Source organism: Bufo bufo, chromosome 5, assembly GCF_905171765.1.
Source record: "Bufo bufo chromosome 5, aBufBuf1.1, whole genome shotgun sequence".
Classification (NCBI taxonomy): domain Eukaryota; kingdom Metazoa; phylum Chordata; class Amphibia; order Anura; family Bufonidae; genus Bufo; species Bufo bufo.
The window spans coordinates 89,713,454-89,857,632 of record NC_053393.1 but is presented as its reverse complement, the minus strand read 5'-3'; the positions used below and the strand labels follow the sequence as shown (position 1 = coordinate 89,857,632).

General features: G+C 43.0%; 1 protein-coding gene, 1 long non-coding RNA gene and 1 pseudogene across 3 annotated transcripts; 2 read left to right on the top strand and 1 right to left on the bottom strand.

Annotated features, from left to right (window-relative positions):
- Positions 1–33,615: 33,615 nt before the first annotated feature.
- LOC121000796 lies at positions 33,616–51,990 on the bottom strand. Of its 2 annotated transcripts, none has more exons than XR_005778904.1 (5): positions 51,791–51,990; positions 44,820–44,923; positions 43,299–43,364; positions 36,216–36,318; positions 33,616–34,418 (listed from the first exon to the last, which is right to left on the bottom strand). It is a non-coding gene; the product is annotated as an uncharacterized LOC121000796 (long non-coding RNA). The 2 variants fall into 2 exon arrangements; XR_005778903.1 differs by lacking the exon at positions 33,616–34,418 and adding an exon at positions 34,966–35,063.
- CA2 (carbonic anhydrase 2) lies at positions 45,610–90,264 on the top strand. Its single transcript, XM_040431435.1, has 8 exons — positions 45,610–45,697; positions 51,123–51,315; positions 52,263–52,460; positions 78,753–78,871; positions 80,959–81,051; positions 83,037–83,099; positions 83,575–83,730; positions 89,276–90,264. The coding sequence occupies exons 2-8, from the start codon at positions 51,282–51,284 to the stop codon at positions 89,393–89,395; spliced, it is 783 nt and encodes a 260-aa protein (XP_040287369.1). The 5' UTR covers positions 45,610–45,697; positions 51,123–51,281; the 3' UTR covers positions 89,396–90,264.
- Positions 90,265–140,705: 50,441 nt separating this feature from the next.
- Positions 140,706–140,824, top strand: LOC121003020 (annotated as a pseudogene).
- Positions 140,825–144,179: the final 3,355 nt, after the last annotated feature.

Genomic DNA, 144,179 nt, shown 5'->3' with positions numbered 1-144,179 from the left:
AAATCTTTCAGGAATGTCCGGCCTCTTTTTTTGGGCTTCTCTCATCAGGGAATCCTTTAGATGGTAGAAATGGATTCTAGCTAGTACATCTCTGGGAATAGAGGCTGGTAAAGCTTTGGGTTTAGGGACCCGGTGTACCCGGTCTATGATTAGCTCTGACCCTGGGGTGTCTGGTAAATATGACACTATAAGATCCGCAATAAAATCTTGTAACTGAGAGTCCAGAACACTTTCAGGGATGCTTCTGAATCTTATGTTGTTTCTTCTGGAGCGATCCTCCAGATCAGCAATTTTAAGTTTCATGGTGGCTATGTCATCTTCAACCGCATTATGATTATCTACTAGCGAGTTATGTGCTGTGACAAATTCCTCCATTTTCTCTTCCAAATGTGCTGTTCTTTCCCCTATAGCGACTATGTCTGCATGAATAACAGAGATTGTCTCTTTAAAGTCACCATGTATGGATCTTTTTAGATCTGCCAGCATGTCCTGCATTGTGGTAACTGTTAGCTCAGGATCTATGCCTGGTGAAGCAGGGTAAGTATTAAGGGGAGGGCTATATGGCTGTTGCTCACTCACCCTTTTTTGTTTTTTAGGTTCCTGTGGTGGTGGAGAAACGGATCCTGCTGAGGAGGGAGATCCAGAAGATCGCTGGATGGGTGCCGCTGCTGAGGATGGACAGGGCTCTCCCTCTGTGTGGCGGGAACCGGCGCCATCTTGTGAAGACCCAGGAGCTGGGTGAAAAAACGCCGTCATCTTCTGAGGCTGCGATCCCTTCTTCCGTCCCCTGGTCATCATCGGCAGGACTACTGTATCGAGGGCTATCCTGGGGTAGGTAAGTATGAAATATATTTGCTGTAAATATGCCGCTTTGAGCCGTTATCAAGGCTCCACAGCCGGAGCTCCCACACTATGCGTCCTCTCCTCTCGGCATCCGGCCACGCCCCCCCGCATTCAGTTTTTATTTATTTATTTATTTATTTATTTGTATAGTGTCCCAACTTTTTTGGAATCCATTGGCAAGGAATCTCTTTTTAAATTTTCTCAATTATTTCTCCTTTATTTCATCCTCTTTCATTTGTATTCTTCTCCTTATATTATTTACTAGGGGTTTTATATTAATATCATCTTTCCAGGGCCTTCATTTTTCAAATAACTCACGGATGTCTTTATTAACATTCATGAGTCTGGATTTTCTTTTATTTATGATAAACATAATTGCCCTCCTAGAAAATTCATGGAACATTTGGTTCCATTCCTTGACTACTTCACCACTTCCCATATTACTGGATAGTATCTTCTCAACCCTTAATACTTTCGGTATTGTGTCCCATTCCAAGTATCTCTCTAATTATGTTATTTCTAATAGATCTTTTAATTCTAGGGTTAACAGATATTCCAATTGTTGTAAGGTATTTATAATATAGGTGAATTGTCTTGTGTTTACTTCATCTGTTATCCCCCTTTGTGATTTATTTTTGGTGGGTGCGTTCTTTCCTATCGTGCCACAATTCTGACATGGTCTGTTACTGGGGATTATCTGTGCAAGACTACAGGTGAGCTTTGTAAAGCAGCTGCCCACTGGGAGTGTGGTAGAGGCAGGACACTAGATAGCAGACAATACCCCTGGCGCTCGCTTAAGCTCCTGCTTACCTACTTGGCTGCTGCTGTCGCAGCGGTACTGCACAAACCACTGCCAAACTGTACACTGTAATAATCGATAAATATGACACCGCGCTCTTTCCAGCCTCTGCCAGCCCACTATCATACACTGAAGGTGTCACCGACACCCTTGCCAATAAAATACTCAGGCTAATGTTAACCACCTCCCGTCCGCCCATAGACTATAAACGTCCGGGAGGTGGTTCTCTATCTCTGAATGGACGTTTTAAAACGTCCATTCAGAGATCGCAGCTGCACGCTAATCGTGCAGCTGCAGATCGGGTTGCCCGCTGTCAGTGACAGCAGGGCAACCCATAGAGAAGGCAGGGACAGTGCCCAGGTGTCCCTGCCTACTAGATCGCTATATACATGTGGTCATGTGATCGCCAGGGCCGGGAGAGTGCAGGATCTGTGAGGTCTTTCACAGACCTCGATCAGCCCTGCACTGAGGGTGTACAGCGCAGTATACCGCTGTACAGCCTCTCTGGGGAGTGTATTTCTCAAATCAAATCAACAGTGAAAAAAAATTTGAAAAATGTCCCCCAGAGGTCTTGTTTGACCTTATGGGGGACGAAAAGTGTAAAATAAAAAATAAAAAAAATAAAGTGTTAAAAAAATAAAATAGAAAAAATGGTTTCACATGTAAAAAAAATTATTCCGGGGGCGTGGCCTGAGAGCGCATGGAGTAGGTCGCACCGCACTGAGCTCCTGCAGACATCCTGACTTTAGAGTGGTAGCAACCCCCTATATCGCCGATCCTTTCCTACCTGGTGGTTGAGAGGCGACAGGAGGGTGCTGTGCTAAATTTCTGAGAGCCGACATGCCGAGGAAGTCCGGTAAAGGGCCACGATATGACAGACCAGAGGTGAGCCGGCATGGTGCCGAGGAAGAAGAGGGGCCGGCCTTACAGCCCAAGCTGAGACAGACTGCGGCCGCAAAGCTGAGCAGGTTTGCTCGCACGGATAGCGCTGGGGGAGACTGGGCTGAGGAGAAGGAGATGGACGCTCATATCTCCTCTGGACAGGAGGATGAATCCACTGATGGGGAGGCCCTAGATGCGGTGAATTGGCCGCCATTAACCCCTGCACGGCCGGCAAAAGACGCGGTAGGCCCTAAAGTTGTGGTTGATGCAGAGCCTACTCTAAAAGATATTATGGCCGCTGTGGCCAGTTGTAACAGCACACTGAAGGTGCTTACAGTACAGGTTGGCAGCCTGAGGTCGGATGTGTCTTTAATTAGGCATGACCTACACAAAATCACAGAACGCACCTCTGAATTGGAGAAGAGGGTGTCCACTATTGAGGACGTTATTCAGCCTTTGCAAATGGCGGCAAAAACAACTGCTAAAGATATAGCTGCCGTATACGCCAAAACAGATGATCTGGAGAACAGGTCCAGAAGGAATAACCTGCGGATTGTGGGTATGCCAGAGAAGACGGAGGGGGATAATGCCACCGAATTTGTGGAAAAATGGTTGCACCAACTATTTCATGAAAAAGGTCTATCCTCATTATATGCGGTGGAGCGGGCGCACAGAGTCCCCATGCGGCCGCTTCCGCCTGGCAGACCTCCCCGTCCCATACTGGCGAAGATACTCCATTTTAAAGACCGGGACACTATCCTGCGGCAATCAAGGGACAATGAGGAGATGGTCCTGAATGGGGTTAAAGTGTCCATATTTCCGGATTATTCCAACGAAGTGCAGCGGAGGAGAAGTAGATTTATGGATATAAAGAAAAGGCTGAGAGCTCTACAAGTCCAGTACGCTATGCTGTTTCCTGCTAAACTGCGTGTGGTGGCATTGGGATCCACCAGATTTTTTGAAGATCCGGAGGAGGCGGCGCAGTGGCTGGACGTCCACGAGCGACAATTGAGAAGTGGAGCCCTGGACACTTGAAGGAGGCAGATATACGTTTCTTATGGTCACTTTATATATGCATTTGCACTCTAGGATTGCTTTAAATGTTGCACCAGTTAGGGAGTGTATTATGTAATGCTACCACATGGTAGTTCCTGAGGAGGGAGCAGGCGGTAATTATAGTAAAATGTATTTCTCAGATGTGGGGAGGATTCTCTACCTGAGGAAATGTGTTATAAACTGTTATGTTTATTGTAGGTTGGGGGGCAGGTTGCTCTTAGATTGCCCTGTTTTAATGTGTGAAGTGGATACTGAGGGGACAGTGATCCCCAGTTACAGTAACCTGACTACGAGAGGGAGGGAGGGGGGTGGGGGGGCAGGGAAAAGGTTGGGGGGAAGGGTTAAGGTCTTGAACTATGAGCGAATGTTATCTGAGTGGGCTGTGAGATTCAAATATGGTTTGAAGTTTTACCATGTCACAGGTGATTAGAGTCTTAAGCTGGAATGTGAGAGGGATGGCTGATGCACGGAAAAGACAGTGTATTTTTCAGTATTTGGGGCGGTTTCAGCAGGCTATATGTTGCCTTCAGGAAACGCATTTGACTGGAGAAAATTTACACTGGATGAGTAAAAATTGGGTGATCCATGCGTTACATTCAACTCATTCCTCTCATTCTAGAGGTGTAAGCATGATTGTGCATAGTAGTATCAGGTATGAACATATGCAGGATTGTGTGGATGCTGAGGGTAGATATGTGTGTGTTGTGTGTAAGGTGGATGGAATACAGGTGGTGTTGGTGTCTGTGTATGTGCCTTCGCCGTTTGCTTCTCCGTTAATAAGAGAGATCATGGGCTTTGTGGCGGACTTCCCTGGGTTGCCGTGGCTGTTGGTTGGGGACTTTAATTGCACGCTGAATGACTCCCTAGATAGATGCCGGGTGGAGGGAGCAGGTGGTTCACCGGGGAGTGCGGCTCTCAGGAATATTTTGGGTGAGGTAGGAGTACAGGATGTATGGAGATTGCGTAACCCAGATAAGCGTGAATTCTCGTGTAGATCCGCCACGCACCATTCGCTATCGCGTATAGATCTGGCCCTTGTTAACGACATAATGCTACCACTAGTTAAGGATGTCGTTTATCATCCTCGGTCGTTGTCGGACCATTCCCTGGTGCAGATTGACTTGTGCCTGGGGGTGCTCAGACAGGGACCGAGGCTGTGGAAGTGTAATCCTCATTGGCTGAATGTGTTGGGTGACCTGTCTGGGATTTCTCTGGAAATTAAGGAATTTTTTGATATCAATACAGGGTCGGCTTCGATACCAGGTGTATGGGACGCCATGAAAGCATTCCTGAGGGGAGTTCTGATGAAAGAAATTAACAAGCATAAATCCAGATCCAGGGAGGCGGATGTCAAGGCGCATGTACTAGTGGCTGAGGCTGAGAGAGAGTTTAGTAGATCCCCACCACGGTTAGTAGTGAGGCGTTGGAGGTAGCCCAGGAGCAGTTGAGATGTCATTTGGTCCAGGCCGCAGATAGAAAGAGAAGCTTTTATCGTCAGAGATCTTTTGAGGAAGGAGAGAAGGTGGGTCATTTGTTGTCGGTGGTCTCACAGGCCCAGAGGGGCTCCTCTTGCATTCAGGAATTGAGAGATGACACGGGGAACAGTAGCCAGGACACGAAAGGAATATTAGATATTTTAAAAAGCTTTTATGTATCTCTATATACTTCCACTGGATCTAGTTCTGATGAGGCCCTGAATGATTTCCTAGGGGAGGCGCAGTTATCGGTGCTGTCAGAAGAGGATAGAGAGAGGCTGGAGGAGCCGATTACACTTGAGGAACTGGAAGCTGCACTTGGGGACATGGCAAGTGGTAAGGCGCCTGGAGCTGATGGCCTCCCAGTAGAGGTATACAAAAAGCTGCAGGGGATATTACTCCCTGAATTACTTAAGGTGTTTGAGCACTCATTGGAGGCAGGTTCGTTACCACATTCGATGCAGGAAGCTATAATTGTGGTTATACCTAAACCTGGAAAGGATCCTAAAATACCAGATTCCTACAGGCCAATTTCACTTCTCACGGCTGATGTTAAGCTCCTGGCGAAGGTGTTGGCGAACAGGCTGTCCAAAGTAATTCTGACCTTAGTACACCCGGATCAGACGGGGTTTATGCCAGGGAAATCGACGGCTATTAATCTTCGTAGGCTATACACTAGTTTAAATATTCCGGCGGATAACAGTGGAGACAGGGCCTTGCTTGCGCTTGACGCCGCTAAGGCGTTTGACAGTGTGGAATGGAGGTATTTGTGGGGGGTCCTGAGAACTATGGGCTTTGGTGAGTGGTTCATTCAGTGGGTACAGGTTCTGTATTCTAGTCCTAAGGCGAGAATTAGAGCTAATAGGGTTGTCAGACTGTTTTCCCCTTGCCAGGGGCTCCAGGCAGGGATGCCCACTGTCGCCCTTATTGTTTGCTCTTGCAATAGAGCCGCTTGCGGCACATATTCGTTTATCAACAAGTATAGAGGGGTTTAGATACGGCGAGCTGCACAATAAAGTGGCTATGTACGCTGATGATACTCTACTTTTCATGGGCGATACTGGTGCGTCCCTGGATGCGGCCATGGCATTGATTGACAGATTTGGTAGCTTTTCTGGACTGCGGATAAACTGGCAAAAATCCTCTTTGATGCCAATTGATGGGCAGGCCCTGGCAGGCAGACAAGTAGATAGTTTGGTGCCCTGGGTGGATAAATTTAAATATCTGGGATTACATATAACACCGAGGCTATCGGATTTTAAAGAACTTAATCTGTCCCCATTGCTGGCTACTTTTAGGCTTAAAGTGAGGTCATGGTGTAGACTTTTTCTTTCGGTGGTAGGTAGAGTTAACCTTTTAAAAATGGTTATGATGCCCCAGTTGCTATATATACTGAATAATGCTCCAGTTTGGATCCCTCTGGATAGATTCAAGAAAATTCACTCTATATTTAGAGATCTTACTTGGAAGTATGGACAGGATAGGATCAAACTGGAGACATTACAGTATTCTAAGTCGGAAGGGGGCCTAGCTGTCCCTAACGCATGGATTTATTTTTTGGCTTCCCAATGTCAGCATTTTAAGGGATGGATTGATCTACAAGCACCGGACATGACTGGGCAGATATTGCAGCATTGGCTGGGCAGTCGTGACCTCATGGGCATTCTGGAAGGCTCAGGAATGCATGCAGGGAGGGATAAACTCCCTCTTATTGAACTTATGAAAAAAGTTTGGGCAAAAGTGAAGCTGCTAAGAGGAGTGGGAGGTATTAGTGAACTTTCTCCTATTGGAAAGAACCACTTGTTGCCAGAACTATTTGCCATACCAGGACTTAGGAATTGGGAAACTTATGGAGTGACGAGAATTGGACAATTAATTAAGGACAAAATATGTAAGTCATTTCAAAACCTGCAGCAGGAATTTAATATCCCTAGGGAGTGGTTATATAAATATCTTCAAATAAGACATGCCCTTGAGGTCACGTTGCGGAAAGGATGTGAGATAGCTCAAATGGAGGTGGTTCATAAGCTTGTTCTTCCGACAGGTGGGGGAAAAAGAGGGTTAATATCACAGGTGTACGCTCTTTTACTGGAAAAATTCTTAGAGGGATATCCGCTTTCAAGAATGAAAAAATGGGAGGCTGACGTGGGAGATATGTCTAAGGATAAGTGGGAAGATATATTAGAAGCAGTCCCCAAGGTGTCCTTAAGTGAACAGGGCAAACTGTCCCAACTATTTATCATACATAGAGTGTACAAAACACTGGTGTTCCTGAAAAAGATAGGAGTGAGAAGTGATGACAAGTGTCCAAAGTGTATGGAAGATGGTGCGGACTTGTTGCATATGCTGTGGTCTTGTCCAGTAGTTGGTAATTATGGGGAGGAAGTTAGAAATATGATTAATAGTAAACTGACATTGAAAATTCAAAAAGATCATAAGGTGTGTATTCTGGGGTATGTGTCTGAAATTGGAGGGACTGAACCGGTTAAGGTCGTTGTGGGGAGATTGCTATATGTGGCCAGGAAACTGATTGCTATGAGGTGGATCCAGGGGAGTCCGCCCACACTGAGTGAGTTTGAACGGAAGGTGCATGACATGCTGATACTTGAAAAAGGGGTGTATGTGAAGAGAGGGTGTCCTCAGAAGTTTGATAAAATGTGGAGTGAATGGTTATCTCATACCCATGTGGTTATATAGGCTTGTGATGGTCAAGACCAGCTGTTAGGGTTGGGGGGGGGGTTAGGGCAGGGTAAGGGGGGGAGGGAGGTTGGGAAGGTTAAGTTATTGGTAATTCTATGTCTAAAATATTTGTTTTAGCAAGTGTACACGTATTGTACGGATTCGTGTTAAAACTGAGTGGGGATATATTTATGATTACTGTTGTTCACTGATTCCACGGTGGATAATGTAAAGAAAAGGAAACACAACGTAATGTTTTATGTTTTATTATGTATTTATTGTTTAATAAAAACGATTTGATTTAAAAAAAAAAAAAAAAAAATTCCCCAAGTAAGGAATTAAAAAAATAAAAGTTAAAAATAGAAAAAATAAAAACAAAATAGACATATTTGGTATTGCCGCGTCCGTACCAATAAAACCGTCACCTCATTTGGCAAAAAAAGCTCTCAGAACATGGAGACACTAAAACATCATTTCTTTTGTTTCAAAAATGCTATTATTGTGTTAAAGTGAAATAAATTTAAAAAAGTATACATATTAGGTATCGCAGTGTCCGTAACAAGCAGCTCTATAAAAATATCACATGACCTAACCCCTCGGGTGAACACCGTAAAAAAATAAAAATAAAAACTGTGTAAAAAAAAGCCATTTTTGTCACCTTACATCACAAAAAGTGCAACACCAAGTGATCGAAAAGGCGTATGTCCCACAAAATAGTACCAATAAAACCGTCACCTCATACCGGAAAAAATGACCCCCTACATAAGAAAATCGCTCAAAAAATAAAAAAAAATATAGCTCTCAGAACATGGACACATGTAATTGCATATATTGCCCCCTAGCTATTACAGGTAATAAAACCTCTTATATCTTCTTTATATGTGTCGTTGTTATTTACTATGCTAGCTTGTATTTTGTTATTGGAGATCTTGCACCCTGCGCATCTTCTACAGGGGAAAAAGCCATTTTGTTGGCCTATACCCCCATAGTGTATTTGCATTGTTTTGTGGTTTATATTTTTATTTTTATTTTTGTTCACTACTTGTTTTGTGACACAGCTGTTTGTGGAGGCTACAATGCTACCTATGTTTTTAGCTTTCCTGTAGATAAATCAGGGCTCTTTTGAAAAGAGGTTTTATTACCTGCAATAGCTGGGGGGCAATATATGCAATTACATGCCCCTGTAACAAGACATACATTGGCCGGACTAAGAGACAAATAAAGAAAAGAGTGGGGGAACACATATACAACATCAAGAAAAAATTTGAGGGGCACCCACTGTCGAGGCATTATATGGAGAAACATGAGAGGAAATTTGACGGCTCATCCTTTTGTGGGATTGAATTGATTAGATTGGGATCTAGAGGGGGGGGATTTAATCAAGAGCATGTCAAGAGTAGAAACTAAATGGATCTTTAATATGGACACACTGACACCTGGACGGTTAAACTCTGAGATTGAGCTGTTTGCATTTGAATAAGGTAGGGATCTGTGGGGAGTGTGCACTTATGAGTCCTAAACCAAAAGACGAGGAGTAGAGGAGTGAAAGGGTTAGGATTATAGAGAGGAGTGTATAAATATTAGGTACCAAGCAGCAGCGCTGGATTCCCCTTCCTGACGAAGGACAGCGTACTGTCCGAAACACGTAGATAGGAATTTTGGTACCCACTACTCACCGTAGTCTATATAGTGACGTCACTATCTGCACGAGCTACGAAGTATACACTCGGCATCGCGCCACCGGCCGGGGCGTGAGCCGCAATCTAGTTATCCTAGCCTGACATCCAGCACCACATCTGCTCATACATAAGAAGAAGGAATAGACACAGAGGAAGCGCCAAGGAACAGGTAATATTAACATTAGCCTTAGTATTCTATTAGCAAGGGTGTCGGTGACACCTTCAGTGTATGATAGTGGGCTGGCAGAGGCTGGGAAGAGCGTGGTGTCATATTCATCGATTATTATATTGTATTATACAGACATCAGACCCACTGGATCTTCAAGAACCAAGTGGGTCTGGATGCAAAAAATGTAAAAAACAAAAAAAAACAAAAAACACATTTATCACTGAAAAAAAAAATAATTCCCTACACATGTTTGATATCACCGTGTCCGTAATGACCTGATCTATAAAACGTTCATGTTACTTTCCCTGCACGGTGAACGCCATAAAGAATTAAAACTAAAAACTATGATGAATAAAAACTTACTTTCCCAAAAAGGTAATAAAAGTGATCAAAAAAGTCGCATGTACGCCAAAATAGTGCCAATCAAACCATCACCTCATCCCACAAAAAATGAGCTCCTACATGAGACAATGGCCCAAAAAATTAAAAAAACTATGGCTCTCAGACTAAAACATGATTTTTTTGGTTTCAAAAATGATGTTAAACGTAAAAAAAAGTAGACATATTAGGAACCTGCTCTATAAAAATACCACATGACCTAAACCCTGAGGTGAACACCGTAAAAAAAAACATAAAAAAATGGTGTCAAAAAAGCAATTTTTTGTTACCTTACATCACAAAAAGTGTAATACCAAGCGATCAAAAAGTTGTATGCCCCTCAAAATAGTGCCAATCTAACCGTCATCTCATCCCACAAAAATGATACCCAACCTGAGACAATCGCCTAAAAACTGAAAAAAACTATGACTATGGAGACACTAAAACATGATTTTTTTTTGTTTCAAAAATGATATTATTGTGTAAAACCTAAATAAATTAAATTAAGGTATACATATTAGGTATCGCCGCATCCGTAAGAACCTAATCTATAAAATAGCACATGATCTAACCTGTCAGATGAATGTTGTAAATAATAAAAAATTTAAACGGTGCCAAAACTGCTATTTTTGGCAAATTTTTTCCCGTAACAAAGCAAGGGTTAACAGCCAAACAAAACTCAATATTTATTGCCCTGATTCTGTAGTTTACATAAATGCCCCATATGTGGTCGTAAACTGCTGTATGGCCACACGGCAGGGCGCAGAAGGAAAGGAACTCCATATGGTTTTTGGAAGGCAGTTTTTGCTGGACAAGTTTTTTGACATCATGTCCCATTTGAAGCCCCCCCCCCCCCCCGATGCACACCTAGAGTAGAAACTCCAAAAAGTGACCCCATTTAAGAAACTACACCCCTCAAGGTATTCAAAACTGATTTTACAAACTTTGTTAACCCTTTAAGTGTTCCACAAGAGTTAATGGCAAATGGAGATGAAATTTCAGAATTTCTATTTTTTGTTACTTTGCCTCACAAAAAGTGTAATATAGAGCAACCAAAAATCATATGTACCCTAAAATAGTACCAAGAAAAAAAGGCCACCTTATCCTGTAGTTTCCAAAATGGAGTCACTTTTTTGGAGTTTCTCTTTATTTCTGTTCTTGTGGAACACCTAAAGGGTTAACAAATTTGTAAACTCAGTTTTGAATACCTTGAGGGGTGTCGTTTCCAAAATGGGGTCACTTTTGTGGAGTTTCTACTCTAGGGGTGCATCAGGGGGGCATCAAATGGGACATGGTGTAAATAAACCAGTCCAGCAAAATCTGCCTTCCAGAAACCATATGGTGTTCCTTTCCTTCTGCGCCCTGCCGTGCGCCCGTACAGTAGTTCATGACCACATATGGGGTGTTTCTATAAACTACAGAATTAGGGAAATAAATATTTCGTTTAGTTTGGCTGTTAACCCTTGCTTTGTTACTGGAAAAAATTTATTAAAATAGAAAATTTGCCCAAAAATTTAAATTTGGAAATGTCATCTCCATTTGCCAATAACTCTTGTGGAACACCTAAAGGGTTAACAAAGTTTTTAAAATCATTTTTGAATACCTTGAGGGGTGTAGTTTCCAAAATGGGGTCACTTTTGTGGAGTTTTCTACTTTAGGGGTGCATCAGGGGGGCTTCAAATCGGACATGGTGTAAATAAACCAGTCCAGCAAAATCTGCCTTCCAGAAACCATATGGTGTTTCTTTCCTTCTGCGCCCTGCCGTGTGCCCGTACAGTAGTTTACGACCACATATGGGGTGTTTCTATAAACTACAGAATCAGGGCAATAAATATTGAGTTTAGTTTGACTGTTAGCCCTTGCTTTGGTACTGGAAAAAATTGATAAAAAATTGAAAATTTGCCAAAAATTTGAAATCCTGAAATTTTATCTCCATTTGCCAATAACTCTTGTAGAACACTTAAAGGGTTAACAAAGTTTGTAAAATCAGTTTTGAATACTTTGAAGGGTGTAGTTTCCAAAATGGGGTCATTTTTGGGTGGTTTCTATTATGTAAGCCTCACAAAGTGACTTCAGACCTGAACTGGTACTTAGAAAGTGGGTTTTGGAAAATTTCTGAAATATTTCAAGATTTGCTTCTAACACCTTCACCTCTAGGTCAGGGTATAGTGCGGATATCACCACCCCTTCCGATAGAATAGGACACGGATTTTCAAAATCACCACCTCCAGGAAAACTACGTGACAAGGCACCTGCCTTCACATTCTTAACCCCAGGACGATAAGTGACATTGAAATTGAATCTGGTGAAAAACAAAGACCATCTGGCCTGCCTCCGGTTCAGTCGTTTAGACGACTCCAGGTAAGCCAGGTATGAGAAATATGGATTATTATTTACTGTCAGCCATGTTCCCACACCCACCATTTGCTGAAAGGTAGCAGAGGTAGTGAGATCCACAGGGGGCACTGCTTCAAAGCCAGAAGATGGCAGAGGACCTCTAGCAGTCCATCAGTGTTTACAACTTTTCACACTTCCATTCAGCCAGCCAGGAACCCAGCTAATGGAACAGGAAAGACCTCTTTGCAGGAGGTCTAGTCTATTCCCCAGTTCAATGGAAATTATCAGACTTTCTGGGGCCGGCAATTCATAAGGAATTATGAATCGCCCAGTCATCACAGGCACAAACCGGATACATATTTGTGTCCCTGTGGCCACGATGAAAAGGCCCGTGGTCATGGTTTGGTGGTGGGATGCCAGGGAAGGGAGATATAAATATCTCCCCACAGAAACTAAATAACGATACAATGCTTGGACTCTACTTGTAGCCGGAACCCAGGCGGGTCTGTTGGTCCCAGAACCATCTCCCTGTGACCTTCTGGTCTGGAGCTATGAACCCTAAAGGGTTTTGTGGGACATTGAGCTGCCAGGATCAGCAGGGAGGGGGGCCCTTCCCAGAGGCAGGAAGAGGAGGGGCCGGCTACAGTTTAAAAGGCTTGTGCCAGCAAGCGGGCGTGTCTTTTCTCTGAAGGAGGGTCACATTGTGTTCATGTGTTTAGAGGGACCTGCAACCTGCTGACATCACCCTCCAGGTGAATACAGCTAAGAAATCATCACAACCCAAAATGATTCATCCACTTGGTAAACTGACTTTTGTTCTGCTTAACCCTGTTTGTACCATACCACCTGTATTTGTAACCTCAGGCCACTGTATATATTCTTAGTGTTTATAGTGTCATTTCTAGTGAGCCCTATAGGCGATTAAATAAATAATTTAATCTTGTGCTGTCTTGTATCTCGATCACGAATCCCCACGTCCGTGCTTCGGGCTAGTTATACACTACCGCGGGTTGGTTTATTACCCTATATAATCCTGTCAGCGGACAGGGCTTATATCAAACAAGAAACTGGTGGCAGTCTTTCCGGGCTGAGAACGTGCTGTTTCACTGGAGCAGTGAAAAGGCTCTCTCAGCTTGTTGCCTCTCTGTGCCCGTGTGGACAGGAGGAGTCTGTGTAAACTGTACCAAGACTGACCTTACCCGCTCCTCCAGAAGGGTGTAACGTCATGCCTTGATAACCAGTGACCATACTGTATCTCGTGAGCTCGACGTAGTTGACGTCCGGCGTCAGTCGGGGCACGAGGGGTACGGTATTCGCCACACCAGGTTTTTGTAATCTGTGAACACCGTGATCAGATGAATCGCCCCTTCCAACCAATGACGCCATTCCTTGAAAGCCAACTTAATAGCCAGTAAATCTCTGTTACCCACATCGTAATTTTTCTCTGCGGAAGAGAGTCTTTTTTAGATAAAAAGGCACATGGACGCCATTTACCAGGTGACGGGACCTGCGATAAAACTGCTCCTACTCCCACCTCGGACGCATCCACTTCCACAATGAAAGGTTGTGATACATCCAGCTGCACCAATATAGGGGCAGAAGAGAAGCACTCCTTAACCGCACAAAAAGCTTGTCATGTCAGTTAAGGGTTTCACCACTGTCGAATAGTTCTGAATACATTTTTGGTAATAATTGGTGAACCCTAAAAACCGCATAAGAGCCTTCAGATTTTTGGGTTGATCCCAGTCCAATACAGCACAGACTTTCTCCGGATCCATTTGAAAGCCCAAAGACGACAACAGGTATCCCAAAAATTGCACCTTGTGTACAGCAAAAACACACTTGCACTTTTGAGTACAGTTTATTATCCCTTAGGATCTGCAACACCTGTCTAATGTGATCCTGATGTATCTCCACGTCTGGAAAATAAATTAGAATGTCATCCAAATACACAACTGCAAACCTCCCCACCAGGTGATGAAAAATGTTATTCACAAAATGCTGGAAAACCCCAGGAGCTTTGGTCAACCCAAAAGGCATGACCAGGTTCTCAAAGTGACCCTCAGGAGTATTGAAAGCCATCTTACATTCATCCCCTTCCTTGATCCTGACCAGATTATATGCCCCCCTTAAGTCCAACTTATAGAACACCTTGGCACCAAGAATCTGGTTAACCGCCTCCCGACCGCCTAACGCAGGGATGCGTCCTGCGGGCGGCCGGGTTATTCCTCGTAGACGCATCGGCGCGTCATCTCGCGAGACGCGAGATTACTCGCATAGCCGGCCCGAGCATGCGCAGTGCGGGCCGGCAAAAGTTACAGGAGGAGTTCGTCACCAGCCTGCCAGCCAATGATCATCGCTGGCAGGTTGGTGATTTTCAAAAAATCGAATCACAAGCCATTTAACACATTATATTTATAAATATAATGTGTTAAATGGCTTCTGTGCTCTCTGCTGGGTCCTTTTCATCGGTTGGTCCCAGCAGAGAGCACACATCACTGTGAGTACACCAAACACTAGACATTTAGCCCCAGATCACCCCCCATCACCCCAATTAACCCCTTGATCACCTGTGTCAATCACTAGTGAAAGGGAAAAAAGTGATCAGTCACTTTTTTTTCCCACCAGTATTGACTGTTAGGTTTAGATTAGTTTAGGCCCCTTTTGTAGTTAGCTTCAGTTAGCGCCCAGCCCACCGCACCGCAGTCACTTATTAGCGTATCGCTAATCAGCATTGGTACTTTTATAGTATCTGTAAGTGATCAGAACTGATCACAGTCAGATCTATAATAGTATTAGTGTCACCTTAGCTCGCCCTCCACCCAAAACGCATTGTTTGCCCGATCAGGCCTGATCAGTCGCCCACACGTGCGTTCACCCACGCCCGCCCCGCCGCAGTGACAAAAATATATATATATTTTTTATCACTGCACATTCACTACACAAGCGCTGCAGCGATAAAAAAATCAGTTTTGATATTTTTTATCAATCGCAGCGGCTTCCTGTACTTTGCTAGCCTCCCATTTGTAAGACAGGCTTGCTTTTTTTCTTGGGTAGTCTCAGGAAATACCCCCTAAATGTAGTTGACCAAATGGCAAGTAAGGGGTATTCTTCTGAAGAGGCCTACAGGCTTCTGACCCAGTCGGATGAGGAATGGGAACCCTCATCTGACTAATCCAGCGGGTCAGAATACGAACCTGTAGAAAGCAGTGGCAGTCTGACCCAAAGTTCGGACGATGAGGTTGAGGTCCCTGATACAACCAGGCGTACCCGGCCCCGTGTTGCTAGACCACAGGTCGCGCAGGATCCGCTTCAAGGGCAGCAGAGTGGGGCTGGCGCTGTCGGATTACGTGGTGAGGCATACACCAGCAGCGCAGCCCATCCTGGACCTAGTACCAGCACTGCCGTAGAACATGGTGAAGTGGTGAGCACCAGAAGGGCAGTTGAAGCTGGTACGGTGGCGCGTGCAGTAGTTTCCCCGTCGCAGCCACCGCACAGACAGGCCAGTAGAGCCCCTAGAGTCCCTGAGGTGCTGGTAAACCCTGATTGGCAGCCCCCATCTTCAGCCGCACCAGTAATTCCCCCTTTCACCGCCCAGTCTGGAGTTCGGGTTGAGACAGCTCAGATCGGATCGGCACAGTTTTTTTTTGAGCTGTTCTTCACTGCGGAGCTCTTAGACTTAGTCGTGGCAGAAACAAACCGGTATGCCACTCAATTAATAGCCGCCAACCCGGGAAGCTTTTATGCCCAGTCTTTCCGGTGGAAACCCGTCCAAGTTTCCGAATTTAAAACTTTTCTGGGCCTTCTCCTCAACATGGGCCTGACAAAAAAGCATGAATTGCGGTCATATTGGTCCACGAACCCAATTCATCACATGCCCATGTTCTCTGCTGCCATGTCCAGGACACGATTTGAGACCATCCTGCGTTTCCTGCACTTTAGTGATAATAGCACCTCTCGTCCCAGAGGCCACCCAGCTTTTGACCGGCTCCACAAAATTCGGCCCCTCATAGACCACTTTAACACAAAATTTGCAGATTTGTATACCCCTGAGCAAAACATCTGCATAGACGAGTCCCTGATACATTTTACCGGGCGCCTTGGCTTCAAACAATACATCCCAAGCAAGCGCGCCCGGTATGGGGTCAAATTGTATAAGCTCTGTGAAAGGGCCACAGGCTATACGCACAAATTTCGTGTCTATGAGGGTAAAGATCAGACCCTGGAGCCGGTCGGTTGCCCTGACTACCTGGGGAGCAGTGGGAAGACAGTCTGGGACTTGGTGTCACCCTTATTTGGCAAGGGGTACCACCTTTATGTGGACAATTTCTACACAAATGTGCCCCTCTTCAGGCATTTGTTTCTAGAACAGATTGGCTGCTGTGGCACCGCGCGACCTAGTCGCCGGGGCTTACCCCAACGGCTCGTTACCACCCGTCTTGCAAGGGGTGAGAGGGCTGCCTTGTGTAACGAAGAACTGCTCGCGGTGAAATTGAGAGACAAGCGTGCCGTTTACATGTTCTCCTCCATTCACGCAGACACAACAATCCAAATTGAACGAGCAACTGGAGTAATTGAAAAGCCCCTCTTGGTCCACGACTATAATTTGCTCATGGGAGGGGTGGACTTCAATGACAAGATGTTGGCTCCTTATTTACTCTCCCGCAGGACCAGACGCTGGTATAAGATGGTGTCTGTATATTTAATTCAATTGGCTATGTACAATAGTTTTGTTCTCTACAGTAAGGCTGGGAGAACAAGATCCTTCCTCAAATTTCAGGAAGAGATCATCGAGAACCTCCTGTATCCAGGAGGTTCCGTGGCCCCAACCACCAGTGTAGTGAGCCGTCTACACGAGCGACATTTCCCCAATGTCGTTGCTGGTACCTCAAACCAACCGCCACCCCGAAAAAGATGTCGTGTCTGTAGCAGGAGTGGAATAAGGCGTGACACCCGCTATTTCTGTCCTGACTGCCCTGACCACCCTGCCCTATGCTTAGGGGAGTGTTTCCGGAAGTACCACACACAGGTACACTTAGTATAGGGATTGCGTGACACAGGACAGGCACACAGGGGTCTTAGGGCCCTTTCACACAGAGCTGCTGCAAACCTCTCCTTTCACCTGGGACAAAGTGCATAATGTACTTCGCCACATCTCTGGGCGATTTGCGCTTTGCACATTGTCCCATAGGGAAGGAGAGGTTTGTCCTATAAAGGTAAAAAAAATAAAAATAAATCACAGGTAAGCAAAAAAGTTAATGTTACAAAAGTTCAATAAAGTTTATAAAAGTTAATGTTCTGTTTCAAATGTTATATAAAGTGTTAATAATGTTAATAACTGAATTGCGTTGCGGCCTGTTTTTTTTTTTTACCTTCTAGGTGGACCAACCGATGAACCAGCTGAGGCACTGATGTGCATTCTGACAGAAGCATTGCGCTGCTGTCAGATTGCACAAAAGTCGGTGTATGCGGCGCTGCAAGATGAGATTTCTCCTCTGCAGCAAAAAAGATACGTTTGCCGAGGCTTATGAGCTGAGGGGCGGTGTTCATATGCTTTGGCAAACACTTTGTATATAGAAAAAATAATAAAAAAAATTCTGGCAATGATTTATTCATCCACATCGATTGATGTGAATGGAGAAATCGGGTTTGCCAGGGCATATGGACTGAGTGGGTTTGGATGTTGGGCGGAGCTCCTATGTCCTGGCAGACGCCTTTCCCCTCCTTTGTTTTTTTTGGCAGAGATTTTTTCATCCACATTGATCGATGCGAATGAAGAAATCTGTGCCGTTCAGAGACTGAACGAAAAAAAAAAATCTCATTACCTGTATGCTCAATATAAGGAGAATAGCAGAAACTCCTAATGCTGGCCATACATGTAATGATTGTGGAGACCCTCAAATGCCAGGGCAGTACAAACACCCCACAAATGACCCCATTTTGGAAAGAAGACGCCCCAAGGTATTCGCTGAGGGGCATATTGAGTCCATGAAAGATTGAACTTTTTGTCCCAAGTTAGCGGAAAGGGAGACTTTGTGAGAATAAACAAAAAAAATAATAATTCCGCTAACTTGTGCCAAAAAAAAAAAAATCTTCTATGAACTCGCCATGCCCCTCACGGAATACCTTGGGGTGTCTTCTTTCCAAAATGGGGTCACATGTGGGGTATTTATACTGCCCTGGTATTTTAGGGGCCCTAAAGCGTGAGAAGAAGTCTGGAATCCAAATGTCTAAAAATGCCCTCCTAAAAGGTACTCATTGGAATTTGGGCCCCTTTGCGCACCTAGGCTGCAAAAAAGTGTCACACATGTGGTATCGCTGTACTCAAGAGAAGTAGGGCAATGTGTTTTGGGGTGTATTTTTACATATACCCCTGCTGGGTGAGATAAATGTCTCTGTAAAAGACAACTTTTCCCATTTTTAATACAAAGTTGTCATTTTACAGAGATATTTCTCTCACCCAGCATGAGTATATGTAAATTTTTTTACATATACTCATGCTGGGTGAGAGAAATATCTCTGTAAAATGACAACTTTGTATTAAAAAATGGGAAAAGTTGTCTTTTACAGAAATATTTATCTCACCCAGCATGGGTATATGTAAAAATACACCCCAAAACACATTGCCCTACTTCTCCTGAGTACGGCGATACAACATGTGTGACATTTTTTTGCAGCCTAGGTGCGCAAAGGGGCCCAAATTTCAATGAGTATCTTTCCGATTTCACAGGGCATTTTTTACGCATTTGGATTCCAAACTACTTCTGACGCTTTAGGTCCCCTAAAATGCCAGGGCAGTATAAATACCCTACAAGTGACCCCATTTTGGAAAGAAGACACCCCAAGGTATTTCGTGAGGGGCATGGCGAGTTAATGTAAAATTAAATTTTTTGTCACAAGTTAGTGGAATATGAGACTTTGTAAGAAAAAAAAATATAATAATCATTGTCCGCTAACTTGTGACAAAAAATAAAAACTTCCATGAACTCACTATGCCCATCAGCGAATACCTTATGGTGTCTACTTTCCGAAATGGGGTCATTTGTGGGGTGTTTCTACTGTCTGGGCATTGTAGAACCTCAGGAAACATGACAGGTGCTCAGAAAGTCAGAGCTGCTTCAAAATGCGGAAATTCACATTTTTGTACCATAGTTTGTAAACGCTATAACTTTTGCGCAAACCAATAAATATACACTAATTGCATTTTTTTTTCCGATTAATATCAAAAAAAGTTAAAATGTCAGCAGCAATGAATGCCACCAAATGAAAGCTCTATTAGTGAGAAGAAAAGGAGGTAAAATTCATTTGGGTGGTAAGTTGTATGACCGAGCAATAAACCGTGAAAGTAGTGTAGTGCAGAATTGTAAAAAGTGGTCTGGTCATTAAGGGGGTTTAAGCTAGGGGAGCTGAAGTGGTTAAACAAATCAGGAATCAAAGAAAGGGGATAAGGATCATGGACATTAATCCGATTGAGTTCACGGAAATCCAGACATGGCCGAAGACCTCCGTCTTTTTTTTAACAAAGAAAAACCCTGCTGCCACTGGAGATTTGGACGGTCTTATGTGTGTCACACCTGTGACAGGTGTTAGAAGGTCTGAAAGACTGGCTGCACATGAGTGATCTGACAGCCTCTTTTGGTTTCACTTTGTGTGTTGCTGGTATGTCCACACCTCCTGTTCAGGTGTGGATCATGTGACCTTTACCTCCCCCTATTTAGTCTGACTTTACTCATCACTCCTTGCTCTGATAGTTTAATTTGGTTTTGGAAGAGCTGGAGTGTGGTTCTTGTTGAAGTCCTGTTCATCCATCATCCTTAGAAGTTAAGTGTTCTGCTTGTTGTATTTTGTCCCCCCCCCCCCCCCCCCGGTTGTTTACTAGGCCTCAGCGAGAAGCTGGTTCCTTCAACAGGGAAGAAACGGGTTGTCTATACCCTATCATTACCTTTAGGGCATCCGAGGGTCACCAGGGTTTTCTAGGTTCCTGTGTATGGGCATCTCTACCATCGACAGGTGCCCATACGGATAGGAGTTAGGGCCAGGAGCAGGGTTTTATAGGTGGTGAAAAAAATGGCGTGGTGTTAAACAGGCAGGAAGTGCTCAAACCCATATGCAATTGTGCATATATACACTCACCTAAAGAATTATTAGGAACACCATACTAATACGGTGTTGGACCCCCTTTTGCCTTCAGAACTGCCTTAATTCTAAGTGGCATTGATTCAACAAGGTGCTGATAGCATTCTTTAGAAATGTTGGCCCATATTGATAGGATAGCATCTTGCAGTTGATGGAGATTTGAGGGATGCACATCCAGGGCATGAAGCTCCCGTTCCACCACATCCCAAAGATGCTCTATTGGGTTGAGATCTGGTGACTGTGGGGGCCATTTTAGTACAGTGAACTCATTGTCATGTTCAAGAAACCAATTTGAAATGATTCGAGCTTTGTGACATGGTGCATTATCCTGCTGGAAGTAGCCATCAGAGGATGGATACATGTTCTCATTCTGTTTACGCCAAATTCGGACTCTACCATTTCAATGTCTCAACAGAAATCGAGACACATCAGACCAGGCAACATTTTTCCAGTTTTCAACAGTCCAATTTTGGTGAGCTCGTGCAAATTGTAGCCTCTTTTTCCTATTTGTAGTGGAGATGAGTGGTACCCGGTGGGGTCTTCTGCTGTTGTAGCCCATCCGCCTCAAGGTTGTGCGTGTTGTGGCTTCACAAATGCTTTGCTGCATACCTCGGTTGTAACGAGTGGTTATTTCAGTCAACGTTGCTCTTCTATCAGCTTGAATCAGTCGGCCCATTCTCCTCTGACCTCTAGCATCCACAAGGCATTTTTTCCCACAGGACTGCCGCATACTGGATGTTTTTCCCTTTTCACACCATTCTTTGTAAACCCTAGAAATGGTTGTGAGTGAAAATCCCAGTAACTGAGCAGATTGTGAAATACTCAGACCGGCCCGTCTGGCACCAACAACCATGCCACGCTCAAAATTGCTTAAATCACCTTTCTTTCCCATTCTGACATTCAGTTTGGAGTTCAGGAGATTGTCTTGACCAGGACCACACCCCTAAATGCATTGAAGCAACTGCCATGTGATTGTTTGACTAGATAATTGCATTAATGAGAAATAAAACAGGTGTTCCTAATAATTCTTTAGGTGAGTGTATACAGGGGAGCAAATCTTGCACTTGTGGCCTGTTACTAATGGCGATCCCCAGCAAAAATGCATACAGTGGAGCATGCCTGCTGTGGACCACAAGTACCACAATAAACATCCTACACAAGATAGCAATTATGTGGATGTGATAACCAATATTACAATATAATAATAGCAAAGACAAGTGCACTCTGCGGTCTTACTAAACCTTCAAACTGATGTTAAAATTGAGAGATTAGCCAACATATCCTACTATGGAGGATATGTCTGAGCCCGAGCACCGCACCAAGGTTTCTCAAGTAGTTCGGGTTCTAACACTCACCTACCTGAGCCGTATGGGCAATACAAAGGGGCTAGTGGGCGAATTAGAGGAGCGTGAGGTCCAACTCACAGACAACTCACCAGCTACCTCCAGCTAGCAATGGGAGGAGGGAGGAGTCTGCAAGTCCCACTCAAGACTGGCTGATATGGCCCAGGCCTCACAGGTGCACCTAAGTGTAGCCTGTTGATGGAAAACAGGCTCATTTAAATTGGAGTTTATACATCTCCAGGCATCTCTATGTACAAACAAACTGAATGGCGTGGTGTTAAACAGGCAGGAATTGTTCAAACCCATATGCAGTAGTGCATATATATACAGGGGAGCAAATCCTGCACTTGTGGCCCGTTGCTAATGGCAATCCCCAGCAAAAATGCATGCAGTGGAGGATGCCTGCAGTGGACCATAAGTACCACAATAAACATCCTACACAACATAGCAACAATTTAAATGAGCCTGTTTTCCATCCACAGGCTACATTTAGGTGCACCTCTGAGGCCTGGGCCATATCAGCCAGTCTTGAGTGGGACTCGCAGACTCCTCCCTCCTCCCATTGCTAGCATGGTTACATGCTGGATGTAACTGGTGAGTTGTCTGTGAGTCGGACCTCACGCTCCTGTAATTCACCCACTGGCCCCTGGTATTGCCCATATGGCTCAGGTAGGTGAGTGTTAGGGCCCGAGCTACTTGAGAAACCTTGGCGCGGTGCTCAGGCTCAGATATGTCCTCCATAGTAGGATATGTTGGCTAATCTCTCACATCAGTTTGAGCTTTTATAGGTGGTGACCCTTTTCCTTCCCTAGCAGTGAGGCCTTGTGTCTTTCCCATTTCTTCTTGTTGTCTTTTGGTGTTCTCCCCTACTACATCCGTGACAATGTGTCCTTTAGCCAAACACTCGGTAATATACTCTCTCATGGCCAGTCTTTCAAGTCCAGAAAGGTTATACAACCTAGATTTGGGCAATTTAGCTCCGGGAATAAGGTTGATAGGACAATCATAATCGCGATGTGAAGCTAAATCCTGGCATCCACTCTCAGAAAATACATCGGCAAAATCAGATATAAATGAAGGCAATGTCTTAGTAGTTAAAACAGAAAAAGATGTATTATGACAATTGTCAACGCAATAATCACCCCAATCCAGAATCTGTCTAGCTTGCCAATCGATGGTTGGATTGTGCTTGCTCAACCATGGCAAACCCAGAACCATCGAAGCAGGGAGACCCTCCAACACAAAACAGATAAATTCCTGATGAAAGTTACCCATTCTTAATCTGATATCATGCACCACTTCCGATAAACATTTCTGAGCTAGAGGTGCAGAATCAATAGCAAAAATATAAATATTTTTCTCTAATGCACTCGGTGACAATCCGTGCATATAGATGAACTGAGCATCACTCAGATTAACTCCTGCTCTGCTGTCTATAAACACCTCAATCCCCACAGTTTTTGACTTCAGCGCCACCTCAGCAGTCAGGAGAAATCGGGTACTACCAGTCAAAGACAAATGCACATTTTCTGACTCTTCTCTCACCCCAAGAGTCAGATGGAAATTAAACGTTGTCCCTCCTGTCCGCATAAAAACTACACTCCCTTCCTACGACCAGTAGGATCCAGGAGTAGCTCCCCCTAACTGCATGGGTTCATCCCCAGACCTAAACTCAGGAGTATGTTCACCCAAAGTGTCAGAGGAGGACGATAAATAATGTGATAGTACGTCCTGATAGTGGGGGCCCCTAGATCTTTCTCTCAAGCATCTATTAATGTGTATGGCAAGAGACATAGCAGCCTCCAGAGACACAGGAGTTTTATGAAAGGCCAAAGCATCCTTCAGCCTCCCTGATAAACCTTGACAAAACTGGCTACAGAGAGCTGGATCGTTCCACTCAGTATCTGTAGCCCACCTCCTAAACTGAGAGCAAAAAGTCTCAGCAGAACGATCTCTCTGATGAAGGCAACGCAGCTTGGTTTCGGCCAGGGATGTCCGATCTGGGTCGTCATAGATAAGACCCAAAGCTTAGAAAAATTCATTCACCGACCTGTGGCAGGCGCAGCACTATGAAGTGCCTTTTGCGCTGTGGCATTAGAAACATTTTGATATCTCTGACCTTTAGTCTAGCCAGGCTGTCTATTACTCTGTAATTCCTCTATCACCGTTCTATGGAAACAGTAGGGTTAAAGAGCACACCAAATGCTTGAAATAACTTCTTTATTAACTTCAACCTTTCTTCATATATAACACTGCCGCCTCCGCAGCAGATAGTCCATGTACATAACACGTGTTAAAAAGATATCACAAAATGGCGGTATGCATAAGATGGTTTTCTACTGTTCAATCTTGTCATTCAACATAAAATGGTGGATATATTTCTCTCTTCAGTATCTGTACTGTCACTTTAAGTTATTTAAGCAATTTATGATCTACAGTATGAGAGGTATATCTGAGATTTAACTAATAGTTCTACTTGCAGTATGCAGTTAGCAGTGACTATTTGCAGATTGGTTGAGTATTATCTGGTATGGTTGTATGCAATTTGGATTGCAATATGTAATCTAAATGCTTGCAATTTGTAGCTTGCAATTTGTATTTACAATTGAATTTGCAATTGATGGAACTATTTTGGCCTTCTGTTCCCATAGAACTCAGCTATCAGTGGAGTTAATGTCTCTTCAGCTCCTGTCTCTGGTGAATAATGATTCCAGCAGCTACTGCTAGGGGAATTCCCAGACATTCAGTGTGTGAGGCTGGCTGTGATTAGTGAAAACTCTTGCTGTGTGAGAAGCTGGCTGTGATTGGTCTAGACTTCTGCCCAGCAACAACAGATTAACACTATGCTTTCTGTTGTTTCTGCTGTGTCGCTGAGCTTACCTTACATTACAAAATGAATCTTAAAGGCTTATTATCTTTTTCTGCTTCTGTGAACACAATATATAACAGTTATATGACATCCAAAACATGAATTCACAGTAAATAACTGTGCTTTTGTCTCTAACACATAATCATGGGAACTGTATTAAGGTTTTGGCAGGTCCAGCTGCATAAACATACAAGCTATATTAGCAAACTAGGACAAGTCTTAGCTGGCCAGCTACACGACCGGAGAAACTGTGATCCGGTCGGCAGAGAAAAAGCCCATGACTTAAAGGGGTTGTACGGGTTCAGAGCTGAACCCAGACATACCTCCATTTTCACCCTGACTTGAGCATCGGAACAGTTCATGCCCAATGCTCTCCTTTGCTCTGCACTAAATCGCGCTGGGCAATGGCATTTTCAAGAGTTCCGGTGACGAACTAGGCTCTCCATGGGGCTGCCAAGAAGCCCGGTGACACCACTGTTTAGCGCTGTTTGACTGGCTAGGGAAGCGCTAAAGCACACCCATCAGAGCTGGTGAAGCAACTGAACACACTGCAGTGTGTTATTGTAAACAAAAGAGCCCTTGCCCTGCGCGATCTAGCGCAGGGCAAGGGAGTGCATAGGAGCATGAGATGCTCCGATGCTAACATCAGGTAAACCCGGACAACCCCTTTAAGCAATGAAATAACCACACTGACTCGCTGTTTCTCATCATCAGATAAGTGTGGACGTAGCCTAAAATACAGTTTGCACGCCTCCCTAAACAAAATGAAATTATCACGTTCCCCAGAGAATCTGACTGGGAGGGCAACTTTAGGCTCCAGGTATGCCTGTTTCCACCACCACCACCAGGACCAACAGCCTGTGGTCTCTGAATCTGCGAGATGGTTGTACGGAGATCGGCTATTTCCAAAGACAGCCCTTGCAACTGTCCTGCCAGTGCAGAAATTGGATCCATGGCTGCACTCGAACAAACAAAAATGACAGTTTAGGTGGTTTATAATGTCAAAACCCCACAACGAACATAGGAGGGAAAGGAAAAAGGAAATAAGGCCTGAAAACTCTGGAAGGAAGATGGACACCTCCTAGTGAAAACCCTAATCAAAGCCCTGACTGACTACCAGTATGAACAGACCACAGAGGTAAGTGAGTTCATACATAGAAATACCTAAAGTCCTATCGAATCCTAAAGGACCCTGTTACTAATGACAGGAATGAGACATCCTGTTCCTCCAAAAGGAAGGATGAACGGGAGTCTCCCTAAGGCCTTATACAAAACAACAAAGAAATGCAACACACAGAAAACCAAAATACAAAAGGAAAGGTAACACTTAACTTCCAAGAAGCTATGGCAGCACCAGGAACTCGCCCGAGATCCAAACACCAGTTATCCACAGGTCCAACTGAAGCTATAAACTGTACAGCATTGTGGGAGAGACAACTATAAATAGGGAAAATTAAATGACTACAATAGAAACACCTGGAGGAAAAGGGTGTGGCCAGTACCAGAAACAACACAGATGCCTATTGATCCACAAAGTAAACATGTCCAATCAAACCACGTGTTGCCAGTCTCAAAGATCTCCTGCCACTCACTGTCACGTGGACGTCCGTATGTCTCGGTACGTCCGTGACAATATTGCTCATACATTGCTATTAGGTACTGTAGCAGGTTCATTTACTTGCGGTGGGTTTGGCAATAAAAGACTCAGACTTTGGGAGTTAAAAGCCCAAACAATGTTTATTTTTCCTTCTAAACATGGCAGCACAGCACAATATAGGGTGTCCAAGTTAACCGTCTCTTGGAGTAAAGCCACAGCACATGAAGTATAACACAAAACATCAAATAAACACCTGCCCATCGGGGCACTAACTATACAGAAAACTTCTCTATCCCACCTATGCTTTCAGCATGCCAGTGAGATCAGGCTTTGCTCAGCCACACAGTTAAACAGCCACCATGCTCTGACCCTGACTGAGGCTCTGAGGTCCATATTTATTCCCTAGTAGCCACACCTAGGATCTCCTCAGGCTAGGGGGAATAGCTGTCCTGGATTAAAGGTGTGGACTGATAGCTCCTATTACTAAATTCTACCATTCCAAAAAAATCCAGCCCACAAAGTCTGAACAAAACAACTCCAGCAAGCTACACTATGCTGAAACAAATACAGCTTTGGATTATTTTTATCTCACCCAGCTGGGTTGAGATCTACACCCCCTCCAGTACTTTACTGCACATGTTGCTACAGTGTGAACAGTGCATAAAGAAATAAATGCTTTATAACGAATTTCCTGCCTACGCCACTGCTCCGGTTAGCAGAGCAAAGGCACAGACTCTGCTTTGGCTTTGGAGCAGCGTCTGCGCAGGGTTTTCCACAGTTTACAGATGGAATGCATGGTCAGCAGGCGACATGCTGAGGCCCACAAATTTATGACGTTTAAGAGATTCTTTTAGAAAGCATCCAACCTCTTAGAATTACAACCTATATAAAAGGATTAAGGTGAAACATTAAAATACTGTTTAGAGATCTTTTTCTTTTACCCGCCATGGCTGACGACCGTAATGTCATCTTTCAACACAAGCGCATTCTGCTGGGTTCACACAGGGCGTTTGTGTGTCGTTTGGCGCAGTGTTTTACACTTACACCAGTATCACACTAGACAGAGACTGAATAAATATGAATTCCCTTTCCCAGGATGCAGATACCATTGATCAATCAGCAGCAGGAACAAGGGAGCCACTAGTTCTCTGCCCTGTAATTCCAGTGCTTTGTAGAGATGCAGGCGGCACCATAGCACATTTACTGCAATGTTCCACATAGCAGGAGCAGACCTGGCCAGAAGAGGCCTGACCTCCATCACTGGATGACGTCCAAGGACCAGGGACAGGTATGTCTACATCAGAGCACAGGGGTACAGAGAACGAGGCACTATATGGGCACAGAGCAAGAAGTACTATAGAAAGCACAGAACAAGAAGTATTACAGGGATCACAGAGCGATGGGCACACAACAAAAGGCACTATAGGGGACATAGAGCAAGAAGCACTCTAGGGGCACAAAGCAAGAAGTGTAACACCCCAGAGTGTTGTTACCACTAATGCACCCTGCTACTATCTCTAATGGGCTAATATAATGTCATCTTATATATTTTTGTCCAGGTCCTCCACAATGTGCATTCATAATCTTGTTATGTAACTGTTTATTACATGTAAAGTGCCTGGTTCACCAGCAGGTGGCAGCGTAAATGGCAGAGCTATCCTTAGAGAGAATGGAACTTTCTATTCCATTCTAACCCCCTTCTGGAGAGAAGTGGGCTAGTCCTACTTCCTGCAGGAAGGGTGGGGACCAGTTAGTTCCAGTTTAGGTCTTCCCTAGAAAGGGGAAGGGAGTGTAGGGGCACGTCTCTGCTGGACGTGCCCGCGCCAACCGGAGCACCTTAAGCTCTGCTGGCCATGGAGGTTTAAGCTTGAAGCCTCAGGAGCCAGGAGGAAATTTCCCTGGCATAACCTAGAGTCAGACTACAGGAGCCAGGAGGAAATTTCCCTGGCATAACCTAGAGTCAGACTACAGAGAAGAAGTGCAGCATACAGAAGAAGCTGAGTTATTCAGCCAGCCTGTCAGTACAGCAGAGTCAGAGAGAAACAGAGACATAGTAGAGTTGAGTTTGCCAGCCAGTTTCATGCTAAAGCCCGCTGGAACCAAGACAAAGTCTGTAAACCGTTTTGGAGAACGTTTATTCAAAGTAAAGCTGCCAATGAACTTCATCTCAAGATCTGGACTCAAGTTATTTTTTTCAAATCCCTCAATTATTCCCCCTATTTATTGCTTCGGAGCCAAAGCCTGGGGTCCAGCGGTATCCAGGTAGGAGCACTGTGATAAAGAGACATTTTAGGCTGCAACATACCACTCAGCATTTCCTACACCTGGACTTGCGATATAGAGAGTGCCCTGGGGGGAGGGAACCTGTTTCAGAAGCACTATAGGGGGTACCGATTCTGGCACTACATAAAGGGGGCACAGAGCAATGGGCACACAACAATAGGCAGTATAGGGGACACAGAGCAAGAAGCACTCTAGGGGCACAAATCCTGACATTATATAAAGGGAGCACAAAGCAAGGACTATAGGGGGTACAGATTCTGGCACTATATAAAGAGGGCACAGAACCTGCGACTGTTTAAAGGGGGGCAAGGGGAACAGAGCAAAATGTGCTGATAGGTATGCTTTGCAATATAGTGGCTCACCCCTCTTGTCACCGTGGTGATGGTGCTCTGCCAAATCGCTTAATTTTGAATATTGAAAAAATATATAATTAGCAGGCACTCTCCTTCTGGATTTCATATAAAGCTAATTTTAATAGATATTGAGTTGATAAATGAAATGGAATAATAATATTTAATATAATGATAAAATTATAGTGATAAAAATATTAGAACTCACAGCTTAAATACAGACCATATAGTAAGACAATAAGTAAAACAATATAGTATAGATTATAAAATGGCAATTACAGAAATTGGTTGATAAAATTATGGTGAAAATTGTGCAAGTTGTAAAAATAAAGTTTTGGTAGGATTCAAATAAAAATCCAATAAAAAATCCAATAAAAAATCGAATAAAGGTCAAGAGAGGATTCCTTGCTGGTGGAAATTAATTAAGAAACAATGCGATGAGTAAATATGATGTTAAGATCCATATAGTGCGCCAATGGCGAGTCCTGTATTTTCGTATTTATGATCGTTATTGCACTTGTAGTTATTCTTGTATAAAGGTATATAATATCTTCCAGATATGCTATACGTGTAGTAATGAAAACTGTGTCTTTTAATTCAATGGTATAGCAGAGTGGATTAATCATGAGGTATGAGCCTTCTCGATAAACCCTTCGAATTATATACGATTTTACTTGCAGATGATATTTATATATTCGATTGTCTCTACTTACTGAAAGACTTTGGTGTTGCTTATTGCAGGGGCGTCCCACCTGCAGTACAGCTACTCACCCAATCGAGGGCTGCTTTTTCCTCTGTCTCTTTTCTTTCGCAGTACTTTTTGGTTGCGCTTGAATGTCGGCATCCCACGTGGTGTTCTGTAATCACGTGATTTGACTGCAAGTGTAGACTGAAGACAAATGAGGATATTTTTTTCGAAATTAACTTTTCGGATGTGCACTTTTGGATCCTGCGGGATATATGTCTGACGCGTTTCAAGGTGACCTCACCTCTTCATCAGTGGCATTGAATGGAAACTCGAACTACTTGCTCTTTATATAGTGTCGATGGTTGCATCGAAAACCTGGTTATTCAGAGTATTATAAACTCTGGTAGGGAATCTTACATGTCATTTTTCTTATACAAATAGCAGCATGTTTTGAACTACAAAATGCATATTGTTTCTTCCAAATTACATTTGCGGCTTTGGAAAAAATCTAAGTAAACTGGAGAGGGGGAAATCACATTTCAAAGATGTCACGAATAGAATCGAGATATATTTACGATTTTAATTCACTAAAACCAGGAGGTTTGAATTCAGAATTTGAGCTATGGGGTTTTATATAGGAAGGTGTGCCTTCTCCTGATGTGGGATCGTGTGTCAGACTGTTTTACCAGCACCACGACCCCCCTTCGGGGAAAGGCTTCCTCCCTCTACATCCATCAACCTAACTACATACACATCCATCTAAGAAAGCAATGTATCCCATAGAAAAAATTGGTTTCACAAAAAAACGCATTGAAAACGTTATTAAAACGCATATGCGTTTTCTGAATTTCTACAATTTTTATTACATATTAACCAATTCTTAACGTATGTGTATATCTTTGAGCTTGATTATATTATATGTTATATATACTTTATAAAATTTTACTGTTATATTATTAAAGTTTTTAAATTGCTATAGTTTTATATTATTATATTGTATTGTTAAGGACCAATTATTTGAAGACATAATTATGAAAGAAAGTTCAAGTGTATATATACATAGCCAGGTCAAGCATGTAGAGCATGATCAATATAAGACCAGGACCCAAAAATACCATAAAACGCATTTTTAAGAAAAAACGCAACAAAAACGCAATAGAAACGCAGATGCGTTTTTTGGCCTTTTTGGAATTTTTTGGTTATTTATTGAACATATACAGTGGAATGTTGCTCCAATCATATTTGGAAGAAACAATATGCATTTTGTAGTTCGAAACATGCTGCTATTTGTATAAGAAAAATGACATGTAAGATTCCCTACCAGAGTTTATAATACTCTGAATAAGCAAGTAGTTCGAGTTTCCATTCAATGCCACTGATGAAGAGGTGAGGTCACCTTGAAACGCGTCTGGCGGGCTAAGGAAATCGAACTACTGAACATATATCCTGCAGGATCCAAAAGTGCACATCCGAAAAGTTAATAAAAAAAAAAATATCCTCATTTGTCTTCAGTCTACACGTGATTACAGAACACCACGTGGGATGCCGACATTCGAGAGCAACCAAAAAGCACTGCGAAACAAAATAAACAGAAGAAAAAGCAGCCCTCGATTGGGTGAGTAGCTGTACTGCAGGTGGGACGCCCCTGCAGTAAGCAACACCAAAGTCTTTCAGTAAGTAGAGACAATCGAATATATAAATATCATCTGCAAGTAAAATCGTATATAATTCGAAGGGTTTATCGAGAAGGCCCATACCTCATGATTCTGCTATACCATTGAATTAAAAGACACAGTTTTCATTACTACACGTATAGCATATCTGGAAGATGTTATATACCTTTATACAAGAATAACTACAAGTGCAATAACGATCATATATACGAAAATACAGGACTCGCCATTGGCGCACTATATGGATCTTAACATCATATTTACTCATCGCATTGTTTCTTAATTAATTTCCACCAGCAAGGAATCCTCACTTAACTTTTACTCGATTTTTTATTGGATTTTTTATTCGATTTTTATTTGAATCCTACTAAAACTTTATTTTTACAACTTGCACAATTTTCACCATAATTTTATCAACCAATTTCTGTAATTACCATTTTATAATCGATACTACTGTATATGTTTTTACTTATTGTCTTACTATATGGTCCGTATTTAAGCTGTGTGTTCTAATATTTTTATCACTATAATTTTATCATTATATTCAATATTATTATTCCATTTCATTTATCAACTCAATGTCTATTAAAATTAGCTTTATATGAAATCCAGATGGTGAGTGCCTGCTAATTATATATATTTTCAATATTAAAAGGTGCAGATAGCCTGTAGAAGAAGAGCAGTGCAGAGGATAGGAGTGACAGTCGCAAGAATGCTCTCCCATAATCTATTTATCCCCAGGACTGTGACTGTGACGAGGGGACATCCTCTGCATCTAGAGGAAAGAAGGTTTCTACACAAACATAGAAGAAACCACCCCAATGAAACAAAAAACACACAGCACCATAGTATATAAAATACATATTTGAATTTTTAATTATACAAAAAATCTATAAAAAGCCAATTATAGCAGCATGCATACACAGGAATGAGATAAACAGGACTACATGTAAAGTGTCACAAATCAAACTTAATAACCCCTAGATGATAGAGTACATATTACATTTACCCTTGACACCCCATGAATTATATGAAAAGAGGGGCAAAACATTAACCCCAAACTACTAAATGCACCTTCCTTAACAGAGGGGGTACAGATCAAGGGACAGTTATGACATCAAATGACAAATAAAGTGCCTAGTGCCATAAAATAGACAATACATCACAGAGTAATAGTGTAATATAATACTGACCAATGTAGTCCTGACCCCGATATGTGTTTTGCAGGATAGAACATAAAAGAGGATTCTTTACGGTAAGAGCAGTGAGACTATGGAACTCTCTGCCTGAGGAGGTGGTGATGGTGAGTACAATAAAGAAATTCAAGAGGGGCCTGGATGTATTTCTGGAGTGTAATAATATTACAGGCTATAGCTACTAGAGAGGGATCGTTGATCCAAGGAGTTATTCTGATGGCCTGATTGGAGTCGGGAAGGAATGTTTTCCCCTAAAATGAGAACAATTGGCTTCTACCTCACAGTTTTTTTTTGCCTTCCTCTGGATCAACTTGCAGGATAACAGGATGAACTAGATGGACAGTTGTCTTTTTTCAGCCTTTCAAACTATGTTATTATGTTACTACAGTACTTGCTAACTCTGTAGCTCCCCTGGGCTGTGCAGTAATGGGAAGAATGCACTCTCTGATCTTGGGGTTCTCCTGTGTGGTGTAGGTTGAAGTGCCCTTGATGTTGAAGGTTGCAGTGGTTTGCAAGGCAGGGTAGCTAGGTGCAGCTGGTGATGTAGGTGCAGCGTAGCAGTGCAGGAAATAATGAAGCCAGGTTAACAAATTCTCACACTGCATCACTCTAGCTGATTTGTACTTAAGCATCCAGGAATATGGGTGCACACTTTATCTGGTACGATGAAACCACAGGTTGAACCCTTATATCAGACAATGATCTGCACCTCACAGATTGTCATACTCACAATTTAAAGGGATTGTCCACTTTTTACTGTTGCAGTGCTTGATGACCTATCAAGCACTTCCTTCTCTTCTCTGTTTCCCTGCTCGCTACAGCAATTGCAGTGGCGAGCTATGTAATTACAACAATGGTGTCCTCATTCACAATAGAACAGTGGGCATATCTTGATTTCTTCCTTTTGCAAACTTGTCCTGAAACCTTTACACAACTGAACAATGTGGCTTTAGAGACTATAAAATCAATTCACCTCTACAGAACTTCTACTCAGCACCTCTCTCTTTCTTCTGGCCCACTGAACAATGTGGCTTTAGAGACTATAAATGCAATTCACCTCTACAGAACTTCTACTCAGCACCTCTCTCTTTCTTCTGGCCTGCTTTTCCAGTAAAGTTCTCTTCCAGTCTGGCCCTGGCTGATGTCTAATTGAGGGCTCGATTCTCTGTCATCTGCCATATTTTTGCTTCAGTTCTCTTCACTGGCTCAGACTAGACTGATTAGACTGACTAGAATGTTCTCACTCCTCCCGTTTGTATAGAGAGGGTGACACCAGTCCCATCTAGTGGCGGGCTATGAATTTGGCCTAGTAACACCTTAAATATACAGAAAAGCATGTACCATACAAAAACAGATGTTTAACCACTTTGCAGTGTACTGCTGTCCTGCAGTGAGATGATGCAAAGGCACTATATAAAGGTGACACTGAACATGGCAATGATTTTTAGCCAAAAATAAGTAACATGCACTCATAAAAAAAATGTTTATACAGAGCAACAACTATATGAATTCTGTATACTCTCCCCTTAGCATGGGCCTTGTTCGTCCTTCACTTCCCCCCATTTTTTATAAACAAAATTCATTATGTGATTATATGCTTTAGTAAGAAACACAAGAAAGCAAAAAAAAGTAGAACATGGAAACAAAGGATTGTACTTGTTCCGTTAAATAATAATGAGATACATTGGAATTTGATTTTGTAAAATTATTAATTTATAAATGAACACATATTCTGTTGACAGACTCTCAGGGCAACAGTCTGTTCCCTGCTCATTATGGGTTTGCTTCCGCTTGTAAAAGAAGTAATTAACCTGTTAATAACCAAGCGATTTTCCATCTTTCCATTTTGGTTTTTAACTCCCAGCCTTCCCAAAGCCATAACTTTTTTATTTTTCCATTCACATAGTTGTATGAGGGCTTGTTTTTGTAAAACAAGTTGTCATTTCTAACTGTGCCATTAATGGCTGCATACAATGTAGTCGAAAGCTGGAAAAAAAAATCTAAATGATGTGGAATTAAAAAAAAAAAAACACAATTCTACTGCAGTTTTATAAGTTTTGTTTTTACAGCATCTCCTATGCAGTAAAACTGACATGTTACTTTCATTCTCTGGGTCAGTATGATTACAACAATGCCACATATGTATAGTTTTTTTTTTTGCGTTTTAATACTGAAAAAAAAAAAAAAATTGACCATGGCATCTGAGGGGTGAAATTAGCAGCTACTGTATTTCTTCTAGTTATACTATTAAGTTTAGTTTTGAAACAAATCCACATTTTTTTTTTACTTCAGGATGAAATCCATATTGATAGATTGGATTTACTTATATCCTTGTACTTCATAGATCAATCTCTTCTATTTTTTTCAACTAAGTTTTCAGTGGTAGCCTCAAACAGTTCAATTAGTGTTTTTTCATTATACAATTTTATCTTTTGCTAAGCTTTTGCTAAAAGAAACATACAATCTAGTCTCCTTTCCAAAAGCAAAGAAAAAAAAAGAAAACAATGTCTCACACTAGGAGTCCAGCTCTTTCTGAATGACTGCCTGAGAGGCCTTGGTTGGGATATTTCTTCTTATGGAGGGCACTGAGTATGCATGAGGAGTATCATAAGCCAAAGTTCCACTGGGTTTCTGGAAAAAATATATAAAAATTAGCACATTGTAAATCCTGTAGGTAGGGACAGATATGGACAATGAGCCCTGTCCTAGAACCCAGCCTGCTTTCCCTACTTACTTACAGTACAAGCCCTAGGTAGCAAGACCGCAACTCATCGACAGTCCCTATACTACTAATGTGCAGAGACACACAAGAGACAAAGCAACACAAAAACAGGGTCATACATAAATAGGTCAGAACCAGACGGGCCATGCAGGACCAAACGAGAGTCAGAGAGTGGTCAGAAGACAAGCCAAGGTCAGAACCAGACAAGCTATGCAGTACCAAACGAGAGTCAGAGAGTTGTCAGAGGAACAAACAATCCAATAAGCAGAGGAACAAAGCTAGTGAGTCAGAGACTATCACTGGCACTGGTGTATGGCAAGGAAGGGATTAAAATAGAGCACTGAGTCCCTGGATCAGAACCTGATATGTCCATGACTCGGGGCTCCACTAGTCAGAAACACTAGCACACAGGAATAGAGCAGCTAAGCAATCAGCCCACTGCTTATCTCCCCCAGCACACGCCCGCTGCAGGGAGAAACACAGCATTGCATCCTGTTACTAAGGATGCTGTTTTGTTACCAGAGGGCGTGGCTTAGCAGCGCTTCTCTCCTGGCATGATGCCACTGGAGCCCAGACAGGTGAGTTTGTGACACACATCTTACATCTGCTGGCATCAGATAGGCTAAGGAAAGTTAATTTGAATATCTTTCCTAGAAATCCAGAGGGTCATTGCCAGACCTACAATACTCTGCATACATATTAGGCGCTCTCTGTAATCAGAAAGATTACCTCCCAGACAATGCTTATATATTGATAAAAAAAAACTCAGAGTAGCGTACAAGGCTCTTGTTTTCACAGTCAAAATAGGAGCCCTGATAGTGTTACATACCAACTTCCAGGTCAACTTGAGCAAACTCGATTAGGCAAAATAAGTTCAGGTCTGAACCAAATGTATAGAAAAATCTCAAAAGGTTCTCTTATGTGTAACTCCAACCACTTCACCCCTGACACTTTCAGCACAGCTGCTCTGAATGGGCCCTATATCATTGTGTAATACAATGAAGGGAACACATGGTGGCATGGTTTCGTTCATTGCATTAATATTATTAAAGTTATCTTACCTGGTGATAGGTGTCATCCACGAGGATCAACTGTATTTCTGGTCAGTTATCTTCAACTTTATCTTCATTGGATGGCAGCCTAACAGTCAATGCAGGAAGACACCTGTAAAAAAAGAAGTTAAACGTTAATTGCGCATTCACGGTGCAGAGAAGCATCTCTGAGGACCTGTTACACTCACCCCAATGGAGGACTTACTAAAAGAGCTAATCTACAAAGCTGAAACTAATGGGGGAGAAGATTGGCTAAGAAAATGCTTGTCCCTATCCTACAGGGAGTGCAGAATTATTAGGCAAGTTGTATTTTTGAGGATTCATTTTATTATTGAACAACAACCATGTTCTCAATGAACCCAAAAAACTCATTAATATCAAAGCTGAATATTTTTGGAAGTAGTTTTTAGTTTGTTTTTAGTTTTAGCTATTTTAGGGGGATATCTGTGTGTGCAGGTGACTATTACTGTGCATAATTATTAGGCAACTTAACAAAAAACAAATATATACCCATTTCAATTATTTATTTTTACCAGTGAAACCAATATAACATCTCAACATTCACAAATATACATTTCTGACATTCAAAAACAAAACAAAAACAAATCAGTGACCAATATAGCCACCTTTCTTTGCAAGGACACTCAAAAGCCTGCCATCCATGGATTCAATCAGTGTTTTGATCTGTTCACCATCAACATTGCGTGCAGCAGCAACCACAGCCTCCCAGACACTGTTCAGAGAGGTGTACTGTTTTCCCTCCTTGTAAATCTCACATTTGATGATGGACCACAGGTTCTCAATGGGGTTCAGATCAGGTGAACAAGGAGGCCATGTCATTAGATTTTCTTCTTTTATACCCTTTCTTGCCAGCCACGCTGTGGAGTACTTGGACGCGTGTGATGGAGCATTGTCCTGCATGAAAATCATGTTTTTCTTGAAGGATGCAGACTTCTTCCTGTACCACTGCTTGAAGAAGGTGTCTTCCATAAACTGGCAGTAGGACTGGGAGTTGAGCTTGACTCCATCCTCAACCCGAAAAGGCCCCACAAGCTCATCTTTGATGATACCAGCCCAAACCAGTACTCCACCTCAACCTTGCTGGCGTCTGAGTCGGACTGGAGCTCTCTGCCCTTTACCAATCCAGCCACGGGCCCATCCATCTGGCCCATCAAGACTCACTCTCATTTCATCAGTCCATAAAACCTTAGAAAAATCAGTCTTGAGATATTTCTTGGCCCAGTCTTGACGTTTCAGCTTGTGTGTCTTGTTCAGTGGTGGTCGTCTTTCAGCCTTTCTTACCTTGGCCATGTCTCTGAGTATTGCACACCTTGTGCTTTTGGGCACTCCAGTGATGTTGCAGCTCTGAAATATGGCCAAACTGGTGGCAAGTGGCATCTTGGCAGCTGCACGCTTGACTTTTCTCAGTTCATGGGCAGTTATTTTGCGCCTTGGTTTTTCCACACGCTTCTTGCGACCCTGTTTACTATTTTGAATGAAACGCTTGATTGTTCGATGATCACGCTTCAGAAGCTTTGCAATTTTAAGAGTGCTGCATCCCTCTTCAAGATATCTCACTATTTTTGACTTTTCTGAGCCTGTCAAGTCCTTCTTTTGACCCATTTTGCCAAAGGAAAGGAAGTTGCCTAATAATTATGCACACCTAATATAGGGTGTTGATGTCATTAGACCACACCCCTTCTCATTACAGAGATGCACATCACCTAATATGCTTAATTGGTAGTAGGCTTTCGAGCCTATACAGCTTGGAGTAAGACAACATGCATAAAGAGGATGATGTGGTCAAAATACTAATTTGCCTAATAATTCTGTACAGGGTGTACTTACCTTCCGATGACGTTCCGGCATCCTCTGATTCAGTCTTCTGAGCAGTCCCCTGCACGAGCCACGAGCTGATTGATTCTTCTCTGGTCGACGCAGCGCACACCCGCAGTAAATATCCAAACATATCGGAGGTTAGTAAGAGGAATCGTAGGGACAGAGTAATCTACTCACTTCAGCCTTCACCAGCTAAAAGAGCCAGAAGCAGGGAGAGATCTCCGGAGCCACATAAAGCAACTTCTAACAAGAATCACATATCATCTTCAACCCCCCTCCTTTAACTCCCACAGGCAGGGTGAGACAGTTATTTCTTATGGTGACAATATTTCATTGTGCATCACACCAATTACATCAAACACGTCCATTTCAGCAGATAAAATCAATTTATTTAACGATTTTATTAACTTTTTGTCAGTGAGAGATAAAAAAGAAAATATTGCTAATATTTGGGAACAACCAAAAATTCAAAATAATGACAAATTGCCTAATTCAAATATTCATCAATCGTCTACATCTGCTGTACCCGTATCTGACATACTAATAATAGTGGAAGGTATGTCTGATACATGCTTTAAGGAAGCCATGGTCTGTCACATATCACCTTTAGGTTTTCATCTACCTTTATCCACTAAGGAAAAAATATGGAAGAGAGAATGTATAGATTTATATTCTCTGCGTCCGTCAATTAAAAATAAACCTGATAAAAAAGATTCTAAGAACGAAGAAGAAGCTACATTTTCAAAAAATAGATCTATATTTAATTGGATTCAAGCATTTTCTATCTATTCAGCAGTGCTAGGAGAAAAACACACAGAACTCTGTAGTGAACTGTTTTATCATATGGATTCTGTATTGGAAGCCTACTGGAATTTCAGTGGTAATGCTTGGAATTCATATGATGAAATGTTTCGTCAAAAATTGGCGGTTTACCCAAATCTTCAATGGGGAAATTAAGATGTAGGCCTTTTTGATTAATCTTCTGTTGCCTAATAAAACACATCTTTTTCGTCAAACAACAAACAGCCAATTATATTCAAAAAGAGGTATCTGCTTCGCTTTTAACGGGAACCAGTGCAAGTGGGCAACCAATTGTAAATATTGCCACTAGTGCACCTTCTGTAATGGATCCCATCCAGTATTCAAATGTTTTAAAAAGATGGGAATGGCTGGACACTCTAACCCAAAAGACGCTCACGGAAAAAGCATTGACTCCAGTGGATATCCAAGACTTAATCCCTTAGCTAAGCTTGTATCCAAACAGATGGCTGATATGTTAAAATTAGTTTTTTTGGAAGGTTTCTTTGTTCCAAAATACAAAGGAATAGGTTGTAAGTTAGTCAAAAACTTAAAATCAGTTAAGATTAATCCAGTAATAGTAAAAAAAATCTTTTTACAAAGAAATACAAGAAGGTAGGGTAGCGGGGCCTTTTTCCGCTCCCCCTTCTTTAATTTCCGTTTATCCCCTATTGGTTTGGTACCAAAAAATGTATTCTTTCCATTTAATTCATCACTTGTCCTATCCAAAAAATTACTCATTAAATGATGAAATTGAAAAAAATGGTGACTCTTTATCATACGCATCTTTTGACTCGGCTCTAAAAATTCTGAATGAGTTGGGTCAAGATACATTATTAGCCAAAACAGACATAAAATCTGCTTTCAGATTATTGCCTTTTCACCCAAGTGGTTTTAATTCTCTAGGATTTTAATTTCAAGGATCGTATTTCTTTGATAAGGCTCTACCGATGGGTTTCACACTATCATGCTTCTATTTTGAAGCCTTTCTCCACTTTTTTAAATTAGATTTTAGTTCAACCTCCATCTAAAGGAAAAGTAATTATCTCGATGATTTTTTATTTTTTGGAAAAGGTGATTCTGATGACTGCATGTTTATACTTAGTATTCACAGATTGAACAAATTCCTGTTCAGGGACTTCTATAGTAGAATATGGTCAACAGATTATGTATTCACAGTAATGCCAAAATTCTAAAATATAACTTTTAATATTTATATATAAAATAGTCAATAAATCCCTCTAAATGATAATTAATCAATAAACATAGAAAGAAAAAAAAAAAAAAAAAAAAGGAAAAAACAAATTTGAAAAACTAGGGTCAGAGTGATATATTAGCCAAGGATTGGTTATAGGTTTAGTAGATGTTAGTAAAGCCTATTTAGGGAGGTATGACCCTATAATTGACCCTGAAGTAACAGCCCTACCTAATACGGAATGGCCGCCCCGATAGGGGCGATCCCGTTTCTCGTGCCTCCTAGTGTCCCTGATTAACCCTATAGGGATGGATACCTAAATAAGGGGGGACCCTAATGAGACACCTGGGCTAAGTTACACCAAAATAAATAATAAAATGTATGTAAGTAGCAAAAACCCGGTGGCAAACTACACCCAATTATGAAATGAAGTATATAGAATTACAGAAGTGAGATGTCCAAAGTAGTCCCTACGCGTTTCGCCTGGTTGGTGTCAGGCTCATCAGGGGACATGTTTGACAAAGAATACCTATCACCATAGAGTAATACAAATACTATTGTATATATATACATACAGATTTTTAATTTCCTTTTATTTATATTTCCTCCGATTGAGGGTACATAGAAAGATATTAAGATTCAAGAAAAGCCACTACTTAAACTAAAGCTGATCAATAGAGTCAGAAAACATGATCAGATCAATTACCGGCAGCAGGAGATGATACATTAATTTGTGAGCAGGAGGGAGTAACGGTATTGATATAGATATAGACCCCCAGCTCATTCATCCATCTCATGTTTAAGGCTATAAACCAGACTCAATTACACCAGACCATATGTTTAGGTGTATACTAGTCTATCTGCTGCATTGGGACTATACCTCCACACCTTCACATCACCAAACAATTATGCCAATAGCAGAGATCAATAAAGCGATATACATGATTCTCATAGTGAAATGGCACAGCTATCTACATAGCTATAGATAGCAGCTATCGCATCAAGCGGTATAAGTATATATATCACGACCATTCAATATATACTGCTGGATAATAGCAGCTCATTAGTATCAGTAGTACTTGCATGCCCATTTAGGACTGGGTGGACAAAGGGTCATGTCCGCAGCTCCAGATGCTCTTAGTGATGATAGCTTTAGGGAGAGACCTGTGGTGATGGCGTCCGGCAGGTAAGCGGCGAGGTGTTGTCGGCGTTCCTGTCTTTTAAACCCTAACTTCCGGAAGTTAGGGTTTAAAAGACAGGAACGCCGACAACACCTCGCCGCTTACCTGCCGGACGCCATCACCACAGGTCTCTCCCTAAAGCTATCATCACTAAGAGCATCTGGAGCTGCGGACATGACCCTTTGTCCACCCAGTCCTAAATGGGCATGCAAGTACTACTGATACTAATGAGCTGCTATTATCCAGCAGTATATATTGAATGGTCGTGATATATATACTTATACCGCTTGATGCGATAGCTGCTATCTATAGCTATGTAGATAGCTGTGCCATTTCACTATGAGAATCATGTATATCGCTTTATTGATCTCTGCTATTGGCATAATTGTTTGGTGATGTGAAGGTGTGGAGGTATAGTCCCAATGCAGCAGATAGACTAGTATACACCTAAACATATGGTCTGGTGTAATTGAGTCTGGTTTATAGCCTTAAACATGAGATGGATGAATGAGCTGGGGGTCTATATCTATATCAATACCGTTACTCCCTCCTGCTCACAAATTAATGTATCATCTCCTGCTGCCGGTAATTGATCTGATCATGTTTTCTGACTCTATTGATCAGCTTTAGTTTAAGTAGTGGCTTTTCTTGAATCTTAATATCTTTCTATGTACCCTCAATCGGAGGAAATATAAATAAAAGGAAATTAAAAATCTGTATGTATATATATACAATAATATTTGTATTACTCTATGGTGATAGGTATTCTTTGTCAAACATGTCCCCTGATGAGCCTGACACCAACCAGGCGAAACGCGTAGGGACTACTTTGGACATCTCACTTCTGTAATTCTATATACTTCATTTCATAATTGGGTGTAGTTTGCCACCGGGTTTTTGCTACTTACATACATTTTATTATTTATTTTGGTGTAACTTAGCCCAGGTGTCTCATTAGGGTCCCCCCTTATTTAGGTATCCATCCCTATAGGGTCAATCAGGGACACTAGGAGGCACGAGAAACGGGATCGCCCCTATCGGGGCGGCCATTCCGTATTAGGTAGGGCTGTTACTTCAGGGTCAATTATAGGGTCATACCTCCCTAAATAGGCTTTACTAACATCTACTAAACCTATAACCAATCCTTGGCTAATATATCACTCTGACCCTAGTTTTTCAAATTTGTTTTTTCCTTTTTTTTTTTTTTTTTTTTTTTTTTTTTTTTCTTTCTATGTTTATTGATTAATTATCATTTAGAGGGATTTATTGACTATTTTATATATAAATATTAAAAGTTATATTTTAGAATTTTGGCATTACTGTGAATACATGCATGTTTATACTTAGCAAATTTTTGAACATGTCAAAACAATTCAATCTCCCACTAGCTGTGGAAAAAACAGTTCTTCCAACAACATATCTAACTTTCTTGGGCATTGATATTGACAAAAAAAACATGCAATTTAGCATTCCATCCGAAAAAATAAAAAAACTGTAGAATCGCTACTTCAAATTTACTTATTTGAAAAAAGACCACCCTGAAGGATCTTTAATCTTTACTGGGTTCTTTGAATTTTATTTCACGTGTCATTCCAATAGGTAGAGTCTTTTCAAAAAGGTTATATAGGGCTACTAAAGGTAAAACATCACCTTTCTCACACGTACGTATAAATAAACAATTAAATGAAGATCTAAAAACCTGGTTATTATTCTTGGACGATTTTAATGGTCATACTATATGGCAACAGGACTTTATTGATTCCGACGCATTAAAATTGTACTCAGATGCAGCAGGATTGGTTGGGTATGGTGTGATTTTTCAAAATATGTAGTCTGCTGAAAAATAGATAAGTTCCAATATAATACACTAAACATGTTTCACTTCATAATGGAACTGGTTGAGAAAAAAATTAGCAGTCAGTTCCATTCAAAAAATATTAGCTGGTATTTCTTTCTTCTTGAGAGTTAACGGTTTCAATCCTATTAGTTCAAATTTCTTGTTGAAAAAACAATCTACTCAAGAAGAAAGAATAAGACCAATTTCTTTAAACAATTTATGTAATATAATTAACAGTTTACCTTCAATTTGCTCTTCTGCATTCGAGACACATGTTTTTCAGACTATGTGTCGTATTAGCGAAATAACTGCGATAAACAAAAAACAACCATCACCCATTTTTCTATCTGACATATGTTTAATCGATTCACAATTAAAAACCTTTATAAAAAAAGTCTAAAACAGATCAATATAATAGAGGACACTGGATAGTTTTGAACTCATGTAGTAATCCTTTATTCTGTCCAGTTTTGGCTATGAAAAGATGGCTGGACATAAGACCTAAATTACCTTTATGTGGTCCTTTATTTACCCATATAGACTCATCACCAGTTACAAAATACCAATTTAACATCATATTAAAGAACTGGCTTAGGCTACTTTCACACTACCGTTCAGAGCGGGTCCGTCTGCATTATAGTTTGAAAAAAATTCTAAGTGTGAAAGTAGCCTTACTCAACTTGGCTTCTCTAGCTTAAAATGCTCCTCTCATTCTTATCGAATCGGAGCTGCAACATTGGCAGCTCAACTTAAGTTAAATGAAAAGACAAATAAAAAATATTGGCAGATGGCAATCGCATAGATTCAAAATTTATATAAGACCATCTTTAACAGTAGCTTAGTTTTCTTTATTTTTTAGGTTCACCCGGTATAATTTGGGTTGTTGGAAACTCCATTGTAGTTGGAGCGGAAAAACGTGTACAAGAACGGAACTACGCAGCAACATTAGGATTAAAAATAAAGATTAACATCTGCTGGAGTGGAAAAAAGGACCTAAAAATAAAGGACTTGCTATTTGAATGTAAGAAAATGTCCAAAAATTTTCCACCTCCAGATTTATTAATTGTTCATATTAGGTGGAAACGACATAGGAACAGTTAGCTCCCTGAGTTTCATTTCTGAATTCCAGCAAATTTGGTCACAAATAAGATTAAATTTCCCAAAAGCTATCCTCATATTTTCAGAAATGATCCCCAGGCTCATCTGGTCTCACAAAGAACTACGTTTCTTAGAGAAAATAAGAAGAAAAATGAATAAGCATTTATAATTTTTTTTTATTTAACACAGGTTTTTGTTCGTACAGACACATTAAAATGGAAGGATTTACAAGAGGCCTTTACTCTAATAATTCCTTATGTCTGTCTGACATTGGAAACGATGTTGTTAATGTAGGTTTCCAAAACATTATAGAGTCAGGCTTGCGATGTTTGGGGGATGCCATGTAATAAATTACATGGCGTATGGGGTAAGCTGCTCATATGTTTGAGAGGACATGAGTTATTATTTGTACTAATTTATTGGATTGGTAAATATAAAATGGTAAATAATCGAACATTGCTGCCTATATAATCCACAAATAAATATTATAATCCACAAATAAATATTATAATCCACAAATAAATTGGTTTAGTTAATATTATTTAAGGGAATCTCTGGAACCTAGGCCACCATGAATGGGCCCTATATCATTGTGTAATACAATGAAGGGAACACATGGTGGCATGGTTCCGTCCATTGTATTAATGTTATTAAAGTTATCTTACCTGGTGATCGGTGTCATCCACGAGGATCAACTGTATTTCTGGTCAGTTATCTTCAACTTTATCTTCAGTGGATGGCAGCCTAACAGTCAAGGCGGGGAGGACACCTGTAAAAGAAGAAGTTAAACGTTAATTGCGCATACACGGCGCAGAGAAGCATCTGTCCCTCCCACCCGCCAAAAATAAATAAATATTTTGTTTTGTCGAGATGTTTCATTATGCGGTAAGTCGCTCATATGTTTGAGTGGACATGAGTTATTAATTGTACTAATTTATTGGATTGGTAAATATAAAATGGTAAATAATCGAACATCGCAGTCATATATAATCCACAAATAAATATTATTATACACAAATAAATTGGTTTAGTTAATATTATTTAAGGGTTGTTGTCTGTTATTTAAGGGAATCCCTGGAACCTAGGCCACCATGATCTTCTCCAACTACTGCGTTTCTAAACGTATCTGCTTGATATACAGCAAAAACGAGATATGAACAGACTTAAGTCCGGATCTGACCAATCATTGGTCCGACGGCCGTTTACACACACAGATCTTTTACACACCAACTATTGGTCTGATTGGACAGATATTGGTCAGATTGTCAGAAATAAATAAATGAATGTACTGATAGATTTTCGCCAGCAGATGTCAATGTTGAGCCAATAACCAGTTAAGAAAGGCAGCAACAACCCGTATATCTACTTCTCCACCAGCAGGGGGCAGCATAATACTAGTTATGTAATGTAATCCCATCCTAATTAAAAATCCACATCACACAACACAGCTCCGCGTCTCAGAAGGACAAGGTCAATGTATGATTTTTTACAATGCACGAGGACTGGTGTTATTTATGGATCCGGCGGCACAGGGGGAGGCAAGGTAGGTACCTGGACGTAGCGGGGTCACTTTGGGGGCAGGGTTGTACTTTGGCTTCCATGTGTGTGGAAGATGGGAGACCCCTCATCTGATGGACGGGTAGTGAAGGATGCTGGAGCGGAGGGGCGCAGGTGCTGGAGACCATGGGATCAGCACATGATGCCTCGGATGCCATTGCTGTGTGATCTAGTGCAGGCATGCTGCTGTCATTGCTCTGGATTCCTACAAGTGCATGGGGCCCCTGCAGCTCCCTGGGGTCCCTGGAAGGTAGACCCTGTCCTGCTTCTCAATGAACAGAAAGCTGCCAGGGCAGGGCAGTGTATGACAGGATGGCAGAGAGAAACCTGAGGACCTGGGGCAATGTCATGGGATGCTGAGGGGGACTGGAGGAGCAGTGTGTCAGTGAAAGGGTTAACTGTGTGCACCGCTGCTGTGTAATGTTATAGTATAGTGTGCACTGGTGTGTGTACTATTGTAGTATAGTGTGCACTGGTGTGTGCACTGGTGTGTGTACTGGTGTGTGTACTATTGTAGTATAGTGTGCACTGGTGTGTGTACTGGTGTGTGTACTGGTGTGTGTACTATTGTAGTATAGTGTGCACTGGTGTGTGTACTATTGTAGTATAGTGTGCACTGGTGTGTGTACTGGTGTGTGTACTGTTGTAGTATAGTGTGCACTGGTGTGTGTACTGGTGTGTGTACTATTGTAGTATAGTGTGCACTGGTGTGTGTACTGGTGTGTGTACTGGTGTGTGTACTGTTGTAGTATAGTGTGCACTGGTGTGTGTACTATTGTAGTATAGTGTGCACTGGTGTGTGTACTGTTGTAGTATAGTGTGTACTGGTGTGTGTACTATTGTAGTATAGTGTGCACTGGTGTGTGTACTGGTGTGTGTACTGGTGTGTGTACTGTTGTAGTATAGTGTGCACTGGTGTGTGTACTATTGTAGTATAGTGTGCACTGGTGTGTGTACTATTGTAGTATAGTGTGCACTGGTGTGTACTATTGTAGTATAGTGTGCACTGGTGTGTGTACTATTGTAGTATAGTGTGCACTGGTGTGTGTACTATTGTAGCATAGTGTGCACTGGTGTGTACTATTGTAGTATAGTGTGCACTGGTGTGTGTACTATTGTAGTATAGTGTGCACTGGTGTGTGTACTATTGTAGTATAGTGTGCACTGGTGTGTGTACTATTGTAGCATAGTGTGCACTGGTGTGTGTACTGTTGTAGCATAGTGTGCACTGGTGTGTGTACTATTGTAGTATAGTGTGCACTGGTGTGTGTACTATTGTAGTATAGTGTGCACTGGTGTGTGTACTATTGTAGTATAGTGTGCACTGGTGTGTGTACTATTGTAGTATAGTGTGCACTGGTGTGTGTACTATTGTAGTATAGTGTGCACTGGTGTGTGTACTATTGTAGTATAGTGTGCACTGGTGTGTGTACTATTGTAGTATAGTGTGCACTGGTGTGTACTATTGTAGTATAGTGTGCACTGGTGTGTGTACTATTGTAGTATAGTGTGCACTGGTGTGTGTACTATTGTAGCATAGTGTGCACTGGTGTGTGTACTATTGTAGTATAGTGTGCACTGGTGTGTGTACTATTGTAGTATAGTGTGCACTGGTGTGTGTACTATTGTAGTATAGTGTGCACTGGTGTGTGTACTATTGTAGTATAGTGTGCACTGGTGTGTGTACTATTGTAGTATAGTGTGCACTGGTGTGTGTACTATTGTAGTATAGTGTGCACTGGTGTGTGTACTATTGTAGCATAGTGTGCACTGGTGTGTTTACTATTGAAGTATAGTGTGCACTGGTGTGTGTACTATTGTAGCATAGTGTGCACTGGTGTGTGTACTATTGTAGTATAGTGTGCACTGGTGTGTGTACTATTGTAGCATAGTGTGCACTGGTGTGTGTACTATTGTAGCATAGTGTGCACTGGTGTGTGTACTATTGTAGCATAGTGTGCACTGGTGTGTGTACTATTGTAGCATAGTGTGCACTGGTGTGTGTACTATTGTAGCATAGTGTGCACTGGTGTGTGTACTATTGTAGCATAGTGTGCACTGGTGTGTGTACTATTGTAGTATAGTGTGCACTGGTGTGTGTACTATTGTAGTATAGTGTGCACTGGTGTGTGTACTATTGTAGTATAGTGTGCACTGGTGTGTGTACTATTGTAGCATAGTGTGCACTGGTGTGTGTACTATTGTAGCATAGTGTGCACTGGTGTGTGTACTATTGTAGCATAGTGTGCACTGGTGTGTGTACTATTGTAGCATAGTGTGCACTGGTGTGTGTACTATTGTAGTATAGTGTGCACTGGTGTGTGTACTATTGTAGTATAGTGTGCACTGGTGTGTGTACTATTGTAGTATAGTGTGCACTGGTGTGTGTACTATTGTAGCATAGTGTGCACTGGTGTGTGTACTATTGTAGCATAGTGTGCACTGGTGTGTGTACTATTGTAGTATAGTGTGCACTGGTGTGTGTACTATTGTAGCATAGTGTGCACTGGTGTGTGTACTATTGTAGTATAGTGTGCACTGGTGTGTGTACTATTGTAGTATAGTGTGCACTGGTGTGTGTACTATTGTAGTATAGTGTGCACTGGTGTGTGTACTATTGTAGCATAGTGTGCACTGGTGTGTGTACTATTGTAGTATAGTGTGCACTGGTGTGTGTACTATTGTAGTATAGTGTGCACTGGTGTGTGCACTATTGTAGTATAGTGTGCACTGGTGTGTGTACTATTGTAGTATAGTGTGCACTGGTGTGTGTACTATTGTAGTATAGTGTGCACTGGTGTGTGTACTATTGTAGTATAGTGTGCACTGGTGTGTGTACTATTGTAGCATAGTGTGCACTGGTGTGTTTACTATTGTAGCATAGTGTGCACTGGTGTGTGTACTATTGTAGTATAGTGTGCACTGGTGTGTGTACTATTGTAGCATAGTGTGCACTGGTGTGTGTACTATTGTAGCATAGTGTGCACTGGTGTGTGTACTATTGTAGCATAGTGTGCACTGGTGTGTGTACTATTGTAGTATAGTGTGCACTGGTGTGTACTATTGTAGTATAGTGTGCACTGGTGTGTGTACTATTGTAGCATAGTGTGCACTGGTGTGTGTACTATTGTAGTATAGTGTGCACTGGTGTGTACTATTGTAGTATAGTGTGCACTGGTGTGTGTACTATTGTAGTATAGTGTGCACTGGTGTGTACTATTGTAGTATAGTGTGCACTGGTGTGTGTACTATTGTAGCATAGTGTGCACTGGTGTGTGTACTATTGTAGTATAGTGTGCACTGGTGTGTGTACTATTGTAGTATAGTGTGCACTGGTGTGTGTACTATTGTAGTATAGTGTGCACTGGTGTGTGTACTATTGTAGTATAATGGGTGTAATATTGTGTGTGTACTATTGTAATATTGTGTGCACTGCTGCTGTGTACTATTGTAGTATAGTGTGTGCCTTACTATAGTGTTCTATGTGCACTGTTGTAGTGTGAGCATTGCTGTTGTTACCATTATAATTTCCTGTGCATTACTGTGTGTACCATTGTAGTATAATGTGTGTATTGATGTATGTACTATTGTAGTATAGTGTGTATTGCTGTGAGCTATTGTAGTATAATGTGTGTATTGCTGTATCTACTATTGTAGTATAATGTATGTATTGCTGTATATACTTTTGTAGTATAACGTGTGTATTGCTGTGTACTATTGTAGTATAATGTGTGTATTGCTGTATATACTATTGTAGTATAATGTGTGTATTGCTGTATATACTATTGTAGTATAATGTGTGTATTGCTGTATATACTATTGTAGTATAATGTGTGTATTGCTATATATACTATTGTAGTATAATGTGTGTATTGCTATATCTACTATTGTAGTATAATGTGTGTATTGCTGTATATACTATTGTAGTATAATGTGTGTATTGCTGTATATACTATTGTAGTATAGTGTGTATTGCTGTGTACTATTGTAGTATAATGTGTGTATTGCTATATCTACTATTGTAGTATAATGTGTGTAATGCTGTGTACTATTGTAATATAGTGTATATTGCTGTGTACTATTGTAGTATAGTGTGTATTGTTGTATGTACTATTGTAGTATGGTGTGTATTGCTGTGTACTATTGTAGTATAGTGTGTATTGCTGTATGTACTATTGTAGTATAGTGTGTATTGCTGTGTACTATTGTAGTATAGTGTGTATTGCTGTGTACTATTGTAGTATAGTGTGTATTGCTGTATGTACTATTGTAGTATAGTGTGTATTGCTGTGTACTATTGTAGTATAGTGTGTATTACTGTGTACTATTGTAATATAGTGTATATTGCTGTGTACTATTGTAGTATAGTGTGTATTGTTGTATGTACTATTGTAGTATAGTGTGTATTGCTGTGTACTATTGTAATATAGTGTATATTGCTGTATGTACTATTGTAGCATAGTGTGTATTGCTGTATGTACTATTGTAGTATAGTGTGTATTGCGGTGTACTATTGTAGTATAGTGTGTATTGCTGTATGTACTATTGTAGTATAGTGTGTATTGCTGTATGTACTATTGTAGTATAGTGTGTATTGCTGTGTACTATTGTAGTATAGTGTGTATTGCTGTGTACTATTGTAGTATAGTGTGTATTGCTGTGTACTATTGTAGTATAGTGTGTATTGCTGTGTACTATTGTAGTATAGTGTGTTTTGCTGTGTACTATTGTAGTATAGTGTGTATTGCTGTGTACTATTGTAGTATAGTGTGTATTGCTGTGTACTATTGTAGTATAGTGTGTATTGCTGTGTACTATTGTAGTATAGTGTGTATTGCTGTGTACTATTGTAGTATAGTGTGTATTGCTGTGTACTATTGTAGTATAGTGTGTATTGCTGTGTACTATTGTAGTATAGTGTGTATTGCTGTGTACTATTGTAGTATAGTGTGTGCTCTGCTAGTGTAATGTAGTGCAGTTGTTTGTACTATGTGTCCTTTTACTATCACACCTATAGATGACAAGATTCCTTCAGCTCTGCCCCGAGATAGTGAGAGACGGGACATAAGACTACAAATCGCATCGCCAATGATATACAGTAGTACACAGCACGTAGGTTACTCATCCGCGGTGCTATGTACTTCTGTATATCATTGGCGATGCGATTTGTAGTTTTATGTCTCGTCTCTCACTATCTCGGGGCAGAGCTGAAGGAATCTTGTCAGTTCTGGAGAAGACTTGTTCTGGGTGTTATGGGACTGTAGAGTTGTGGGTGTATATATTATGTGTATACAGAAGGAGTGAAGAAATCATGAATGGGAGGAGGATAGTAGATGGTCAGTAGAGGATAAGTCACCTGGCTGGTACTTTAAAGAAGGATGGGTTAATTTTTACTCTCCGCCCTAAAACAGGCTGATCTCTGAGAGCCAACCCCACCTGCTGAGGTCTGAGTGAGATGGAGCTGGTGGGACCCTATAAAGCCCCGCAAGAAAAAACCTGGTGGCTGACGCTCACTCACTGGCAACCAGCAAAGGGACTTGTCCAGCCAGAGGATCAGAGAGCAGAAGATAATGGCACACGCATGGGGATATGGTCCTGGCAAGGGTGAGTAATGGGAACATGTGTCCTTCCTCTTGACACTTCTTCAGCTTGTGGTATGTTAATTGAGGACATTTATTTAAGAGACCATTAAACTAAGTCTTCCCCACGTGTAACGTCTGGGTCAAGATATGGGTGACTTTCCTTAGTTTACCACTGTGGACATCTATTTTTGAATTCTGCACCTTCTATATCTAATCAGCCAGGTTTTCATGGCTGTCCTCTCACCAGAAATGGCCATTCTCATCCCGTGCCGTAAATTGCCTTTTCATTAGCACGGAGCGGTTCCCTCTAGGCTGGAGCCGTGGGGATACACATTTAACTAATTGCATTTGGATGGTTTTCACAATGCTAATTATTCATCTGACTGTATGGATATCACGGCCGAACGTTTCTCTAAAATAGCACTCATGGTATAGACCGAGCTGCTAGGTTCTCCTCTGAGAACTTCCACCTTATGATTTAGGATTTTATGAGTTACCTTGAGTCATCCCAGCGTCTGCTGAGATTTCCTGCTCCACTTCTTCTGTCTAGCATGACCTTGAAATGACAAGATTGCTAGAATTAAGATAATCTGCAACATTTATAGCGTTTCCTCAAACCACCTCTTCTTTCTGACCCGTTCTGGGTTAACGATGGGGCTTGAGATGATCTCATCGTTTTGTACGGCTTCCTGGCAGATACAAACTAGCTCCTCAATGGGTTAATATCATGTTAAAGATTATCTGCTCTCCTGCAAATTCACTATTAACTTTTGAAAGCTACTGATTAAACTTGGAAACATTTTGCAACATTGTAGCATTTCATCGAAGGTTGACCTTGAGACACCTTGTAAGCACCTACACTGGAGTGTGATAAGGATGATGATGATGATGATGAATTCTGATAATATGTTACAAAACGTCTTTAATGTAGGCCGCCGATAATTAAACCATTTGCTGTTTTTCTTGTAGGACCTGACACATGGCATAAATCTTTTCCAATTGCTTTGGGTGATCATCAATCCCCTATTGATATTAAACCAGGTGAAGCCAAATACGACCAAACACTTCAACCTTTGAACATTAGCTATGATCCATCCACTGTGACACTCATCATCAATAATGGCCATAGCTTCAATGTTGAATTTGAAGATTCTCAAGACAAATCAGGTCAGTTTTTTTTTTTTACCAGAACATAGATATTACTTGGTCATTGACCATTTGGGTGAAGGTTAGGCTTGGTAGAAACGTTGCTCTGTAGTGCATTGTCTACCACTATAACTGGTAAACATCCATCATTTCATTCACTCATCCTAATGATATCTCTCTCTGACCTTGGGCAAGTGATAGCATCTGATGTAAGGGTGAACCTAGCCTTTCTGCTGTCTGAGGCGAAAACTGAAACAGCGCCTCCCCCTCCCTATTGACAATTTCTTAACCTAACTCCTTCCCTTCCGCCCTTGGCCCTTAGGCTGCCCCCACCCCATTGCCCCTACCTTGTGCTGCCTGAGGCACTCGCCTCACCTCGCCTCATTGGTGGTGCACCCCTGGTCTAATGGTCGGGACCACCATGGATCCCCAGTATGAAGGAGGCAGCAGGGCTAGTTCAGCTCTGTGCAGGGAACTGCAGCTCAGCCCCATTCACGCTGCAGGGAGAAATCAGAAACGATTTTTGCCCCTTCGTTTGGCAGGGGTGCCAGCGGTCAGGCCATCATTGATCAGAATATCATATGTTGGGAATGCTCTTTTAGTTATTTCTACTAGAATTGATTATTCCACATATACTGGTGGCTCTGCAGTGATCCCCCCCAGTGAGGAGCTGCTACCTGGATATGTCCAGAAGTCTTCCCATTTAACCCCCTAGGACACATAGGACTCAGCTGTGAGTGGCGACCTAATCTCCTTACTGGAAGGTACCTGCGCTGTTACAGGTACACACATTTCAAGGTTACAGTGGCCTTATCTGTAATAGATATGTTATGTACACACGTCGGCTGCTACTGGAATACTGGCTGTCGCCGGCGTCGCTGGATCCAGGACAATTATAATATCAGTGTCAGTGTTCACTGCAGAAAATGAGAAATGCAGTCAGAAATGTAACATATATGGTACTGATTGCCCTCATCGCTCTGCTCATTCCACTAAGCCTATAGACAGTCCTTACAGAAGTGATGTGCTCAGTGCCTCTAGTGTTTATTACAGAGGTGCTTGAATGTTTTTGTGCACAGACTTTGCTAAACATTTAAAATGTTTGACACGTAGCAGAGCTGTGTTTGTCATATAGGAGAGATAAGTATCTTAATGCACCAGTGGGCTCAGGTCAGGGTTATATCTGTAGTATTAAAGTATTACATACGGAACATCATTAGCTATCTATCTATTATCTATCAATTATCTATTTATATCTATCTATTTATCTCTATCTATATCTATTTATCTCTATCTATATCTATCTATCTATATATCTATCTATCTATATATCGTTCTGTCTATTTATCTATCTATCTATCTATCTATCTATCTATCTATCATTTATCTATCTATCTATCTATCTATCTATCTATCTATCTATCATCTCATATCGCTCTCTCGATCATCCATCTATCATTCTCACCATAGGGTAGTAGACGTCGGTACATTCCTAATATATGACAGGTGACAGGCAGCACCCAGCCTGACGGTGACGTCACTGTAGGATCTCCAATGTAGAAGCCGCCCCCTCCTCGCAGGGACAGTAATGAAATTCCAGTTTATAAAATCATTATCTTTCACCTTGGAAGTCACCGCAGCAAGGAGATACCGATTGTGTTCACTATTTGCTGCACTGTACAGCGGTGTACACCAGTAAATACACCCCCCGGCCTCACATTGAGGGGCTGCACACTTGTCATATAGTGCTGTGTATGTGATGAAGGGCTGGACTGCTGAGCGCGCGCTGCCATTAGTAGCTGTGTGATCCTGCTTTCACGCTAACAGCTTGCCGAGTCCCCAGACGGATATACGGCGCACACTGGTAGCAGCAAATTAAGCAGTCATTAATTATTGTACTTAGTTAATATCCAGCATCTACAGGTGTTTCTACAAATGTCCAAGGTGTTACATTATAGCCGCTGCTGAGCAGTAAGGCGGTTATTCGGCGCGGGTGCAATGCGTGAGGTAAACGCATAGCACCCGCACTGAATACAGACCCATTCATTTAAAAGGGGCAGTGTACATGAGCGTTGTTTTTCACGCATCACTTGTGCGTTGCGTGAAAATCGCAGCATGTTCTATATTCTGCATTTTTCCCGCAACGCAGGCCCCATAGAAATGAATGGGGCTGTGTGAAAATCGCATCACATCCGCAAACAAGTGCGGATGCGGTGCGATTTTCTCGCATGGTTGCTAAGGAGACGAGGGATGTATGACTCGGGACCCCATTTACTTTATTATTTTCCATTATAACATGGTTATAATGGAAAATAATAGCATTCTTTAATACACAATGCAAAGTCAAATGTCAATTGAGGGTTAAAAAATAATAAAAACATTACTCACCCCATCCACTTGATCGCGCAGCTGGGATCCTCTTTGTTCTTCTTGAAGGACCTGCAAAAAAGGACCTTCGCTGACGTCATCGCACTCACCACGTGGGGAGCATGGTGACGTCAGCTCAGGTCCTGCTGAATGGAGATAGAAGGACAGTGGTCTGTCGGCAGGACAGGACATCCACAACCCTAGCCGAGCAGTTAAGTTCTGTTTATTGTGTGACATAGTTCTTCATTTGGACTATAGCAGTTTTTTTTAGTATAGAGAAAAGGGGACCTGGACCGTCTTAGCTGCTGTACCGTACATGTACGGCACAGGACGGGATGGCAGGTTCATACCATGTTTTTTTTATCCAGTTGAAACATCTAGCAGGGTGGCATGTTGCCTATTCTTCACCACCCAGTTGCCATAGGCTTGCATTGTTCACCAGAACAGAAAAACAAGACAGTCTCCACGTGTGTGTGTGTCCTCTGGAAAAGGTGGATCATGATGGAAATGTTTCCAGGGCTCAGTTCCAGTGGGCGGTTTCATTCAGAGATATCTGTCAGTCACTGATAGCACCGCCCACTGGACTCTTAAGCAGAAAAAAGATCTTTGTTTTCTGCAAAACTGTATATCAATCTGCTCAGCTCCTCCTGCACCATAACATGCTGCTGGCAGATAAGACAGTATGCTCAACATGACAGGTTCCCGGGGGGCATGTCCTAGCCAGCATGGTGTAAGGAAGCAGCTACGCAGTGCTCCAGAGGAATCCTGAGGAAACCCTGAATTCACCCAGTATTAGGTATACCACCACTCCCCGAGCCTGTCTCATACAGCGTTTGGACTTGGGAGAGCAGAAGAGAGTGGTCGGCAGTAGCGCTGCCCCGCCGGGAACGGAGCGCCGGTACAGTATATGGGGAGCTGCACTACGCTGGGCAGCACTATCCCCTATCTGGCCTTAAATACACCTTACCTGGCCTACACTATCTCTTGCTTTGCCTGCTTGCCGTCCGGTGCCCCCGAGGATCATCTCAGTAAGCTGGTGGAGCGGTCTGTAAAGCGGAGGGGACAGAGGTGGAGGCGGGGAAGACACGTGGCGGGCGCCATTTTAGATGAAGGAGAGCGCGGGTGAGACCTGCTGAATGTCTGTAAATAGAGGGAAAAAAGACTGCTCTGTGGAGGGCTTGATGAGGGGATACCTAGGACTCCCCCTCCAGTAATAGAAGCTAATGTGAAAGTTACAGTTCTGTGCCCTGGAAGAGACGTAATCCCCTAACTGCTGTGGGAAGTGTGCCCTGCCCAACTTACATCTGTTGTGCCCAAATCTCTCCTGGATAATATCTTATACCTAGTGGATCAATCCTGCTAAGCCTACAGTTATACTAGCCCAGGTTCTCCTGATTCCACCTGCTGCCGTCCAGCTATTTGCCTTCTATTGATACCATCCTGTGGACTACCCTGTGAAGATCGATTAATGTGCTGGCAAAGCTGTCTTTTCTCATATTTTACTATTCCGCCTGTCGTGAGGTTCCTTATATGGGCCGCAAAACTGTCACATCCGTTACTTCTCCTGTTGCGAAAGTGTTTATGGATGCCATTAGTCAAACAGATCAGGGAGACGACGGAGGGTCTCCTCCCTTAGAAACCTCAGCCGAGGCCTCTCAAATTTTAAAGCGATTGCCAAGCGGCATTGACGGCGAAAATTGATCATCTCCAGTCTGATCTCAGCTGTCTGCGGCATGACTTTAACAAAATACGTGAAAGAACCACTGAGGTGGAACGCAGATTGAGTGAAGTGGAAGAGATAACCAAAGCGGGGGAAACTGACATTAGACAATTGCAGAAACAGGTCAAGATGTTACAAGCCAGGGCTGAAGACTCAGAAAACCGCAACCGACGAAATAATATTCGTATACTGGGTCTGCCAGAGCGGGCTGAGGGATCTACACCAGAAATCTTTGCGGAACAACTGATTAGGGTCCATTCACATGTCCGTAGTGCACCCGGCCGGCACCCCCATAGAAATGCCTATTCTTGTCCGCAATTGCAGACAAGAATAGGACATGCTCTATTTTTTTCCGGAGCTGCGGACCGGAAGATTGAGGCCGCGCTCCGGAAATGCGGATGCGGAGAGCACATAGTGTTCTCTCCGCATCCATTCAGTCCCTATAGAGAATGAATGGGTCCGCACCCGTTCCGCACAATTGCAGAACGGGTACAGACAACACTTGCGGACGTGTGAATGGAGCCTGAGAGACACTCTACAGCCGATTACCCTATCCAACTGTTTCGTTATTGAAAGAGCACATAGGGTCCCTTCCAAACCTCTGCCTGCGGGAGCCCCTGACAGACCGTTTATTATGAAGATTCTGAGATACAGAGACAGGGATGCCATACTGTTAGCTGCCCGACAGAAGTGTACCATCACTTTTGAAAATGTTCGGTTGTCCTTCTATCCGGACTTCTCAGCAGAGGTCCAAAAGAAAAGGAAGCAGTTCAATGAAGTCCGGGCATGACTTAGGGAGCGGAATATAAAATATGCAATGATATATCTCTCTCAGCTGCGAGGGCAATATGGTGACACTGTCCGTTTCTTTGAACCCCGGAAGCAGCAGCGGATTGTATTGACAGGCGTCTGGATGTGAGACCTCGTCGCTGACAAGCTACGGATTGGGGAGTAAATACTGTATGAAAGACGGTCTTGAGCTGTTGTCTTCTCTTCCTTAAAGAGGGTCTACAATTTGTTTTAACTGATGATCTATCCTCTGGATAGATCATCAGCCTCCGACACCCGAGACCCCCGCCGATCAGCTGTTTTAGAAGGCAGCGGCGCGGCCTTCTCACTGTTTACCGCAGGCCCAGTGACGTCATGACTAGTATTAACTGGCCTGGGCGGGGCTAAGCTCCATTCAAGTGAACAGAGCTTAGCCGTGCCCAGGCCAGTTGATACTAGTCATGACGTCACTGGCCCAGCGGTAAACAGTGAGAAGGCCGCGGCCGCTACCTTCTTAAACAGCTGATCAGCGGGGGTCCTGGGTGTCGGACCCCTGCCGGTCAGATGCTGATGATCTATCCAGAGGATAGATCATCAGTTAAAGCAAACTGCAGAACCCCTTTAAATGCAGTTCTTATTTTCTGTTCCTGTTTTTTATTGGAGTCGGAATCTATATATGGTTGCTGGGTGACAGTGTTCTGATATGTATGCACTGTTTGTTGAGGAATTGTTCTCTTTATGTTTCTAATTGCCGTTCCTGTATGGTGTGAATATGCGCCTAATTGGCTAGGGGTAGTACTATACCCAAGTGCTTCTGGTTAAGGGTTAGAGGGGTATTCCCATCTCAGACAATAGGGGCATATCGCTAGGATATGCCCCCATTGTCTGATAGGTGCAGGTCCCACCGCTGGGACCTTCACCTACAACGAGAACAAAGCGGGGAGCACTGTGGCTGGAGGACCCCGGATTTCCCGGGGTCCGTCCACCACCAAGCGCTGTTCCCATAGAAGTGAATGGGAGCGTGCCCATGCTCCCATTTATTTTTATGGGGCAGACGGCAATAGCCGAGCCAGCGCTCGGCTATTTTCGGCGGCCCCATAGAAATGAATGGAGGGCGCATGCGCAGTGCGCCCTCCGTTCATTTCCTGACTCCGTTCTCATTGTAGGTGCGGGTGACGGGTCCCAGCGGTGGGACCCGCACCTATCAGACAATGGGGGCATATCCTAGCAATATGCCCCCAATGTCTGAGATGGCAAAACCCCTTTAAGGCTCAACCATGGTGTGGCGAATTGAGCAGGGAGGGAAGGGATGGGTTTTAGTTCCGTGGTTGTGTGTGAATGTCTGCTCTTTCACGGGACCTGGAGACCTGATTATATTCTTTTGGTAGGTATATGGCTTTAGTTAAACTGATATCCTGGAATGTTAGGGGTCTAAATAATAAGATTAAACGTTCACTGGTCTTCAATTACTTTAAAAACTATAGTCCCGATATAATTATTTTACAGGAAATGCACCTCCGGGGCCAGAAAGTGTTGGCGCTTAAATCCACATATTATGCGGTATATTCTAATTATGCAAGAGGAGTTTCTATTCTAATTGCCAAAAACCTTCCTTTTCAGGTTATTTCAGCTCAAATAGATGTCTCTAGAAGATATGGGATTTTACATGCCAGTATTAGAGGGCTGCAATACCTAGTCATAGGTCTCTAGATACAATCCCCATTCTGTACGGAAATTCTTGATTCTATTATGAGCAAAGTCGTAATGTTCCCAGCAACTCCCTTTATCATTCTGGGTGATTACAACGCCACTTTAGATCCACTATGAGACAGGTTGTTTCCCCAGGCTTCTCCTAATAAGTCTCAATACAATTCAGTTGTATATAGTTCTTAAGCTTACATGTATGAGTGAGGAAAAATTTCTACTCACTTTTTATGAAGTGCTTGCACTTTGAGTCCTTTATTTGCAAAACATTGAAAGCAGTTTCTAGGCTCGCAGGCCTGTGTTTCTGAGACGGCGAGTTGTACCTACTCCATCATATGCAACGTTTCGGGGGTCACGCCCCATTACTCATGCATGTAAGCTAAGAGCTATATAAAACTGAATTGTATTGAGATTATGGACACAGAGTCGGAGTGAGACTCAAGGTCAGTTGGTATCCACTAGTGGGAGTAATTTGATATTTTTCAGTTCTCATAATAAGTCTATATTACATTGGGTGGAAGCCCATGGTCTAATAGAGGTATGGCGTCATCTTCATCCTACCGATACACAATTCTCATGGTACTCATAACCACAGGTTCTTTGTCCCGTATAGATATGGCCTTTGTCTGTAGGGATTTACTACCCTATATCAAAACTAGTGATTATCTACCTAGGGGTATTTCGGACCATGCCCCCCCCTTCTCCAGATTTTATCCCAGCCATTGGCCCCCCTGGTAGGTGGTGGCGCTTGAACCCGATGTGGCTTGATGTTTTACCAGTGGAGACTGGCTGTCATGAGGCTATGGAACACTACTGGAAAGAGAATGAGGGGTCTTTGAACCCTCTGCTAGAATGGGATGCCTTTAAGTCAGTGATGTGAGGGGCGTTAATCCATGCGATAGCATCATATAGAAAGGAATTATGCATAAAATGGACTAAGTTAGAGACAGCGGTGTTGGACAGGGAGCGAGAGTTTTCAAGGGACCCGAGCAGTGAGAAGCAGAGTGATTGACAATGCCTATTCTGCCTACATCTTTCTGACTATACTCAGAAGAAACTCCTGGCTCAGAGATTGGCTACATGCACACGACCGTTGTGTGTTTTGCGGTCCGCAAATTGCGGATCCTCAAAACATGGATGTTGTCCAATTTGCGGTACGGCACGGACAGCCATTAATATAACTGCCTATTCTTTTCCGCAAAACAAACAAGAATAGGACAGGTTATTTTTTTTTGCGGACCACAGAACGGAGCAACGGATGCGGACAGCATCCAAGCCGCATCCAAGCCGCAAAAACGGAGGCTCGGATGCGGACCAAAACAACGTTCGTGTGCATGAGGCCATAAGCTGTTTTTTCCAGATGGGGATAAGAATGGTAGGGCTTGGCCCGCTAAGAGGCCCCCCAAACGGTGGTTGCTGGAGTCATGACTGCCCAAGGTGTACTGCTGACAGAGCCTCGGAATGTGTGCCGCCAATTTGCTTGCTATTATTCTGATATATATGCTTCAAAAATGACATGTACTCAAGGGGATATATCCTGTTTTTTGGCTGGGTTTAAACTTCCTACACTTGCATGCGAGGATGAGGGGGCCTTGGCGGCACACATCACGGACTCTGAGATTGAACTCGCTATTGGATTCTTAGCAGCGAGGAAGGCTCCGGACCAGACGGCTTTCACGGCTGAATGGTACAAGTTATTCTCTAAAGAGCACAGTACCAGACTTCAGAAGCTTTTTGATTATGCGTTTGAGCAAGGCCCCCTACCTCCTTCCTTTTCAGAGGCGACAATTGTGGTGATCCACAAACTGAGAAGACCTCCGGACTAATGTAGCAACTACCGACCTATCTCGCTTCTGAATCTGGATGTTAAGATTCTGGCAAAAATACTGGCGATGCGACTGATTGAGGTTATCCTTTCTTTAGTGGGGGTTGACCAGGGTTTCATGCTGGGGAAAACTACTGATATAAACTTGAGACGTTTATACACTAATCTACAGGTTAGTCACGATAATCGGGGTATGAGGGTCCTGGCCTCATTAGATAATGAGAAGGCTTTCGATTCAGTGGAATGGGAGTTTATGTGGGCGATGCTTAAACGGATGGGTTTTCCTAGGAATTTTCTACACTGGTTACAGTTGCTCTATAGGTCTCCCACAGCGAGGGTCAAAGTAAATGGGTATGTTTCGGACTCTTTCCCTCTAGGAAGGGGTACCAGGCAAGGCTGTCCCCTCTTCCCCTTGCTGTTTGCATTGATAATGGGGCCCTTATCCATACTCATTTCTTCCAACTCATATATAGAAGGCTGGTAATTGGCTGGCATCATGGAGAAACTTTCTTTATATGCAGACGATATGTTGGTGTACTTAGCGAACCCAGGGAATTCCTTAGCTGTACTCTTAGACACTGTAGACAAATTTGGTATTTTTTCAGGTCTCCGGGTGAATTGGACCAAGTCGAGTCTTTGCTTAATCGATGATTTTGATCCAGTTCGCATCTCAAAACAATCCAAACTCCAAGTAGTAGAGCAGTTTAAATATTTAGGGATTACTATCCACAGGGAGGTTGCAAAGTTCTACCAACTTAATGTCATTCCCACCATGCAATATATCACTAAGAAAATAGAAGCCTGGGAGAACCTGCCATTAACCCTGATAGGTCGCATTAATGTTATAAAAATGATTCTCTTGCCTAAATTATTATGTCTTTATAGAGCAGCTCCTGTAGCGCCACCTAAGAAACATTTTGTTTGCATGGACAGAGTGTTCACTCCCTTTTTGTGGCATAAGTCATGTCCCAGAATAGCGAGACAGACCCTTCAGGCACCTTATACACAGGGGGGCCTAGCACTGCCTAACCTCTCTATGTACTATGCGGCTGTACAGCTGAGCTATGTGGCGTGGTGGATTAGAGCTGATGCGAGTAATCCAGCAGTGGTGTTGGAAGCTGCCTTAGTGGGTTCTTATGAGGACCTTACAAACTTAGTATATAGGAAGGGGCCGGATCTACAAAATACTATACCCTGACGTTGGCTGCTACAGTGGCAATTTGGGTTAAATGAGTGAATGTGCATATAGTTTAAAGAGAATGGGGAGAGCTGGTCGCCATATTTACTGCTATGGAGAAATAGAGGTTTACCAGAATTGTTTTCACTGACAGACTTTGAATTTTGGCCCCAAAGGGGCCTGCGATGCCTTACACAACTTTACTACAGGGGTCTATTCAGGTACTTTAACAGTGTGAAACAGAAATTCTAATTGCCCCACCCCTGCTTATATATATATTTTCCGCTCAGACATGCTTGTCATGCTCAATTTGGTAAAGATCCGTTGAGACTGAAATGTGGCCCTATTGAGACGGTGGGGTGGTAAGGAGGGCTCAGCTGGCCAAACCGTTTTCGACCTTCTATGCGTCATTACTGGCTCTACAGGACTCTCCACTCGACAAGTCTTTTGTTAAAGGGTTTCTATCACTTCGTTTCACCTATTTAGCTTTCAGACACTAGCGATCCGCTAGTGTCTGCTTTATCTAACCATCCTAATATAAGAGCTTATTGTCCTGCCGTTTAGCTAAAAAAATAACTTATATAGATATGCAAATGAGCCTCTAGGTGCTATGGGGGCGTGATTAGCACCTAGAGGCTCCGTCTACCTTAACAAACTGCCGCCGCCCAGCGCGTCTCTCCAGCCCGCCCATCTCCTCCGGAATGCGATGCTCCTCGTATTCGGCGCATGCGCAGTGAATGTCTGATCGCTTCCCTGCTCAGACATCTCCACTGCGCCTGCGCCGATGACGTCATAGTGCTCCGAGGAACAGGCGCAGTGGAGATGTCTGAGCAGGGAAGCGATCAGACATTCACTGCGCATGCGCCGAATACGAGGAGCATCGCATTCCGGAGGAGATGGGCGGGCTGGAGGGACGCGCTGGGCGGCGGCAGTTTGTTAAGGTAGACGGAGCCTCTAGGTGCTAATGACGCCCCCATAGCACCTAGAGGCTCATTTGCATATCTATATAAGTTATTTTTTTAGCTAAACGGCAGGACAATAAGCTCTTATATTAGGATGGTTAGATAAAGCAGACACTAGCGGATCGCTAGTGTCTGAAAGCTAAATAGGTGAAACGAAGTGATAGAAACCCTTTAAGTGGAATATATAGGACCGCTGCACTCGAGTTAAGTAAATAGTAATTCATTTATCCATCCAGAAAAAATAGGCTAAGGCCAACGTTTCGGTCTCATCCCGAGACCTTGTTCACGGCCTAAAATAAGACAATAGTTGTAGTACATACAGTATATCAGTATAATTCTATATAAAATTGTACCAAATCCTGGATTTGTAGAGATTTACATCAGAATATATTAATACAATCAAATCCATAAGACGTGTAGTAGTATAACAAAATAATATGTAGAGATAATAATATAAGGATGCAAAATACACAGAAATGTAGTAATACATGAACACCATATACCGATATACCGGAGGAGACCATTAGAAATAGAGGTAAATTGCAGAGTGAGACAAAGGTCAGGAGATTCCTAGTATACAGTTGGAACCTGTAAAAAGAATTTTTAACTCTATATTAGTATAGGTTAGTCTTAAAGGGCTTCTGTCACCCCACTAAACTCTTTTTTTTTTTTTGTGTACTTATAATCCCTATCCTGCGATATATCTATACATTATGTTATTAATCATTTTCGTTCAGAAGATATGTCCAAAAACGTACTTTTATAATATGCTAATTACGTAGGGTGTCTACTTGCTGGTAGCAGCCGCAAAAAAACGCCCCCTCCTCCTGTTGATTGACAGGGCCAGCCGCGATCTCCTCCTCAGACTGGCCCTGTCAGCATTTCAAAAATCGCGCGCCTGTGTTGATTCGGCGCAGGCGCTCTGAGAAAAGGAGGCTCGCCTCCTCAGCACTCCCTCAGTTCGCCTGCGCCGATGACGTCACCAAAAGAGAAGACGTCATTATTCCTTGAGGGGTTTAGTTTCCGGAATGGGGTCACTTTTTGGGGATTTCCACTCATGGGGTACCTCAGGGTGTCTTTATATGCAACATAGTTCCCAAAAGCCAATCCTGCAAAATCTGTCCTCCAAAAGCCCTATGGCGCTACTTCCCTTTTGGACCCTACCATGCACCCATACATCATTTTATGAGCACATATTGGGTGTTGGCGTATTTGGGGGGAAATAGGGAACAAAATGTTGGGTGCATTTTGTCCTGTTACCCCTTGTGAAAGTGAAAAATGTGGGTGTAAAGCTACTTTTTCTGGAAAAAATAGTAATTTTTCCTTTTCACAGCCAATCGTTTCCTAATTCTGTGAAACGCTCGATGGGTCAAAGTGCTCACTACACACCTTGGAATATTCCTTCACGGGTGTTGTTTCCAGAATGGGGTAACTTTTTGGGGGTTTCCACTCTAAGGTTACCTCAGGGTGTGTTCAATTGCAAGATGGCGCCTGTGAATTATTCCTGTGAAATCTGCCTCCCAGAACCCCTTTGGTGCTCCTTTCCTTCTGACCCCTGTGGTACGCCCATATAGCAGTATACAAGCACATATGGGGTATTGCTGTAATCAGCAGAAAATGGGCAATAAATAAGGGGGTACATTTTCTCCAGTTCCCCCTTTTGAAAGGGAAAAATTTGGGGCTAAAGTCCATTTTTCTTGAAAAAAATTAAAATTTTTCATTTTCACAGCCAATTTCATGTTTTACCTTTGAGGACAAAGTTCTCACTACACATCTTTAAATATTCCTTGAAGGGTGTCGTTTCCAGAATGGGGTCACTTTTTGGGGATTTAAACCGTAGGGGTACCTCAGGGTGTCTTTATATGCAACATAGTTCCCAAAAGCCAATCCTGCAAAACCTGTCCTCCAAAAGCCCTACGGCGCTACTTCCCTTTTGGACCCTGCCATGCACCGATACATCATTTTATGAGCACATATTGGGTGTTGGCGAATTCGGTGGGAAATGGGGAACAAAATGTTGGGTGCATTTTGTCCTGTTACCCCTTGTGAAAGTGAAAAATGTGGGTGGAAAGCTACTTTTTCTGGAAAAAATAGTAATTTTTCCTTTTCACAGCCAATCGTTTCCTAATTCTGTGAAACGCCCGATGGGTCAAAGTGCTCACTACACACCTTGAAATATTCCTTGAGGGGTGTAGTTTCCAGAATGGGGTGACTTTTTGGGGGTTTCCACTGTAGGGCCACCTCAGAGTGTCTTTACATGCGACATAGCTCCCAATTACCATTCCAGCTAAATCCGCTCCCCAAAAGCCATATGATGCTCCTTCCACTATGAAGCCTGCTGTGCGCCCATACATCAGTTTTTGAGCACACATGGGGTGTTTCTGTAAACCCCAGATTCAGGGTAATAGATTTTGAGTTTTGTTTTGCTGTTAACCCTTGCTTTGCTACTGGAACAAATGGATTAAAATGAAAAATCTGCCAAAAAAGTGAAATTCTGAAATTTCATCTCCATTTGCCATTCACTCTTGTGGAACACCAAAAGGGTTAACAAAGTTTGTAAAATCAGTTTTGAATACCTTGAGGGGTGTAGTTTCTAAAATGGGGTGATTTATGGCTGGTTTCTAATATGTAAGCCCCAGAAAGTGACTTCATAACTGAACTGATCCTGAAAAATTAGGGTTTTGGAAATATTGTTAAAAATGTTAAGATTTGCTTCTAAACTTCTAAGCCTTCTAACGTCCCAAAAATATAAAATTTAATTTTCAAAATGATCCAAACATGAAGTAGACATATGGTGAATGTAAAGTAATTACTATTTTTGGAGGTATTACTATCTATTAAAAAAGTAGAGAAATAGAAATTTGGAAATTTGCAAATTTTTCCAAATTTTTGGTAAATTTGGTATTTTGTTTATAAATAAAAAATATGAATAGCCTGTATAAGTAAAAGCGTTTAAAAGTTATTACCACATAAAGTCCCACATGTCAAATTTCAAAAAAATGGCCTGGGCAGGAAGGTGACAACAGGCCCGGGGTTGAAGGGGTTAATGTTATGAAATTCGTTCACGCTTTGTTTGGTGGTAAAAGAATTGCATTATGGATTCCGTTACCACGGACCATAACGCAATTCTATGACGGAATGCATAATGGAATGCCTTTAGATGCATTCCGTTATTCATTCCGTCATAATAGAAGTCTATGGCCTGCATAATGGATCCGTCCCGTTTCCGTTATGCAGGAAAGGACTCCCCTGCATAATGGAAATGGGACGGATCCGTATTGCAGCCCAAGATAGGAAATTCGCTCATCTCTAGTTATTTCCATCCTGCAGTCCAGCAGTGGTGGTCGTTGCGCTTACACAGTATAGGAAAAAGCGCCTATGTGCACTCCCCCAGTTCCGGCCACCAGAGAGGTTGCGCCTTTTCCTATAGTGTGCAAGCATGACCACCACAGATGGATAACAAGGGGGTCATAACCCCTGAATACGAGCAGTGTATAATGTGATGGGAAAATGAATCCAGCCAGCAAAGGAGGCAATATGGACAATCACAATACATTTGGAAGTGCCTTGTATTAAAAGGGTTTTCCGAGATTGAAATACTGATGACCTATCCTCTGGAAAGGTTATCAGTATCTGAATGGTGGGGGCCTGACACCCGGGACCCCCACCGATCAGCTGCTTGAGAAGGCATTGGCACTCCTGTGCGCAGAACGGCCTTCTCGCAGCTGACGAAGCACAGCGCCGTACATTAGATATCGGCTGTGCTTGGTATCGCGCTCAGCCCCATTCACGTCTATGGGGCTGGGCTGCGCCTAGGCCATGTGACTGATGAATGTGACATGAAATGGCCTTGGGAAAGCTGGTAGAAGGCTGCGGTGCTACTGCGAGCACCAGTGCCTTCCAAACAGCTGATCGGTGGGGGTCCCAGGTGTCGGACCCCCACCAATCAGATACTAATAACCTATCCAGAGGATAGGTCATCAGTATTTAAATCTCGGAAAACCCTTTTAATACAAGGCAGGAGAAAACCCCTTTAACTTTTGTCTACATGATAAAAGCCATTTATTGAAGTGAGGAGCCCCTTTATGGTTTATTTTTCAGCTTATGGAGACGACTAGGCAATGTATGGCATAGAGAAATATATGAAGAACTTTTGATGTATTGGAAAGTAAAAATTTTTACTTGGATTTTATAAATGGATCTTTCTAATACATAAACGCAGCACCTAGGAGTGTAAGTAAGGCATGTCTTCTGGCAGGACATCTACATATGGTGTCAGGGTACCTTTAAAGGGGTATTCCCATCACATATAGTGGGGGCATATTGCTAGGATATGCCCCATTGTCTGATAGGTGTAGGTCCCACCTCTGGAACCCGCACCTACAAAGAGAACGGAGCAGGGAGAGCTGGGGCTGGAGGACCCCGGATTTCCCGGGGTCCGTCCACCACCAAGCGCTGCTCCCATAGAAGTGAATGGGAGCACACGCGCGGCCCCTGCTCCAATTCATTTCTATGGGGCAGACGGAAATAGCCGAGCCACAGCTCGGCTATTTTTGGCGGCCCCATAGAAATGAATGGAGGGCGGCTGTGCATGCGCAGTTCGCCCTCCGTTCATTTCCCCACTCCGTTCTCATTGTAGGTGCGGGTCCCAGAGGTGGGACCCGCACCTATCAGACAATGGGAGCATATCCTAGCGATATGCCCCCATTGTCTGACATGGTAAAACCCCTTTAAAATGCAACCTCCTTGGCAGATTCCTACTTGTAAATACCTACATTTCACTCTACAGAAGCCTTGTCAGAGAAGATTGATATGTGCCAAGGAGAAAAACTTGGACCTCTTCCTGGCAGAAATCCTGGACGTATACATTTAATGTATATCATCAGTCACCCAAACGTCTCTATCATGGTATACATTTTCCCTGGATGTGGAACAGTGCACCTTGTTATGCTGTTCTATACCGTGAAGCATGTAGATGTAGACAGAGGCCAGGAGGACACACTTTTTGTTACTTTTTGAGCAAAATTTGAGCCTAATTTGAACATCTATTTTGAACATCTATTTTGAACAGTAGTAGGCTTCATACATGTTACAACGTTGTGCTAGATACTTAGGACAGTATATGAATTGTGTCCAGACAGTGCCTATGTGTCAGTCCTGGTGGCATCAGCACCATGCCAGGGGACACCTTTGGTTTGTGAGGCTTGAATGTTATTTTTCTGGTTATGAGGAGGTGGTGATTGTGAACTTAAAGAGTCCAAGAGTACAGGTTATAGTTATTAGATTTCTGGAGATGTCGTTGATCCATAGAGTTATGCCTCATTCACACGTCAGCGTTTGGTCAGTGATTTCCATCAGTGATTGTGAGCCAAAACCAGGTGCGGCTCTAAACACAGAACAGGAGCAGATCTTTCCCTTCTTCCTTATGTCTGTGGAGGCTCCAATCCTGGTTTTGGCTCACAATCACTGATGGAAATCGCTGACCAAAACACTGACGTGTGAATAAGGCTTTATTCTGATTGCCTGAGGAATGAGGAAAATTGGCTTCTACCTCATGAGTTTTTTTTTGGTTTCTTCTGGATTAACTTTGCAGGATAACAGGCTGAGTTGGATGGACGGATGTGTTTTTTCATGTTACTATGAAATTATTTTTGCGGTAATAATGTAACTGCCCAGTACTTGTAGCCTTCCAGTGTGTGAGAATATCACCAGCTACAAGGGCTTCCAGTGTTCACTTCCCTTCGCGCTCCCCTCCTTTTGTACTTGCCTATGACTTTGCTGCCTCTTAACAAAGCATTCTTTGTGGTTGTTTATTTAACTGTCCGCTGTGTCGCTTCATGTGTGGAAAATTGTTAATAAACTGTCAGGATGAGATTCGTCAAACTAGCAGAAAACCCAAATTTAGTTCACTGTCATAAAGTAAATACTCAACCTGCGACCTGTCTGGAGTTTTATGGCTTTTGACATGTTTTGTACTTTAATTTGTAATATTTTGTCACCCTTCCCCCCCAATTCACTAGTCCGGTTTTCCATCCTGCTTGCATGGTTTTGTTATTATTCTTGTTTAAGCAATGATTGGATTATGTCATCTGAATCCAGGAACCATGACGGTGGAAGACATTATTATATTATCATCTATGACAATTGATTCCCATAAGTCTTATGTTTTTCCACCTTTCTCTACCTTTAATAATTTGGTTGAAGGTCTTCATGCTTATCAATATATTGCAGTTCAGGCTACTTTCACACCAGCGTTTTTGCTGGACCCGTCATGGATCAGCAAAGCCGCTTTTGTCATGATAATACAACCATCTGCATCTGTTGAACGGATCCGGTTATATTATCTTTAAAATAGCCATGACGGATCCGTTATGAATACCACTGAAAGTCAATGGGTGACGGATCAGTTTTCTATATTGTCCGAGAAAACGGATCCGTCCCCATTGACTTACAAAAGCCATATGATGCTCCTTCCACTATGAAGCCTGCTGTGCGCCCATACATCAGTTTTTGAGCACACATGGCGTGTTTCTGTAAACCCCAGATTCAGGGTAATAGATTTTGAGTTTTGTTTTGCTGTTAACCCTTGCTTTGCTACTGGAACAAATGGATTAAAATGAAAAATCTGCCAAAAAAGTGAAATTCTGAAACTTCATCTCCATTTGCCATTCACTCTTGTGGAACACCAAAAGGGTTGCGGGATGGCACGTGGAGCACTCGCTGTATGTCTGATATATGTATGACATACAGCGAGCGCTCCACGTGCCATCCCGCAGCGTTTGAGCTGAGGACGCAGCTTACCACTTAAATACTTGAGAAAGGGGTCATGCACCCCAAAACGCGTCATCTACAAATAAAACAAGATCAATATCACGCCTGGTTGTGACTCTGCGCCCTTTGTCGTCCACAAGTCTGCTGGACCTTCCTGGTCTAGCTTATCCTCTACCCAATACTTACCTGACCGGCGACTTGGCTCTCGCCCCAGGTCATTGGACGAGTTCGGCCGCACCAACCTACTATCCTTTTGTTTGGCCTTAACTGCGGTTGCACCCAATTTGGTGCAACCAAAAAAGGTGAGCACACTACCGTCACCAAAAAAAGAGCACTGCTAACTGACATATTCACCCTATGAGCGCCTTCTCTCCCTCTCTGCCCCTTTTTGCTGGATAGCGGAAAGGGAAAGTGCAGATGTGAAAGTAGGCTTAGTTGTTGTAAGTAACCATAGTTGGAAATATTTTTTCCTACATTAATTGTTCCATATGTATTTGCTCTGCTTTGGTTGACTGTTGGAGTAAAAGCAGGTCTACCCTCAGACGACTTTGCATCAAACAGTGGTAGATTTGTTAAAGTTGCTGGAAGAAATCTTTAATACAGGTCAGTCAGTCAATGCTGTCTATTGGTGCAAAGTTGTTTTCCACAGGACTAGACTATTTACACTTTGACCATAGACGGTACTCATGTAGCCCCTAGACCCCTCCACCACTTTTATCCAGATCCATTACGTAATAAGTTCATAGCATTGTTGCTTTGAGGTGCCTGGGTCTTAGGTTCAAATCTAGGGTCAAAATCTGCAAGGAGTGTGTATGGTCTTCCCGTGTTCGTGTGGGTTTCCTCCGGGCACTTCGGTTTTATCCCACACTCATAAAACATACTCATTGGTGAATTTGGAATTTAGATTGTAAGTCACCACTGGGTACAGACTGAAGTGAGATGCTATAATCTAGATGGATTAAGATCGATACATAACATTGAAAAACTAAAATTCACTTTAAACCTGTCGCCACTCCTGGGCATTGCATTTTGGGATCATAAATCTTGAATGAAAAAGGTCAGTAGACAATATTGTCTTGAGTTGGTTGTCAAGGCACCAAACCATTAGATAAAAGTGCTGCAAAAGCGGTCGATTTCCATTAGTTGCATCGTGACATCAAAGGTTTGATAAATATAAGACTTAGGCTAATTCCAACATGCGGTAGAGCTATCCGGCAGGCTATTCTGGCAGAGAGAGGTTCACTGTATCTGGCTTACCTGGATACTACTGTGCACCACTACTCCTCCTTGACTGTAATGGGATCAGTCAGGGATCTCAATGGTTTCCGGCATGAGCACCAGGTTTCAGCCATACAAAGTCTTGTGCACGCATTGTTTTTTTGTCTAGCCGAAACCCGGAGCTAATGCTAGAAACCAGCAGGATCCCTGCCAGATCCAATTATAGTTAAAGGGGTCTGGTGGTGCACAACAATATCCAGCCAGGTGAAGGTGTTCTTCTGCCAGCTGGCTTTACCGCATGTGTGGAACTAGCTTTAGGCTATATCCTCATGTAGCAGAAATGGTGCGGCTTGTCTGTCCAGATTTGAGAGTGAAAAATCCACAGTGTGTTACAGTAGCAGTAAAGAGGAAAAGCCTCAGTATCTGGTCTACATTTTAAATCCACACTATGTGAATTCCGTTCAGATTGGTGCATTGAAATTTCTTGGTAATGGTCACAATATTAGGGTGCATTGACACGACCGTATAAATGGATCCGCATCCGTTCCGCAAATTTGCGGAACCGGTGCGGACCTATTCATTTTTAATGGGGCCGCAAAAGATGTTGTCCGCATCCGTTGTTCCGTTCCGTGGCCCCGCAAAAAAGATAGAGCATGTCCTATTCTTGTCTGCAATCGCGGACAAGCTTAGGCATTCTCTATATAGCACTGGCCATGTGCAGTCCGCAAATTGCAGAACGCACACGGCCTGTATCCGTGTTTTGCGGATCCGCAATATGCGGACCGCAAAACACTTACAGCCGTTTGAATGCACCCTTAAGGACATTTTTCCTGTATCGTTTGGAGCCATAGTGACGGGACTCCCAGTGTATAGAAGTCAGTCCAGGCTGTGTGTGTTGAATGTTGTCCAGACTTTGATGCAGACTGTAGAACTCCTTGACATTGGAGCCCTCAGTTCGGTTACCTCTATAAGAAAAAACTCTGCAATACATTGTCTTAAGTGGAAGGAGAAGACGTATTGTTCCAGCACATCAAGAAAATTACATTTCATGCTTCTTTCATAATGGGATTTAACGTAAACTGCATAATAATATCTAAGTTTTACTAGAATCTGATTAGGGCTTTGTTACGTGGTCGCGTATTGACCAACCTAATGGCAATTGTAGAGTCAGTTTTCTTGAAGCTTAAAATGGAAAAGAATAGCCAAGACGTAGCAATGGAGCGATTAGCAGGTCTTCCCCATCCTTAACTCTTGCAGGCCGCTGTTAGCCGGTAGATTTCTGTTGTACTATACAGTAAGTAGCAGAACAAGTCCTTGCAAAGTCTTCTGTGTTCCTGCTGTCCATACATGCAGAGAGGAATCACTTAGAGATCCTTCGAATCAGTGTGAGACAACAAGTTTCCTTTTATTTGTACCGTAATCTTTGGTCTTATCGTTGCACACACAGGACATTACATCAATAAAATCTAATAGGTTATTTGGAAATCATTCCATAAGAAGTGGCAAGTAATTGGCTCCAAAGTAAGCTCCAAGTGAAGATTTCTTCTACTGGACTTTAGAGGCCCTGATAGTTTAGGGTCCGTTTAGTAGTGCTTATGGTCCATGTTATAGTAATAGATTTTAGCAGCTCAGGTTACATGTTATGAAAAAAAATGGAGCATGGATTATTCATGCCTGCAGTTTGTGCCCAGAGAACAGAGTTTAGCCGCGCCCAGGCCAGTTGATACTAGTCGTGACGTCACTGGGCCTGCGGTAAACAGTGAGAAGGCCGCTGGAGCACCGCTGTCTTCTCAAACAACTGATCGGCGGGGGTCCTGGGTGTGGGACCCCCGCCGGCCAGATGCTGATGATCTATCCAGAGGATAGATCATCAGTTAAAACAAACTAAAGAAACTCCTTTAAAGTAGCAAGAAGCAATGTGACTGTTTTTTATGGGCAATGGCTTCATTTTTCGTCATGCACCTGTATTTGTAAATCTCCTTCAACGAAAGCAACCGTTATGTAGACAACTGCCTTCCATAAGTCTTCTTAGGCCTCTTTCACACGGGTGTCATGTTTTTTGCCCGGATAAGATGCGGGTGTGTTGCGGGAAAAAGTCACAAAGTTTTGCACAGATTATGGCACACACATAAATGTGGGACTTTTGTACAGCAGAAAACTGATGCACTGTATTGATAAATGACCCCCACAAAGTTGTTCTTGTTGGGTTCCATATAAATCCAACAGAAACAAATTTGTATTATGTTCTGTGGGTCACCATATGGTGTAATATAGTGACTTACAGAAGTACCATAGTACAGAGCCATCGGGACTCTGCGTGTCTCTGCACCAGTGCCATCAGATGGTTTGAAGCAGTCCATACAACTTTAGTAGCTGTTGGCAGAACACTCATGTGGACCACAGCTACCTCTCCTGACCCCATAAACGTAAGCCGTCATCTCAGCTGAGCATGTATGTGTTTTTAAAGTGAAGAAAGGTACTGACAGAGACCTCTTATCTCCTGGGACAGCGATCGTTTCCCAGACACTTTCGTCCATATTGGCCGTTACAGTTGCCCAAACTGCCCATACATGTTCAATGAAACCGGGTGATGAACAAAAGGTCTTTTGTCTGATTATCAGGCAAAAATATTAAACACAGCTGACTTCTTTTCAGATGAGAATGGTCTGTCATCGATCAACTAAAATGATCACCATTGTTAAATTTCAACCAACAAGTGGTCATTTTGGTCGAAATCATCCATTTTGATCAACTGTAGACAAATGTGTACAGCCACGTTTTTTCTGGAGGACCTATCACAATCGTACATCCTATTGATTTCCATACTAACCTGTAGATCAGTGTCAGTCCAGTGCTGATAAACCGTGAGATCACAGCACGGACATGTAAGACAGTCCAAAATGTCTAGTAAATACTGGACATCGGAGATTAAAGAGGAAATACGTTTCCGCTGTGTATTAGGAATGACATGGTTCATCATCTGCTGTGTTTTGCATGGGAACAATAGGTGCAGGCTGGTACGTGACTGCGGTTATCACCGCGACTAATGCAAACAATGAGGTTTTATCTGGCGGGACGGCCACAAAGGATTATTCAGCCTCTGGATCGCCTGTTACTAAATACACACAGTTACAAATTTATGCCACAATGGCTCTCAGGTTTCAGTTTTCAGAGAGAACTATGAAGAGCCATCAGGTTACACGCTGCTGAAAAACGTATTCCTTCTTTGTAAAATGTATAATGTTGCTGATCGGGCTATGATTTACGAGATAACGCAAAATAATTTAACCTGGCAGGTATATGGCAGGTATATGCTCAGGGGGCATGCACTTTCTCAAGTGGCAGGTCCTTACTGCTGCATCCGGTAGAAGTTGAAAGATGGAACTGAGCATGTGCGTCCATCTCAGTGAGTCCGACAGAGAAGTTAGAAAAAGGGCAAACCACAGGTTGCGCTATACAGATATATTTCGATGAATAACTCAATGGCTATACTAAATTTTTAATTACATGCAATTACAAAAGTAATCAGATCCAGGTGCTGGTATGAAAACTGTAGAATTTTTTTTAACAGAAGACGACAACTGAAGTTTTTCTGTGTTCGGTAAGTTTCTATATATACTGTAAGAGATCCTGGAAGTTCATCAAAGGGAACCAGTCGCCTGCTTCTGGCCACGTGCCGATATTCAGTCTAAGTCCCAAACCTGACCATAGTGAAACCCGTCTGTCCCTGCAACAGAAAGTAAATGAAATTCAAGTTTACTGGGAGAATAGTCCGGGACGCCTGGCTTCAGTGGACATGCACCAGACACAGGGCACATACGCAGTGAAGCGAGGTGTACCACCCTGCATCAGCACAGTGACTATGTGTCCCACGCTGCTGGAGAAGAGTCACTAGCTTATCTGCTTATAGGTTTGAACTTCAATTACTTTATTTTGTGGGGATAGATGGGTTTGCTATGATCTGGTTGGGGTCCCAGGTGTATAACATAATTTTAGTGATTTAGTGGCATTTTGGAGCATACGGCCTCTGCCGAGCTGTGTATGTGGTCCGCATCGAGGACCATTTGTTTTTAAGATGGCAATGAAGCGTCAAACTGTAATGTGATGAGTGCCGCTGTTTATTATCTTCATTGTTAAAAACTCGACTGAATTCTATGAGCTGAGAACCACCGGTGGTCAAGAACCATAGACGCTGACTCCAGTCGAGCATTACGCACGTGGCAGGGCCGACCTGTGCTTTCTTCCACTAGATGTGTGTCTTCTTTATTTAGGTTGACTTGTTCCTTGAGAAAGTCTCCCCCACCATCACTGACATATTTGTGCTGTACATAGTGAAATATACCTTTAGAGTCCATTCACACGTCCGTTGTTTCTTTCCTGATCTGTTCCGTTTTTTGCGGAACAGATCTGGACCAGATCTGGACCCATTCATTTTCAATGGGTCCTGAAAAAAATCGGACAGCTCAATCTCTGATTTTTTTTCAAGACCCATTGAAAATAATTGGGTCCAGATCTGGTCCAGATCTGTTCCGCAAAAAACGGAACAGATCAGGAAAGAAACAACGGACGTGTGAATAAGGCCTTAAGGAGTCTGTCAGCTCCTGACATGTCTATTTTGCTATTTCTCTGTTATTCTTCCTAGAAATGCATGAATAAATTGAAAATTGGGTGTTACCATTTCCCTTGTCAAAGGGCCATGTCCCTAAACAGTCTGCTACTATCAGCACCGTCAGTATGTAGAGACACATACACAATATATAGTTATACATTTTCTAGGAGGAATAACAGAGGAATGACACAATGTAGAGTTGTAAATAAAGATATTCTTAAAGCACATTACGTATTCTGAGTAATCTGACCCTTGGTGCCTGGTACATGGAGTAGCATTATTTGGTTTTATCCCAGTCATTCCATGAACGCAGTAAGTTTGAATATTAAAATATTATCAGGCTGAGCCTGCTGTGTACTGATATGCCTCGTGCTGGGGCGGCAGGGTAGGCCTGCCCTATATGTTACATAGATAGTGTGATAAATATTCACAACTCATGCTGTGGGCCTCATCATCCTCTACATTCCTATTTCATGTGCTCTCTTAAAGTGTAACCGCCTTGTTTTCATCAAAAAATCAATTTTAGCATATGTTACTGCTGCTGCAGCATTATGCATCAAGCAATCATTAGTTTCTTCCCATACCACTGTTTTCTTTGAGTTTTTCCCTTAGTTACGGCTGTTTTAACCTGTACAATAAGAGGACCTTCTCAAGATGGCTCCTCTGCCAGTTCTCTGAGGCCAAAACTGCTTTCCCTCACTTCACATACACACTTGCTGTAGCCAGCAGCTCCCTGCCAGCCAATCAGATTGGATTACTGAGAGACACGCCTCCTCACTCTGAAGCCTAATGCAGGCATGCAGTGTGAAGGACAGCCCCTCCGTCTTCCTAGCCGGAGACAGACAAGCCCCAGCAACTGTCTTTTAAGGGAGCAGTGGAAAGGGACAGGGGACATTAATGAGCTGTTATTATAAGGTAATTACAGATCTTTTGGCAATCATTGACAGACTAACTCAGGTATACATGCCTAGCTGTAATAAACTGGCAAATAAAAAAAAATATGACAGTTACCCTTTAAGTATTCTAAATGAACAAGAAATATTATGTAAGAATGGATTATTTCTTCCCACGAGGGTACCGGCTCCATACTCGTGTTGTGGACCGTTTACGGCCGGTCGACAATATACGGGCACTGGCCGTGTGCACTCCGTATTGTCTTGAATGGATCTGCATCCGCCAGATACGACCTAAGATATCGCTTCACCTATTTTTTTGCGGTGCAGAGGCACGGATCGGAAGCTCATGGAAGCATTACAAAGTGCTTCTGCTGGCTTCTGATTCATGCCTCCGCACCACAAAAAGATAGAACATGTTCTATGTTTGGCCATATGTTGCAGATCGCGGACCCATTTAAGTCAATGGGTCCGCATCCACAAGCTGAGTGTTCACGGCCAGTGCCCATGCATTGTGTACTGCTATTTGCGGCCCGCATCATGGCCACTGAGCAAGTACTGTCATGGGCATGAGCCCCATACCTAAAAAGTCTCTTTCAGCTAACCTGTGGACAGAACATACTTGGAGCAGTAATATTTGAGTCGTTCATTTGGTAATATTAAATATTTCAGTAAATTAATATTTATAAATAAATTAAATAAAATATTTCAGTAATTTGAGCAGTAATAATTCTTTCTTAGCTCTGCAGATTCAACGATCCCATCTGGGTTTATGTGACGGCCCAACTGGCTATGGGCTCTTCCTCTGATGTGCCCCTCTTTCTTCATTTTCATTTGCATAATGTAGATGTAGTGGAAAAGTAAGAAAGACGAGCACATTAAAGTCAGGGATTGTGGAATCGGTGGAGTGTTTCGAAGTGTACATACTGCTCAAAATGTCTTCTGTCTGCAAGGTTAGGCCGATTTCACACGTCAGTTATTTCCATCAGTGATTGTGAACCAAACCCAGTAGTGAAGCCTACTCAGAGATCAGGTGTAATGGAAAGATCTGCTCCTGTTCTGTGTTTTTGACCCGCACCTGGTTTTGCCTCACAATCACTGATGGAAAAAACTGACCAAATAACTGAAGTGTAAACTCAGCCTTAGCTGATAGAGACAGCATGGTGGCTCAGTAGTTAGCACTGGGGTCCTGGGTTCAAATCCAACCAAGGAAAACATCTGCATAGAGTTCGATGTTCTGTGTGGATTTTCTCCAAAGACATCCTGATAGGGAACTTAGATTGTGAGCTCCACTGGAGACAGCATGATTATAATGTCTGTAATGAACTTTGCAATTATATTACATTACTTACATTTACTCATCCAAAGTCGCAACCTGTATTATATTGATGCGCTTTACATTGCCTAAAATTTTGCTGGCTTCAGAGCTGAAGTCTCCCAGCATGCCACGCTGGCTCAATGTCTGGACGAAGGTGGTTCTGGCGATTTTCCTGTGAACACCAAATATTGCACAGTGAAACACCCTACTGCATATTGGCAGCTCACACGTGTTGTTATGTGTTTGTGGCCTTCAATGGTGGAGTCACCCTTTAAACAGAGCACTAAATGTAGACCGTGTCTTGTGAAGACACTGGACTCCCACTCATTTCACTGGTCACTTTGTAGTATATCTAATTTATGGTTCCCCCTCTGATAAAAGATGACTACTGGGGCTTCCAGTAGAAAAAGTCAGCTTGATTCAGGAGAAGACTACAATGATAGGTGGAGTAGTTCAAACCATACAGCCGCCCTAAAGAATGTTTCAGACTATCCTGTTATTTTTATGGCTAGTCACCATTCACATGTCCTGTGGGCCCTCTCAAGCACCTGGGCTTGGGTGCTACTGTGAACCCCTATAGCTACAACCCTGATTCTATACATTCAAAATGTATTGTTGTGTCTATTAAAATATAAAGCTTATTGGGTTTCTGGATTGTGACTGGTTTGTGACTCTTTTACTGCTTGCATATTTCTCAAAGTCAGTACATTCAGGATCCAGGTGAGATGTGTGAACATCTAGGCCAGATTCAACTATTCACAGCGTCTTTTGTAAAACCAGTAATGATGTAATCAGGAAGATTGGCAAGAGATATATGTCACAACTCATTTGGCTAATTAAGACAGATTCTTAAGCCCTCAGCCATGAAAGCAGAGTCTTAATAGGTCAACAATCGCTTAAGTATTCTAAGAACATGAAGATGTGCATTTCCTGTGGTGCAGATAAGTAGGAACTGAGCCCTTGTTTGTTCTGGAATTACAGTACTTAAAGGTGGAGCTCTGGAAGGAACCTACAGACTGAAGCAGTTCCACTTTCACTGGGGATCTTGTGATGGGCATGGATCGGAGCACACCGTTAATGGGCATAAATATGAAGCAGAGGTAGGTGTCGACATATAAGGGGTCATTTACAAAGGCTTTATACCAGGATTTTGGTATAAGGCTACTTTCACACTCGCGTTTTGGGAGGATCCGTTACAATAATACAACCGCATGCATCCTTCATGGACGGATCTGTTTGTATTATCTGTAACATAGCCATGACGGATCCGTCATGAACTCCATTGAAAGCTAATGGGAGACGGATCCATATTCTATTGTGCCAGATTGTGTCAGAGAAAACGGATCCCCACTGACTTACATTGTGTGCCAGGACGGATCAGTTTCGTCAAGCGGACAGAAAAACGCTGCAGGCAGCGTTTTGATGTCCGCCTCCAGAGCGGAATAGAGACTAATCTGAGGCAAACTGATGGATTCTGAGCGGATCCTTTTCCATTCAGAATGCATTAGGGCAAAACTGATCCGTTTTGGACCGCTTGTGAGAGCCCTAAACGGATCTCACAAACGGAAAGCCAAAACGCCAGTGTGAAAGTAGCCTAAAAAAAACAGCTAAATTTGGTGCAAATGACATTTTGCACAAAAAATGTGCACCTTTTTATGTTTAATGCCGCTCTTGCCATATTTACCAGAAAACTAGGGCAGTCTTTCATACCCCCTCACCCCACAGCCTGTATCTCCTGGGGTACACGTAATGCAGGTGGAGAAACTGGTGAATTTGATGACAGAAATCTACTCCAGCTCCTCCAGATTTCAGTTTCTATCAGCAGTTTCTTCATGTTTTGCATCATGCAGCATTAATCTTCATGTCAAAATGACAGATCCCACATTTGGACCCACAATGGATGGCTATTACATTCTGCACTTCCAAACATACAAGAGAATACACCATTGCGTACTTATGATGTCCTGCGATGTCTCCTTTGATTGTAGACATTCTCTTTCCTCTTCTCCTTTCATCCCAGACCACCATGATGACTTCTTCCAGCCACAAAAACATCTTACAGTTTTCACTTTTTCAACTTCCTCCCCACCTTCTCAATAGAAGATCCCCATCCTGGTGCCCGCCCAGTGTCATCCTGTTGTCAGCCCCAATATTGTAGCCAGTGTGGCCAAATGCTGTACTGCAGAAACAGATAGTCCCCTAAAAAAATATTATCACTACACAAATAGTGTCCCCTTCAATACCTTTTGACACGCAGAGCCCTCAAAAATAATTGTGCCCAGCAAATAGTGCCCCTGACAGTAAGAGTGCCACAAACATAGTGTCATCCAAAAATAGTTGTGCTAAACTAATACTGTGCCAGGTTGCCTCCCACAATAATAGTGTTTCCAAAACTCCCACCAATAGTAGTAATTCAATCCCAGAGTGCCTCACTAGTAATAGTGCCCCCTACAGTACCCTCAATAGTAAGATAGTGCCCCAGAGTGCTCCCATAGTTTGCCCCACTAGTAAAAATGACCACTATAGTGCCACCAGTTGTACTAATGCCCTCTTATAGTGCCTCCAGAAGTAAAAAAGTCTACCATAGTGTTCCCTCCCCCATTAGTAATAAAGCCCCCTTAGTGAAACCCAGTGGTAATAATGCCCCCCTATAATAGCTCAGTAGCATGCTACCACAAAGTCGCAAAGAAAATAAAAAATGTAATATCTCAATCCTGTTCCATGCCATCTTCTGCGCTGCAGTGCAGGGCACAGGCCTTTTTCCGACTTGCGTCTTAAGTTGTCCTGATTCAGGTGGTCGCCATGACATATGCACTGTCCTCTCATAGGCATCAAGCCTAGTGGCCTATGGCTTATAAGAGAGAACGGCGTGGCAGAGAGGCATCGGCTCCTGTGCCTCGCAGCAGTTTCCACCGTATCGCCATCCTGAGGAATGTGGAGCGGCCCTACATCAGTGTCCTAGCAATCAGCAATGAAATATTGCTGGATGCTAGGGCAGTCTTGCGTAGCCCCTCACCCCACAACCCGTATCCCCTGGGGTACACGTAATGCAGGTTGAGAAACACTCTGCTTACTGGGGCCAGTGGAGATTATCATATGAGTCAGGCTTCTGTAGCTCAGCCGGTCCTGATGTTTGACATATTCTTCATTCCTGACTATATATCTTTCTGTCGTTTGTGTCTTGCAGCTTCACTTGGTCCACTGGAACACGAAGTACAGCAGTTTTGGTGAAGCTGTGAAACACTGCGATGGGCTTGCCGTAGTCGGTGTTTTCCTGAAGGTAAGTGACCATAAGTTGTCTGATACAGATGTTTTTTCTGGATGTGTCTTGAAGACGTCAGCTGTTTGTAAAAGGCTGGAGCAGAGGGAGACAAGGCGTGCGTGCCTCACAAGTGTCTCCTCTCTGACACAAGTCCCTCCTTTTCACCCGGGACATAAATGTGCATTAATAACTTTACTAAATTGCTACCTGTATATTAGACCTCAACTTCATTATTTGGGGCAGCCTTAAAATATCTATAATCAAATGATATATATGCTGATGTCTAAAGAGATATTGAAGGGCAAGAAAAAAAACTGTCCCAGGGGCTGCACATGCTGTAAAAAAAAACAAAAAAAGAACTTTTACGCCGCTGACCGATCCCCAGCCACGGCAGTACTGATGGTGCCAGGTCCCCGCTGTTACAATGGCTGTGAATGCTGCTCGGTCAATCACTGGCTGTCAGCAATTACCCCCTCATCCAGCGATCGGATGCTGCAAGTGTCCCTCTTTGACCATCTGAAAAATTTGGGTGGTATGGCTTTGTGTGTTGCTAGCACCAAGATTCCTGCATCCTACAGTATTTATGGTCCATTTCTACAATATTAACATGTATTAGCAGCTTGAGGCCTGAGCTACGTGTATTTGGCTTTTTTCTTAGCCAATACCAGTATTGATTCGTGGTTTATTAGTGTCTGGTTACCACAAAACAGCGTCATGGCACTCACGTGCTGTGAACTGCAGATTTTGGCACCTGTCACACCACTTCAATGAATGCACATTACTGCTGGTGGGAAATAACCCTGCGCCCCAAGCCTCAGGGGGCCTCATTACCACATTGCCTGTCGAGAGATTCTGACTTGATTGTGACTATTTGACAAACAGAGCCACAATTTTGGCGTAAGAAAGGAGCACATTAAGGAGCACGGCGTGTGTGCACCAAAATTTGCCACTTTTTGAGCATCTCGTTTCTTTTCAGAAGTGCTGTGAAAAAGGGGCGTGGTTTGGCGGAAGTGGCGCGGCTTCATGCTGCCGCCAAATTTGCTATAACTTTCCCCAGAAAATGGCGGAAGTTATAGCTGAAGTCTATGCCTCAACGCATGCGTGCCCATCGCACCAATCAAACAGGGGACTTACTACACCCATTCACATGTTCAGTGCCAGTCCCATTGGTTGCAACCCCATTGATCATATATATATCACCTATTCTGGATAGGCAATACATGTAATTGGCGGAGGGGGGCAACCTTTTTAAAATCCTGGGGGCCTGGGCAGAAATTATCCTAGATCCTGGAGCCAATGCAGATTTTCCATTCACAAGAGTAGTTAATGTTGGCGTAGGGATCAGCAATCCCAGTTTTTAGTATACTGTTTTTTTTTTATTTGAAATGTTATCTAACCACAATGTAGCTGAACATTTCATCATTACCGATCACTTTGAGAATTAATACCTGTACCTACTGTATATTTGAGTACAGTTGATCCATAGCTTAAATATCCTGAACCCCGATCCCAAAAAATCTTGAATGAGTTCCCTGCACAGCGGGTGGCCAGAATCATCACTCTGCAGTAAAAATATTAAGGGACTCCCAGTGCTGTGCAGCCCCTTCATTCTAAGGATTAGTAAGAGATGGACCCCCAATCAATGTGGAAGTGGTGACATATCCTAGCCATTGCTTAAAGCAGAAAAACCCCTTCAATATACAATGAAATATGATGATTTCTATAAATATAAAAGAATTACCAACAATTTTTTTTTAAGTTTATGTAGATTTCCATACACCTTGTTGGTTTTTCGTTGAGTTTAGTTCATTTAGGACACAATAAAATCTAATAATAATCTAAAACTGTTTTCTAATTGCTCTGCCGAACTGTAATAACTATAATTACTGCATTGCTCCAGACATTAAAACAAAAATTAGTGAACGTCTATTGCTCGCTGTATGCTATTATACTGTATTATGTTGTTGTGTGCCACGTTTAAGTTGTTTTTGTGTGTATTACAGGTCGGCGATGCCAAGCCAGAGCTCCAGCAAGTGATTGATGCCTTAGCATTAATTCCAACAAAGGTACAAAGCAGCATTTACGTGATGATGTGCATGCTGGGAATTCAGTTCCGAATGTGCAGTATGTCTTGAATAATGAGAGTGAAGTACTGTGAACCTTAAAGGGGTTGTGCAGAAATATATATACTGTATGCCATGTCACTGTATATACTGTTGAGGGGGCCCTGACAATAACATTTTTGACTCCTCCTCCTGGGCGATCCCCTTTTGAGTTTGGGCCCCGTAGCAGCTGCTTTCCCTATAGCTACGCCCCTGTTTATACCAGTTTTAGTGTAAATGATAGTAAATCTGGTCACTAGCCCTCCTTGCCAAATACCGCCTACTTTTATTACCACTTTTGAAAAGTGTCGAGAGAAGTGAAAAGTGACAGACTATGGCTTGTGCCATAATTTGCATCTTTTTTTACCCCTCGATAGTGATAAACGTCCCTCATTATGTTGTATAATTGCTAAATGGAAACATATTCTTATCTTTCTAGGGAAAAGAGGCACCTTTCCATGATTATGATCCTTCGGGTTTACTTCCAAAATCTTTGGATTACTGGACCTATAAGGGATCCCTGACCACCCCGCCTCTCCTGCAGTGTGTCCTCTGGCATGTACTTAAAGAGCCAATTAGTGTGAGCAGTGAACAGGTATGTGGAAGGTTTAGTACATCTCTAGTAGGGATATATTGAAGTTGTTTTTTTAAATTGCTGGTGATAAGAATTATAATTTATTCATTCATATATTCATTCCTTCATTCCATTTAATGTTGATCTGTACCCAGCATTCGGTGCTGATTCATTTTTAAATATATCTAATATAGTGGTCACAGCTCATACTTTCTGGCACAGAGCTCCATATCCTCCTCATGGCCAAAGAGATAGATGGAAAACTTTGGCTACATGCATCCACCACTAGGGGGAGCTTACCGCATACAGTTTTATCATTGAATTCAATGTATAATCAGTATGCAGGAAGGTCTTAAAGGGGTTGTCTATCCTTTACTGAGAAAAAGTCATCTCTAGTTGATCCGTTGGGGTCCAACACCCGACATTCATCCCCATCAACCGTTAAAGTTGGCTCCAGAACTACCCAGCTCCATCAATTTTGTATCGGAGGGAGTTTGTTACTACAGCACTGCTGCCACGAAAGGGGTTTTCTGACATTTTACTACTGATGACCTATCCTCAGTATCTGATCGTAGGGGTCTGACACCTGGGACCCTCGCGGATCAGCTGTTTGAGAAGGCAGGCTCCTGTGAGCACCGCGGCCTTCTGTCAGCTTTTCCTGGGCTACTGACGAGATGTTCATCTGTCACGTCGTCTAGATACAGCTCAGTCCCATAGAAGTGAATGGCGCTCAGAGCGGTAGTAAGTACAGCCGTTATACAGTGCACAGTGTTGTGCTTGGTGAGCTAAGAGAAGTCAGTGGTGCTCACAGGAGGTCTGGTGCCTTCTCAAACAGCTGACTGGCGGGGGCCCTGGGTGTTGGACCCCCACCGATCAGGTACTGAGGATAGGTCACCAGTATAAAAATTCTAGAAAACCCTTTTCAAGTTACAGATAGGCCATCACATAGTAAAAGTCTCCTAGGGGTGGCCCCAGTCAGAATTATATCATTTGCGTCTATATCTCTGCAGGAATTTTGGAGCTCTCTAACAGAAAACCAGTTCTGGATGCCATAAAGATATATTAAAGGGGTTGTGCAGTGCTAAGATATTGATGACCTATCTTCAGGGTAGGTATTTAATATCAGATTGGTGGGTGTCCATCTTCCGGCTTCCCCTCCGTTCAGCTGTTGAAACGGGTAGTGCACTCCTGCGAGCTCTACTTCCGCTTCAGACTTGCCTGCGTGTTGTCTCCTTTGTAGAGACGGCTCTGCGTAATTACAGCTGCTCGCCCCATGCGACTGACTGGGACAAGCAGTTGTAAGTGTACTGCGCCGCCACCAAGGAGACGGCGCACAGACATTTTATTAATCGGAAGCAGAGCTCGCACAAGCGCCGCTGCCTCTTCAAAGAGCTGATCGCCGTAGGTGCCAGGAGTCTGGCCCCTGCCAATCAGATATTAAGGATAGGTTATCAGTATTTTAGCACTTCACAGACCCTTTACAACATGAATGAACAATTGTGGCCCCAGAAAACAAAATAATGTTCAACCGTGCAGTATGACAAGATGAACTGGATGAACGTACATCTTTTTTCTGCCTTATGAACTATGGGGGAGGTTTATCAAAACTGGTGTAAAGGAAAACTGGCTTAGTTGCCCATAGCAACCAATCAGATTCCACCTTTCATTTTCCACAGGAGCTCTGAAAAATAAAAGGTGGAATCTGATTGGTTGCTATGGTCAATAGTCAACTAAGCCAGTTTTCCTGTACACCAGTTTTGATAAATCTCCCACTATGTTACTATGTTCATGGGTGGACATTAAAGGGGTCGTCTCACTTCAGCAAATGGCATTCATCATGTAGAGAAAATGAATACAAGGCACTTACTAATGTATTGTGATTGTCCATATTGCCTGCTGTGCTGGCTTCATTTATTTTTCCATCACATTATACACTGCTCGTTTCCAGGGGTCATGACCACCACTGTGGCGCAGTAACGTGTTGGCCGGGATGGGAGCTGCTGCGCATGCGTGCCGATACACGCTCCTGCAGTCCCGGTCACCAGAGATACCAGAGCCTTTTCCTGTAGTGTGCAAGCCTGTTTGCTTGATTGCAGGGTGGTCATGACCATGGAAAGGAGCAGTGTATAATGTGATGGAAAAAATAAATCCAGCCAGCAAAGGAAGCAATATGGACAATGATAATACATTAGTAAGTGCCTTGTATTAATTTTCTCTACATGATAAATGCCATTTGCTGAAGTGAGACAAAACCCTTTAAGTTTTCTTACAGACTTCTGTTAGGATCCTTGTATTATTCATACATGAGGAGGAAGTTCACATCCATCTGGTCCATCAATGAGTAGATTGTGCACAACAACTACAGTTTACTCGCTTTACTGTAATCTCTTCAAGCTGGAAGTAACGCACAGCAATGTGATAGCATTCTGTCTAATATATTTCGTACTAGAGACCAGAGAATAGTCTTATTTGGTTTATAAAACTCATGTTCATATATTCTATTAGGGAATATAGGATTCACTCTGTAAACCGGAGTTGAGAGCAGCTATAAAGAGCGCCTTTAGATCTGGAGGGCTCAGCACGTCTCATTGAGTGCATGCCTTCAATGGAAAGTATGTAATGCTTCATTTCTCCTGCGGGGGTGCTGTTAGAGAGTTGATCACTTGTAGCTAAAGCAACAGATTACAGCTGGTCTCAGCATTTTGACATAACAAGACCTGCCACTGTCTAGGACAGAGCAGTTTTTAGGTGACATAACAGAAATTAAAGTATAGAGCCCAGAGCTAAGGGTGTTTTGTAGCGGTGTCATTGGCCTTGGTGCGGTCCTGCATCTAAATTAAAGGATGTCACTGGAAAGGGAAAAACATGAGAAAGCTGCAGAGAATTAAAGTAGTCAGTGGCCTTCATATTGCCTGTGGGTGTATTAATTTAGCTGTCATGATATAGTTGTATGGTAAGATGTTGGCGGTGTGTCAGAAAAGGAACACTGCTGAATAAAAAAATGTTTTCACCGATGATAAGGGCAGAGAATCCGCTAAGTAACTGTTTACAGCTTAAGATTTTGACATCTGCCATGACTTTCCATTTTCATCATAGGGAACCTCCCTTATCTCACAGCAGAAGTGACATGTCACCGTAGGCTCTCTTATAGACTAATATTCACCAAGGCTGTCTATGTTTTTACAATAAACTATGGGATTTTTCACAGCCCTCGATGTGTCCATAGTGCTCAGGCTACCGTCTGCCTTTCTGTGGCCCATGTCAGACCATGGATGTCATATTCCAATTTTATATGCATGCAGATGTCACATACTGTGCAGGAAATTATTATATATTTTTTTCCATAATGTTTGTATGTCTAAAATATCCATAAGCAAGAAGTAATACGTGAATGAAGGCTGCATTCACACAAAGCCGTGCAACACAGATATTTAATAAGGCCATATGTACAATCACTAATTCCAAGTGCCATGGGAGGCAACTAACAACCACAGAAACAGCAGCTCTTGATAGGATGTTGTTGGGTTTTACAGAGATAAATATTCTAAACAAGCAAAGGCAAGTAAATCCCCTTATTATTCTCATTATTCTCATTCATTCATATAGCGCCATCAGCTTCCGTAGTGCTTTACATAGCGCAATATTGGGGTAATGGTTTTAAAGACAGTGTGGTTTACACAAATGAAACATTGTGGTCAAGATAGATCAGGTAGGAGCTCTGCCCTTGTGAGCTTACAGTCTCTAAGGCTTGGGCTACATGTTCTACATACCAAGTAATTGAAGTAATCAAACACAATGCAACAGCATCTGCAAACACAGACTATATGAACGGATGCTATACCCAATATATTAAATGTGAGGTACTTAGCAAATATATTTGATCAAAATCATTTGTGCCCATCCACCACGACAAGGTTACATAGTTACATAGTTAATATGGTTGAAAAAAGATGTAAGTCCATCACGTTCAACCAAGGGATAGGTGGTGACCTCTATTGGATGGGAACCTACACTAAATGTCACTTTTTTGGTGGGAACCAGCCTCCAATAAATTCAGGGAAGGGAGGTTCCAAATATATACTGGACCCACTCTGTATGCTACATCTCCTGGAGCCAGCTGGCCTCCAGTGAATAAAAGGAAGGCAGGCTTCAGCTTTATGCTAGACTTATTAAAATCAGCCTATGGGAAAGATGGGTTAGTCAGGAATGCACAACCAAAATGGAGACAGCCACAAACCCAAATGCGCACTGCAAAAACAATTTTTTTTTTTTAGCACATTCTAATGCGCAGTTGCACGTAGCTATGGCTGAAAATAGAAAATAGAAAATCAAACACAATGCAACAGCACTCTGCAAACGCAAAATATATGAACAAATGCTATACTCACTAGATGAATACACGTGAGATACTTAGCAAATATATTTTGATCCAGATAATTGATGAACCTCACGTTTATTCGTCTTTCCCACAGGCTGACTTTAATTAGTGTAGTACAAAGCTGAACCCTGCTCGCCCTGGCACCAGGAGAGGTAGCATACAGAGTCCATTGCCACAGGGACGGCGTGGGGTGTGATAATAATACAGACATTAAAGCGGACAACTGTCTGAAACCTTAGGTGCTTCAAAAAAGCGCAGTCTCTAAATGTTATATAATAGTCATGACCTTTTAATAAACTTAAACAAAAATCTTTCAAAATTCCAACCCACAATATTATTTCACACTTGCGCTTTCCCTTTCCGTTATTGAGATCCGTCATAGGATCTCAATAGCAGGGGAAAACGCTTCCGTTTTGTCCCCAATTATTGACAAATCTGAACTGAACGAAACGGAATGCACCAGGATGCATTCCGTTCCGTTTGGTTGCGTCCCCATCGCGGACAGAATAACACTGGAAGCAGCATTTTTCTGTCCGCGATGTGGTGCGAAGCAAGACGGATCCGTCCTGACAAACAATATAAGTCAATGGGGACAGACACAATAGAAAACGCATCCGTCCCCCATTGACTTTTATTGGTGTTCATGACAGATGCGTCTTGGCTATGCTAAAGATATTACAACTGGTTCCGTTCCTAACGGATGCATGCGGTTGTATTATCAGAACGGAAGCGTTTTTGCTGATCCATGACGGATCCAGCAAAAACGCTGGTGTGAAAGTAGCCTAATGAAACAGTAAGCTAAACCTGTGCTGCTCAGAGCGCTCTGCCCCTTCAGCTTTTCTTGGCTATGCTCTGCTTTTTGAGTGCGTAGAGTACTAATCCCATTTACATTCCACAGGCTTGAAAAGCCGAGCAGAACCAATGAAAGCCGAAGAGGAAGAGCGCTCTGAACAGTGCTTCTGCCCCTTCGTTTTTTTTCTGATAGAGAGCTCCAGGGTCTCACTGCATTTTAGGTATCCTTTCAGTGTAGTGCTGTTTTTGGAAGAAAGAGACCATGATTTTCTATTTGTGCATAACAGCTAAACCATAGTTTCCCATCAGATTTGAAATCTTAAAAATGAATAATGTAATTTATTTTCAGTATAGCTATTTCTATATATTATATAAAATTTTGTGCATTTATTTTAGATATCAAGACTGCGAGGCCTTTACTTTAATGACGAACTTGAGAGCCCTTGCCACATGGTTGACAATTATCGCCCACCACAGCCACTGAAGGACCGAGAAGTTAGAGCCTCATTTCATTAGGATCAGAACCAACCACGGGTGCCGAGATCAGACTTGGCTCTAATCATGGCCAGTTTCACATGAGCATATTCAGTCTGGGAAACCGGCTTCCGCGGGGCAGTCCTATTTCCCCGACTGGACACTACTTGTCTAACGTGAACTCGCAGCATCATAATAATTTATGATGCCGTGAATTCCCACCTGACGGCAGGTCTACTGAACTGTACTGATGGCATTATGTGCATCATGTAAGTACAGTTCAGAAGACCTGTGGCCAGACTGGGATTCACAGCATCATAAATTATTATGACACTGCCAGTTCACTTCCGACCAGGAAATACAGCTTCCACATGGAGTGCTTTTCCCGGACTGATTTGTGTCTAGTGTAAACTGGTAGCAGTGATCTCTCTATGATCTCTCTATGCCGATTCTCTAATCCCTGTGTGAGTATTAGGATCTGATTAATGAAATGTGAAAAATGTAGGTGAATCATTTAAAATGTGAAATGTTGCTTACACCCTAACCAAGCCTAGCTTCTACTGATTTTCTTCCACAATTAATGCTGCACTAATATGGCAAAAGAAGGGGGAAGGGGGGGGGGGGGGGTCGCTTTGTCCATAGGAATATTCAAAGATTATGTCTTAAGATGAAAACTTGAACTACATACACTGCTATGTATAACTTAATGTGAATTTGTGTTTTAAAATCTTATCTACTTGATGCATAAGGAATATATTGATTTTAATAGGAGTGTAAATATTTTATCTGTACATGGAAAAAAACACATGAAATGTTTTATTGGTGCTTACCATGCACTGTCTTAACATGAAGGAAGAGGAGATTATAAATGTATTTTTCAATACCTCAATAAAAATTGCTACCACAAACCATTATGAGTGTTGTTTTTACGTATTTACCTACAAGATCAGTAGAAAATTGAGATATTTAAATATGTTAATTGTGACTGTCAATGGATGGGTTCACCCAGTATCATTAACTTTAGTTCTGACATTAGATTTGACGTCTGCAATCTAGCACATTCAGGACAGTGTAAGGCTACCTTCTCACTTGTGTTGTTAATTCCGGTATTGAGATCCGGCAGAGGATCTCAATACCGGAATTAAATTGATCCGTTTTGATTTTGCACATCAGGATGCATCCGTTCCATTAGGTTGTGTGAAATCAAAACGGAAAAAAACGGATCCGTCACTAAATATATTGAAAGTCAATGGTCGACGGATCCGTTTTTTTTAGGCTCTTAATGTCACCATTGACTTACATTATTTTCAGTGCCAGATCCATTTTTTTCTTTCCTTATGACCGGACATAAAACCGCAGCTTGCAGCGGTTTTGTGTCCGCTCACAAAACTGAATGCTGATGGAACGGAAGACATCATGATGCATCGTGAGCGGATCTCTTTCCATTCAGAATGCATGAGGACCAAACGGAAACATTTTATTCCGGTATTGAAATCTTCTGCCGGATCTCAATACCGGAATTAACAACACAAGTGTAAAAGTAGCCCAACACTAAAATTAGCAGGCCTTAAAAAAACCTTTTGAAGCCAAGGAAGGTAGAAAGTTCCAAGGTTTATTCCAGCTCTGCAGATCCACAGGTGCACTGCCAATTCTTAGGGCATATTCACTCAACAGTTAAAAAAACAGCAGCTAAAAATGTTTAAATGTTTTTCCTGGCCTTTTTTTTATAGGGGGCCGTCTTCTTATGAAAACAGACATGTCCTATTTTTTGACGGACAGAATTCACGGTCCATTAAAAAGATGGAGACGTGAATACACCCATAGTCATTGTTCTGAAAACGGCCGTGTGACGGCCGTTAAGGGCTATGTACACCTTTGGGGGCATTTTATTTTTATGATTGCATTTTATACTCATTTTGGGGTAAAAATCATTTCTTTCAATTGGTCTTTATTAAAACTGTTCAGCTGTTTCTGAGACACAAGGGTTAAAAATCAGTCTGTTTGCAAGCTGTAACAGTCTGTTTTCTTTGAATCTCGTCATCTGTCAGCTCATGTGTAGCTGTTATCTTTCATCTCCTGACCTCATAAACACTTATTTAAGACATGTTCTTATCAGTTTGATAAGAATTAATAATGATAATAATAATATGTATTTAATAATATGTATTTATATAGCGTCACCATATTCTGCAGCGCTTTACAATTCAGAGGGTTCATGTACAAAACAAAACATGTCACAATGTAACTGGCTAAGGGCTCTTTCACACTTGCGTTGTCCGGATCCGTCGTGTACTCCATTTGCCGGAAGTGCCCGCCGGATCCGTAACACCGCAAGTGAACTGAAAGCATTTGAAGACTGATCCGTCTTCAAAATGCGTTCAGTGTTACTATGGCAGCCAGGACGCTATTAAAGTCCTGGCTGCCATAGTAGTAGTGGGGAGCGGGGGAGCAGTATACTTACCGTCCATGGGCTCCCGGGGCGCTCCAGAATGACGTCAGAGCGCCCCATGCACATGGATGACGTGATCCATGCGCGTGGGGCGCCCTGACGTCACTCTGAAGCGCCCCGGGAGCCGCACGGACGGTAAGTATACTGCTCCCCACTACACTTTACCATGGCAAACAGGACTTTAGCGTCCTGGCAGCCATGGTAACCATTCAGAAAAAGCTAAACGTCGGATCCGGTAATGCGCCAAGACGACGTTTAGCTTAAGGCCGGATCCGGATTAATGCCTTTCAATGGGCATTAATTCCGGATCCGGCCTTGCGGCAAGTGTTCAGGATTTTTGGCCGGAGCAAAAAGCGCAGCATGCTGCGGTATTTTCTCCGGCCAAAAAACGTTCCGGTCCTGAACTGAAGACATCCTGATGCATCCTGAACGGATTTCTCTCCATTCTGAAAGCATTGGGATAATCCTGATCAGGATTTTTCCGGCATAGAGCCCCGACGACGGAACTCTATGCCGGAACAAAACAACGCAAGTGTGAAAGAGCCCTAATATACAACTGAAACACTGGGTGTCAGGGCCCTGCTCGCAAAAGCTTACAATCTATGTATGAGGAAATAGGGGTAACACAGGAGGTAGTTGATTGTTATATGTAGTAATTGAGCCTTTATACTGAAAGCAGTGGTGTAGGCCGATCTGCTTCGGGTGTGTGGACTGTCAGAATAACGAGTTCAGGTCTGAAGAGTGGGTGGGGGGGGGGGGGGGTTACTCGGGGAACAGTCAGTTTAGGAAGCATGATAAGCTTCCTTGAAAAGATGTGTTTCCAAGGCACGTTAGAAGGTAGGGAAGTTGGGAACTAACCTGATATTCCAGGGCAGAGCATTTCAAAGAGTAGGTGCAGCTCCAGAAAAGTCTTGAAGACGGGAGTGAGATGTACGAATCATGGAGGATTTTAATCTTAGATCACTAACAGAATGGAGAGCACGAGTAGGGTGGTAGATGGAAATGAGGAAGGAGATGTATGGAGGTGCAGCACTGTGGAGAGCTTTATGGGTCAGAAGTTTGAACTGTATTCTGTGTGGATGGGCATCAGTGTAGTGGGTGGATAGATAGATGAGCCTGGCTGCAGCATTTAAGACAGACTAAAGGGGGGAGAGTTTAGTGAGAGGGAGACCGATTAGTAATGAATTACAGTGGTCAAGACAAGAATGATTCAAGGCAACAACAAGAGTTTTGGCTTTTTCCACCGTAAAAAAAGGGCGGATTCTGGAGCTTCAATAAATGTTTATGAGATCAGGAGATCAGATATGAGCTACACATGATCCGTCAGATGATGGGATTCAAAGAAACCAGACTGTGGCGTTATTCAGAGAAACAGACTGTGACATCTTGCAAACAGACTGATTTTTAACCATTGTAACTCAGAAACGGCTGAACATTTTTAATAAAGACCAATTGAAAAAATGATTTTAGCTCAAAAAGAGTAAAATGCATTCATAACAAAAAAAATTGCCCCGAATTTGTCCGTAGCCTTTAAGAAAGATGGCTGTTGGACAGCCATTTTCTTTTTTACTGTTGTGTGGATATACCCTAAGACTTCATTTACAAGTGTGCAGGAGCAGCAGCTTTATGAGGAACATGTCACATAACCTTTGCATGCTTTCTTACCAAAACTACAAAACCCTTGTGTAACGGATCTCCTGGCACCCCAATTGGGTACCTCCGTTGATGGATGCTTCTAGTACTTCCCGAGGACTCCAAGCACTCCACTTGACACCGTAAGCACTGCCGACCCCACGAACCGCCACAAATTTGTTGGGATCTCGTCGTCTTCTACCCACCCTGGACCTACGACAGGGTTTCCAGGTTCCAGTGGGTGACCCTCTCTTCTTTCAGAGAGCGATGCAGGAACAAGCTCTTACAAGAGCTAGGGATTATACTCTGGAGAGTATAATGATTATAGCAATCCCCAGAGTGTAGTTCTACAATCCCCCAAACATGAGCCCAGACTTCATGAAGGGTAGAACAGGACACTTTAATGAGGATACATGCCAGCCTTTTTTGCAGGTCTCCCAGCAAGGGACACCCCTTCATGGAGACCTTGTGGAAGACTGAGACAGTTTTTACATAAACTAAACACATGCAGTTACAGGCAGAAAACACACACATGTGATACAATTAATACACACAATGGGATAGCGTAATCACTTACAGGCAGACAACACCCACCTGTGATACAATTAACCAACACAGTGGGATAACGTACTCACTCACAGGCAGAAACTACCCATTTTTCCCAGTTGTAGAATAATGAGCCTGGGGGGAGGGTCTCCATAGTTCTGGGTCCATTGTCCATAGGAAGGAGGCTAGCCCTCAGGCCTCTCCAGCAGCCCCAGTGACAGTTCAGTCCGTCACACCTTGTATGCTTTATTATCAAATTGAAATAAAGTATGGACCCATAGACTTCTTGGGATGCAATGTTACATCTCCATACACTTCAGAGTTTGTAGGCCTAAGACCTGATGATGGATCTAGTATGTCTTCCTCATACTTATCTCTATCACTGTTAAGCTGGCTATGCACATATGTAAGGTTCAGGAGTAAGATAGCAATGTCGTTTGTAAAGCTGGAGAAAGATATGTCCATTCAGTTCAGCTTATTCCAAGGGAAGGCAAACACCCCCCAAAAAAAGTCACTTTTCTTCATCTTAGGGAAAAGATTTCCTCCAAACCTGACAATTAGAATAACTCCCTGGATCAATGACCCTTCTCCAGAATTCTAGTAAATATAACATGCAGTATTGTTGCCCTCAAGAAATGCATCAAGGCCCCTTCTCTCTAACTTTTATAATATGCTAATTAGCCTCTAGGAGCAGGGGGGGGGGGGGGGGGGCCTTGTTCCTGCTCCTAGAAGCTCAGTTCTCCCACCTTTGTCGCCCCCCTCCAATTCCTGATTGACAGGACCAGGCAGCGCTCGCATCTGTCTGCCAGCCCTGTGCTCTGGTGAAATCTTGCACCGCTCAGTATTAGGCGCGGTGAGGAAGCTGGCAGCCTGCGAGCGTCTTTCCCTCACCGCGCCTGCGCCGAATTCTGAACGGCGCGAGATTTCACCAGAGCACAGGGCTGGCAGACAGATGCGAGGACAAAGGTCGGAGAACGGAGCCTCTAGGAGCAGGAACAACGCCCCCCCCCCCCTGCTCCTTTGCATATGGATTAAAAGTGTTCTCTAGGATGAAATAACAGATCGATAAATAAAAGGTATCATTACATTCAACTCAGCGAGCCCTACAAGGCATTGTACCTGGTGTAACAGTGAATTTTCTAGTGACAGATGCCCTTTAAGAGGAAAGGTTTTAGAATTTCATAATTTGTAAGGTTCACAAAATATCTCTTTGTCACAGCATCTACCTCAACATCAGTTCTGATATCACCTAGACCTATGGGTGCCTCTTATCTGCCTAAAAACAAATACCACCTGAATTGATCATCTGTTTTGCTTGACAATAACACAGTTGTTGCTATTGCAGACTACTGGGAATTTGACAATACTTTCACGGATTAAGGGTAAAGAATAGATAATCCATTTCCAGTTTAAGAGGCTGTCCCCCCCCCCCCCCCCCCCCCCCAAAAAAAATAAAACAGCACTTGGATCTGAATAGTTTTGTAATTGCATGTATTTAATAAAATATATCTTTATGGCGCCACCTGCTGTTTGTTCTTTTTCGCCATCTCTCTGTCTACTGCTGTAGACACTCATGCTGCAATTATCAGAGCTGCAGAGGAGAGAGCTGCAGCAGAAGGGACACACCCCCTGCACTGGAGCTGAAAGGACACCTCCATGACAAAGGATATGCCCCCTGAGCTGCCAGCTTGAAATTTATCTAGCAGAGCACTAGGAGTAATAAACGAGGAGAGCTCTGGATCCATGTGAGGTACAGGGCTGGTTGTAACTTTTCTAGATTTTATTTACATTAATCATGGGATAGTCTCATTTTCACCCAGGCAACCTCCCTGATATGAGCATCGGAGAATTTCATACTTTCATGCCCTCGTTTGCCCTGCGCTGAATCACGCAGTGCAAAGGCTTTTTTTTGAGAACCAGGCTCTCCATGGGAATGCTAGGTGGAGGCTTCCACCTAGCAGTGAGCGCGGTGACGTCACCGGCTGTGATGGACGGGCTTTTGTGCTACCCTAGCCTTTAAAACGACTAGGGCAGTGCTAAATCCCACCCATCAGTGCCCGTGCCATCACTAGGAACACTGCTCGGCCCTAAACAGACAGCCCTTGCCCTGTGCGATATATAATGCAGGGAAAGGGAGAGCATGAAATGCTCCGATGCTCATATCAGGAGGGGAGTGGGGGGGAAGGGGGGAAAACAGGGATATCTGGGTGAAAACGGGGATATGGAGATAACCCCTTTAAGTTGACCATATACAGTACTTTAGATAGGTATTGACCGAATGCTTGTTTGGCTGCCAGCTAATCAACTGGACACCCAATGAACATATCAATAGATCGAACTTAAGAACTTCCACAACATACATGTATAAAATTTTATACTTTATCGAAATCATTCAAATTAAATTATAAGATAAAAATGAGTCACACTACACTGCGTGCAGAATTATTAGGCAAATGAGTATTTTGACCACATCATCCTCTTTATGCATGTTGTCTTACTCCAAGCTGTATAGGCTCGAAAGCCTACTACCAATTAAGCATATTAGGTGATGTGCATCTCTGTAATGAGAAGAGGTGTGGTCTAATGACATCAACACCCTATATCAGGTGTGCATAATTATTAGGCAACTTCCTTTCCTTTGGCAAAATGGGTCAAAAGAAGGACTTGACAGGTTCAGAAAAGTCAAAAATAGTGAGATATCTTGCAGAGGGATGCAGCACTCTTAAAATTGCAAAGCTTCTGAAGCGTGATCATCGAACAATCAAGCGTTTCATTCAAAATAGTCAACAGGGTCGCAAGAAGCGTGTGGAAAAACCAAGGCGCAAAATAACTGCCCATGAACTGAGAAAAGTCAAGCGTGCAGCTGCCAAGATGCCACTTGCCACCAGTTTGGCCATATTTCAGAGCTGCAACATCACTGGAGTGCCCAAAAGCACAAGGTGTGCAATACTCAGAGACATGGCCAAGGTAAGAAAGGCTGAAAGACGACCACCACTGAACAAGACACACAAGCTGAAACGTCAAGTCTGGGCCAAGAAATATCTCAAGACTGATTTTTCTAAGGTTTTATGGACTGATGAAATGAGAGTGAGTCTTGATGGGCCAGATGGATGGGCCCGTGGCTGGATTGGTAAAGGGCAGAGAGCTCCAGTCCGACTCAGACGCCAGCAAGGTGGAGGTGGAGTACTGGTTTGGGCTGGTATCATCAAAGATGAGCTTGTGGGGCCTTTTCGGGTTGAGGATGGAGTCAAGCTCAACTCCCAGTCCTACTGCCAGTTTCTGGAAGACACCTTCTTCAAGCAGTGGTACAGGAAGAAGTCTGCATCCTTCAAGAAAAACATGATTTTCATGCAGGACAATGCTCCATCACACGCGTCCAAGTACTCCACAGCGTGGCTGGCAAGAAAGGGTATAAAAGAAGAAAATCTAATGACATGGCCTCCTTGTTCACCTGATCTGAACCCCATTGAGAACCTGTGGTCCATCATCAAATGTGAGATTTACAAGGAGGAAAAACAGTACACCTCTCTGAACAGTGTCTGGGAGGCTGTGGTTGCTGCTGCACGCAATGTTGATGGTGAACAGATCAAAACACTGACAGAATCCATGGATGGCAGGCTTTTGAGTGTCCTTGCAAAGAAAGGTGGCTATATTGGTCACTGATTTGTTTTTGTTTTGTTTTTGAATGTCAGAAATGTATATTTGTGAATGTTGAGATGTTATATTGGTTTCACTGGTAAAAATAAATAATTGAAATGGGTATATATTTGTTTTTTGTTAAGTTGCCTAATAATTATGCACAGTAATAGTCACCTGCACACACAGATATCCCCCTAAAATAGCTAAAACTAAAAACAAACTAAAAACTACTTCCAAAAATATTCAGCTTTGATATTAATGAGTTTTTGGGGTTCATTGAGAACATGGTTGTTGTTCAATAATAAAATTAATCCTCAAAAATACAACTTGCCTAATAATTCTGCACTCCCTGTACAAAAAGACGAACACATTCCCCAATTAATTCAAATGATAATATTTGTGCCAAAATTGAACCTGACCGTAAAATGGAACAAAATTTGTTCAATGTCACTTTCTATCTGGAGTTCAAGGTATTCACAAATCTTACTACGTTATTATTCTTCCTCCTCATGGGTGGTGGTTGTAAGAGTTCAGATCTTTTTGTGCGATTAGTACATGTGAAAGCTTGTTTGATACACCTCTCACTATGACCTCGGTTCACAATTCTCTGACTCAATTCTTCAGAACATTGCAAAAAGTCCTCCTAAGTTGAACAGATGTTTTTCATATGTAAAAACTGTATGACCACAATAGATTGCATAGTCTGTGTAGGGTGAGCTGAAGTCACAAAAAGCACAGAGTTCACCGCAGTCTCCTTATGATGAAGATTTGTATGGATGAATCCATCAGATGCACGTTTGATAGTGATGTCTAGAAAGTCAATGACATTATAATTCCATTCATATGTCAATCTGATGTTCCGATCATCCCTATTCAATGCATCGTTGAATCACACAAGTTCCTCATAACTTCCCAGATCATTGAGGCCCCATGATCTGACAGGAGGTGGTCCCTCTCCCACAGCCCCAGGAATACGTTTGGTTCCCGTACAGACAAGGATTCAGAAATAGACCTCAACAGCTTCATGTAATATGGTGTCTAATTTTGAACTAATTTTGTAACACTTGACAGCTTTAAGTTGTCTGTGATATACATATTTCTTGACCATACAACAATATTACCACCCTTATTGACTGGTTTGTAAACCACATCCCACACATTATCTCTGATATATTAATAGGAATTTCCTGCCATTCTTCAGAAACAAGTTTTACAAACGTATCCACTACTGGACATATTCTTAATAGAGGGAAATTAGTGGATCCTCTTCTAATGCAATCGGTATCTTGTCTCTAAAATTCATATCATTTTCTTCCTGAAGATCTTCTAATATCTGTATTGCTTCATGTTGAATCATGATCTTTAAAATGCAATTTCTTCAATATCAATACACTGCGTGCAGAATTATTAGGCAAATGAGTATTTTGACCACATCATCCTCTTTATGCATGTTGTCTTACTCCAAGCTGTATAGGCTCGAAAGCCTACTACCAATTAAGCATATTAGGTGATGTGCATCTCTGTAATGAGAAGGGGTGTGGTCTAAGACATCAACACCCTATATTAGGTGCATTCCTTTGGCAAAATGGGTCAAAAGAAGGACTTGACAGGCTCAGAAAAGTAAAAAAAAGTGAGATATCTTGCAGAGGGATGCAGCACTCTTAAAATTGCAAAGCTTCTGAAGCGTGATCATCGAACAATCAAGCGTTTCATTCAAAATAGTCAACAGGGGCGCAAGAAGCGTGTGGAAAAACCAAGGCGCAAAATAACTGCCCATGAACTGAGAAAAGTCAAGCGTGCAGCTGCCAAGATGCCACTTGCCACCAGTTTGGCCATATTTCAGAGCTGCAACATCACTGGAGTGCCCAAAAGCACAAGGTGTGCAATACTCAGAGACATGGCCAAGGTAAGGCTACTTTCACACTTGCGTTAGGAGCGGATCCGTCTGGTATCTGCACAGACGGATCCGCTCCTATAATGCAAACGCTTGCATCCGTTCAGAACGGATCCGTTTGCATAACCATGAACAAAAAAAAAAAAAAAAAATTTTTTTTTTTTTTTTGTTCATGATAATGCAAACGGATCCGTTTTGACTTTACATTGAAAGTCAATGGGGGACGGATCCGTTTGAAAACTGAGCCATAATGTGTCATCTTCAAACGGATCCGTCCCCATTGACTTACATTGTAAGTCTGGACGGATCCGCTCACCTCCGCACGGCCAGGTGGACACCCGAACGCTGCAAGCAGCGTTCAGGTGTCCGCTCACTGAGCGGAGCAGAGGCTGAGCGCTGGCAGGCAGATGCATTCTCAGTGGATCCGCCTCCATTGAGAATGCATCAGGGCTGGACGGCTGTGTTCAGGACCGCTCGTGAGCCCCTTCAAACGGAGCTCACGAGCGGACACCTGAACGCAGGTGTGAAAGTAGCCTAAGAAAGGCTGAAAGACGACCACCACTGAACAAGACACACAAGCTAAAACGTCAAGACTGGGCCAAGAAATATCTCAAGACTGATTTTTCTAAGGTTTTATGGACTGATGAAATGAGAGTGAGTCTTGTTGATGGGCCAGATGGATGGGCCCGTGGCTGGATTGGTAAAGGGCAGAGAGCTCCAGTCTTACTCAGACGCCAGCAAGGTGGAGGTGGAGTACTGGTTTGGGCTGGTATCATCAAAGATGACCTTGTGGGGCCTTTTCGGGTTGAGGATGGAGTCAAGCTCAACTCCCAGTCCTACTGCCAGTTTCTGGAAGACACCTGCTTCAAGCAGTGGTACAGGAAGAAGTCTGCATCCTTCAAGAAAAACATGATTTTCATGCAGGACAATGCTCCATCACACGCGTCCAAGTACTCCACAGCGTGGCTGGCAAGAAAGGGTATAAAAGAAGAAAATCTAATGACATGGCCTCCTTGTTCACCTGATCTGAACCCCATTGAGAACCTGTGGTCCATCATCAAATGTGAGATTTACAAGGAGGGAAAACAGTACACCTCTCTGAACAGTGTCTGGGAGGCTGTGGTTGCTGCTGCACGCAATGTTGATGGTGAACAGATCAAAACACTGACAGAATCCATGGATGGCAGGCTTTTGAGTGTCCTTGCAAAGAAAGGTGGCTATATTGGTCACTGATTTGTTTTTGTTTTTGAATGTCAGAAATGTATATTTGTGAATGTTGAGATGTTATATTGGTTTCACTGGTAAAAATAAATAATTGAAATGAGTATATATTTGTTTTTTGTTAAGTTGCCTAATAATTATGCACAGTAATAGTCACCTGCACCCACAGATATCCCCCTAAAATAGCTAAAACTAAAAACAAACTAAAAACTACTTCCAAAAATATTCAGCTTTGATATTAATGAGTTTTTTGGTCTCATTGAGAACATGGTTGTTGTTCAATAATAAAATTAATCCTCAAAAATACAACTTGCCTAATAATTCTGCACTCCCTGTATACCGGTGAAACTCGAAACAATTAGAATATCGTGCAAAAGTTCATTTATTTTAGTAATGCAACTTAAAATTAGAATATTGTGAAAAGGTTCAATATTCTAGGCTCAAAGTGTCACACTCTAGTCAGCTAATTAATCCATACCCCCTGAGCAAAAGGTACCTGAGATTGGGACTTTGGGGTTTCATAAGCTGTAAGCCATAATCATCCAAATTATAACAAATAAAGGCTTGAAATATCTCGCTTTGCATGTAATGAGTCTATCTCATATGTTAGTTTCACCTTTTAAGTCGCCTTATTGAAATAAATGAATTTTGCACAATATTCAAATTTTTCGAGTTTCACCTGCAGATCCTTTACTGCTGAAAAAATATCAAGTCCAGAAGAAGAAATGTCAGCCCCCCTCCTAATATCTGAAAAATGATGACAAGAAAGGTTAATTATCTTTAACTCCTTATCACTGGAAACCCTTGTCTCCGAAAGATGCATCTATCTTTTGTTGGAACAATGGTACATATTCATCTTTCTTTTCTGTTGATAATGTTTTTTCAGACCCCCTTGGCTTCTCAATGTTCTACCAGGTTGGTCATTTTGTGAATATACAGATGACATAGATGAGGATCTACTCAATGTTCCACTAGTGGTTTTCCAAATCCATTTGTAAAGTTTTTGCATTAGTAAGTCATTCCAATCACAGTTCCATTTCGTAACCTTTATTACATGAATTTCTTTTTCATGTGAGTCAAGTTTCATGTGACTTCTCCAACATGGACTCAAATGACTGAAGGGCTGCTGTCGCTAGCTCATCTCTCACCTGCTGTCGGAGTTAATGCATGCTGTAATTCACTAACATATCTCTGACTGCCTGCACCCACAGAAGTGGACACATCTCTAAAAATATTAGTAACTTGACATAGCCAGGCACGTTCTCTGGCTTTAAAATCCATAGTGGTACCGCTGAATTCCTCTGTATACACGGAAATATACAATAACTAAATCAACATTATATATACACTCACCTAAAGAATTATTAGGAACACCTGTTCTATTTCTCATTAATGCAATTATCTAGTCAACCAATCACATGGCAGTTGCTTCGATGCATTTAGGGGGGTGGTCCTGGTCAAGACAATCTCCTGAACTCCAAACTGAATGTCAGAATGGGAAAGAAAGGTGATTTAAGCAATTTTGAGCGTGGCATGGTTGTTGGTGCCAGACGGGTCGATTTGAGTATTTCATAATCTGCACAGTTACTGGGATTTTCACGCACAACCATTTCTAGGGTTTACAAAGAATGGTGTGAAAAGGGAAAAACATCCAGTATGCGGAAGTCCTGTGGGCAAAAATGCCTTGTGGATGCTAGAGGTCAGAGGAGAATGGGCCGACTGATTCAAGCTGATAGAAGAGCAACGTTGACTGAAATAACCCCTCGTTACAACCGAGGTATGCAGCAAAGCATTTGTGAAGCCACAACACGCACAACCTTGAGGCGGATGGGCTACAACAGCAGAAGACCCCACCGGGTACCACTCATCTCCACTACAAACAGGAAAAAGAGGCTACAATTTGCACGAGCTCACCAAAATTGGACTGTTGAAGACTGGAAAAATGTTGCCTGGTCTGATGAGTCTCGATTTCTGTTGAGACATTCAAATGGTAGAGTCCGAATTTGGCGTAAACAGAATGAGAACATGTATCCATCATGCCTTGTTACCACTGTGCAGGCTGGTGGTGGTGGTGTAATGGTGTGGGGGATGTTTTCTGGGCACACTTTAGGCCCCTTAGTGCCAATTGGGCATCGTTTAAATGCCACGGGCTACCTGAGCATTGTTTCTGACCATGTCCATCCCTTCATGACCACCATGTACCCATCCTCTGATGGCTACTTCCAGCAGGATAATGCACCATGTCACAAAGCTCGAATCATTTCAAATTGGTTTCTTGAACATGACAATGAGTTCACTCTACTAAAATGGCCCCCACAGTCACCAGATCTCAACCCAACAGAGCATCTTTGGGATGTGGTGGAACGGGAGCTTCGTGCCCTGGATGTGCATCCCTCAAATCTCCATCAACTGCAAGATGCTATCCTATCAATATGGGCCAACATTTCTAAAGAATGCTATCAGCACCTTGTTGAATCAATGTCACGTAGAATTAAGGCAGTTCTGAAGGCAAAAGGGGGTCAAACACCGTATTAGTATGGTGTTCCTAATAATTCTTTAGGTGAGTGTATAGTGAGTGTGACTGCACCATCAAATCAATAGATCCAACTTAAGAACAAAGGGGGTAGTTTATTAAGACCGGCATTTTACTCAAATTATTAAAATTACATCTACAGTCAGGTCCATAAATATTGGGACATAGACACAATTCTAACATTTTTGGCTCTATACACCACCACAATGGATTTGAAATGAAACAAACAATATGTGCTTTTGTTGAGTGGATTAGGCAGTGGCTGAGTGACAGACAACAGAGGGTTGTAGTCAATGGAGAACATTCAAAACAAGGTAATGTTACCAGTGGGGTTCCACAGGGATCTGTACTGGGACCGATTTTGTTTAATATCTTCATAAGTGATATTGCAAAAGGCCTCGCTGGTAAGGTTTGTCTTTTTGCTGATGACACAAAGATATGTAACAGGGTTGATGTTCCTGGAGGGAAACGCCAAATGGAAAAGGATTTAGGAAAACTAGAAGAATGGTCAGAACTCTGGAAACTGAAATTTAATGTGGATAAGTGCAAGATAATGCACCTGGGGCGTAAAAACCCAAGGGCAGAATATAGAATATTTGACACAGTCCTGACCTCAGTATCTGAGGAAAGGGATTTAGGAGTAATTATTATTTCAGAAGACTTAAAGGTGGGAAGACAATGTAATAGAGCAGCACGAAATGCCAGCAGAATGCTTGGATGTATAGGGAGAGGTATAAGCAGTAGAAAGAGTGAAGTGCTTATGCCGCTGTACAGAACACTGGTGAGACCTCACTTGGAGTATTGTGCGCAGTACTGGAGGCCATATCTCCAGAAGGATATAGATACTCTAGAGAGAGTTCAGAGAAGAGCTACTAAACTAGTACATGGATTGCAGGATAAAACTTACCAGGAAAGGTTAAAGGACCTTAATATGTATAGCTTGGAAGAAAGAAGAGACAGAGGGGATATGATAGAAACTTTTAAATACATAAAGGGAATCAACTCGGTAAAGGAAAAGAGCATATTTAAAAGAAGAAAAACTACCACAAGAGGACACAGTTTTAAATTAGAGGGGCAAAGGTTTAAAAGTAATATAAGGAAGTATTACTTTACTGAGAGAGTAGTGGATGCATGGAATAGCCTTCCTGCAGAAGTGGTAGCTGCAAATACAGTGAAGGGGTTTAAGCATGCATGGGATAGGCATAAGGCCATTCTTCATATAAGATAGGGCCGGGGGCTATCCATAGTATTCAGTATATTGGGCAGACTAGATGGGCCAAATGGTTCTTATCTGCCGACACATTCTATGTTTTCAATGCTTTATCTGCAGACTGTCACCTTTAATTTGAGGGTATTTACATCCAAATCAGGTGAACGATGTAGGAATTACAGCAGTTTGCATATGTGCTTCCCACTTGTTAAGGAACCAAAAGTATTGGGACAGAATAATAATCATAAATCAAACTTTCACTTTTTAATACTTGGTTGCAAATCCTTTGCAGTCAATTACAGCCTGAAGTCTGGAACGCATAGACATCACCAGACGCTGGGTTTCATCCCTGGTGATGCTCTGCCAGGCCTCTACTGCAACTGTCTTCAGTTCCTGCTTGTTCTTGGGGCATTTTCGCTTCAGTTTTGTCTTCAGCAAGTGAAATGCATGATCAATCGGATTCAGGTCAGGTGATTGACTTGGCCATTGCATAACATTCCACTTCTTTCCCTTAAAAAACTCTTTAGTTGCTTTTGCAGTATGCTTTGGGTCATTGTCCATCTGCACTGTGAAGCGCCGTCCAATGAGTTCTCAAGCATTTTTCTGAATATGAGTAGATAATATTACCCGAAACACTTCAGAATTCATCCTGCTGCTTTTGTCAGCAGTCACATCATCAATAAATACAAGAGAACCAGTTCCATTGACAGTCATACATGCCCACGCCATGAGACTACCACCACCATGCTTCACTGATGAGGTGGTATGCTTAGGATCATGAGCAGTTCCTTTCGTTCTCCATACTTTTCTCTTCCCATCACTCTGGTACAAGTTGATCTTGGTCTTATCTGTCCATAGGATGTTGTTCCAGAACTGTGAAGGCTTTTTTAGATGTCGTTTGGCAAACTCTAATCTGGCCTTCCTGTTTTTGAGGCTCACTAATGGTTTACATCTTGTGGTGAACCCTCTGTATTCACTCTGGTGAAGTCATCTCTTGATTGTTGACTTTGACACACATACACTTACCTCCTGGAGAGTGATCTTGATCTGGCCAACTGTTGTGAAGGGTGTTTTCTTCACCAGGAAAATAATTCTTTGGTCATCCACCACAGTTGTTTTCCGTGCTCTTCCGGGTCTTTTGGTGTTGCTGAGCTCACCGATGCGTTCCTTCTTTTTAAGAATGTTCCAAACAGTTGTTTTGGCCACGCCTAATGTTTTTGCTATCTCTCTGCTTGTTTCGTTTTGTTTTTTCAGCCTAATGATGGCTTGCTTCACTGATATGTATATACACAAATCCGCAGCACTCGTCAGTTAAAGCAAATAGTTGATTTATTCCATAGAAAAAACAGCAGGTGGATGCGACGTTTCGACCGTCCTCGGTCTTTCTCAAGCAATACAGTGAATACAAAACATGTGTCTTATATAGTGCCCAATACATGGGGTAAACCCTCCCCCAGGTGAGTCAATACAACTTCATTAATACATATTAGTAATACGTCATCACACGTAATCATCTATAACAACTTTCCGGTGTGTATAATCCATTAAGTTACCTCTCTTACAGGGATGGTCTTCACAGGGCCTCATTCCCCCTCCGCAAATTCTTCTAAGATGAACCACGTTCGGCGTCCCGGAAGCTATGGTGCGCATGCGTCCCCCAGTCATCATTCAACCAATGAGAAAAATTCATCAGCTGACGTCACCTGTTGTCAATAACACAGGAGCAGTTTCTGCTCCACGGCATTGCAGTGCGTCCACCTCGTCTCTTATCAATGACGTGGTTCTCGTCATGGAGACGCGGTTGTCAACACAAATATTTATGTGACGCACATGTCACCCGACTCCTACCCACGCCATTGTTCAATGGGTTCTCGGATATGTCCTCATGGGTGCAAGTCCCTCCTCCTTAGGTCAAAAACACCTCCGATATTATACTTGGGATGGTCTCTGGACTAAGTTCATCCAGGAGTCTCCATATTCACTAACTGTTCAATATGGTTCTTCCAGAGTGTTCGCTGTTTTCCTTCAGCTATACACCCCTCTGAAGATATCATATCCCAAACATACCGACCCTACAGGTAAAACCCCGTCCCATCCATATTACATGTTGGGGCAGGTGTCTCCTGACAGGAATTCAGGTCGTTCAGAGTGCCACGAGGGCCAGCCATATTTAGTGACCATAGCCCCCCTGGCACTCCACGTCCATCCATACATACACTATATTTGTCTTTTTTAGAGGTGATAGACCAGGGATAGGACTTACCCCCCACTTCGGACATACCCGTCGACCATAAATATTGGACAGACGACTGCATTGCCTTGGGGACATCGACATTCAAGATTGCGGAACAGGGAGAGACCCCAGTGAAGACATCCCTAGGGAGAGATAATGAAATAAAATTCAGTGTTGGTGAACAATAGTGAACAATAGTGATTAATAAGTTAAAATCATCACAACAAAGTTGGGCACATACTTAAGTTACAAAAATAATGAATAAAAGTCCAGTCTACATTTATGAGGAAGAGATACGTAGAATCCCTTTATAGGAAGACCCCCAGATTGAAATCTCTATTAAGTCCCCTAGGTTCACGCGTATCGAGCCTGTAAATCCATTTTAACTCTAGTTGTTTAAGGAGGGTCTCTCGATCTCCCCCCCTCCGTAATGTTGGTATCCCATCTATAACTTGAAACCGAAGTTGCGACAAGTTATGTCCCATTTTGTTAAAATGTTCTGGTACTGGGAGATCCAAGGCTTTTTTTCTGATCTTGGACTTGTGTTGTGTGATCCTCTTTTTTATCTCCTGTGTGGTCTCTCCCACATAGAGGAGCCCACACGGACATTGAAGAGTGTAAATGACATAGGATGAGCTACAGGTGTAAAACTGTTTGATTTTATATTTTTTCCCAGTGTGAGGATGTGCAAATGTTTCTCCTTTTATCATATTATTACAGTGACAACATCCTAAACAGGGGTAGCATCCTAATCGTTTCTGCATTTGTACATTTGGAGGTTTATCTGCATGAACCAACCTGTCCCTTACATTAGGGCCTCTCCTGTATGAAAATAAAGGTGGGTTCCTAAACTCTGGGGTATCTGGAAACGCTTGTGTGAGAAGCGTCCAGTTCTTTCTGATCACCGTAGCCACCTGCCTGCTCAACATTGTGTACCTGGAGACAAAGGGGATCCTATTCTGGGTACCTGATTTATCCGTGTTTTTCTCAAGTAGTTTCTCCCTTTCCATTCTATGAGCCCTATCTTGATGTTTATTCGTCAGCTGTTTAGGGTATCCCCTATTCACAAATTTTCTGTTCATTTCCCCCAACCTTACCTCCACTTTTTCTTCATCACTGACAATTCTACGTACCCGTAGAAATTGGCTGTAAGGTAATGATTTTATCATATCTCGGGGATGTGAGCTGTCATATTTTAAGATGTTATTTTTGTCAGTATTTTTCACATGTATGTCCGTGCCCAATTTTCCATTCTGGACACATACCAATGTGTCCAGGAATTGTAGCTCGGTCATAGAACTGACTCTCGTGAATTTTAAAGCTGGGTGAATGTTGTTTAGGTACTCATTGAATGCATGTAATTCCGGTTCTGTACCTGTCCATATACAGAAGATATCGTCAATGTATCTCATCCAGCCCCTCACAATTTTGAAGGAGCTGGATGGATACACAAACTGATCCTCTATACATGACATGTAAATGTTGGCATAAACAGGTGCGGCGTTAGACCCCATTGCCGTCCCCCTCGTTTGTAAAAAAAATTGATCTTTAAATTTAAAGTAATTCTAGGTCAGTATAGTCTCCAATAACCTCAGAATAAAATTTACCATTTCTGGTGTATATTCTGAGTCATTCAAGACATGCCTGACTGCCTCCAAACCTTTAGCATGGTCAATGCTCGTGTAAAGACTGACCACGTCAAACGAGACTAGCCTGTCTCCAGGTTCAATCTTTAATTCTTTCAGTTTACACAAGAAGTGGGTGGTATCTTTCACATAAGATAATGCTTTTGTAACATACGGTTGTAACACCCCATCCAAGAACATAGCTGGTCGTGAAAGAACAGAGTTGATGCCGGACACAATAGGGCGTCCTGGCGGATCAACCCTGCTCTTATGTATCTTGGGTAGGGTGTACAATACCGGAGTGACCGGATGTGTGACTATCAAGTAGTCATGTAATGGACCATCAATGATATCATCTGCGTACGCGTCATCTACCAAAAGTTTGATCTTCCGAGAGATATCAAACTTTGGGTCTTGATCAATTAGACGATAGACAGAGGTATCGTTGAGCTGTTTTTTTATCTCACACTCATATTTCACAGTGTCCATAATGACAATCGCTCCGCCCTTGTCGGCCGGTTTGATTGTAATTTCATCCCTGTTGCTCAATTTGGTTAGTATATTCTTCTCTATTTTAGTGAGGTTAGATCTAAATTTAGCCTGTGACTGTTCCCTTAGTTGCTGCATATCCTTTTGTACTAATGAGATATATGTTTCGATGACATTAATGTTTGGTGGTGGTTGAAATTTGCTTTTCAGTGAAAGGTTATATTTTTTAAGGGTCATGGTGTTTTGCACCTCTTCCTCCTCTCTTTTGGTGATATCACCCCCTTTCCCTGAAAAAAAACCTTTTAATCTTAAGCGTCTAAAAAAACGGTACAGATCTACTTCATACTCAAACCAATCGATAAACATAGTTGGACAATAGGATAATCCCTTATTAAGCAATGTCAATTCTAGCTCTGTGAAAGAAAATGATGAGATATTTACCACCAGACTCTCTATTTCAGTCTGTTCACAGCTTGATCTCTCACTTTGTCCATATGTCCTCTTTGGTTCTGGCCCATCGGTGGTTTCCTGGACCTGGTTATCACAGAACTTCCTCCATCGTCTGTGTTTAGATCCTCCCCTCCTTTGTTGTCTCGTTTTCTTTGGCCAAGTCCTTGACCTAAAAAAAGAGGGTCATCACTACAGTCCTCAGATGATTCCGGGGTAGTTGCGTCTCTATTTTTTCTTCCATCATAGGGCCTGCGACGTGATTTTCCTTTAAATTGTGCGTTTTGATTTCTTTGTTGTCCCATGGTCTGTTTACGGTATACTTCTCCTCGAGTGTAGTCATCGAGATCCCGGTGCCACTTTTGTCTCTTTGTGATCTCGATATTACTTCGATATTTATTCAGATCAATATCCAATTTGGTTTTAATTACTGAAATCTCAGTTGATGTTAATAAAGTGCTTAATTGGTTCTCCAATGTATTGATCCGTATTTGGTTTGATTCCAACTCCAGTTGCAAGTACTCCATATTTAAAAGCATGATGTCCATGGAATATCGATTTGATATTGACTCGAACTTTGCGCAAAATTCCCTATTATTTGGAAGCAGAATTGGTCTCAAATGGGAGCGAAGACCCCTCGGGATCCTCTCCACCCTATAATATTCCCTTAATGTTGATAAATGGAGCTCATGGGAAATCCGTGTTTTTCTCTCTTGTTCTAATTTGCGTTTAATCAGGTCTGCTGTAGGTTTGTTTAAAAAAGAGTCCTCTCCAGAGCTCTCCCCCAGGATCCTGGTCACCTCCTCCTCCGTGTAGACTGTTCTCTTTTGTCAAAAAAAGTCCATTTTAAAGTGTGCAAGCACGGAAAAAAGCCATACTATGGATATATAGAAAGATCCGGCAGCACTACTATGCCCAAAAAAAACAATTGGGAAAACCATAAACAGTACCTTACTTGCGGTAATGGTGGTGCAAGCAGATCGAGATCCTGGCCATTGATCCCAGCTTCAAAGTATATACACAAATCCGCAGCACTCGTCAGTTAAAGCAAATAGTTGATTTATTCCATAGAAAAAACAGCAGGTGGATGCGACGTTTCGACCGCCCTCGGTCTTTCTCAAGCAATACAGTGAATACAAAACATGTGTCTTATATAGTGCCCAATACATGGGGTAAACCCTCCCCCAGGTGAGTCAATACAACTTCATTAATACATATTAGTAATACGTCATCACACGTAATCATCTATAACAACTTTCCGGTGTGTATAATCCATTAAGTTACCTCTCTTACAGGGATGGTCTTCACAGGGCCTCATTCCCCCTCCGCAAATTCTTCTAAGATGAACCACGTTCGGCGTCCCGGAAGCTATGGTGGTTCCTTAACAAGTGGGAGGCACATATGCAAACTGTTGTAATTCCTGCACCGTTCACCTGAGTTGGATGTAAATACCCTCAAATTAAAGCTGACAGTCTGCAGTTAAAGCACATCTTGTTGGTTTCATTTAAAATCCATTGTGGTGGTGTATAGAGCCAAAAATGTTAGAATTGTGTCGATCTCCCAATATTTATGGACCTGACTGTATATATATAAAGAAGGACGTATATATGTGTGTATGTATCTTCCACGATCACTCAAAAACGCAACCATTGATTTCAACGAAACTTGGTATACACATCCCTTGCTACCTGGAAAGAAATCTTGTGGGGTTATATGCCCCCCACAGCAGCTGCATGGAGTTTGTATGCTCCAACAGTTTTTGCTACACACATATTGCTCTGTAACTCAAAAACTCATCGATCATCTTCTACTAAACCTGGTACACATATCACTTACTATCTGGGAAAGAATACAGGGAGTGCAGAATTATTAGGCAAATGAGTATTTTGACCACATCATCCTCTTTATGCATGTTGTCTTACTCCAAGCTGTATAGGCTCGAAAGCCTACTACCAATTAAGCATATTAGGTGATGTGCATCTCTGTAATGAGAAGGGGTGTGGTCTAATGACATCAACACCCTATATTAGGTGTGCATAATTATTAGGCAACTTCCTTTCCTTTGGCAAAATGGGTCAAAAGAAGGACTTGACAGGCTCAGAAAAGTCAAAAATAGTGAGATATCTTGCAGAGGGATGCAGCACTCTTAAAATTGCAAAGCTTCTGAAGCGTGATCATCGAACAATCAAGCGTTTCATTCAAAATAGTCAACAGGGTCGCAAGAAGCGTGTGGAAAAACCAAGGCGCAAAATAACTGCCCATGAACTGAGAAAAGTCAAGCGTGCAGCTGCCAAGATGCCACTTGCCACCAGTTTGGCCATATTTCAGAGCTGCAACATCACTGGAGTGCCCAAAAGCACAAGGTGTGCAATACTCAGAGACATGGCCAAGGTAAGAAAGGCTGAAAGACGACCACCACTGAACAAGACACACAAGCTGAAACGTCAAGACTGGGCCAAGAAATATCTCAAGACTGATTTTTCTAAGGTTTTATGGACTGATGAAATGAGAGGGAGTCTTGATGGGCCAGATGGATGGGCCCGTGGCTGGATTGGTAAAGGGCAGAGAGCTCCAGTCTGACTCAGACGCCAGCAAGGTGGAGGTGGAGTACTGGTTTGGGCTGGTATCATCAAAGATGAGCTTGTGGGGCCTTTTCGGGTTGAGGATGGAGTCAAGCTCAACTCCCAGTCCTACTGCCAGTTTCTGGAAGACACCTGCTTCAAGCAGTGGTACAGGAAGAAGTCTGCATCCTTCAAGAAAAACATGATTTTCATGCAGGACAATGCTCCATCACACGCGTCCAAGTACTCCACAGCGTGGCTGGCAAGAAAGGGTATAAAAGAAGAAAATCTAATGACATGGCCTCCTTGTTCACCTGATCTGAACCCCATTGAGAACCTGTGGTCCATCATCAAATGTGAGATTTACAAGGAGGGAAAACAGTACACCTCTCTGAACAGTGTCTAGGAGGCTGTGGTTGCTGCTGCACGCAATGTTGATGGTGAACAGATCAAAACACTGACAGAATCCATGGATGGCAGGCTTTTGAGTGTCCTTGCAAAGAAAGGTGGCTATATTGGTCACTGATTTGTTTTTGTTTTGTTTTTGAATGTCAGAAATGTATATTTGTGAATGTTGAGATGTTATATTTTCGTTTCACTGGTAAAAATAAATAATTGAAATGGGTATATATTTGTTTTTGTTAAGTTGCCTAATAATTATGCACAGTAATAGTCACCTGCACACACAGATATCCCCCTAAAATAGCTAAAACTAAAAACAAACTAAAAACTACTTCCAAAAATATTCAGCTTTGATATTAATGAGTTTTTTGGGTTCATTGAGAACATGGTTGTTGTTCAATAATAAAATTAATCCTCAAAAATACAACTTGCCTAATAATTCTGCACTCCCTGTACTGTGGAGGTAACATGCCAGTACACAATGATTTTCTGTCTGTCCCGACGTCTGTCTGTCTGTTCTTTATGCGCGACCAAACGACTGGGCCGATCTTCACCAAATTAGGAACACAGGTACATCAGGTGTCCGGGAAGGTCTCAGCTCTCTAGGACGTACCGTTCCTGAAATATTCCCCAAAAATCTGCATTAGCCAATACAAGCCAGCAAGTCTTTCTCTTCATATCCTAACTGCCATACACACGGTCACATGTCCCTTATCAGTCAATAGATGCTCACAGGCCCTTAGTCTCCACATACAAACAGTTTTACTCTAGGTTTCCATAACAACCCAGCCATTTTTCTTCACTGCTGCAGGTCAGATTTAGGCTAGGGCTACGCAACGACAATAAGTCTTTTTTTGCAACTGTCGTGTCCCAGTCGCAGCATGTCATATGTTGCAGTGCGACACCATAGCCTATCATCATAAACATTTTTGAGACAAAATGTAATGGGAGACATGTCGTCGTGTAGCCCTAGCCCTAGCATTACAGGGGCAGGGCGCTGTGGAGGTCACTGTTAAAGGGGCAGGCACTGTGGAGGTCACTGTTAAAGAGGCGTTCACTGTGGCTGTTACTGTTAAGGGGGCAGGCTGCTGTGGAGGTCACTGTTAAGGGGTCAGGGGCCACTATTAAAGGGGCAACTTCTGTGGAGGTCACTGTTAACGCAGCAGGGTACTGTGAGGTCACTGTTAAGGGGGCAGGGTACTGTCAGGTCACTGTTAAGGGGGCAGACCCCTGAGGAGATTTCTGTCAAGGGAGTGGGGAGCTGTGAAACTCACTGTTAAGGGGGGGGGGGGGGGGGCTTCTGTTAAGGTCAAAGTTAAGGGAATAGGCTGCTGTGGAGGTCCTATTTTAAAGTGGGGGGGGGGGGGGCTGTGGGGGAGGGGTCAGTGTTAAGGGGTGGGGGACTGTGTAGTTCACTGTTAAAGGGACGGGTTGCTGTAGAGGTCACTGTTATGGGGAATACTGTCGATATCTTTTAACGACACACACAAACATTAAATGAAATAGATTAAATATACCCGTGCGCAGCTGGGTCCTTCTGCAAGTTACAAGATAACAATGTCATACTACGAAATAAGGAACACATTTCCCCAAAGGTATAAAGCAAATACATGATTACCATAGAAAATTCATATGGGCGTTAAATAAAGTGCCCAGTGCATATAACGTAATAAATAAATAATACAATGCAGTACAAAGTAAGTACAGCTAATGTTATGGTAGTAATCAGTAAACCTTTTCTCCCACAATATCTGCTGTGAAGGTTGAATCATGAGTCCTTTATACATGGTAGATGATTGGTTAGTAAAGCTACCTAGAGAGTAAACAAGCAAGAATATGTGGAGCGTATGCCTTTTATAATGAAAAAATATCTACAAGCTCCTGCCACGATGCAATTAAAATGCAGTCTTGTGATATCATATTAAAAGCACAGAGGTCTGCATCCACAAGAAAATCCTCTGCACTCACATTACTACACTGGTTCCACCATTTAACTCTAGGATGCTAGACTTCAGTTTCTCCAGATAAAACAATATCACTGTACTGTGCTCAAATGCAGCTCTGTAATAAGTAACCCATTTATACTAGTTCTTCGCATCCTCTAGATGAGCAGAAAAAGATCATGAAGATCCCACAAGTACATTCATGCCCTTACCTACCAACTCTATAAATCAGCAATATTGTAAAATACAACTGACACAAATTAATGTCAGACGATATCACCCCAAAATATCCTGTAATATGTATATACAGTGCTGCCCATAATTATTTATACCCCTGGCAAATTTTTGACTTAAAGTTACTTTTATTCAACCAGCAAATAATTTTTTGATGGGAAATGACATAGGTGTCTCCCAAAAGATAATAAGACGATGTACAAGAGGCATTATTGTGGGGAAAAAAAACATTTCTCAACTTTTATTTACATTTGAGTAAAAAGTGTCCAGTCCAAAATTATTCATACCCTTCTCAATAATCAATAGAAAAGCCTTTATTGGCTATTACAGCAATGAAACGCTTCCTATAATTGCAGACCAGATTTTTGCATGTCTCCACAGGTATTTTTGCCCATTCATCTTTAGCAATGAGCTCCAAATCTTTCAGGTTGGAGGGTCTTCTTGCCATCACCCTGATCTTTAGCTCCCTCCACAGATTCTCAATTGGATTCAAGTCTGGACTCTGGCTGGGCCACTCCTAAACATTAATGTTGTTGTCTGCTAACCATTTCTTCACCACTTTTGCTGTGTGTTTTGGGTCATTGTCATGCTGAAATGTCCACTGGTGCCCAAAGCCAAGTTTCTCTGCAGACTGCCTGATGTTGTTGTTGAGAATCCTCATGTATTGCTCTTTTTTCATGGTGCTGTTTACTGTGATTAGGTTCCCTGGTCCATTGGCCAAAAAACACCCCCAAAGCATTAGGTTCCCACCACCATGTTTGACAGTGGGGATGGTGTTCTTTGGGTTGAAGGCTTCTCCTTTTTTACGCCCGTTGAAGGAAACATCATTGTGACCAAACAATTCAATTTTTGTTTCATCTGACCAAAACACAGAAGACCAGAAGTCTTTTTCTTTGTCCAGATGAGCTTTTGCAAAGGCCAAGCGAGCTTTTGTGTGCCTTATCTGGAGAAGTGGCGTCCTCCTTGGTCTGCTTTGTGCAGTGTCCGTTGGATTGTCTGCCTTAAGACATTGCCACCAGCAGAGCCTAGATTCACCAGGATGGCCTTGGTGGTGATCCTTGGATTCTTTTTCACCTCTCTAACTATCCTCCTGACCAGCACAGGTGTCACTTTTGGCTTCCGACCACGTCCTCTGAGATTTTCCACAGTGGGTAAATAAAAGCTGAGAAATGTTTTTTATTTTCCACAATAATGCCTCTTGTACATCGTCTTATTATCTTTTGGGAGACACCTATGTCATTTCCCGTCAAAAAATTACTTGCTGGTTGAATAAACGTAACTTTAAGATAAAATTTGCCAGGGGTATGAATAATTATGGGCAGCACTGTATATTTTTTTACTGTGTTGACCTTTGATGTCCTGACAGTTTTTCTTCTTCAGGATAATCATGGGCAGTTGGTCTACCTTCCCAGCTAGTACAGCTTCTCTCTCCTTCACTGCAGTGAAATTTTCTGAACCCAGCGAGCATATGCAAAGAGAGAACAGGATGCGCCAAGTTACTGTATTTTGCGTATGGGCATGAGGTCTGAACTGCTGGACTGGCTGTCCTAAAGAAGTTCCCTGAGGGTACCGCTAAGTGGTCAGGTTTTCTGATGCAGTTTTGGAAGCCATAACCAAGAGGATAAATCATATCTGACCTTTACACTTTCTTTCCTTTTAAGATCCCCTCCTGATTTTGGATACCAAAACTGCATACATAAACCTGCCCCTGGGGGTGTACCGTACATATGACAACAGAGGGTTCTGGAGATGTCTTCTTCATTCGTGAACAAAAAGGATTGTTTTATCAAGACAAATATTACAAGAGAACTACACTATTTCAGGCATGGCCAACCTGCGGCTCGCCAGCTGTTGTAGAACTACAAATCCCACCATGCCCTGCTGTAGGCTGATAGCTGTAGTCAGGTCTACAGTCTGGGCATGCTGGGAGTTGTAGTTTGTCAACAGCTGGAGAGCCTCAGATTGGCCATCCCTGGTCTATTTGGTCCTCAGATCTGGCATGTCTACATAAGGTGTCTAGTTACTACATGTAGAATTTCTACTAAAGGCAATAAAGTCAGTTCTTCGACTGAAAGGTGTTTCAGTAACTGCTATCTAGTGTCTGTAAGCCTTGAGATGTCAGCACCCACACAACTGTCAGATCAAACTTAAGCAGGACCAGCAGGATGAGCTAAAAGCCCTATCAGGCAAGGTTATTTATGGAAAATCCATGTGTACATTCATAAGCAATAATTTTATGCTACCATCACTGAGCTACTCATTCTTCTTGCCTATGGCGTATACACTTCTATTTTTATGCACATAATAAACTCATTCGATTACAACGAGCATCAAAGCTGTACTGCTAGCCTTATCATGTATACCTTTGGCCTATCCAGGATTGTGCAGATTTTGAAGTTATTATGTTACAGTATGCAGATTAGCTCTCCTCATGAAAGAAGAAAACTCTCTCTAGTATCACTTAACGGTAGCTACCTTGTAAGTCAATATCTGACCAACTAAAGAGCCTTCAGCTCTGACTAGGTGTAGTGTCCCACTATGTAAGGGTGGGCACTACTCAAGGGTCAATTGGGTCACGCTGTTCTCCACCTCCTGTGGAACATGGTTATGGTATTTTACATTGCATTGTAATGTGTATTTTCATATTATTTCCTGTGTACCAGGCCTGTTAGGGGTGTAGTTCCTCCTCCTAGGCAGTAGAGGGAGCTAGGGAACCCCCTAGTATATATAGTCAGGTCCAGACCAGAGAGAAGTGTGTAGTCAGAAGCCAGTGTGCACCTTAAACCAGAAGATAGCTGGGAAGCACCTTCTGACATGCAGCTAGATAGCCCAGGTGTCACTACCAGAGCTTTGAGACGTTCTCATAGCTCTGTTTCTCCACCCCTGTGATGATGTCACTACTAGAGCTTGGAGGAGTTCTCACTGCTCTGTTTCTCCGCCCCTGTGATGAAGTCTTTACTTTCTGTTTCCTTCCTCCCAGCTGTTCCTCCTGCGTTTGATTTCCCTGCCTTTAAATCACCCCTCCTCCTATTGTAGGGCGTGGATTATATTTCTCATTTCAGTTGTAGCTCTTGCTTGAGTATCTTCACTTGTAGCTATCAGTTCACTGAACCTGTGTTCTGCTGCAGCAAGCACTCTGGATATTGCCAGCTGTCCTTGGATCCGTCTTCTCTGTGCCTGCAGCTCCTTCAGCTAAGTGTGCAGACATTGTTGTGTACCTGGTTATTTTCTGACTGGATCTGAGGTGGCCACGGTTCCCTCCATATACTGAGCAGGGCACCGGTGGCCGTGCCCCTTCCACTATTGTAGGGGTTACAGTGGTCATCAGTCTTAGGTACGCGGGCATGCCTCGTTCCGCCATTTGGATCCGGGCATGTGCTTTAGCAGCATAGGGAGAGCTTTGAGGGTCTGACAGGGGTCACCCTTTATCCTCCCTAGTTTGGGTCCGGTCAGTAGCTCTTTTTACTGTGTATACTCTTGTTGCTCACATACAGTCGTGACATTATAATCCACCAAAACCGTTCTTTTTTGACATGGATCCGCTTTCTGGCCTGGTTGACCGCATGCAGGGTCTTTCTTTGGAAGTAGCGGATCTCCGTCAATCTATGACAGCTTCAAGCATTGGGCTCTGCTCCGGCTCATGGAGTCTGTTGCGAGCCAAAGGTCTCACTTCCGGAAACGTTCTCCGTGGGCAGTGAGAATTTTGTTCGCTTCAGAGAGGCATGCAAACTCCATTTTTGCTTGTGTCCCCACTCCTCTGGTAAGGAGGAGCAGAGGGTGAGGATTGTCATCTCCCTGCTCAGGGGTAATGCTCAGACTTGGGCTTTTTCGCTGCCATCAGAGGATCCCTCCCTTCGATCCGTGGAAAGATTTTTTGTGGCCCTGGGGCAGATATATGATGACCCGGATCGTGTTGCTCTGGCTGAATCTAACTTACGTGTTTTATGCCAGAACAAACTGTCTGCGGAGCTTTATTGTTCTGAATTTCGGAGATGGGCAGCTGATTCAGGTTGGAATGATGCTGCACTCCGGAGTCAGTTCTGTCATGGTCTCTCAGAGAGATTGAAAGATGCGTTTGCTTTCCATGAGAGACCAACGTCCTTAGAGTCTGCCATGTCATTGGCGGTACGCCTTGACAGGCGTCTAAGAGAAAGAAACAAGACCTCTCTGTCCAGCCATTGTCAGTCTAGGGGCAATGGTGCGGACTCATTCAGTGTGCAGGGGCCTCATCCTGTCTCGCTCCCCTCTGAGGAGGAGCCCATGCAGCTAGGTCGACTTGACCCTGATAAAAGAGGATTTAGTCCTCAGAGTATGGTGTGTTTTTGTTGTGGGGGCATAGGTCATTTGGCAAATGTTTGTCCGTCTAGGAGATTCTTGAACTGTACTAAGAGCGATAATAAGAGAAAAACCTCAAAAGGTAAATCATCAAATTCTGCTTCATTTGCTACTTTGGGCAAAGTTGATGTAGGAATTGATGCTTTTCCTCTGACCTGCAGTTCCCGTTTTTTCCTGTCTGCCAGGGTGGCGCTAGAGAGCAAAGTCATTTCTTGTGAGATTTTTGTTGATAGTGGAGCGGCCGTCAATCTTATTGACACTCAATTTGTAGCCATGCATGGTTTTCAGGTTTGCACATTAGAAAAGGATATACCTGTTTTTGCTATTGACTCTGCTCCACTCTCACAGAGATCTCTGAAGGGCATTGTTCACAATATCCGGCTAGCTGTAGGTGACACTCATGTGGAGGATATATCTTGTTTTGTCCTTAACGGATTGCCTTCTCCTCTAGTTTTGGGGTTACCCTGGCTCACTAGACATAACCCCACTATTGATTGGCAAGGAAGGCAAATAAATGAGTGGAGTGACTTTTGTAGAGAGAATTGTCTCGCAGCGACTTTTGCAGAGGTGTCTACTAAAACTGTGCCATCATTTCTCTCTGATTTCTCGGACGTGTTTTCCGAGAGCGGTGTTCAGGAGCTACCTCCTCACCGGGAGTTTGACTGTCCCATTAACCTCATTCCCGGCGCCAAGCTGCCAAAAGCACGCCTCTACAATCTCTCACAACCGGAAAGAATCGCAATGCGAACTTATATCTCCGAGAGTCTCGATAAGGGGCATATTCGTCCCTCAAAGTGACCTGTGGCCGCGGGTTTTTCTTTTGTTAAAAAAAAAGATGGCTCTCTGAGACCTTGCCTAGATTTTAGGGAGCTGAACCGTATCACGATTCGCGATCCCTATTCCCTTCCTCTGATCCCGGACCTCTTCAACCAAATTGTTGGGGCCAAGGTGTTTTCCAAATTGGATTTGAGAGGCGCGTACAACCTGGTCAGGGTCAGAGAGGGGGATGAATGGAAAACGGCCTTTAATACCCCTAACGGGCATTTCGAGAATCTCGTTATGCCTTTCGGCCTGATGAATGCTCCGGCCGTCTTTCAGCATTTTGTTAATAGTATTTTCTACCATTTAATGGGGAAATTTGTATTGGTGTATCTTGATGATATTTTGATTTTTTCCCCTGATGTTCAGACCCATCAGGATCATCTTTTTCAGGTTCTGCAGATTCTGCGGGAAAATAAATTGTACGCCAAGCTGGAGAAATGTCTTTTTATGGTATCGGAGATTCAATTTCTGGGTTTTCTCCTCTCTGCTTCTGGTTTTCGCATGGATCCGGAGAAGGTCCGTGCTGTACTTGAGTGGGAGCTTCCTGAGAATCAGAAGGCATTGATGCGCTTTCTGGGTTTTGCGAACTATTACAGAAAGTTTATTTGGAATTATTCCTCTGTTGTCAAACCCCTTACTGACATGACAAAAAAGGGGGCGGATTTTTCCTCTTGGTCGGAGGAGGCGCTTGCAGCCTATTCTAAGATTAAAGAGAGTTTTGCGTCTGCTCCCGTCTTGGTGCATCCCAATGTTTCCTTACCTTTTATTGTTGAGGTGAATGCTTCCGAGGTGGGTGTGGGTGCAGTTTTGTCCCAGGGCCCTTCTCCTGCCAAATGGCGACCCTGTGCCTTTTTCTCTAAAAAACTCTCCCCGGCAGAGAGAAACTATGATGTGGGAGATAGGGAGTTGTTGGCCATCAAGTTGGCTTTCGAGGAATGGCGCCATTGGTTGGAGGGGGCCAGGCACCCTATCACCGTTTTTACCGACCATAAGAATCTGGCATACTTGGAGTCGGCCAGGCGTATGAATCCGAGACAGGCCAGATGGTCTCTGTTCTTCTCCAGATTCAATTTTGTCGTTACATTCCGACCTGGGATCAAAAATGTGAAGGCTGATGCTCTCTCTCGCTGTTTTCCGGGAGGAGGAAACTCTGAGGACCCGGGTCCCATTTTGGCGGAGGGGGTAGTTGTTTCTGCTCTATATTCCGATTTGGAGGCCGAGGTCCAGGCTGCCCAGACTGAGGCACCTGCCCGTTGTCCTTCTGGGAAGTTGTTCGTGCCTCCTGAGCTACGTCACAAACTCTTCAAGGAGCATCATGATACGGTTCTTGCTGGTCACCCCTTGAGTAGAGCCACGGTAGATCTCATTGCTCTGAGACTTTTGTGGCTGGCTCTTCGTAAGTCGGTGGAGGGTTTTGTGGCTGCTTGTGAGACGTGCGCTCGCGCTAAGGTCCCTCGTTCACGGCCTTCAGGTTCCCTTCTCCCGTTACCCATACCTTCCCGTCCTTGGACACACCTGTCCATGGACTTTATCACGGATCTTCCTCGTTCCTCGGGGAAGTCGGTGATCCTGGTGGTGGTGGACCGTTTTAGCAAGATGGCTCATTTCGTACCTTTCCCTGGTTTACCCAATGCTAAAACGTTGGCGCAAGCTTTTGTCGACCATATTGTTAAATTGCACGGCATTCCCTCTGATATTGTTTCCGATAGAGGCACGCAGTTTGTGTCCAGGTTCTGGAAGGATTTCTGTTCTCGCCTGGGGGTTCGGCTGTCCTTCTCTTATGCTTTTCACCTGCAGTCGAATGGTCAGACTGAGCGCCTCAATCAGAACCTGGAGACATATTTGCGCTGTTTTGTGGCAGAGAACCAGGAGGATTGGTGTTCATTTCTCCCTCTTGCTGAGTTTGCTCTGAACAACCGTCGTCAGGAATCTTCTGATAAGTCACCATTCTTTGGTGCATATGGGTTCCATCCGCAGTTTGGGACATTCTCGGGAGGGGCTCTTTCTGGTTTACCTGAGGAGGAGAGATTTTCCTCGTCTTTGTCTACCATTTGGCAAAAGATTCAGAGTAATCTTAGAAAGATGAGTGAGAAGTATAAGCGTGTGGCTGATGTCCGGACCTGAATGTGGGTGATCTGGTGTGGTTGTCTACAAGAAATATTAAACTGAAGGTTCCCTCCTGGAAATTGGGTCCCAAGTTTATTGGGCCTTATAAAATCTTGTCAGTCATCAATCCTGTTGCCTTCCGTCTTGATCTTCCACTGGTTTGGAAGATACATAATGTATTTCACAGATCTCTCTTAAAACCATATGTCCAGCCCACGGTACCCTCCTCTTTGCCTCCTCCTCCAATTTTGGTTGATGGCAATCTGGAGTTTGAGGTTTCTAGAATTGTGGACTCTCGCATTGTCCGCGGTTCTCTTCAGTACCTCGTTCATTGGAAGGGTTATGGTCCTGAGGAGAGGATGTGGGTTCCGGTGTCGGACATTAAAGTCACTCGCCTCATCACGGCATTTCATAGGGCTCATCCTGAGAAGGTGGGTCTTGGGTGTCCGGAGTCCACCCGTAGAGGGGGGGGTACTGTCACTACCAGAGCTTTGAGACGTTCTCATAGCTCTGTTTCTCCACCCCTGTGATGATGTCACTACTAGAGCTTGGAGGAGTTCTCACTGCTCTGTTTCTCCGCCCCTGTGATGAAGTCTTTACTTTCTGTTTCCTTCCTCCCAGCTGTTCCTCCTGCGTTTGATTTCCCTGCCTTTAAATCACCCCTCCTCCTATTGTAGGGCGTGGATTATATTTCTCATTTCAGTTGTAGCTCTTGCTTGAGTATCTTCACTTGTAGCTATCAGTTCACTGGACCTGTGTTCTGCTTCAGCAAGCACTCCGGATATTGCCAGCTGTCCTTGGATCCGTCTTCTCTGCGGCTGCAGCTCCTTCAGCTAAGTGTGCAGACATTGTTGTGTACCAGGTTATTTTCTGACTGGATCTGAGGTGGCCACGGTTCCCTCCATATACTGAGCAGGGCACCGGTGGCCGTGCCCCTTCCACTATTGTAGGGGCTACAGTGGTCATCAGTCTTAGGTACGCGGGCATGCCTCGTTCCGCCATTTGGATCCGGGCATGTGCTTTAGCAGCATAGGGAGAGCTTTGAGGGTCTGACAGGGGTCACCCTTTATCCTCCCTAGTTTGGGTCCGGCCAGTAGCTCTTTTTACTCTGTATACTCTTGTTGCTCACATACAGTCGTGACACCAGGCTCCTAGCTTGCTTCCAGGAGAAGAGGTTCCCTCCTGAAGATAACTAGCACCTTATCAAGTACAGAGCAGAGCCACTTTTATCCAGCTAAGCAGAAATCTGAAGGGCAGAAGGATATTTAAAGCAAGAAGATATATACCAGAGGAAGGTTCCCCTACCCAAGGATAAAGCCAGCTATAGGGCATACGGGCCTTGGTGAAAGCCAGACAGGATCTGAGGAAAGTACAGCCTGATCTGTAAATGTTATTCCCTCTGAGTATCTTGCAAAGACTTTGCCTGCCATTTGTATGAAGCCTGCCTGTATTCAACATTATACATATGTAAGTCCTACCATTCCGCAACATTACGGATGCTTCCTTCCCCCCCACCCTTTCATTCCCTCAGATTCTCCTACACCCCTTCCTCTTTTTGTTTGTTATTCTGTGATTTGTTTTTTCCCTTTTGATTGTACTGTATCAGATGTATTCTTTTATTGGTGCCCTTGTAGGGCTAACAAAGAATGTATGTCCTAATTGTTGTAAAACCAATAAAAATCATTTTAAAACAAACAAACAAACAACATTATACATATGGAACTAACTGAAGACTGTACATAGTTGAACTGTTCAGTAAAAAGAAGTTCTGGTTCACTGCAACTGTGTGTACCTCAATTCTTCCTACAATAAATTGGTGTGCCACCGTTACCGGCACTGGCGTCACGACCTATATGGGATCTTGCCACAGGCACACTAATCCTACAACACCCAGGGTACCTCACCTACCACCTGGCCTGGTCCCTATACACAGAGAGTGCCCCAGAGGATCCATGTGCCAGCCTCTCCATCACTGCTGTACGCCTGCCCAGGATATATAAAAACTGTGAGTACCAAGAGCAACCCTCGGTTTGTTAACTACCCCTGTGACCTCACATTCGCTCACCCTGCAGTGCTGCGTACTGCATAGGGATCTCAGATAAGTCAAATGCACCTTCTGTAGACAGCTGTAAGACTCCCTACACCAACTGGATCTTCTCAAGAAGAACCAGCATTCCTCCAGAGCTGCACCAAAGCCATCTCACCTAGCCAGCCTGTACTCTGCTCTTTACTGATTGGGCAATAATCCCGAAACAGCTGCCTACAGACCTGTGGGTCTCAGCTGGCTGAAATCCCTAGCAATTGTTTCAGGATCTTTAACAGGTCGGACATAAACTTACAAGTTTATACTGGAGGTAGAATTAGAGAGTCAGTTTTTTTCCTAATGGAGAACTATTTGCATATTTTTCCCAGAGAGCATTGCCTGTAAGACTCTCTACAGAAGCTGACCTCAACAAGGAGAACAGTTACCCACCGAGTGTTAAATTAGGAATGAATAGCCTTGCTGCAGGAGCTATAAATAGTAAAAAAAAGCTTAGAAAGAATTCTGGAATATATTTTTGGTAGTCTTTATTCTGCTATATATTTAAAAAACAACTAAAATCATGGGCAAAAATCACTCGTGTAACAATATTAAAAGGAGTATGTTAAACTGTTAAAGGGAACCACCATGAAAATACAAATTAATCTGCAGGTAGCATGTTATAGAGCAGGAGGAGCCGAGAAGATTGATATATAGTTTTGTGGGAAACGATTCAGTAAAATTTGTATTTCATGCATTTAAAGTCCTGCTCATTCTGGGCTGTGAAGTAAAGGAGGTGGTCCTATCAGAGATTGACAGCTGTGTGTACACAGTCATAAAGGGACAGCTGTCAATCACAGATCACTGATAGGACCGCCTCCTTAACTTCAATCACTGATAAGACCGCCTCCTTGATGTCAATAACAGATAGGACTGCCTCCTTTACTTCAGTCACAGATAGGACCTCCTCCTTGACTTCAAAGCTCAGAATGCTCTATAACATGCTGCCTGCAGCTCAGACATTGTGTTCAATGTGACAGGTTCCCTTTAATTAAGGGGCTTAGAAGAAAAATTACATGATCAGCAGAAGTAAAAAAAGACATGTAACAAACACTGTAAACTACATACTATCCTGTTGTCTTAAAGGGATTCTGTCACCACATTTTGCCCCCTACAGTAAAACATAGTTACTTGTAGGTCTCCCTGAGCTGTATGCAGCGCACTTCGCTCGACGATGCCATTACCTGTAGTCCGCATGGGCGCAGACTACAGTGTGTAGTGCGCACGCGCAGGATTTCAAACAGGCTCAGGGATTACGTCAGCGCGCCGTCTCTTGAATATATTATATTAGAGGCGGCGCTGGACTCAGGAAGGCGGCGCTGGGCACCAGACCGAGGGGTGCGGCTGGGCACCAAGTTAGGAAAGGACATCCCCTTGGGCACCTTATGTAAGTCATTAGCATATCACTAAAATCGATTTTATAAAGAAATAAATCAAGACTATTAGTTAATAAGGGCATCATTTAATACAGCTCAGGGAGGCCTACAAGTAGCTATGTTTTACTGTAGGGGGTAAAATGTGGTGACAGAATCCCTTTAAGACTGGGCGAGCCTTCAACATAAATTTTACCATAAATTTTACCTATGCCCTTTTCCCCATACATTGAGGGCTAAAGATTACCAATTACTTTCTAAAATTCTTTCTGGGGTTTTTCTGGTTATACCCTTGTAGGTTGTTTGGATATATTTTACTTCGATACACAGACATTCCACGTGCCAACCATTGGTGTGTGCCGACGCCACTGACCCGTGTGGATGGAGTCATCCAGATGTGGTGTCCGTCAGAATATAGGATATTGTCTGTATCCACGATGATATACACTCACCTAAAGAATTATTAGGAACACCTGTTCTATTTCTCATTAATGCAATTATCTAGTCAACCAATCACATGGCAGTTGCTTCAAAGCATTTAGGGGTGTGGTCCTGGTCAAGACAATCTCCTGAACTCCAAACTGAATGTCAGAGTGGGAAAGAAAGGTGATTTAAGCAATTTTGAGCGTGGCATGGTTGTTGGTGCCAGACGGGCCGGTCTGAGTATTTCACAATCTGCTCAGTTACTGGGATTTTCACGCACAACCATTTCTAGGGTTTACAAAGAATGGTGTGAAAAGGGAAAAATATCCAGTATGCGGCAGTCCTGTGGGCGAAAATGCCTTGTGGATGCTAGAGGTCAGAGGAGAATGGGCTGACTGATTCAAGCTGATAGAAGAGCAACGTTGACTGAAATAACCACTCGTTACAACCGAGGTATGCAGCAAAGCATTTGTGAAGCCACAACACGCACAACCTTGAGGCAGATGGGCTACAACAGCAGAAGACCCCGCCGGGTACCACTCATCTCCACTACAAATAGGAAAAAGAGGCTATAATTTGCACAAGCTCACCAAAATGGGACTGTTGAAGACTGGAAAAATGTTGCCTGGTCTGATGAGTCTCAATTTCTGTTGAGACATTCAAATGGTAGAGTCTGAATTTGGCGTAAACAGAATGAGAACATGTATCCATCCTCTGATGGCTACTTCCAGCAGGATAATGCACCATGTCACAAAGCTCGAATCATTTCAAATTGGTTTCTTGAACATGACAATGAGTTCACTGTACTAAAATGGCCCCCACAGTCACCAGATCTCAACCCAATAGAGCATCTTTGGGATGTGGTGGAACGGGAGCTTCGTGCCCTGGATGTGCATCCCTCAAATCTCCATCAACTGCAAGATGCTATCCTATCAATATGGGCCAACATTTCTAAAGAATGCTATCAGCACCTTTTTGAATCAATGCCACGTAGAATTAAGGCAGTTCTGAAGGCAAAAGGGGGTCCAACACCATATTAGTATGGTGTTCCTAATAATTCTTTAGGTGAGTGTATGTGTGACTATAGGAATTTGGATTTTGATGCTGGAGATTACACAAACAATTGTCTTGTACAGATGCATAATATCCTGAATGTTGGCTTGATGAAGGCCAAGGGTAGACAAAACATTGCAATAGCTTTTTTTTTTTAATGAAGATTTGAATAAATATATATTTTTATTGGATTTTCAGTGCCTTGAAAAGTATATGTATTGATGTGTGAATGGGAGGCCGTCCAAGTTTAGCAAGGGTTGTAGGATGTGGTTTGGGGGGAGACAATTGGATATATTTTACTTGCTTTGGTCCAGTAGTTATAGTTTAGAAATAAGTTTGCTAGATCTGCCATTAGTCTACAAATTTGTGATGTGGCTGATGAAAACTTGCACTGGGCATTGATCAGAAATGATGGTCCGGCTATTCATCTGCTTGTGTAAAAGGGCCATAACTGTACAGACATTTTCTTGTATGAGCTCAACTGTTTGTGCTCCAGCCTGTTTCTTTGACAAGAAATGGTTGCTTGCCAGCTACTATGGTCAGACATATCAGCCCTTATGGTATCAATTCTCACCTGGTCACCCAGTCACCCATCCAATCCCGCTTATGTATTCTGTCCATACGGTGTAAGGCAGGTAGACCACAGCCTGCATCTAGATTGGATTACAGGCAGGAATTCTTGTACTGTTTTCTTTCTTTTATCCAGTCATGGGGTAAGTAAACTGATTGGCTCTTATACTACCAGAAAAATGCAAAAACGAAGATTGACAAAGTCTAAACTGCTAATGGAGCTTGGTCAATGGGCATGGTAATGGTCATCCAGATGCTGGATATCCTCCTGTGGTATGTCATTCCAAGCTCTTTCCAGAGTGTCATCCTGTAACAAGGGGAGATGCCACCCAGTATTAATGTGACTGCCTCAACATATACCCTGCTGTAGAACCCAAAATTTTATACTTTGTTAGTCTCAGCTCAATCACAGTAAGTTCTGTAGGTGTTCTTTTTTAATTTTCCGATAGTGTATTTAGCCAATATGGCTGGCAGGTATGGCGTTGGCACTGATATGAGTGTGACTGCCTCCGCTATGGAACTGGCACCATTTTTGGAGAACTGTACAAAAATGAGGAACATTTTCCATACCAGGGACACTCTGTATATGTGTCACATGCAGACTGTGGGAAGCAGGCTGAGATTGTTCCTGTTTTTTTATTTTAATTTTTTTTCCAGGGGCATGGTTTGATAGAAATTACTATTGTACTACCTAAATAGCACACACACTTATTCCAGCTCACCTCCCTAGTCAATGAATGTGATCCCGACTCCAGAAGCCTTGGGGTGTGTCCCCGTTGCGGTCAGCACTGAATACAAAAGAAAAGAACGGCTCCGGATTCATATAGAGGTCCTCTAAAAACTTCTTCTTTATTCACATATAATGCTTACAGCAGACACATCCACCTGGTATACAAGATTTGTTGACGCGTTTCGGAACAAAGTCCTTAGTCGTAACAACGTAACACAATGAAGCACAAGAATTTCAATGTATCACAAGCCCACCTCTCCAAATTTCGGGGAGGGGAAAGCTAACATCATCGGTTGCTTCATTAAGTTGACACCCTTGACCCTTGTTCCGAAACGCGTCAAGAAGTTTTTAGAGGACCTCTATAAGAATCCGGAGCCGTTCTTTTCTTTTGTATTCAGTACTACCTAAATACCCTGAAAATCTTTGGAAATGCCTCTTCATTTAGAGATGAAAGAACAGGGTTACTAAGAAAGAGGAAGTTTTTTATCTTATGAAAGGTTTTAAAAGGTTGTTTATGATGTTACAGTACTTCCACCAAGATAATTAAGAGATATAAGCAATAATCAGCATCGGTTCCCACCAATCAGCCCAAACATAAAAAACACTTGCTTAATATTGGGCAGGTCCCTCTTCTGCTGCTCAATCAGCATTGACCCTTCAAGACAAGGACTCCAAGGGATGAATGTATCATAAGTATATGCCAATGAGGGGATTGGGCTGCAGGTAGGTCACCCTACACATTACACCTGATATCTACATCAGATTCTTACTGGCATATGTTTCATTTTCTAGCACTCGGAACTGCAGAAGATGTGCCAGTGTAATTACCTCCTATCCTAATAATTCTGGTGCATCGCCTGTCAGTGGACTGGTGTAAGAAATACCAGTCAATACATTCCCCCCTAAAAGCTATTGACAGTGTCCACATTTTTTGGCAATTTGTTCTTTATCAGCTCTTGCGTGGGATCAGACCCAACGAGTTAGGCTACAATTAACTATAATGGGGACCAACAGAACATCCGGCTGGATCCCAAGTGCTAGTGTGAATCTAGCCTTACACTCTGCTCCCAACACCATAAACCGCTCTTTGGTTCACTGGTGACTATTTTTGAACCACTACACCCTAATATATCTCACCTTCTGATGGATGTCAGTACAATTCCATACTATACACTTCACCTGTTCACATTAATGTCTTGGCTCATGTTAAAGAGGTTGTCCCCCGAAAAACATTCAACATTTTTCAAACCAGCACCTGGATCTGAATACATTTGTAATTGCATGTAATTAAAAATTTAGCATAGCCACTGAGTTATTCACTGAAATCCATCTGTATAGCGCCACCTGCTGTTTGCTCTTTTTCTAAATTCTTGGTCCAGCTCACTGGGATGGAAGCACATGCTCAGTTCCTTCCTTCAACTGTCACCAACTGCAGCATAAAGGACACATGCCCCGAGCTGACAGCTTGAAATAAATCTAGCAGAACTCCTGGAGCAATGAATGGGGAGATCTCTGGACCCATGTGAGGTACAGGGCTGGTTCTAGCTTTGTTAGAAAGAGGTTGTCATTTTTTACATCGATCATGGGATATGCCCTTTAATGTTATGGCTGATCGGTGTATATAACCTGTATCAGTAATGTAATAAATGTGGGCTCCACTGCCACCCCCCGAGTAGTTCAGGAGAAAACAGTGAGGCTTATTTTCTAATCTTGTCTAACATGTAGACAGTACAGATTTACGACCAAGCGCTTTAAAAGATGCACTAAATGTCAACAAAACAGCAGCGCTAGGTGCGGTGGATTATTCTTTTTGGCACGTTTTCTTCATAAATACGATCAGAAACTTCACGCAACATTATATGCCAGAAATGCCGCAAATGTTGGCACATTTTACCACAAAGTCTAGGTTCAAATGCATTAGTAAATTTGCCACATTGCTTCAATGTATATTATATAATGTGTATAAACCACTATACAGCCCTAGACCTCCAGAGATATTAGATACTAACCCATAATCATCTTCGACCACTAGGTGTAATGATTTTCAATATTAAAGTGGCTTTTGGGGATTTTAATATTGATGATCCAACCTTGGGTGAGGGTCTGACACTTGGTACCTCCACAAATCATCTGTTTGAAGAGACTGAGGAGTGCTGCTGCCTGTTCACTGTTTACCAGGCACACCGCCATACAATTTACTGCAGCTCCGTCATATTTACGTGAACAAGTTGTATTTTTGAGGATTAATTTTATTATTGAACAACAACCATGTTCTCAATGAACCCAAAAAACTCATTAATATCAAAGCTGAATATTTTTGGATGTAGTTTTTAGTTTCTTTTTAGTTTTAGCTATTTTAGGGGGATATCTGTGTGTGCAGGTGACTATTACTGTGCAGAATTATTAGGCAACTTAACAAAAAACAAATATATACCCATTTCAATTATTTATTTTTACCAGTGAAACCAATATAACATCTCAACATTCACAAATATACATTTCTGACATTCAAAAACAAAACAAAAACAAATCAGTGACCGATATAGCCACCTTTCTTTGCAAGGACACTCAAAAGCCTGCCATCCATGGATTCTGTCAGTGTTTTGATCTGTTCACCATCAACATTGCGTGCAGCAGCAACCACAGCCTCCCAGACACTGTTCAGAGAGGTGTACTGTTTTCCCTCCTTGTAAATCTCACATTTGATGATGGACCACAGGTTTTCAATGGGGTTCAGATCAGGTGAACAAGGAGGCCAAGTCATTAGATTTTCTTCTTTTATACCCTTTCTTGCCAGCCATGCTGTGGAGTACTTGGACGCGTGTGATGGAGCATTGTCCTGCATGAAAATCATGTTTTTCTTGAAGGATGCAGACTTCTTCCTGTACCACTGCTTGAAGAAGGTGTCTTCCAGAAACTGGCAGTAGGACTGGGAGTTGAGCTTGACTCCATCCTCAACCCGAAAAGGCCCCACAAGCTCATCTTTGATGATACCAGCCCAAACCAGTACTCCAACTCCACCTTGCTGGCGTCTGAGTCGGACTGGAGCTCTCTGCCCTTTACCAATCCAGCCACGGACCCATCCATCTGGCCCATCAAGACTCACTCTCATTTCATCAGTCCATAAAACCTTAGAAAAATTGAGATATTTCTTGGCCCAGTCTTGACGTTTCAGCTTGTGTGTCTTGTTCAGTGGTGGTCGTCTTTCAGCCTTTCTTACCTTGGCCATGTCTCTGAGTATTGCACACATTGTGCTTTTGGGCACTCCAGTGATGTTGCAGCTCTGAAATATGGCCAAACTGGTGGCAAGTGGCATCTTGGCAGCTGCACGCTTGACTTTTCTCAGTTCATGGGCAGTTATTTTGCGCCTTGGTTTTTCCACACGCTTCTTGCGACCCTGTTGACTACTTTGAATGAAACGCTTGATTGTTCGATGATCACGCTTCAGAAGCTTTGCAATTTTAAGAGTGCTGCATCCCTCTGCAAGATATCTCACTATTTTTGACTTTTCTGAGCCTGTCAAGTCCTTCTTTTGACCCATTTTGCCAAAGGAAAGGAAGTTGCCTAATAATTATGCACACCTAATATAGGGTGTTGATGTCATTAGACCACACCCCTTCTCATTACAGAGATGCACATCACCTAATATGCTTAATTGGTAGTAGGCTTTCGAGCCTATACAGCTTGGAGTAAGACAACATGCATAAAGAGGATGATGTGGTCAAAATACTCATTTGCCTAATAATTCTGCACTCCCTGTATGTAGTACCAAACACAGCCATAACAGAATGTGGGGCACTGTGCCTAGTAATAAAGGGGCTGCAGTGACCACCTGAATGCCATGGTCCTAATGAAATAGCTGACTGTGGGGCTCCTGTTAGTCGGACCCCCACCAGTCATCAATATTAGGGCATCAATTATTAAATCCTGGACAATCCCTTTAACCTTTTATCAACCTAGACCACCAGCTATACCAGGTATTAAAGGGGTATTTTTTTTATTTTTATCCCCTATGCACAGGATAGGGGATAACTATTAGATTGGTGGGGGTCCTACCACTGAGACCCTACCGATCACAAGAACAGGTACCCTGTACCCCTCAAAGCCCACCTGAAATGAATGGAGCTGTAGGTCGAACATGCGCACTGCCACTCCATTCATCTATATAAACAGCCCTCAGCTATTTCGAGAATTCCCATAGAGATGAACAAAGCAGTGGTTTGCATGCCTGACCTGCTACTCCATCAATTACTGGGTGCTCCGAGGGGTGTGGGGTACCTATTCTCAAGATCAGTGGGGGGTCCCAGCAGTAGGACCACCACCGATCTAATGGTAACTTTAAAAATAAACAGAATACCCCCTTTAACTATTAAGTCGCTCTGGATCAGGGATAATATAGCCCTCAACCACCTTACTTTATAATATGTGATGTAATATATGTAACAGAAAAAGTTGGCAAAGCAAATGGATAGGGAAGTAGGGGAAAATGTGCAATCTCTGTCCTGGGCCCTTTAAAAATCCTGCTTTTGCCCCAGTAACTATATCATTAGACACTAGGTACAACATAAAATCTATTCCGCTATAGGATCATCCTGTATTAGACTATGTCCACTGAAGAAGGGGACATTTTAACCCCGAAACGCGTCTGGTCAGACCCCCCACTTGAACGTTAGTGCACTACAATGATACGGTGATAGACCGGTGCCGAATATCAGTTTGAAATCCCGCGTGAGAGGTGGTACCAAGACGGAGTCCGTATTTAAACCGGCGGGCTCACGTGCAGCGATCCACCAAAGCGGCAAACAAGCATCTTGCAGGACATAAGAACAATACTCCATTGTGGTCCACAGGACGGCAGAGGTCGAAATTCCCGGTAAGACTGTTCTGATATTGAAGCCGGCTCAATTATTAGAAGTCACAATACCTACCTTTAGCGGGACGCCGCTGCCTATAGTCTAGGCAACATTACGCTAGACACAATTTGATTCAGTGACCTTTTTTTCAATGGCCCAACGCTGAAGGCTGTAACTGTTTGTTATACAGATATGGAAGACTTTGCTCTTGTTTGCTGCTGCTAATTGGAATGAACACAGGAATTTGAACCTTCTTGTGACTATTACTGCCAGCACTGTTGTCACAACTGGTTAGCGCTGTATCATAGACAAACGCCGCTATATATATTTTTCCCATTTATGAACTGGGAACTATTCTTAATTATCAGTTTTTATATCATATTTATTGATGTATTGATTTAATGATATTTTTTTTTACAGGTGGTTTCCCATTTTTAATTGGGCAATTTATTGATTGTCATATAGGAGTATCGGATATATTTTAGCCGCACGTGTTTTTAGATATACCATATGTTATTGCATCCAATTCTGATAAATGTAGTGACCCAAATTCTCACGTGTGCCCAGTTTTTATATATTTTCTAAGGCATTTATTTTAGTAGTGGGGTGATACTACTGGACTATGAGCACCCTAATTGGTGGACCAGCAACCCTGTGCGTCCTACTACCATTTATTGATCTATATTAGACTATATCAGTGACTACCAGGTGTCACTGCATCACTTGTTTTGGGTAGAACATTTTACATTTTATACCCATGGATAACACTGAAATAGAGAAGCAAGACAATTTTTTTTTAAGATGTTCTCTGAGATTTTGATATTGATGGCTTATCTCTAAGATAGGTCATCAATATCAGATCACCAGGGGACTGACACCCGGGAGCCCTGCCGATCAACTGGTTGAAGTGGCCACGGAGCTCTGTGAGCGCTTAGGCCTTTTTCTACATCGTACATTGGTCACATGGCCTAGATGCAGGTCGTCCCCATTCAAATGAGTGGGGCTGAGCTGCAATACCAAAAACAGCCACTATAAAATGTATGGGGCTGTGCTTGGTAATCTGTGAGGAGGCTGTGGCATTCACCGGAGCTCTGGGGAGCATCCAGCCTTTAATAATTAACTTTTAATAATATTTATAATAAAATAGTTGCCCTTAGATGAGGTGCAGAGAAGAAAACGAGAGGGGTGGGCATCCACCCTACTCGTGGTGAATGTACAACAACTTCTAGGGAGGGGATAGGGAAGGGGGGAGGGGATTGCTGGGTCTCAGCCCCTAATATTACCCTGGTGAAAGGGCCCTTTTCCTAACCACCGCAACCTCCTATCAAGCCCCTAGTATATCCCTAAGCAGTGCTCTGACTGCCCAGCTTCGTCCTGAAGGGGAGGGAAAGGAGGGAGAGGGGATCCCTAGAAGCAAATAAGGTACACCACTCACAGAAACGCTCCCAGGTCCCTGGAAGCGACTGTGAATAAAACACTAAGCCTGCGAGGATCAGTGTCCTGAGTGAAAAAGTGTGTTAGGGTGTCGCGCTGTGACCACCCAACACATATATACGCCGATTCCTGCTCAAAGAATCAGTAACAAAGTGGCCCGACGCGTTTCTCTGTTGTGTTCCAGTTCGTCAGGGGCCCACAGAAATTGATATCAGCAGCAGTAACAGTGGCCTGTCCTCAGGTTGGGACAGGTCACCAAGATTTCAAACAGATTATACTCAGCAATGATTAGATAATAACAGCTGATATGTATCATGCCTCCTTCATACACCTCCCATAGTGTGGCAGTAAAGCATTAGCCGCAATCACAAGTGGGGGTGGAAGGAATGTTACTTAGCTCGTCAGGAGTAACCGGTCAGTGGACCTGTTCCCTGTACTGCCACACGCGGGATCCAGCACACAGACTGGCGAGGAACTGGAACCAGTCTGTACCGTGGGAACAAGTCCACTGACCGGTTACTCGTGACGAGCTAAGTAACATTCCTTCCACCCCCACTTGTGATTGCGGCTAATGCTTTACTGCGACACTATGGGAGGTGCATGAAGGAGGCATGATACATATCAGCTGTTATTATCTAATCATTGCTGAGTATAATCTGTTTGAAATCTTGGTGACCTGTCCCAACCTGAGGACAGGCCACTGTTACTGCTGCTGATATCAATTTCTGTGGGCCCCTGACGAACTGGAACACAACAGAGAAACGCGTCGGGCCACTTTGTTACTGATTCTTTCAGCAGGAATCGACGTATATATGTGTTGGGTGATCACAGCGCGACACCCTAACACACTTTTTCACTCAGGACACTGATCCTCGCAGGCTTAGTGTTTTATTCACAGTCGCTTCCAGGGACCTGGGAGCGTTTCTGTGAGTGGTGTACCTTATTTGCTTCTAGGGATCCCCTCTCCCTCCTTTCCCTCCCCTTCAGGACGAAGCTGGGCAGTCAGAGCACTGCTTAGGGATATACTAGGGGCTTGATAGGAGGTTGCGGTGGTTAGGAAAAGGGCCCTTTCACCAGGGTAATATTAGGGGCTGAGACCCAGCAATCCCCTCCCCCCTTCCCTATCCCCTCCCTAGAAGTTGTTGTACATTCACCACGAGTAGGGTGGATGCCCACCCCTCTCGTTTTCTTCTCTGCACCTCATCTAAGGGCAATTATTTTATTATAAATATTATTAAAAGTTAATTATTAAAGGTGACCATCATTCCATTTAAATTGTTCTACGTAATTACCAGGTACCTATACCCGAACGGCTTATTATTTGTTTAGTTGAGTCCGTTGAGCATCCAGCCTTCTCAAACAGCTGATTGGCGAATGTACCGTGAGTCGCGCCTCTGACAATCTTATATTGATGACCTATCCTGAGGATGGGTCATCGATATGAAAATCCCAGATAACCCTTTTAAGGCAGGTTCCTCTTTTACCTTTTTTTTGGCCCGCCATGATCACAGTTGTAATTTTCAAATACCTGTGTATCTATCCCGTAAAATGTTATTTATAACACAGGAAATGGTCAATGAAGAGTTGCACATTATGTTCCCTTTTTCTTGAACAGAAAATTTGTCCTTGAGGACAAAGGAAGGAACCGGGTGCCATGGTCTGCTCTGCCAATTACTCCAATCAGCATGAGAAAGATTCCACATACAAATCCATGTCCCAGTTTGGCAGCCGTGCATATTTTCAGCCTCGCTTAATGGTTGCCAGAGACAGTACAGACAATTATGTGCTAATTTACTAGTTACTATTCATCATCATCATCATGGATAGCTTCCTCTTTTCTGCCCTCATATAAAATGCTATGAGTACTTTACAAAGAAGAACATATATGACTCACATTATTTTACAGCTTTTTATTGATACTGAAAAAATCTGAACCATGACAGGCAAATAGATGCAGATATGTCAATGCTATCTGTCTCATCTGGGAAAACCCTTTACAGATAAAATGGTGGGAACAGCTCATTGCTTCAGGTCCAACCTCAGAAACTTCTATTTCCCCTGCACGGATATTGTAGTATTATTATTCTCCATGCCCATATAATCTATAGATAGGTGTAGAGTCTGCCAGAGGGAGATGTAGTTACAGGTGGTGCAGAGGTAGCAGTCATATCTGGTGGCTGGTACCAGAGAGAGTCCAATGTCCTCTCTGAGACACCATTATTATAAAGGGCATATAGTAGGTTGGGGCAGTGTTACAATTTTGCACAGGGACTCATTAGCTTCCAGTTTGGGCTCTGACCTACAATATCTGTTTTCCCCTCATAGGGCATATGGAAAAGGGTTGTCTTGATGAGGCCTATGGCTTCATTTGTGGAGCAATTATGCTTGAATTTTCAGTGATCCTGTAGTTTCCATCTATGGTGGGAATATGACTGGCACTTATGAGACCTGATGATTGGCATATATGTGGGCAGTGTAATTGTCACTGCTATGGGGTCAATGTGATTAAGGTAGGTTCCCATCTTCACTAAAGGTAATCGTAGGTTACCGTATCTGAGATAGCCAGATACCACCGCACACTACTCCATGCACTGTTATTTTTCTGTCCGAAAGGATTTTAGTGTCACAAGTTTACTGTACTTTACTAAGGCAGTTTTACATATGGTTCACAAAGGCACTGAATATATTGAGCACATTCTGTACAGTTATCACGTTCAGTTTCCAAAGAATATGTATAGAATGGATTAGAGTGTATAGAGTGGATTATTTCTCTTTTTTATAATCTTGTCAATCTTTTCAACATGACTGAGGGGTGCAATGTGTTCCTCTCACTATACTGATATCTCCTAAAAATAGCACAGTTTTTAACCAGGGGATCGGGCTATTTTTTTAGTATGATGGGGAACTTGAAGCTTATTAGATCCCACCACATGCAGGGAAGTCTGAAGTCAAGGAGCAGCCATTTACCTTCTCTGACAGAATGCTTTGTACTCCCACTTGTAGAACTGTCACACTCTCTGTAGAATCCAGTAACTATTTCCCTTGAGGGCTGGCACATATGCTATCACTGTTCCTTAGCTGTTTACATATCTACAGCTCACGCTACACTGACTCACTTCCTCCCAGAGAGGAAGGGGTGGTGTCAGCCCGCCTAGCAACAGAACCTAGGGACCCACTGCTCTCTCCATATACAGTCTATGAGACAGTAAATCTATGATGCACAAAATGCAATCGCATTAACTGTAGCTGCCACTGTTCTGGGGGGACAGTGTGACTGGCACTGCGATTGGGATTTTCTTTGTGGGGCATTGGTGGCTATGGGAACATATACCTCTGTATGGCTATGCAGTGTTATAGGTTGGAGCCCTCTGTCAGAGATGTATGTCAGGGAATAATGACGAAAGGCTCAGACAAGATGTGAAAAGAACCTAAGAGGGGAATTGAGACTGTGCCTAGGTTTGATTTCAGTAAATAAAGGGTATATAATGTTGTTGACTCAAGGCAATGGAAAGTAGGAGAGTGAATTGCTGAGCCTACAAGAGATTCAGGACCGCAGTCACATTTTCGTGACTTTGAACTCTGTAACATCCCTGAATAAGTCTTCGAATGAATAAGAGCCATGCTTGTTTTACTAATGCACTTCTGTTGCTTTTGTTTCTCGCCCCCCTGTATGTAGTTGTACTTCACTCTCTCTGATCCCGTATCCTATGGGGATTCTGTGCCGTTAAATTAGAATTTAGGTTTCTTCCAACTCCGTACTGCTGAGCCACATCAATCTCATTCAATTCAATCCTCAGGATGGTGTCTACTTTGTCAGGGAACATGAAGTCACTGCACTCCTGGGTGTTTAAGTATTTCCCATTTAACTCTTCCGCACTGCCACATACTGCGCTCTCTCTCTACTGAGCCATCTCTCGTGGTGCTGGGAATATAGGACGTGTAATCTGAAATAACTCCTTCATATTAGTTATTCTTTATAGTTCTTTGAGTTTATTTTTTATAGTCCTTTGATTTTAACGCAATAATAAATGCCAAAGTTTCAATCATTTTGCTATTAATAAAGACATTCGGAGCAAACAATGTCCCTCCAGGGTATGAAACAGTTTTATTCTCCGCCATGCCGAGTATAATTTTACTTGTATATAGTACAAGAGAAAGACCCGCAGGAAAGCCACTTCCAGAGCTCTGCCGCCGTCCCCCGCAATCTATGCAGCTCCAAGATTGTTGAGAAGGATTGCGGTCTTATTTCCCAGATCAGGCTGTGGGTGTTCTGCCAGCCGCAGACACAAATCTCATTGTCCTGGATAGTCTTATAAATAAGGAGACTCACTTCTCACCTTCTCTTTTCAAACATATGTCGAGCGTCTGAATGCTTTATATAGAATAAAACATGTATTGTTACTGAGCCTGAATGAGTAGAAAATGCCAGAAAATCATGTCACAGAATCACAGGGAGCTGGATCGGCTTGACAGTTAAAATCTAAAGTGTAAGGGATTACAGCGGCTGTACAGTCTATTAAGCACTAAACGTACCTTAAGGATTTGCTATAAAGGGTATTGCTCGGCATGTAATTATAAAATGAAGTTAAAGGTACAAAGATAGAAGCAAGCTCTTTAAAAGCACACGAGCACTTAAAAACAGGACTGGATTCTGGATTATTTTCCCCAGGCAGCCAGACTATGTTTTCTTTAAAAGAACATTTGCGGCTGCTGTGAAGGGCGACGTCCCCTTTACCCAACCTGTGCAGGGCTTGCACTCTAATCAAGCAGCGCAATATCAGCAAATATAAAACAGGACTATAGGCCATTGGGGCTGGGAAAAAAAAAACATAAAGGAAAGGTCCACCTTTGCAACCATTTTTATAGTCACAATGTATCTTGAAGAAATTTATAAACTGCCTTAATTGAAAATCACCTATGCTTTTGTGTTTCAACTATAAGGCAGATTCCCTTACGTCCTACCAGCAGCACAGAGGGGTTAACCACCCCCCATGGACTGGTAGGACTGGCGGAATTTTTAATGAGCCCAAGTAATAATTAAACACTTAAACCTCCCCTATAAAGGAGGGAATCACTTCCAGCCCATTGTGTTTTTTGTGGACTAGGCGGTGATTCCCCCTCTCTTAGGGGGGGATCTTTTTTTCATGTTATCTGCGGGCTTTGCCTCCGCTTTTACTACTATGGCTTGTCCGGCAGCTTACCTGCTGCCGGCGCTGCTCAGCGGTGCTTTGCTGCGGTGCTTTGCTGCGGTGTGCGTTTTTCGGCGTCCTCGGTTTTCTTCCTTGCGGCTGCTGAGCGCCGCCATCTTCCGGAAGTGATGTTGAAATCTGACGTCACTTCTGGAATTTTTCCTTGCGACGCGGTTTCGCGTCATTATCGCGATTTTTTTAAAATATATAATTCGCAATTTTTTCCTCCGGTTGGAGGTTTTATTGTATTACTTCCTGGGGTGAAACCTTTTTATTTACTGATATGTGTTTTTCTCCTGGGGGTGGGGACTCGGTTCTGAACCACTCCCTCCCCTATTTAAGGAAACATTGTGAACCAGGTCGTTCTCTGGCTGCACATGCTTTTTAAGCTAGCTCCCAGAGTCCTATAAGCTGGTGTTCCTCCACTTATTTCTGGTCCTCATTTTCAGCTTCCGCCGGTCTGCCTTTCTTTTACCTTTTTCCTGAAACATTTATTGGTTGTTTACAAATGTTTTACTTATCCTTTTTTTCCCACGGTGATGTCGCTCCGTGGGATTCGAATGGCAGAAAGGCGGGTTCCAAGCGGAAACATTTAGCGTGCTATGATTGTAGCGCGCTTTTGGAGGATAGCTGTCCCTACTCCAGGTGTGACGGCTGCCGTCCGAGGGTCCAACCTTCCACCGAACCTACGATGCAGGATATGTATCAGTGGGTGAAGACCTATGTTGATGGATCCATCAAAGGGGTTATAAGCCTGCTGGATGAGAGGCTTCCTACTCAGACTCCTATGGAGTCTTCGGCTCCAGTAGAGAGACCTTCCGTAGTCTCCTTGAGTTCCTCCTCCTCAGAGGAGGAGGAGCTTACTTCATGCTTCTTTCCTCCTGATAAGACTCAAAAGTTACTTAAGTCCATCAGGTCGGGGGACCATGATGTTGACCTGGGGGAGCCCTCTGATCCCGCTAGTCGGGCACTTCGTGTCTTTAAAGCGGATGAGACCCTCCTCTCTGTCATGCGCACAGAGTGGAAGAAACCCGAAAAATGTCCGATGGCTAAACCCTTGGTGGAATCGTGGGGTTCCAATCCCAAGGTGGACATGGCGATTGCCAAACTGTCCAAGCGCACTCTGGTTCCTGCGGACGATGGGACGAGTCTGCAGGATCCCCTTGACAGGAGAGCAGAGTGCACACTCAGGAGAGGTTATACAGCAGCTGCAGCTTCCGCGTCCACGGCCATCACTGCTACAGAAGTTCTACCTTCCTCCGGTCTCGATTAAACCAGATCCAGATGGATGTGGATCAGAAGGTGTCTCGGGACGACATTCTGGCAGTCAACGGTTATTCTAAGCTGAGTGTACCTGCACTCGTCAGATCGCAGAAGATAAGCAGCTTAAGGCTTGGCGAATACAAGCTTGGGAGACTGGTTGGGAATCCCTAGTTCCGTTGACTTAAAAAGACTTTCAAGATTGTCAACCTGGCAATGGATTTACTGTCTGATACAGCGCAACAACAGCTGAAGTTGGCGGCCAAAACCATGACCCTGGTGTCAGGGGCCTGCAGGCCTTTGTGGCTTAAGCCTTGGGTCGCTGACAATTCCTCTAAATATAATTTATGTAGCCTTCCCTTTGAGCCCAACCGTTTGTTCGACTCAGAGTTGGATAAGATTATGGAAGACCTGTCAGATAAAAAGGGGAAGAGTCTTCCCCATCAGTCCTTTAAGGGGCGGAGCAGACAAAACCGTGGTGGTAGGTCTGACCAGCAGTCAAGAGCCCGGAGGGACTGGGGAGTGCAGCGAAGAGGTTCGAGGCGCTCTCGTGAAGGAGCCAAGGATAAAAAATCCACCTCCTGACTACGGGCCTCCTCAAGGCTCTTGGATGACTCCCGTGACTCCTGCTATCCTGCCAGAAGACTTCCCCACTCCCCTGCCTCATCTTCCCATCGGAGGTCAGCTCTCCCATTTCAAGGACATCTGGATCCGAGAGATTTCGGATCCCTGGGTCCTGAATGTCATATCAGATGGGTACTCAATTAATCTTCTTTCTCTGTCTCCGGACAGGTTCATCAGAACCAAACTTCCACAGGCCGCAAGGCAGTCGGTTCTGGAGGCTTACATTCAGGATTACATCCACAAGGGGGCTCTGGAGAAGGTTCCGGCAGGGGAACGGGGCTTAGGGATTTACTCACCAGTGTTTCTGGTTCCCAAGGCGCCAGGGGATCTCCGGATGATTATCGATTTGAGATTCTTCAATCGATACGTAAGGAAAGTAAGGTTCCGTATGGAAACCATCAGGTCAGTGGTTCACATTCTCAATCCTGGAGATGTGACGGCAACCCTGGACCTCAAGGATGCATATTTGCACATCCCGATTCATCCTGCTTCCAGGAAATATCTCAGGATCGCGGTCCAGGTGTCAGGTGTCACCAGACACTTTCAGTTCGTTGCCCTTCCCTTCGGCATTTCTTCTGCCCCTCACACTTTCACCAAGGTGGTAGTTTCTGTGGTGGCGGCCAAGACTCGAAGGACTGACCATCATTCCTTATCTGGACAATTGGCTTTTAAAAGCCTCTTCCTTTGTGGTCCTGACCCACCATCTTCATGTAGCGATTTGCTTTCTGTTCCGCCTAAGGTGGATCATCAACTGGCAGAAGTCAAACGTGAGCCCGTCTACTTCAGTAAGATATTTAGGCTTCATAATCGACTCCGTTGGGAGATCTCTCCGGTTGACTCCAGAAAGAAGATCCCGAATACAGAACATGGCAGAATTCCTATCCGTGCCTTGGCGAGTTCCAATTTTGACTCTCATGAAGATGTTGGGGCTCATGTCAGCGTCTGCGTAAGCAGTCCCTTGGGCTTTATGGCACCTCCGGCCGCTGCAGTCGGAGGTTCTCTCCAAATGGAATGGCAGCCTCGCCGGGCTGAACTCCCTGTGCTCCCTGTCTTGGCAAACTTGGCATTCCCTCAGATGGTGGAGCCATCTTTTAGACAGGAAGTCTATGACCCAGCCAACCTGGGTCATATTGACAACAGATGCGTCCCAAGTAGGCTGAAGTGCTCAGCTAGACGATTCTTCAGTGCACAGATCCTGGTCTCCTCAGGAGCGGCTCCTCTCATCCAATCTCCGCGAGATTCAAGCTATCCGGCTAGCCCTCCTTCACTTCGCCCCTCAGATCCGGGGCAAAGCGGTAAAAGTCCAGTCAGACAATATGACTGCGGTACTTTACATCAACAAGCAGGGATGCACAAGATCACTTATCCTCTTATCAGAGATCGGGGTGATTCTGGATTTGGCAGAATTGAACCTTTCACACTTATCTGCGATCCACATTCGAGGCTCCCTCAATATGATAGCGGATCAGTTGAGCCGCGGTCTTCCAACAGTGGAGTGGTCTTTACATCCGGAGATATTCAAGCAGATAGTCCTCAAGTTTGGAATGCCAGAGGTAGATCTTATGGCAACAAGGTTCAACGCCAAGGCGGAGAGGTTTTGCTCCCTTTACAGGGAGGACAACCCCCTAGCGATGGATGTTCTGTCAATATCCTGGAGGTTCAGGCTGGCTTATATCTTCCCTCCCTTTTCCATGATACCGAGGGTATTGATGAAAATTCGTCAGGATCAGGCCTCGGTAATAGCCATCATACCGTTTTGGCCCAAGAGATCCTGGTTTACCCAGCTCATTCAGATGAGTCGGGGACATTATTGGAGGCTCCCCCCACGGCAGACCCTGGTGTCATGGGACACTCACCTCTGCCCAGATCTGCACAGGTTCAACCTGACAGCCTGGAGGTTGATCAGTCCTCTTCAACCGGATATCGGATGGGGGGGCTAAGGCTACCGACGAGTGGCTTAGATTAATGGTGTCACAACGAACCCCCTTTGTTGGTGCGGGCGCCGGTTCTGGGGTCTTGTCTGCCCAGGGACCGGTGGCCGTGCGACGGTCGGGGGCCTGTTGGTTATTTAATGAGGGACACTGCAAATTTGCTGGACTTTGCAGGTATAAACATTAATGTTCCACCTGCAGAGGCCCACAGGCGGCTTCCCGTTGTTCACGCTGCCTTACAAAACCTGCTAGACCCTCCTACGGTGAGCATAAGGACGCCAGTGACCGTAGCCTGGATGGCGCCTTGGCTAGATCTATACCCAAATAAATCTGCTTCTGGCCAGTTGCGTTTTGGTTTTACTTTTGGTTTCTTAATCCCCTTTATCCTCATCAGGAACCCCCTTTTTTCGGACAATCTTAAGTCGGCAAGAGATCACCCTGAGGTTCTCCGGGAGAAGGTGTCAAAAGAGGTAGCTATGGGCAGGATGGGGGGCCCCTTTATCTCCCCCCCATTCTGCAATCTCCGTATTTCCCCTTTGGGCGTAGTCCCTAAGAAGGAGCCGGGTAAGTTCATCATACATCATCTTTCACACCCGAAGGGTAATTCCTTTAACCACCTCAGCCCCCCTAGCTTAAACACCCTTAATGACCAGGCCACTTTTTACACTTCTGACCTACACTACTTTCACCGTTTATTGCTCGGTTATGCAACATACCACCCAAATGAATTTTACCTCCTTTTCTTCTCACTAATAGAGCTTTCATTTGGTGGTATTTCATTGCTGCTGACATTTTTACTTTTTTTGTTATTAATCGAAATTTAACGATTTTTTTGCAAAAAAATTACATTTTTCAGTCTCAGTTGTAAAATTTTGCAAAAAAAAGGACATCCATATATAAATTTTTCTCTAAATTTATTGTTTTACATGTCTTTGATAAAAAAAAAATGTTTGGGTAAAAAAAAAATGGTTTGGGTAAAAGTTAT

Bases quoted from the DNA above. Each gene is read 5' to 3' on its own strand.
- CA2 (XM_040431435.1), top strand. From the start codon at position 51,282: ATGGCACACGCATGGGGATATGGTCCTGGCAAGG. The intron at 51,316-52,262 runs GTGAGTAATGGG...TTTTTCTTGTAG, and splicing joins GGGATATGGTCCTGGCAAGG to GACCTGACACATGGCATAAA. The intron at 83,100-83,574 runs GTACAAAGCAGC...TTATCTTTCTAG, and splicing joins TAGCATTAATTCCAACAAAG to GGAAAAGAGGCACCTTTCCA.